At 32.4% G+C, this 144,179-nt stretch overlaps 2 protein-coding genes across 2 annotated transcripts; one reads left to right on the top strand and one right to left on the bottom strand.

The window, feature by feature from the left end:
* The first annotated feature begins 2,654 nt into the window (after window positions 1-2,654).
* On the top strand, window positions 2,655-67,531 carry LOC143051638 (scavenger receptor cysteine-rich type 1 protein M130-like). Its single transcript, XM_076224538.1, has 30 exons — window positions 2,655-2,710; window positions 7,208-7,244; window positions 9,192-9,342; window positions 9,789-9,949; window positions 11,139-11,310; window positions 11,849-12,000; window positions 13,164-13,314; window positions 14,030-14,190; window positions 15,724-15,874; window positions 21,481-21,650; window positions 22,483-22,633; window positions 25,997-26,145; window positions 26,508-26,655; window positions 28,545-28,708; window positions 32,437-32,581; window positions 36,304-36,482; window positions 37,635-37,788; window positions 42,633-42,796; window positions 43,146-43,290; window positions 46,565-46,758; window positions 53,386-53,533; window positions 54,394-54,557; window positions 56,182-56,326; window positions 57,222-57,388; window positions 58,289-58,467; window positions 60,675-60,813; window positions 62,667-62,869; window positions 64,314-64,747; window positions 66,220-66,506; window positions 67,420-67,531. Exons 1-30 carry the CDS (start codon window positions 2,693-2,695, stop codon window positions 67,482-67,484), a joined length of 4,848 nt encoding a protein of 1,615 aa, XP_076080653.1. The 5' UTR covers window positions 2,655-2,692; the 3' UTR covers window positions 67,485-67,531.
* Window positions 67,532-75,957: 8,426 nt separating this feature from the next.
* Window positions 75,958-123,914, bottom strand: LOC143051639 (glutamyl aminopeptidase-like). The gene is made up of 21 exons (XM_076224539.1): window positions 122,634-123,914; window positions 98,905-99,014; window positions 97,923-98,092; window positions 97,183-97,303; window positions 96,483-96,637; window positions 95,012-95,125; window positions 94,463-94,600; window positions 93,791-93,856; window positions 90,929-90,994; window positions 87,889-88,052; window positions 85,730-85,818; window positions 85,024-85,148; window positions 83,339-83,394; window positions 82,859-83,006; window positions 82,241-82,314; window positions 81,568-81,672; window positions 80,258-80,425; window positions 79,754-79,894; window positions 77,959-78,040; window positions 76,866-76,939; window positions 75,958-76,222 (listed from the first exon to the last, which is right to left on the bottom strand). The coding sequence occupies exons 1-21, from the start codon at window positions 123,476-123,478 to the stop codon at window positions 76,144-76,146; spliced, it is 3,090 nt and encodes a 1,029-aa protein (XP_076080654.1). The 5' UTR covers window positions 123,479-123,914; the 3' UTR covers window positions 75,958-76,143.
* Window positions 123,915-144,179: the final 20,265 nt, after the last annotated feature.

A 144,179-nucleotide genomic window follows, 5' to 3' on the forward strand; every position in this document is an offset into this window, starting at 1 on the left:
TGAATTAACGGTAGCAATTAGCTGTTTATGGAAAGTTGTCTCATTGGCACTCATACAGAATCACTTAGCTTATATCTATAGTTGCAGTATATGGTATTAATACTATATATAATATTATAATTATGTTGAACCAAAAAGAAAGATTTGAAGGATGATTTCAAATGTTAATTTCATCATAGACATATACTAGTAACACATTATATGTTTCTGTTTCATGGAACATATATTAGAAACGTTAACAAAACTTACTATAGTTTTTGCCAGTGTAATCACACTTCCATAGTTGAGGTATATTATTTTTAGATAATTGTTGCTGTCTGGAATCTGCGGATATCAGATAAAATAAATAAAATAAAATAACAACATGCTTTTAATAAAGACCACACCAACATGCACACCGTGTTTACTGTACAAGATGCGCATTACGACACTGAATTGCTCTTTACTGCTGACTTAGTGGAACATATTTGAAAATCTGAAACCTGATGTTAGCGTTGAAACTCGAGCTAATAAATTAAGCACGCAGTAAAACTAGGTCAAATAAGAAATCAGGAATATGCAAGATGTTATGTTTTATTTTACAAATTGTCAGATTCAGCTAGGTCATTCCGGCCCGGTTTCCGTATGAATTCTAGTTTTGCTGGTCCACAAAGTACCATATAGGTTAAATCCTATTAATGTTCATTTGCATGTCAAAAGTCGGTAAATTCCATCATAAATGTATGTCTTTAGTTATGTCTTTGTATCATTATTTCTTTAAAAATAAATGGGGTTGTTACAGATTTTGTTCAATCATTGACCTTTGCCAAGTCATTTCTTCGCTCAACAAAGGATCATTTCATATTCAGAAAAGTTTACGTACACTGGTTTTATACTATTTTTATATAAAAAAAATCGAATACTAGTATATGAGACATATAATTTGTTAATTCACATACTTTACTTTCCTTAAAAGTATTCCAAATCATATGCGTTGTAGTTTGTAGTACGCGTATTCGCCGTTTATATTAAGTGGATGTTGTTTATGTGGTATTTTTCTTGTGTATTTTTTTATTGAGCAAACATTTTGTACAGTGAAAATTTATTCTGCCTATTTCGTAATCAAGAAAATATTGATTAAAAAAACGATATATACGGAAAAGGGGAATCTATATATTTCAGAAATAAACCCGATTGGCTGATTCATTATCAGTGATAACATCCTAATTCATCTTTATCGTGTTTGTCAACACTTTAGTATTTGAAGACAATTTACAAACCGAGGTACGTACTGATGTGTTAAGATTATCAATAAAAATAATTGTAAAAAATACAAACTATAACATATTTCAGTCCGTACTTTTGCAATAACTCTTAATTTTAAAACAGATGGCTTAATTTCAATTATTTTGAATGTTTTTATTTGTTTGTTGTTTTCATTATTTATCTTTCTCCCAAATGAATGATTGATTGTTCAGTATATGTAATGTGGAATCCTGAAATGTCATTTACTGTATCCGCTATGAATTTCTAATGTAGAATGATTTATAAACAGATGACAAATTTATGATTTTTTTTAATAAAATAAGAAATAATATAAAATGTGTAAACTCATGACATAGGTATGAAATACGGACGATATAAAACACACATTTTAGGGGATGGAATTTCTTGCACATTTTTTTTATTGAGACACAGAAGCAAATACAATAGAACACATGTAATACATGTAAACTATATTACAATCGGGTTGAACTAAAAAAGTGTTTATCACAGTGTGCGGATATTATTGATACAGTTTAGTTTTTTACCACAAATTTTCACCACATTTTGAACAAAACAAATCCCTGTTCAACATTACCGCTATGTTAGGTTACATTAAAAGTCCTTTTATCGTTAATCTTTATACCACTCTTGTATTCAAACAATTGGTTAGGTAAAAAATTCTGATTGTTCTAGTTACTGACTCATTTAACGAATAGTAATATTGTTAAGCTTGTTATCAAATTTGTATTTACATAAACGGCATGTACGAACGTATGAAATAGTTGAATACTTCTTTTTGTTTTTATAAAGGTGTCTAAGCGTTGACCAAAGCATAATTTGCATGAAGCGCAGAAAAGATTCATAATAAAGATGTGTGCACGATCAACGCTTTCAACAAACAATAAAAATGATAAAAAAGATGTATTCAATTCTAATTGTTACATTGTTATGCTAAACCCGTTAAATAACGGGCTACATCACATTTTCCAAGTTATGTGCTTGTTTTCATATGTATTGTTGGATGCACGTGCAGTCAGGAAAGTTAAATTTTATCAATCTAATATTGGGATACCTATCGATTGTTGTTAGCCAATCAAAAGTACAGATTCTACTGAACCATTTACTTAAAATCTAAAGGAAAATAGATTTTTAAAAATTCACCAAATATATATGCAAGTCATAATTAGTCAGTTGAACATGTGTCTGTATTTAGAATATGATTGTTACACCAAACAATGTGATATGAATGATTTTAATTGATATGTTGCCATATATTGTTTAACAGAAGCTGCAATTTTGTACCGAGGCAAACGTAACAGTCGCTTCAATATCAAAGGATGCTGTACATGACCACATATACAAAAAAAAATAGCCTATCAATAAATAGTTAGAATCCTTAAATTTGTTTCAGATCTACCTCCATGATTAAGACAAATGGTTGATTCTGATGATGATTTATACACTGGTAAGTTGTTGCATATTCATTATTAAGTTATTATTACATATGTTTAAGCTCACCTGGTTCAAAGGGTCTTGAAAGTGAACTGTTCACATCACTATTAATCTGTCGTCGTCCGTTGTCGTTTACTTTTACAAAAGTCTTCTCTGAATGTACTGGGTCAAATTTAACTTATCTTGGTCAAAATCATTATAAAAATATCAAGTTAAAAAATAAAATGTCTATACAAATAGAAGATAGGGGGTAAAATGCAAGTTGTGTCTATCATCTTGAAAACCGCTATTTAGAATAAAATCTGACAGTTGTAAAAATGTTCAAAATGTTAAGATCTACATATTGTCTGTTGAATTAAAAATACAAGTTTTATAGTACTTCTTATATGATCTTCCCTTGTAAATGACGATTTTACCATTTTGTTTTCAATTTTGCCTTTTATTATGAAAATTGATATGTATATGCATGTAGAAAGAAACTTCAACTGGCAAAACAGATCAACAACAAGACAAAATTCACAAGACTTCTTTTTGAGTAAATGATTGGTTTTATCGATATTTTGCGTGTTAGCCTATTTTCGGGATAATTATACTTTAACAATGCTTAAATAAGAAAATTACTAGCGAGGCAAAATCTTCGGAAAAATAGCAACCCTAGTCAATTAAAACTTGAGTGACGTGCACCAGCCACATTCGGGATTCAAAATCACAACCTCATTTTGACAGGACAGTGATACAGTGGGGCGACTACACAGAGGGGTGTCTTCCTCGAATGCAAACATTTTGTATGTTGCCTATTCGTTGTACGCTTGCATAAATATTTCAATAGATGCTTTTATAATATCAATTGGTGTTTTTATAAGTATTTAACTGTTAAAATAGTTAGTGAATTACCACTATCCCAGGTTAGGGGAGGGTTGGGATCCCGCTAACATGTTTAACCCCGCCATATTATTTATGTATGTGCCTGTCCCAAGTCAGGAGCCTGTAATTCAGTGGTTGTCGTTTGTGTATGTGTTACATATTTGTTTTTCGTTCATTTTTTTTTATATAAATAAGCCCGTTAGTTTTCTCGTTTGAATTGTTTTAAATTGTCTTATCGGGACTTTTATAGCTGACTATGCGGTATGGGCTTTGCTCATTGTTGAAGGCCGTACGGTGACCTATAGTTGTTAATGTCTGTGTCATTTTGGTCTCTTTTGAACAGTTGTCTCATTGGCAATCATACCACATCTTCTTTTTTATATTGATAATATTGCAACATTTTATCACCTTTTTGATAAGAAAAAATAGCAGATTTTGGAGTTAAATTATTATGAATTTTAAATAATTAAAGAAAATTAAAACATTTTATTACTTTTAATAAAAAAAAAAGGATATTTCGGGAATAAAAATGTTAATTTACATCAGACATGAATTAATTGAAATATCATTTTTTGTTGAATACAATTATTTCAAACTAAAAAAGATATTAGAGATTTATTTAATTCCATATCATTTTGAATACTTTATTAGTCAATATGAACTATATAAACGAATTGTTTAAACTGGCTGCATTTGTTTGTACATGTTCTCAGTCAGGAACCTGATGTTCAGTGGTTGTGTGTTGACGTGGTTTATACGTTGTTCTCGTTTCATATAGATTAGACCTTTGGTTTTCCCTTTTGAATGGTTTAACACTAGACATTTTTGAGGCCCTTTATAGCTTGCTGTTCGGTGTAAGCCAAGGCTCTATGTTGAAGACCGTACTTTGACCTATAATGGTTTACTTTTACAGACATTGATGGAGAAGTCTTATTGGCATTGATACCACATCCACCATCTGTATATGAAATTTCCATTGAACAATTGATTCACCTTAAAAAATCATAAGAAATAATTAAGTAACAATGATAACTTCCAAACACAAGAAACAAAGTTTCAAGAAATTTCATCTAGTAATATTGAAGGATTTTACAGCACACACAACTATAGAAATATTAAAAACCACCAAATTCCAAAGAGTCTATCGAAGAATTTATGCAAATTTGAATTTCTGACAATATTCACATGTTGACTTTGTGATGCAACACTTTTCAAAAGTTTCATTTTGCGAAAATCCATATTTGATTAAGCAGAAACTGAAAAAAAAAATGATTTTCAACAGCTAGATTTAGCTATCTCTTATGATAAGTATGATTTTTTGAGAAGCAGGCACTTTGTTGAGACAACTGTTAACACCGATGCCTTGAACGCCAACATAATTTTACAGGTATATTGTCGGTAGACCAAAAGATGTTGGCATTCAAGGAATAAACCCATAGAGGACCCTATGTGTAATTGACATCATGCAAATTGTTATCCAATAGTATAATTTCCCCTTCAATGGTTCATATTTCATAGAACTGAACAGAGTATCGTACATGTGTATTTACATTTAAGAGCGAATGAATTAGTGACACCATTTTAAGCTCACCTGTCCCGAAGGGACAAGTGAGCTTATGCCATCACTTGGCGTCCGTCGTCGTCCGTCGTCTGTCGTCCGTCGTCCGTCGTCTGTCGTCCGTCGTCCGTCGTCTGTCGTCGTCTGTCGTCGTAAACTATTTCAAGAATCTTCTCCTCTGAAACTACTGGGCCAAATACTTTCAAACTTTAACTGAATGTTCCTTAGGGTATCTAATTTATAAATTGTATCCGAAGTTTTGATCTATCAACAAACATGGTCGCCATTGCTAAAAATAGAACATAGGGGTCAAATGCAGTTTTTGGCTTATAACTCAAAAACCAAAGCATTTAGAGCAAATCTGACAGGGGTAATATTGTTAATCAGGTCAAGATCTATCTGCCCTGAAATTTTCAGATGAATCAGACAACCCGTTGTTGGGTTGCTGCCCCTGAATTGGTAATGTTAAGGAAATTTTGCTGTTTTTGGTTATTTTCTTGAATATTATTATAGATAGAGATAAGCTGTAAACAGGAATAATGTTCAGCAAAGTAAGATTTACAAATAAGTCAACATGACAGAAATGGGCAGTTGACCCCTTTAGGAGTTATTGCCCTTTATAGTCAATTTTTAACCATTTTTCGTAAATCTTAGTAATCTTTTACAAAAATCTTCTCCTCTGAAACTACTGGGCCAAATACTTCCAAACTTTAATTGAATGTTCCTTAGGGTATCTAGTTTGTAAATTGTATCCGAAGTTATGATCTATCAACAAACATGGTCGTCATTGCTAAAAATAGAACATAGGGGTCAAATGCAGTTTTTGGCTTATAACTCAAAAACCAAAGCATTTAGAGCAAATCTGACGAGGTAATATTGTTTATCAGGTCAAGATCTATCTGCCCTGAAATTTTCAGATGAATCAGACAACCTGTTGTTGGGTTGCTGCCCCTGAATTGGTAATTTTAAGGAAATTTTGCTGTTTTTGGTTATTATCTTGAATATTATTATAGATAGAGATAAACTGTAAACAGGAATAATGTTCAGCAAAGTAAGATTTACAAATAAGTCAACATGACGGAAATGGTCAGTTGACCCCTTTAGGAGTTATTGCCCTTTATAGTCAATTTTTAACCATTTTTCGTAAATCTTAGTAATCTTTTACAAAAATCTTCTCCTTTGAAACTACTGGGCCAAATACTTCCAAACTTTAAGTGAATGTTCCTTAGGGTATCTAGTTTGTAAATTGTGTCCGAAGTTATGATCTATCAACAAACATGGTTGCCATTGCTAAAAAAAGAACATAGGGGTCAAATGCAGTTTTTGGCTTATAACTCAAAAACCAAAGCATTTAGAGCAAATCTGACATGGGGTAATATTGTTTATCAGGTCAAGATCTATCTGCCCTGAAATTTTCAGATGAATCAGACAACCTGTTGTTGGGTTGCTGCCCCTGAATTGATAATTTTAAGGAAATTTTGCTGTTTTTGTTTATTAATAGATAGAAATAAACTGTAAACAGCAATAATATTCAGCAAAGTAAGATCTTCAATTAAGTCAATTTGACCAAAATTGTCAATTGACCCCTTAAGGAGTTATTGCCCTTTAAAGACTTTTTTCACAATTTGTTTATCATGTTGACTTACTTTAAAAAATCTTCTCCTTTGAAACTGCTGTATCAATTTCAGCCAAACTTAGGCTAAATGAGTTTCAGAGTATCTAGTATAAATTTTATATTTTATTTCCTTGTATGTCAAGAAACATAGCTCCTATGGCTAAAATAGAACATAGGAGAAAATGATTATTTTTTTTGGCTTTTGAAGAAAATAGGACGATCCAAAAAACATTTAAATAAATTGAAAAGCCAAAATAATCATTGATGAGAGATTTAACCAAAAGAATTAAGGTGAGCGATTCAGGCTCTTGAGAGCCTCTTGTTTAGTACCGATATAGCAAACAAAAAAAGTAATGGGAAAATTGCTATTGAAATGCACTATACATGTACTATACTTTTTCGAAATTCAGGAAAGAAACTCTTCATATGATGAACCTTTGTATATATCTTTAGTTTCTGTTATTCATTTTCAGATATTGTTTGTATTGTTTCTTAACGAAGACACACAAGGTAAGATTTGAATATGCAAATGGATGCCATTGCTTCATAATTTGTAATATGTGGGAGTTAACGTCTCGCGTTCTATCATATTGCTTGAATTGATTGACCCTTTACATTTATCTGTATACTCGTGTGATTTTTTTCGAGCCTGCGACCTTTGTCGCTAAAGCGAGACATAGCGATCTAATTTAACATTACTTCGTCGGTGTCGTCACTCTGGGGTTAAAGTTCTCTCTTAAACTATCCTGAATTTTCTATATAACTTCGACAGAAACTTGTTTATGATCATAAGATGGTATCCAAAAGTAAATCGTGTAAAATAAAAAGCATGTGCAAATGATTGATGAATTCTTTATAGTCATTTCCTGTGCTCGTGGTTGGTGAATAGTTATTTTATTAACATATTGTTACAAAACATGTAAGAGGTGTTCTCAAATCTTAGTTGATCATTTAAGTGGTTAAAATTTCAGTTCTGTTAACTCCCTAATACTAGATAAAGGCTGTGATAATCAGAAGGAGTTTTTGTCCCAACAGTTTAGGAATTTGGGTCCAAAAGGGTTCAAAATTAAACTTTGTCTGATTTCATCAAAAAATGAATTAATTGGGTTCTTTGATATGCCAAATCTAACCGTGTATTTAGATTCTTAATTTTTGGTCCTGTTTTCAAATTGGTCTACGTTAAAGTCCAAAGGGTCCAAAATTAAACTTAGTTTGATTTTAACAAAAAATGAATTCTCGGGGTTCTTTGATATGCTGAATCTAAACATGTACTTAGATTTTTGATTATGGGCCCAGTTTTCAAGTTGGTCCAAATCGGGGTCCAAAATTATTATATTAAGTATTGTGCAATAGCAAGAAATTTTCAATTTCTTGCTATAGCACAGTAATGCGCAATGGCAAGAAATCTTCAATTGCACAGTATTGTGCAATAGCAAGAAATCTTCAATTGCACAGTATTGCGCAATAGCAAGAAATATCTAATTTCACAGTTTTGTGCAATAGCAAGAAATATTCAATTACACATTATTGTCCCGTTTTCAAATTGGTCTACATTAAGGTCCAAAGGGTGAAAAATTAAACTTTGTTTGATTTCATCAAAAATTGAATTCTTGGGGTTCTATGATATGCTGAATCTAACCATGTATTTAGATTTTGGATATTAGACCATAAAAGGTAAATGTCCAATTTAAAATTTTTAAGTTTTTAAGTTTAAGTTCTTAGACCACATTCATTCTGTGTCAGAAACCATCGTGTGTCCACTAATTAATCACAATCCAAATTCAGAGCTGTATCAAGCTAAACTGTTGTGTCCATAGTTGCCCCAACGGTTCAGGGTTCGACCTCTGCGGTCGTATAAAGCTGCACCCTGGGGAGCATCTGGTTATAGTTAGTTTTTATGTTGTACTGTTATATCACTGTCCCAGGTTAGGGGAGGGTTGGGATCCCTCTAACCTGTTTATCCCCGCCACATTATGTATGTATGTGCCTGTCTTAAGTCAGGAGCCTGTAATTCAGTGATTGTTGTTTGTTTATGTGTTACATGTTTGTTTTTTGTGCATTTTTTGTACATAAATGAGGTCTTTATTTTTTCTCGTTTGAATTGTTTTACATTGTCATTTCGGGGCCTTTTATTGCTGACTATGCGGTATGGACTTTGCTCATTCTTGAAGGCCGTACGGTGACAAACGTTGTTAATTGCTGTGTCATTTTGGTTGGTCTGTTGTTGAGAGTTGTCTCATTGGCAATCAAACCACATCTTCTTTTTTTTTTATTTATATCTGATGCAATTTGGTCAAAATACTAAATTCCGTTGACTTAAGGCAAGAATTCTAAATTGAATAATTTTTTTCAAGACCTGAAAAATATGACAGAAGACATGAGCAAAACATATGATTTAGTTTCAAAGAAAGTTTCAATTACCATTAACTTTTATATATTCGTAAACTTTATTTCCAGCCACTAATGTGCGATTAGTTGGCGGCAATAGCACAGAAGGCAGATTAGAGGTATATTGGAATGGCACATGGAGTAATGCGTGTTATTTGAGTTATTTCAATAGTGATGAGCGAGGACCATCGGTTGCGTGTAGAATGCTTGGCATTTCATGGTGAGTTTCATTTACATCGCAACTGAAATTTGTGTATGCATATTTTGTTATACTATCACTCAAGTAAACTATTTATCGTTGGTAAAATATTGTATCGAAAAATAAAGGCAACAGTAGTATAACGCTGTTCAAAACTCGTAAATCTATGGACAAAAATAAAAATCGGAGTACCAAACTAAAACTGAGGGAAACGCATTAAATATAAGAGGAGAACAACGACACAACATTAAAATGTAACACACACAGAAAGAACGACATAAAAAGAACAAATAAGTCGGCAAAGTTATGATTATGTAATGATCGGGGTTAAGTATAGAACCTTGAGGACCATTTACATTTATAGCTATTTGGTCTCACGTCATAAAATAGAATTTTCTATCCCTGAACATAAGCTGTTTAAACTTGTTTATCATAAAGAAAACTGAACGCTTATGAACCTATTGCAGGAGCGGTTATTTTAACAGAAAGTACGGAAATGGTAACAAAACTGTTAGTTTACAAAATATAAGATGTCAAACTGGTTTAGAGACAGATATAGATCAGTGTTCACCTTATGATAGATGTAATGGAAATTGTTGTCCTCATAACTATGACATTGGGGTTTCGTGTAAGTTATTGTACATATTTTTCTCAATTCATGCAGCTTATACAACCTCGTGTACGCACCAAAATCTATGGAGAAAGACGTTTCGACAAAGCTAATGTGAGTCTCTGGAACAATCTTCCTAGCCATCTAAGACATGAACACTCAATCGAACTTTTTAAGAAAAATTTGAAAACCCATTATTTTAGACTCGCTTTCAGTGATTACATGTAACTTTTTATATTCAGAATGGCTTTTTAACTTTGTTCTTTTCGTTGTAGTATAATATGTCTTTTAATTATGATTATTTATTTTTTAACTTTTCTGTTCCTTTTGGGTTTTTTTTTTTATTATATGTGTTTCAAAATTTTATTTTATTCTTATTGCATTGATTGTTTTAATGTTAAACGCCTTTTATTTTTTAACTGCATTGATTGTTTTATGTTAAGCGCTTAGAGTAATTTTAATTAGATAATGCGCTATATAAATACTGTAAATAATAATAATAATAATAATAATTCACCAAAATTACAATGCTGTACCAACTTAATAGGGCATGAAAACATGTGTATGAAGTAAGATTATAGGCCTCTATAAAATCATCTCTCCTACAAATCTTCGTTGAAATTGTTTTATGCAATAAAAAATAGCTAAAATTGCCTTGTCGAAAAACATCATAGTTTATCTCTATTTTCGGAATAATTCTTCTGTCAAAATATTTCCATTCTTGTATTTCAAAATTATTGGTTGTAAGAGTAATTAATGTTTGGCTTAAATGAAACAATGGAAATGGGACATGTATCAAAAAGACCAGAGAGCAGAAAACAGCAGAAGGCCACTAATTGGTCTTCAACACAGCGAGAAAATTCCGTATTAGGAGGTGGGCTTTAGCTTACCTCTAAACAAAAACGTGTACTAGTTCAGTGAAAACGCACACACAAGAACCTGATTATGATTTTGTACTAAATTGAATTTAACATTGAATTTTTCGAAAAACTAAGGATTTTTTTTATTCCAGGAACAGATTACCTTAGCCGTATTGCGCACAACTTTTTGGATTTTTTTTATCCTCAATGCTCTTCAACTTTGTACTTGTTTGGCTTTATAACTATTTTGATCTGAGCGTCACTGATGAGTCTTATGTAGACGAAACGCCCGTCTGGCGTATTAAATTATAAACCTGGTACCTTTGATAACTTTTGTACTAACACAGGTTACGACGACGAAACACCGCTTAGACTTAATGGCAAAAACAGTGATTCAGAAGGCATAGTTGAAGTGTATTTATCAACCGACATGCACTGGGAATGGGTTCCACTTTGCGCAGATGGGTTTGGTGATCAAGAAGCGAAAGTTATATGCCAAAGTTTGAACTTTTCAACAAGGTATATTTATTCGAGTTGTCACCCTTTGTATTCGTCAGTTCTATAAAAACTTACAGATATTGTGATACCATATACAAAGCAACACCAAAGTGTTTGAAGGATTTCAATATAGTTATCCACCAATAGAATACTTTTACAGAAAAAGTTTCATTAGACATAGGAAAATACAATCTAAATGCACGTCGGTCCTTTATGTTTTGTGTGTATGCACAGCAGATATAGTATTTTATGGACCAAAGAAAAAGTCTTGATAACATACAATAATAAATGAAACTAAATTTAAAAAAAAAGTACAACTCAAGTTGAACCATTGAAACTCATCTCAACCATGAATATATCATTTGAAATTTCCAACAAATTTTGAATTATTCCATGTTCAGGAAGAAACTTTGTAAACATTACAAATCTTAATTCTTAATAAGTGCTAAGAAAATATGAGGAAACTACAAAACCGTTTGGTTTTCATTTTGAAACGCACTCACGATAAATCGGTAACATTCAATTTGTCATTTCATAATCACCGATTTCTCTTTTTAAGCGGATTAAGTGCTTCGTCATCACAAATCTTGTCTTCCGATAAGACTCTAAATGAGTACTTCAACTGCCAAGGATCTGAAAAGAAACTTCTACAGTGTACAAAAGAAGCAAGAACAACTTGTCCCTCAAAACAAGTTGCAGTTGTTTCATGTGGTAAATTGGTTGTACTTTGAAACCTGCCTAATTAGTAGTTTATAGTAGTAGTAGTGTATAAATTGATCCATATAAATTATATGACCAGGAAACCTACATAAACTGAAAGCTGATATTTCGTCATTAGTTTTACATTGTAAAAATAATCATCCTATGTTGAACTCATTTTGAATTCCTTCATTGTTTTAGACAGGCTTCACTGTAAAACATGTAAAAAAGCAATATATAATGTAAGAAAGTTACACGCCACAAAATATTGTTTCATGCATGATATGCTCTATTTAAACCAATCCTTTCCGATATATATTTTGATTGCTATACTGGTACTGGATACGTATTTATGAGCAATACACAATTAAATTTTTCTGCGAATCAAAAAGTTTAAACCATGAATCTTACAATAGCAAAGGATCTCGACTAAATAAAGTTTTATTTATTTTCCGTAACTTTGAAATCAAAATGGGAACAATACATTGTATATTCAACATGTACACATGCCTGTGATACACATATATTCGACTTACAAATATGTAGGAAACAGAAAGGCAGAAGATACAGAGGGAACATTCACACGATAAGTTCGAAAACAAAATGCATATTGTGCTGACAAACCTCAAAGTTGTTATCTTTGACCGTAATGATCTCCGTTAATATTTATATTACTTAAAAGATCTTACAATTTTACCTTTGCAAATACTGATGAATTATCTTTCAGTCTGTAATACTACATTTTGTGATATTCTGACTTTAAGCCAAAAGGAACAAAAAGTACACATTCTCCCTTACATGATTTACCATTGGTTTTTAAATCGTCCGTTTATAAATTTTGAAATTGTAAAGAAACTAAAGTTTCCACTCCCTCAGGCAAAGTTGGCTTTAGAAGAATTTGGCTATTTATTTTAGGTATTTTTGACATATAGCTCTTCAACGGTTTCGGTACTTATACATCCTCGGATTTCAAATGTTTGGCTCTGAGCGTTCTTGATGAAGGTAAATCCAGATAAGCGCTTCGAACGCATGAAATTATTAAACGTGTTGGTTTCAATTTGTTACAATTTTTTATTCTACGAACACTGTTCGAATGTTAAATTTAAGTGATAGTAGAATTATATATATAAACTTTACACTGAAACATGCAATTGACTATTACAAATTCACTTCAGATCATACTGAAGTAAGATTGACTAACGGAAATTCTTCTAACGAGGGTCGATTAGAAGTTAAGCATAATGGCCATTGGGGAAATGTGTGTGCGACAGGATTTGATGAAAACGATGCCAAAGTTGTATGTAGAATGCTGGGATTTGAGACAAGGTATATTTATTCGTGTTGTATGTAAGTAGCATGTGTAACAATCTGTACAGATGTGAAGGGTGAATTCATTTTCCGATAATTCTTTTACAAACTGGTATATAAGAGATAAAAAACACATTTTCTTACTAATCATATGAATATGAAAACCTGTACTCTAACAAATACATACATGTAATGATATGACAGGATACCTTATTATATTCTGTGGGAGAAAAGGTATTTCTGAATTTTTCTTTTGATTTTCAAATGCATTATATGTATTGTACAATAATGATAACGTTTTCGTTTACATACAAAATTGTGTTAAGGGCTAACTGAGGCCCGCTATCTTGTGCGTGATTTTTTCGATGTAATGATGGCCATGGGTTTTTTCTGCTGTTTGGTCAAGTTCTTGTCTTGTTGACACATTCCCCGTATACGTTCTCAATTTTTAAGTGAAGCTTTCAAAAAGTCAAATAAATATGATTTTAAGTGCATCTTTAAATACGATTGTATTATTTGTCATATGCCTTTAGACAACAATCTCTCAAAAGTATTGTACAGAAATAAATTAAATGTCATGTTTTAAATACCTAATGACAAGACTGTTCTGATTTATGGTATTTCAGGAAGCACGTGATTTGCGCGAACAATATAATGTTCCATTAATGGAGGTTTTAGGTAATATCTATTAGTTGTTCTATAATAGTTTCACAATTAGAGTTTTATATTCTAGGCAAGTAGAACTTATGAATTACCAGCAATCTGGCCATGGACAAGGACAGGTACATCTTTCAAACGTAGCTTGTGATGGAAATGAAAAGGATATAAAAGCATGTGCTAACATTCAATGGAATACACATTGTAATCACAATGACTTTGTTGAAATAGAGTGCTGTAAGTATTTTTCTATTACTATAATGTTTTAGGAAATGATTTAATTGATCGGTTTAGCCGCTTAGATGGAATTTTTGCTGCATAAAAATGCAGCATTCCATGTAAAAGATATAAAACAAAATCGTACACTATGCATTTTAAGTGGTTTATACTGTTTGGAAATATATGTGAATAAATGAATATGGTCTTTGGGTACTTAGCCACAAAATAAAAAAAAAGTGTTAACGTCCTCTCTTAGTGAAAAGCATACATGTGTCAGACCACCAATAAACACCCCCTACATAATCAACAAAATGATTTAATATTCACACCTTTCTAACTGTTTTAATCTTAAGGTTATCTTCATGTTTAAAGTATTGTACTGAAACCCTTCCGTTCAAAATAAACTACTACTAAAACAGCTTTTTTGGCTAGAAATTGTTAATGAGTATACTATGAAACAAATCATTTTTAATGCTAAATCATGAACAAATAAATTTTGGATCAAAATGGAGTTTATGTATTTTTCATTCAAAAAAATTCTTTTTGTTAGTTTAAGTAAGTAATGATATCAAAAGAACTTTTTTTTTGTCGGATAAGTGCCACTTTTATATTCTTATTATGAGTGGGTGAATTAGTGATCTTACTCATAGGCTTCATTTAAGTGTAAACTAAAACGGTGTTGTATTATTGGAAATGAGACAATTATCATCCGGAGATAAAAGGACGTAATTGTTAGCAGCACCTTAGTCAAATTACGATCTTCATCAATGAGCAATACCCGTATGAAGAATATCAAACATAATCAAGGCCCTGTCATGCCACCCTAAAAACCTAAAACAACCCATACAACATGTACAAGAAAACAAACGATCTAAATTATGTTCAAAACTATAATAGAAAATCAATATTATAAACTATAACCAACGACACCAACTCAATTACAGGGTCCAGACTTTGGACAGCCAGATAAATAATGAGGCGGAATTAAACAATTTTGTAATTTCCCAAATATCCACTAAACTCTGACGTAAAGAAACAACACATCATAAGAACTCCTCAAATCCACTACCTCATACAATTTCCTGAATAATAAAGAATGCTAAAATTATAAGAACATATACATAGTGTTGTCAACTAGGGATCTTGCTGCAATTTGAAGTCAACCAAATCTAACTAAATGATAAAAAGATATTTGTTCCAACTAAACTACTTTGGGGGCTAGGGAATATGGGGAACAAATAAGAGAATTCTGCTGTTTGTACAAATTAAATGTAAAATCTGGTCCCACGTGATTTAATAAAAAAAAATGTGCTACCCCACTAATAAAGATATAAAGTTGGATGGTCACACATTTATATACGGGTTTATTTTAAGAACATGGTCAGTGATTCTCCTGTTTCGTAATTTGGAGAACTTGAAATGTAATGCAGATATTTTTGTGTTAAATTGTTTGACACATGTACTTGTTGCATTCAAGTTAGAGCTTAACAGGTAACCATATCACCTGCAATCTATAGATTCAAAATTTTGTATTGATTATGGAATTTTCAGATGCAACAGAAATCCGTTTGGTAAATGGTAAATCTCCATTCGAGGGTCGAGTTGAAGTGAAATATAATGGTACATGGGGAACTGTATGCGATAACGGATTTTCCATAAATAACACAAAAGTAGTCTGTCGAATGCTTGGTATTGAGTCTAAGTATGTATAACATTCTGTTTCATCATACATAGTTATCTTGAGAAAAATATTTTCTTTCAAGTCTTTTTAAAAATAATTAAATCATACAATTATCTAAAATTAGTAAGAACAAAATGTAGAAAGCGCCGTATTTATTAATATTGAACATGTTATGTATGCATATTTTATGTTTATTGTAGTATTTTCTATCTTTTATTCATAGATTCCACCCTTCTAGTATTGTTTATATTATTATCATTTTTGTTGTGTTCCTGATATAAACACCGCACCAAAAGTTAAGCAACAGCTTGATATTTTCCCTCTATTTTTTTTGTTTAAAATAAAATTTGATACTGCTTTGTTTTCATATATTTCATTAATCAATTGTAAATCGAGAGATAAGAATTCAGGTATAGATTGTATTCCAAGGTATCTGAAAACATATATTCTAAAGCATGTAAAGCTACGTACAACATTTTCCTTGCAATTAAATGTAATGTGTTTTGACGTGCTGTCTTGTCAGTATATACGATAAATATTCTGTTTTGGAAGATGACCAGACGTAAGTTAACAATTGCACAAAAATGGCAAGGCATTGGTATTCTCACTTCTGGGTTGATTCTGCGCAGAATAGCTGTTTAATTTGGCATTGTATACAGTGTCACTTTTAGGTTATTAAAGCGCCATAGAGATAGTGGACCAGTTGATGAGAGCCAACGTTCTGGTAGGTCACGAAACATCTGCAAAATATGACCGGGTTCTTTCACAGTCAGTTCGTGGACATCAATCCAGTACTGATCGCCGCTTATGCGACAACTGGGGAATACATTGTCGCGTGAGTCTTCTAACTGTTCACCGCAGACTAAATTGTGCCCATTTACGTGGCCGTATGCCAATCAAAAGCACATTGCTGACTTGTAGGCATCATCAAGCACGACGTCAGTGGTCTATGTTGTCACCGCCGTTGGACCTTGAAATAGCGGCGTCGAGTCCAGTAGACCCCCTACATTATATTGATGGGTGCATCCGTGTTTGGCATCCTCGGGCTACAGCATATAGGGGACATCACATCTTTTTTTTTAACTACAGCGTCTGAATCCGGGGGTTTGACAGTTTTGGTATGCTTTTCATTCTAATGTTAAATAGAGGTTTATGTTCTGGATGGGTATGACGGGTAAAGAGTATCGAGATAACATCACCGGGATAGCATTGTGTCACATTTTGACAATCATAATCTTGCAACTAGACCAATAATCATTGTCGATTATGCTAGGCCACACAGAGCACACATTATTCCAGGGTTCCAGCTTTTCAGAATTTAAATTAATTACTTACAGCCTTGATTTCAGAATAGCAAATAGTTCCTGTTAGAACATTACAACGCTTAGTTCAAAGCATGAGACGACGTGTTGATTTTCTAGAAGAGTGTAGGGTTCGCTTTCTATTGACCTATATTGAACTTGAGTATATTCACAAATTGTTACTTTCGATGGTTGAAAAAAGTCTCTGTATAACATTTATGGTGCACAGAAAACATGTCAAAACATCAGTTTAAATTAAATCTTTATCTTTTCGGGCTATTTTACAACCATTTGCCAAAAATGTGATAGTCAAAAATTTAATCAGGAAAACAGTCAAAAATTTCTCTTTAACATTATGTATTTTATCTAATAAAAACACAAATTCAGTACATTTAATAGAAATTTCGGTTAGTAATAAATTCAGTAAAGAAAAATTCTAAAAAAACAAATTCAGGCGTTGGTTAACTTTTGGCAAGGTGTATATGTTGACACATTACTGCAAATTGAGTTTGAATCCAATTACTGATAATGTATAGAAGTAGATTTTTTTAATCAATCTTTTACAAGTAACCCCAGTTATAATAAATAAAAGAATCGATGTAGCTTCAATTAAATGTTTAACATGTTTAGTTACTCACACCACTTTTTAGCCCACCTGGCCCGAAGGGCCAAGTGAGCTTTTCCCATCACTTTGCGTCCGTAGTCGTTAACTTTTACAAAAATCTTCTCCTCTGAAACTACTAGACCAAATTAAACCAAACTTGGCCACAATCATCATTGGGGTATCTAATTTGAAAAATGTGTCCGGTGACCCGGCCAACCAACCAAGATGGCTGCAATGGCTAAAACATGAACATAGGGGTAAAATGAAGTTTTTGGCTTATAACTCAAAAACCAAAACAATAAGAGCACATCTGACATGGGGTAAAATGATTTATCAGGTGAAGATCTATCTGCCCTGAAATTTTCAGATGAATCAGACAACCCATTGATGGGTTGATGCCCCTCAATTGGTAATTTTATGGAAATTTTGCTGTTTTTGGTTATTATCTTGAATATTGTTATAGATAGAGATAAACTGTAGATAGCAATAATGTTCAGCAAAGTAAGATTTACAAATAAGTCAACGTGACCGAAATGGTCAGTTGACCTCTTTATGAGATATTGCCCTTTATAGTAAATTTTTAACCATTTTTCGTAAGTCTTAATTTTTTACAAAAATCTTCTCCTCTGAAATTACTGGGCCAAATTATTCCAAACTTGGCCACAATCATTTTTGGGGTATCTAGTTTAAGAAATGTGTCTGGTGACCCGGCCATAAAAACAAGATGGCCGCCACGGCTAAAAATAGAACATAGCGGTAAAATGCAGTTTTTGGCTTATAACTAAAAAACCAAAGCATTTAGAGCATATCTGACAAGGGGTAAATTTGTTTATCAGATCAAGATCTAACTGCCCTGAAATTTTCAGATGAATCGGTAATTTTAAGGAAATTTGCTGTTTTTGGTTATTATCTTGGATATTATTATAGATAAAGATAAACTGTAAACAGCAATAATGTTCAGCAAAGAAAGATTTACAAATAAGTCAACATGACCGAAATGATCAATTGATCCCCTAAGGAGTTATTATCCTTTTTAGTCAATTTTTAATAATTTTCATAAAATTTTTAAATTTCATTAACATTTTCCACTGAAACTACTGGGTCAAGTTCATTATAGATAGAGATTATTGTAAGCAGCAAGACTGTTTAGTAAAGTAAGATGTACGAACACATCACCATCACCAAAACACAATTTTGTCATGAATCCATCTGCTTCCTTTGTTTAATATTCACATAGACCAAGGTGAGCGACACAGGCTCTTTAGAGCCTCTAGTTACAATTTGATGGCAGTTCTGCTGAAGATGTGAGGTATTATTTTTTAGCTCACCTGGCCCGAAGGGCCAAGTGAGCTTTTCTCATCACTTGGCGTCCGGCGTCCGTCGTCCGTCGTCGTCCGTCGTCCGTCGTCCGTCGTCCGTCGTCCGTCGTCGTCCGTCGTCGTTAACTTTTACAAAAATCTTCTCCTCTGAAACTACTGGGCCAAATCAAACCAAACTTGGCCACAATCATCATTGGGGTATCTAGTTTAAAAAAATGTGTGGCGTGACCCGGTCAACCGACCAAGATGGCCGCCACGGCTAAAAATAGAACATAGGGGTAAAATGCAGTTTTTAGCTTATAACTCAAAAACCAAAGCATTTAGAGCAAATCTGACATGGGGTAAAAATGTTTATCAGGTCAAGATCTATCTCCCCTGAAATTTTCAGATGAATCGGTCAATCGGTTGTTGGGTTGCTGCCCCTGAATTGGTAATTTTGAGGAAATTTTGCTGTTTTTGGTTATTATCTTAAATATTATTATAGATAGAGATAAACTGTAAACAGCAATAATGTTCAGCAAAGTAAGATCTACAAATAAGTCAACATGACCAAAATGGTCAGTTGACCCGTTTAGGAGTTATTGCCCTTTATAGTCAATTTTTAACCATTTTTCGTTAATTAAAGTAATCTTTTACAAAAATCTTCTCCTCTGAAACTACTGGGCCTAATTAATCCAAACTTGGCCACAATCATCTTTGGGGTATCTAGTTTAAAAAATGTGTGGCGTGACCTGGTCAACCAACCAAGATGGCCGCCACGGTTAAAAATAGAACAAAGGGGTAAAATGCAGTTTTTGGCTTATAACTCAAAAACCAAAGCATTTTGAGGAAATCTGACGTGGGATAAAAATGTTTATCAGGTCAAGATCTATCTGCCCTGAAATTTTCAGATGAATCGGTCAATCGGTTGTTGGGTTGCTGCCCCTGAATTGGTAATTTTGAGGAAATTTTGCTGTTTTTGGTTATTATCTTGAATATTATTATAGATAGAGATAAACTGTAAACAGCAATAATGTTCAGCAAAGTAAGATCTACAAATAAGTCAACATGACCAAAATGGTCAGTTGACCCGTTTAGGAGTTATTGCCCTTTATAGTCAATTTTTAACCATTTTTCGTAAATTAAAGTAATCTTTTACAAAAATCTTCTCCTCTGAAACTACTAGGCCAAATTAATCCAAACTTGGCCACAATCATCTTTGGGGTATCTAGTTTAAAAAATGTGTGGCGTGACCTGGTCAACCAACCAAGATGGCCGCCACCGCTAAAAATAGAACATAGGGGTAAAATGCAGTTTTTGGCTTATAACTCAAAAACCAAAGCATTTTGAGGAAATCTGACATGGGGATAAAAATGTTTATCAGGTCAAGATCTATCTGCCCTGAAATTTTCAGATGAATCGGTCAATCGGTTGTTGGGTTGCTGCCCCTGAATTGGTAATTTTGAGGAAATTTTGCTGTTTTTGGTTATTATCTTGAATATTATTATAGATAGAGATGAATTGTAAACAGCAATAATGTTCAGCAAAGGAAGATCTACAAATAAGTCAACATGACCAAATGGTCAGTTGACCCCTTTAGGAGTTATTGCCCTTTATAGTCAATCTTTAACCATTTTTCATAAATCTAAGTAATCTTTTACAAAATCTCCACTGAAACTACTAGGCCACAATCATCTTTGGGGTATCTAGTTTGAAAAATGTGTCCGATGACCTGGCCATTCAACCAAGATGGCCGCCACGGCTAAAAATAGAACATAGGGGTAAAATGCAGTTTTTGGCTTATAACTATGAAACTAAAGCATCTAGAGCAAATCTGACAAGAAGTTTAATTGTTAATCAAGTCAATATCTATCTGCCCTGAATTTTTCTGATGAATTGGACAACTGGTTGTTGGGTTGCTGCCCTCCAATTGGTAATTTTTAAAGAAATTTTGCCGTTTTTGGTTATCTTGAATACTATTATAGATAGCGATAAACTGTAAACAGCAATAATGTTCAGCAAAGTAAGATCTACAAATAAGTCAACATGACCTAAATGGTCAATTGACCCCTTAAGGAGTTATTGCCCTTTATAGTCAATTTTTAACAATTTTCATTAATTTGGTAAATTTATGTAAATTTTTACCAAATATAGTTCTCTGTTACTAATGGGCAAAGTTCATTATAGATATAATTGTAAGAAGCAAAATCGTTCAGTAAAGTAAGAACTTCAAACACATCACCATCACCAAAATACAATTTTGTCATGAATCCATTTGTGTCCTTTGTTTAATATGCACATAGACCAAGGTGAGCGACACAGGCTCTTTAGAGCCTCTAGTTTTAAAATGAAAACAAAATATTAAATCGTCGTCATAATCAAATGCATAAAGTATGAAATTGTCAGGGAACTTTTTTTTAATAGAAATCCGATAAAATGGAACTCCGCTCATTTTGGTCAAGGAAAAGGTAGAATATTAATGGACAATGTTGTTTGCCTTGGAAATGAAACGGACATAGCGACGTGCGAATTTAAAGGTTGGGGACATACTGACTGCAGTCATGGTGAAGATGTATCAGTGCAGTGCATTGCAGGTTTGAGCATTATTAAAAAGTAAAATCGATAAGAAATGATAATTCAAATTAATGGTAAAGTGTTTTTAATCACAATCATGATTAACCTCGTTTATGTGTTGTATGTTGTTTATGTGTACGTCTGTTTTCTAATAACGGTGTGAGATATTAATATAGTATCTTGTGTTGTGCAGTATTTGATTTTATAATTCCTGATATTTAATTTGTGATGTTATTCATTATTAAAACATTTAATGACAGTTAATTTGAGATATTCCAAATGACAGAAAATGATTTAACTGAAACTAAGGCATTGCGTAATGCCGGAATCTAACTTTTTTTTTGTGTTTCTCAGAATATAAATCAGCATTTTGTTTTTGTAGTTTCATTTTATTAACTCTTATGTGAAAACATAGTTAAAGTATATCTTTATTATAACCAATTATACCCATAAACCTGACAGTTTCACAAAGTAATAAAACTTAACTTTTAACTTAACATACACATATATTAAGTCTTTTATTGTTTGATAACGGACGTAAGTATCATAGTCGAAACATACTCTGAGTCTGTGGCGGATGTAAGTCCGATTGCAAATCATACTACACATATGAAAATAAGGCAATGAGGTATGACTGCTAATGAGACAACTAGCCACTAAAGTTTAAATTAAGCATATATAATCAAGTATAGGCAACCGTACGGCGTTTTTTAATTCTTAATATTTTCATATTCTTAAGTTTTTGATAGATTCATTGATAGTATTAAAAATTATAATTTAACCTCTATACCATGTATACCCTATCAATCTAATGTTTTTATAGCGTCAATTTTTCTATTATTTTTAAAATAGATGTTAAAATAAGCTTAATCAGCGGTACACACAATGCATGGGAAGGTAGATTAGAGGTAATTATCGATGGAAAGCATGGAACCGTTGATGGTAGACACTTTACACAAAACATGGCAGACCGCTTTTGCAAATATTTAGGCTATAATGAAAGGTAAGAATTGACTTGTATCGTATCAATGTTATATAATATTTTATTCAGGTCTCAGTCAAATTATACAGTTTGACATGCCTGGGATATGGTTCCATATTCCGTGAGCTAGGGAAATATCAAATACACTATCTGAAACTTGAAATAGGTAGACAACGGTCAGCCCTGTCTCAATGCATTTCAAATATCAGGTTATTGCTGAACATTTAACATGTAGTATAGGTAATTATTCAGCGCAAATTTCTGTATATTTTGTACACTCATCTTAATCTTGTTCATCCTAAAAAGATATATTTTGTTTACGTTAGAATAAATTTTCAGCAAAGTTTTTTACCTTTAATATGCACGGTTTACGATGTAATGTACTTTGACCACCAGAAATATTTAGAAATCTAACCATGTTTATCGCATTCTTGAAACATTCTGTAATTTGTAGGGACAATAGTTTTCGCATGTGCAATACTTTATGATACCATGTCGGCCATAATTTTGTATCTAATTAAAAACTTACCATAATAGGATAATAATAATTGTTTTTAACCTTTAACATGCTTTACTGTTATTTGTATAAAGACAGCGTCAAAATAGTAAAGTTCGTTTTTATTCATGTTATTGATGTTAAAAACGGACTTTAACAATTGTTCTATATACATCTGCTGTTTCGTATATATTTTTACAGTTACTATATTTAGCTATCAAATTCCAAAATTCGGCATTTTCATGATCCGTTATATACATTACCAAAAATGATGCATACTTTAATATTGTAACTGTTATGTGTTATAATATTCAAATAGAGATTATTCTAACATGTTTGCTCCTTTACTTGTCCCTTTCTGCCAATTTATCTATCAAACTCATATAACTTTTCTTATAAAACATTAAAATATTATTTCCTGTGACACCCTTGTGCCTTATGTTTGTCATATTCTGTTTATTTTTATGCCCCACCTACGATAGTAAAGGGGCATTATGTTTTCTGGTCTGTGCGTCCGTTCGTCCGTCCGTATTTTCGTCCGTCCGTCCGTCCGTCTGTCTGTCTGTTCGTCCGTCTGTCCCGCTTCAGGTTAAAGTTTTTGGTCAAGGTAGTTTTTGATGAAGTTGAAGTCCAATTGACTTCAAACTTGGTACACATGTTCCTTATGATATGATCTTTTTAATTTTAATTTTAATGCCAAATTAGAGATTTTACCCGAATTTCACGGTCCACTGAACATAGAAAATGATAGTGCGAGTGGGGCATTCGTGTACTGAGGACACATTCTTGTTTCTGTATATTTCAATAGCACTGTCGGTAAAGTTGTGATAGTATTTGTTAGATAGTATTTGGTCATGGTGTTCTAAAGAAGCAGTGGTATTTAAAATTGAAGAAAAATGTGAACTACTCTTTTATACATTTTTTATTAGGAACTTTTCGTTTTAATTTTCCTTGGAGTTCAGTATTTTTGTGATGTCACTTTTTCTTTATTGTGCTAATACCAAAGCGTAAGAAGAAATAACAAAGAAGAAGGAAAATAACATTAGAGCTGAGCACTTTTTTTGGATGTATAACTCCAATGCATGTTTGAACGAGAACAAACTAACAATAATAAAATAAACAACCGAAAGCCACCACTTGAACACAACACAACTTGTACATCCCGCACTGCATAACAGACGCATCATTCATGGCTATAACATTGATTCGGAAGAACACTCAAATGAACGAATTACTATTTTCTAGTCCCATTGAAAGGTAGTCTTATTAAGTCAGAAGTAGTCATACGTTCTTGTTTAATTCGACGATACAAAGGTTTGGCTGAAAAAGCTGTTTACTATAATAAATACTCATTTACATGATTCATTGATAATTCAAACCTCCAAGGATAAGTCTTTCTATTGAAGTATTTACATGGTTGTTTGTTTTTCTGTTGGATGTGTGTCGATGTCTTTGAAACCTTGTCTAAATTAATCTTCATAAGAAACTACCAAACACAGGCATTGTAATTCCAAGATGTAAAAGTATTTTGAAACGTACGTTCCCAAAACATTTTGTTATCAAGAATCCCTAAATTAAACCAAAATGACCGGTCTCCGAAACCAAACGCAAAGGAAGATTTAGGATCATAGTAAATTAAACAACTCATTGAAAATACCAAGCTTTTCACTTGGGACGAAAGACGCGAATCGCTAGTTATGATTCATCAATGACGGTTTAACCAAAACAATTACAGGTAATGTAATCTAAACCTGCGGTAGACCGAAATGGAAAATTTCATCATTTTGTAAACAATAAATTTACATTTTCATGTACGTCTAAGCCCCACGATATCGAAAAAATTGTCAGTTTGTGTTTATGTATTCTTATACTTATAATTTATAAAAATGGTTATGTACAATATAAAATAACTGACTTGTAACTAAAACGGTTAAGGAATGTGAGACAAAACATTAATTATCATTATACAAAACTTTAAATCCTATCGGCAGACATTATATCAAGTAATAGTGCTGTTTTGAAAGGTTTTATATCTACTTTCCTGCAAATGGTGAAACATCAATCAATGGTTTGTTAGCTCCTTTATATGATATCATGATAAACACACGTTTGAGGTGATGCTTATGTCTTGAATGGTAATTTTGATTTAAGACTCTATGGGATAACTTGGGGAAACTGACAAAAGCAGAAATTGATTAATACTCCATATATAGTGAAATGGTTCAAATGAAATAAATGATTTTTGATTTTGTCCTAATGGCTTCTTATTAATCAGGATCTGCTTACCCTTCCGGAGCACCTGAGATCACCCCTAGCTTTTGGTGGGGTTTGTGTTGTTTATTCTTTAGTTTTCTATGTTTTATCATGTGTACTATTGTTTGTCTGTTTGTCTTTTTCATTTTTAGCCATGGCGTTGTCAGTTTATTTTATATTTAAGAGTTTGACTGTCCCTTTGGTATCTTTCGTCCCTCTTTTATTAACATAATTTTCAGTTTCGTTTTCGAAGATAAATGATAAGGCATATACAGCTCTTTTTAATATTGAATTATTATTTTATATCTTGTTTATTATTCAATATGAATAGACATTTGTTTTGAATTTCGGCTAGTTCTCATAGTTTCAAAGTTGAAATGGAGGAAAACGAAAAAACACTGAGTTTTTATAATGCAATATGTTAGATTGCATGTTATCATAACTAGGTACCTATGTATGGCAATAAAAAGGCAAACTAATGCACTGTGAATATGAATACAACTACCGTACAAAGTCATCGATAGTATAAAGACCTTCTGTTTGTAGAGTGATATATATGTCAGACCAATTACTTATTCTATCGATGATTCGTTCAAAAAAAAATCATTATCAATATGAAATATTTCGTTTTTCAGCAACGGATTTTCCTATAGTTCAAAATTTGGCAGGGGTAGCAGTTCTTTACCTGTGTGGAACTTGCAATCCTTTTTTATGTACTCAGTTAATCCCTTCAACGAACATCCTGTCATTAATAATCACTACAGGGATGTTGCTATTGAATGTGGTAAGTATTTTAAACGGTATAATAACCAAAAGCTGCCAATCAAGATATTGAATTTTGAAAAAATTGTTGGATTTAAAGTCAAATATTCATTTGAAATCTAATCGTCATGTTGAGCGTATCCAAAAGTCTTAAATATTTGTTATTCATAACCAACATTGATAATCCATGATAGCATTTGTAGATTTAATAGGATAACACATAAAGCAGTTTTTGTCTTATTTAAATGAAAGCATTATTTGTTGATGAAAAACAGCTCTATACTACTGTTTCCTTTATACATTACGGTTAAAAAATGGTTTTATCGATTGTTAAGATGATGTTGGTCTTGTTGATTTAAGTATCGTAAGTATTTATTTTTACAGTGCATACATTTTTACGATTAGTTGGAGGAAGTTCCTACAATGAAGGAAGAATTGAATTACAACACCAAGGTTCATGGGGAGCTATTTGCTGTGACGGTTTCACTAGAAACAGTGGCGATGTAATTTGTAAACAGTTAGGATTTATTGGGTATAATGAAAAGAGTTTAATATTGTTTTTGCAATTTTTGTGGAGAAGAACATTTAGGCAAAAACCCCTAAAAAGTTAACAAAAATGATGTATCTGATTTTATGTGGGGTTATTTAATAATATTTTATACATTTCAAGCTCAAGCGCATTTACCATATGACAAATGTATGATCTAGCTTCGTGATTTAATATTTCAAGTTACAAAACCAAAGTTTACAACTTCCAATATAAGTCGATAAAAAGGACAAACTAGTTTTATTTCAATTTAAAATTAGACTTTAACGAAACACATTACCCTCAGTAAAGGAATCTTGTAATACTTGTGCTTAATAACTATTTTGTTAAATATAAAAAAGAAGATGTGGTATGATTGCCAATGAGACAACTGTCCACAAGGGACCAACATGACACATACATTAACAACTATAGGTCACCGTACGGCCTTCAACAATGAGCAAAGCCCATACCGCATAGTCAGCTATTAAAGGCCCCGATATGACAATGTAAAACAATTCAAACGAGAAAACTAACGGCCTTATTTATATAAAATTAAAAAAAATGAACGAAAAACAAATATGTAACACATAGACAATCGACAACCACCGAATAACAGGCTCGTGACTTGGGACAGGCACATACATAAATAAAGTGGCGGGGTAAGCGGGATCCCAACCCTCCCATAACCTGGGACAGTGGTATAACTGTACAACATAAGAACAAACTATAAAAATCAGTTGAAAAAAAGTTTATCACATTATTGTTAATTGCATAGATCATCACGTAAAAATATATTTGATATTCTATGAAGTAGTTTTAAAATGTCAACGTTTTCTCATTGTCAAAATAATAAAATCTTCAGTAGAATAATAATTTTAATGAAGATGACTAGACTTACATTAAAGGTTTTTTTTCAGTATAAAATGCGATTTTTTACGGATTCGTGTTCATTTAGCATTTAGTATTCATGACTTTACTTTCGCCGTTTTACACCTAAATATATTTTCTTGTCTTACTGAATAAAATTCGATGTGATTGTCAAGTCCATTTTACGTACGACTTGTTTTTACACTTATTCGGCATTTTTCACTGCGATATCGCACCAAAGATCACACACGGTCATCTGAGGACAGAATTGCAAACACTAGAATGTAATTGACAGTAATAAAAAGTGTATTGACCATTTCTTTCACGATACACAAAAGGAGGGGAAGACAAGTGTAATTAAAAATATAGAAACCGGCAATATAATCAGTTATTTGAAACACGAGAAGTCACTGAGAAAATTAAGAAGTAGCCGCACTGATTCAATGCCACTTTTACTTTTACACAGCTCAGTTATAAAAGACCAAAAAAAAAAAAAAATCACCATTGTCCTGGTGAATCGTTCATGATGGCCCTATTTGAATTTAAAAATCATGACTTGTCATGTGTTTAGTGTTGATATTGCTAGTGATGCAAATTCTAACACACGTGTATTATATTGTACCTCTTTTTAAATTAAAAAAGCAGGCTTGTTACATCTTATTGATGTATAACTTAGTCATTTCACTCGCTGCGACGGCAAAGTTCTTGAAAAAGGCCCGATGCAAAATAATTGAGAAAGATAGACAAGCAATTCGATATTAACCTTGCATTTTTAACACTTCTGTTATTTCAGTAAACGCTTAAGCGTTTTTATTGTATAAAACATATTTGAGTTAATTAGCCTTTAATTTATGATAAGTTATAATTCTTTATATCTTTAAAATTTCTACAACGTATTTACAAAAATTTTTGTTTCCAAGATATGAAGGTAAGATTTTCTTCTCGATTTTGAAAAATTTTCAATAAGAACCTTCCAGTCCATTTTCTACTAGTTTTTAATTATTGAATTGGTATTATTTTGACAGGTTATCATCATGGTCAAGAACACCGTATGGTAGAACTGCGGGACAGCCAATGTGGGTTAAAAATTTAGCGTGCAATGGTAATGAAAAAGATATTGCTGCCTGTAATTCTGATGACTGGGATATAAAAAGTTGTAGTGAAAGTTGCAATGTCGGTGTTATTTGTGGTAAGTGTAATCTATATCAATGATAATGGGTATGATGTTGTGTATAAAAACCTATAACTAATAGATCAGATTATTTAGTCTGTTTTTCAATAACAGCAATTCGTCACCCCGCTATGTCTTTTATCTACACGAATGTCCCAATCAGGATTCTGTATATTTGCAGTTATGGTTGGTTGTTATATGTCATATGTGTTTCCTTGATTTGGTTATAAATGATGTCTATTATTTCCTTTTTTATACGTCCGTCAAAATTTTGACGGGACGTATTATGGTATACAAATGTTCGGTGTCCGTCCGTCTGTCTGTCCGTATGTCTGTCCGTATGTCTGTCCGTCTGTCTGTCCGGCGTAAACATGTCGCACCGTAACTTGAGAACGACTTATCCAAATTTCATGAAACTTAATATAGTTGTTTCTTATGATGGTCAATTGATCTGTATACTTTTTGGTGAAAATAAGATTTAAACTTTTTAAGTTACGGCACTTTGTAACTAAAACAGTTGTTTTTTTTCACATGTCGCACCGTATCTCAAAAACGATTCTTGATTATAGCTTAAAACTTTATACATTTTTTAGTTATATTAACCTTAATATCTGTATACTTGTTGGTGATGTTTCAAAATTTCATTTTTGAGTTATTGAGTATTTTGTAAAAAAAAAGAGGGATGGATTTTTCATGTCGCACCATATCTCAAAAAATATTTATGATTATTGCCTAAAACTTTACACATGTCTCTGGTATATTATTCTTAAGATCTGTATACTTTTTGGTGATGATTCAAAATTTTATTTTTGAGTTATTGAGTATTTTGTAAAAAAAGGGGGAGGTTTTTTACATGTTGTGCCGTATCTCAAAAACAATTTATGATTATTGCTTAAAACTTTACACAATTCTTTGTTATATTAATCTCAAGATCTGTATACTTTTTGGTGATGACTCAAACTTTTATTTTTGAGTTTTTGAGTATTTTGTTATACAGTAGAGGGTTTTTTTACATGTCGCGCCGTATCTCAAAAATAATTTATGATTATTGCTTAAAACTTTACACACTTCTTTGTTATATTAATCGAAAGATCTGTATACTTTTTGGGTTTGATTCAAAATTTTAGTTTAGTGATATTTAGTTTTTTGTAAAAAAAGAAACAGGGTGGGGGGTTTCACATGTCCCGCCATGTTTCAAAAACAATATATGGTTATTGCTTTAAACTTTCTCAGAAACTATTTATGATTATTGCATAAAACTACCACACAAGACGTCGGGCGTATCATGCGCTCATGGCGCAGCTGTTTATTGAACTTCTCAGATGTTTTGTCATGTAAATATTACACTATGTCATATGAGTGTTAATGAGAAAACTCTCCAATAGTCACAATTTGTAAAAAAGTTAACCATTGAAAATCAAAGTACAACTTTTAACACGTTACCTAGGCTCACAATTGCTTACCGCAAGCTATTAAGGGCCCAAAAACTGACAAGTATCAACAAGTGTCAAACCATTCATACAGCAAAACCAAACGTATAATCTTTAAACAAACGAAAACGAGAAACGCATGTGAACCACATCAACAAACGGTACCCTTATAACTCACCAAGCTTTAAAGCAGTATTCAAACGTCATTGAGTTAAATTAAAGGTGTTTCCTAAGATAAAGGTAAACCATGACAAAGTAACAGATGTGTGTAGAAAGTATTGTGTTAAACATATGTCTTGTATTTTTTTACCGGATGTAATCTGTAATCCTTTTTTTGTGAACATGATCAAATATACGGTGGGTTCCAGATCTATGGCAGATTTCTAATCTATGGTAAATATGGTAAATATGATGTCATGCCATTCCAAATCTATGGCAACTCTTTAGTTTCCTAATCTATGGCATTATTTTAGTTTTCTAATTTATGGCAGATTTCTAGATTTCAAATGTATGACAGATTTTATGCAAAGGTTGGACCAGTCAGTACATATATTCGAGTTTGCAAAAAAGCTGCTTTTAATTAAAAATCAGTATAAGAAAAGCAAATTAGGACTATAACAAGGAAGCATATCCATAACCGTTTTTTAATGAACACATACTTTAGGGTTCAAATCATGTGTCCCGGAAGAATTTCCTACTCTGTGCATAGTACCTGTTGACCCTCATTTAACCAAACCCTAAACAAGACAAAACGTAGTTTAAATTTTAAACAAATATCCATTTGAGCATTAAATAACATAATAGAGTTTTACTGGCATAATGACGATTTAAGTCCTTTAAAGAACAATACATGGGACTTATTAACGGCCTTAACTGGCTATACAGCCCTCGCACGGTCGGACATGAACAATGATTCGCCCCAATACGTTATTTTCTAAATGAAATCCTTATTTCTCCAGCAGTACAGATAATGATTAACTTTCAATAAAAAAATAATGATTTTGACAAAGGTTAGGTAATTAAACGTGGATGCGTACTTTTAAAACATCCAAAATAAAAAGAACCCTATTTAATCTGTTGTAATCCAATAGTTTTAGAATTGACAAAGTTAAATGAAAAGCACCAACAGAGACTGTCTGGTAATATGTAATATAACTAGGGATGTCAACGAGAACTCGAGTACTCGAGTATTGCTCGGTAGTACCGAGTATCAAATACCAAAAATGATACTCGACTAATCGGTTTCATGATATAATGGTGTAGCTTTCTATCATTTATTAAGCTTAAACACGAAATATGTGTGTTGAGAGCGCCTCCTGGGAAATTGAATATCAATAAAAATTAAAATACATTTGAATGTTTGCGTTTAATCGCCATTCGAAATTCCTCTGAACAAAAGATACATGTAGCCCTAGAAAAAGAACACCTCTCCAGGATTACAACCTACAATTTGAGTTCATCTGAGTCATCCCTGACTCTGTACCGTTAGAACAAACATTTTCATCAGCAGGGGACTGTTATTCAATAGCAAAGTTGAGAAATTGCCTCATACCAGAAAAGGTTAAAAAGATTATATTTCTAAAGAAGGAAAACATTTGTTGTTCCCTGTGTAGACCCTCAAAAGTTTATTAAAGGCATTATTAAGTTCTATTCATCACCACTTTTTGGATCATTGAATGTGTTTGTTTACGATTGTTATCGAGTACCGCTTGGTACATCAAACAATTGCAATGACTAGTCGATTGAGATCTGCATTTGTGTTGCCTTTGGAATCGAAAACTTCGACTGCGAAGAAGGTCTGGCTTGTATTGATAGTCGCTACGATGGCTGTTTATTTGTTTGGATTTACCACATTTATACTGAAGAAAATACTGAGTGGTAAAGGGTAATATTTAAAACCTAACTGTCTAGAGTGGATAAATATCGTATTGCACGATATTTGGTGGACGGATCTGTTTCACTTAAGATTTTTAGACGATCTTAATCTATTTGAATGACCTGCACAATTATGCTTTCTTCTAAGATGACGTCTCTTGTCATGGTCGCCTTTTATCATGAAATTGCTATAGGAATGTCAGGGGAAATTTGTACATGTGACGTCATTATCAAATTTTGACTAATGAGGAACTGAAATCAAACCAACCACACGTTCATTAAATAAAAATAATCAGCAGTTACACAAGGATAGATTGAGTAAGAATTATGTCATGTTCATATATACGAGATACACCGACATTCGTATCTTGTGCATTTATCCTGTACCGTTTAGAGTATTCAAGAACTCTATTTAAAGATTATGATGTGTGTATGTTTTAGAGCATCATAAAGTTCGACTGGTAAATGGATCAGCCCCCTTTCAAGGCAGAGTAGAGTTTTATCATAATTCTGAATGGGGATCTCTGGGTTATGCGAATGACAAGTTGGCACAAGCAGTATGTCGAATGTTAGGATACAACGCAAGGTAAAATATGGATTGTGCTAGTATTCAAAACCAAGGACCAGAACGTGAAAGAAAATGTAGGCGGATAACTTTTTCATACTAGTATATTCCTTCATCACATTTGTTGCAATGAATAACATTGATTTCCCAGTGAAATTAAAAAAAAACACGATAATTTCTCCTCTAAACTAATACAACAATAGTGCTTGTCATTCCGTTGGATCAAAACAAATTGTTAATGCTTATAAAAAGAGTTAGTTCCTTACATTTCCTTCTTTAATTTCAGAAAAAAAGCCATTTGCCAATGTAATGAAAAGAATAACCAACCAAAGAATTGAAATATCGAAAAATATACCGAACAACACTGATAACGTGAATTATTGTGTAGTTAGGTCACTCGTTAAATATTTTTCTCTATTTGAATTCTTAGATTAGTTAATCTATAATTTTTACGTTTATACGTATACAATTATATATTTACATGAAGTTATTTTCTTTTCATAATAACCGGTTTTCTTTTGAAATAAAAACAAATACATTAAGGTCAATACAAAAGCAAATCTTGTTCACGTTAAATGAATAGTTCTTCGTGACATGTCCCTATAAAATAAAGTAGACTTAGCTAAAGTATTGGTATGCCTAAGATTTGGAAATTCTAGATTTTTGTACAACCTTATTTTGAAAATTCAAGTGAATTTCCGTAAAAAGTACATTCTAAAAAAATATAGAAACCCGATGAAAATTCTAAACGGAAAGTCCAAGAGTTAATGGCAAAATCATAAGCTTATACACATCAATGAATGGATAACAACTGTCATTTCTGACTAGGTACAGACATGTTCTTGTGGAGAAAAGGGTGAATTAAATTGGTTTAATAGCTAGTAAAACCTCTTATCTCTATCACAGTCGCATAAAATTCCATTATATTGGCAACTATGTGTGAGCAAAGTAAACATACATAATATTTAGGAATGTCAAAAATATGCTTAGAATTGAGTTATGATACTTAGTTGCATTATCTGAATTCATGTTAAAGTCTCGTTAATGAAGTTTACATGTGTACAACACATTCCTGGGATTTGTTTGAATGCATACAATCATGGACTGTATAGTTATTAATCCTGATTGAAATACAAACTGTTGTGGAAACATTTGTCAAAACATTCATTTCATTGATATAAGTATGTGTTGCTTGTGTATTTTTTGTTATTCAAGTTGATTTCTTTAATTGTCTCGGAAGTATTTAGATTGAAACACTCATTCCCTCCGTTAATAATACTTTCATGTAACTCTTAAACAGTGAATTTAAGATAAAATAATCTGAAATTTGTCCATTTATCGTAGACTGCTACTCTTTTTATAACTCTAAATAAGATAGATTGTTTAATAATCATGTAGGATTATTAAAAGATGACAGCTCACAATCTTGTAATCAAAAACAAACTATGACATACAATTTTGTGCTCGCTTTGAGTCAGTCTGTTTATGTTTCTTACATATTTACTAATTTAACTTATTGAATAACATATATTCTTATGTTCTATATGTGAATAGCCATTTAATAACAGGTGTGGTTCTTTGTTATCTTTTATATATATATTAGTTAACGTATTAGTAAGTACGCAATATTTTGTTGCTGCTTTTTCTTTTCTGAATTCTGAATTTTTATATTTCTTTTGTATTGCAAAGATAAAGTTGAAAACAATTATTATAAATTATAATACAATTATTGTAAAATAATAAAAAAAAAATTGTGTAAAAAATAGGAAATTAAAGTAAAGAAAAAATAACACTCATTTTCATGAAGTTATATCAGGCATATTGTATGCAAAAAGTACCACATTTCCAAAGAGCTATACCAATGTAATTGTATATATCTACTTTTTTTTTAACTTTAACCATTTTTATTATGAGTCAGAAAAATCATTGTATTTCCTTTGAATGAATAAAAAAAACACTGTCCGTATACCCTAGGTGTATTTATCGATATAGTCTCTTTTCATGTAAGTGTAGTCATACCCCCGCTTTACAAAAATGGCGGTTTACTGTTTTACCCCTGTCTGTCTGTCCGTTCGTCTGTCCATGAGTCCTTTGGTGCATCAGTCCACCAGTCCATCAGTCCGTCAGTCCGACAGTCTATCCATCCGTACCATGAATATTTTTCGTCTCATTTTTCTCAGGGTGTACATTACAAGGGTTTTTGAAATTAGGTTTCAGGGTTTATATAAGTCACTTATTTCGTGTGATGCGTTTTCAGATTTGTCACTCAACAACTCCAGTGTACCGAACACTTGTATCATTTTACACATGATAACCAAGGTGAAAATTTTCGTCAAACTTTTCTCAGGAACTACAATACGAGGATTTCTGAAATTTGGTTTCAGGGTTTATATAAGTCACCTATACCGCGTTTTCAGATTCATCACTTAATTACAACCTCTTTACCAAAATATTTGGGCGGGGTATCCTCAGTGAGAAGTAGCTCACAGTTTCACTGGTTTATTTTCTTCTAATTCTTTTTTACCTGGTCAATATCTTATTTAGGTATTGACACCCATTATCTTTTGACAGTTGAATTGGTTACAAACTATATTTTTACACTTCCGTGTCTTGAATATAAAGTTTTACTCTTTGACTTTTTAAACGCATGGTTAATTAACGCTTATCAAATTACAAATGTTCCTTTTTTTATCCTTTGTTGTCAATTGATTTATAACGTTTGAATTTGTCAGTTTAAATAGACTTCCTCTTTTTTAATTTGGCGTAGAGGGATTTTTTGTGATCTTGTATTAGGTTTTTTGTTGTTGATAGTAATTGAATATATATCTGTTTTACAGACAACGACCGTTATGTTCCAATTCTGTCAACTTTTCATAGGAATCTGACATTCTAACCAACAACCGATTGAGTCTTATAACCAAATGTGTTTTTACATGAGCAAAGCCGTGTGGTGTTATGCTAAGTTTGCAGATTAACATCGGTATTTTGTTGTTTGTTTTGCACTTTGTGGTCTTTAAAAGATATTTACGTTGTTTTTAGTCTTTGCCATGATTTTGTCAGTTTCTCTTAGAATTATGAATTTGAGTATCCCGCTTATCTTTTATCCTTGTGGTATATCTGTATGCAGCTGAATTTTTTGTTGAACTTATGATAGAATTTGAATGAGTGATGATGCATTACTATAGTTTATATCCCATACATCGATTACTTATTATACAGAATGAAGTGGCAACAACAAACTATGGGAATCACTTGAACTGGAAAAAGACATTAAAGGGAAAGCGTCTCCTGTTATGCATGAATCACCCGCCATGCAATTCCACATCCAGTCAAATGTCACAATCGGTGAAAGAACACAATCGGCAAAATTACAGATAGATTACTATTCTGGTATCAAGAGATCAAATACTACGAAATGATATCGGTAGTGAGTTAAAACACAGACATACCATATAGGTGATGTTCATATCTATTGTTTGAGCTTTTGATTTTGCCATTTGTTTAGGGACTTTCCGTTTATAATTTTTCCTCAGAATTCTTTTTTTTAGTATTTTTAATTTTGAATGATAAAAACTTTTTTCACCATTAAGTGCTGTCCTAAGTACTTTAATATATATTATTTGTGATATTTTATACCTTGGTTGTTTATGACTTTTTCAGCTGGAAAAAACAGACAAATATTCAAAAGATAATATTGACGTAATTAAAAATAATAGATCACAAACAAATCTTTCTATTGACAGTGACGTCACGAAAGTTACCTTTTTATCTGGCGACAAGACATTTGGCGATAGCACCTTGGAATTATTATATAAATCATACTGCAGTGAACAACTTTTTGATATTGAAAGATGCCTGAGTAGTACCGGAGTCAACTGGACACATTCTACAGGAACACACCTTTCCACATCTGTCAGATGCAGTATGTGTCTTAAAAATTTAAAATGTCTTTAATTATAAAAAAGAAAATGTGGTATGAGTGCCAATGAGACAACTATCCATTCAAGTCAAAGTGTGGAAAAAGTCAACAATTAAAGATCAAAGTATGGTGTTCTACACAGAGCCTTGGCTCATATCGAACAGCAATTTATAAGTGGTCCCACAATCAATAATTTTAATCAACTCAAAACCAGGAGATACTAACGGTCTAATATATATATATATATATAAAACGAGTTACTAACAACACAAATGAACCACACCAGCAAACGAAAACCACTGAAATAAAATTGAGAAAGGAAATGGGGAATGTGTCAAAGCGACAACGACCCGACCATAGAGCAGCCAACAGCCGCAGGCCACCAATTGGTCTTCACTGTAGCGAGAATTCCCGCACCTGTATATGTCCTTCAGCTGGCCCCATAAAATTATGTATACTAGTACAGTGATAATGGACGTCATACTAAACTCCGAATTATACACCAGAAACAAAATGAAAACATTAATTGCATACATTCATGACATTAATGGAATGTAACGTTCATCATGTTCATCCAATAAAAAGGAAAATCAACATGTCAAATGAACGCTCTGTACCGTAAAATGCGATGATTACGCATTATTGGCTCATACATAGATATAAAATATTTATCAATCTTTATTCTGATAGCGTGTTAAACTAAAAAAGTAAAGACTATTTCATGTAGACTTGTATACATGTTAAATGTTTGTTTATGCTAACAATAAAAAGTACCTCCACAACTTTTATCAAAAATAGTGCATTTGATGTATCCACTAACAAATGTCAAAACTATAAAAAAGTGGCATCGACCCAGTGTTTGTAAATAAACTTATCATAGACACCAGGACTAAATGTTGTATATACGCCAGACGCGCGTTCATTAATTATTGAAATATTCCGTTTCACCGGTTAAGTGAGTTAAAGAGTGACAAGAATTATACCACTATCGATTGGAAGATACAGCTTACACGATTTAGTTATTTAAAAATATGTGTTCAGATGTGAATGTTAACGATTGTTTCTATATGTAACTCAGTATTTAATTTGGTTTTATAATAACTTTTCTTGTTCTTGTATTTATAACATTATAATTAAGCTTTCATAAATTTACAGAAATGAACATGAGACTCGCAAATGGACCAAGTCCATCTGCTGGCCGTGTTGAAATAATGAGAAATAACGTCTGGGGAACACTTTGTAGCAGCGGAATGACTGAAAATTTAGCAACTGAAGTGTGTAAAATGATTGCTGCGTTTCCATTTACATGGTAAATATGTCCTCGATATTTTCCAATTTCATCTTAACTAAAATTAAAGTTGTTTTTTTGTAAATTTGATAACAAAAATTAAAGTTGTTTTTCCGTGAATATGATGACATTTGTTTTCACTGTTTGATAATTAAGTAACATTCTGCAGTTGTTTATAATTCTGTCGATCACAATTAATATCCAATGAAAGCACCATATTTATCATATAATATTGTACAAGTTTGCAGCAAGCCAAAAACGGCACTAAGTGATACTTATTCATTATCAAATAGATTGGGAGAAAACATATTTTCTGTTGATAATATTTTCAGGCATCATTTTAATCTCATATTGTTAAGATAATTTTAAATTATAAATGTAACTGCATCAAAAATGGTCTGACTGTTTACTGACACCAAATGTGTTTTCAGACATATTTCATTTTTAAAAATACTTTAACAAAATATAGTTTTATGTATTAAACCTGTCTTTCGACATCGCAATGAAAATGTTTTTTCATGACACACATGTGTTACCTTGAATAATGTTTTTGTTGTTGTTGTTGTTGTTGATCTCATATATTTTTTTATACATTGTATATTAAATATAATAATATAATCACATATTTTGTTCACTTACTTAAATCATTCAATACGTTCTGACCTTTAAGTGCATGTAAACAATTTGTGAAAATCACAATATAATCCGATTTTTGTTTTATTATCTATTTACAAAATAATTTAATGTATATGATTTATCGTTACATCAATTTCTGATGATTTGGTGCATTTATTATACCAAGCTGTACGAAAAAAGCAAAGTCTTTGGTTTAAGACCATAAATTGAAGTGGACATCACCAAATAATTACTATTTGAACCAAGTTAAAAGACTAAATACATAAGTTAGGAAGATTGAAATGTGCACATTTTAATTTTGTTATTGAAGAATAAATACAATAAGAAAAGGAAAATAGCTGCTTGTTAGTTTCTAAATGATATCTTGAGGTACCTAAAAAAAAGATATAAATGAATATAAGTTTACAGAGCACAGCTCAAGTCTGCTTTTTTTACACACAAAACTAAAGCATCAATCCTTTCTTGTATCAAAATAATTGGTGCTACTCCTTTTAATTAGATATATGCAGATCATTAGTGTCGTTGGTATGTTTAATAAAAGGTACGTTGATAAATTATACTATGGCATCAAATTTTAATGTAGATTCATGGTATACCGCTATCTTGATGTGCAATTTTATTGATTATACTGTTTATTTATCAGACGAAAACTTGCTGATTTATTGCATTATACAAAATATTTAAACAAATACCAAACATTCGTGTTTTAGAAATATTTTTTCAACTAAGCCATTTAAGGGGAGATACCTCTTTTAGTAATAAATATATACTGGACTGATAGGGATTTTTTTTTATTTTTACTTGTTGCAAGAAAACGAGTTCGGTGATTCTTTACAAAGTAGGATGTATCCCTCCCGAAGACAATATACTTATATCTAGGTTCGCAATTCTTTTTAATTAAACAACGTAAAACCAACTCTTTCAATTTCAAATTGTCTTTTAGTTTGAAATAGGGAATACTTGTGTTTAGGTATAATACCACCAAATCATGGTACGTCACATCCGGTTGTATATGAAAATAGGTTGAAAAAAAATCCCTTGAATTTGACAGTTGAAGGTTATTAATCCTCCATTGCAGTAAAACATTTCTGTTTCATAAACATATGTCTTGTATTTCAAATTACTATTATTTTTATTTTTTTGGATTTTTTTATAGAATATTTTGTAAACTTGAGTTATATGGTTCCTAAACCTTGTACACAGGTTAGATAAGGTGAGAAATTTGATTGGTTAACTTCCAGTGATTCTATTTTTTTGTTTGCAATGAAATCTTATGTATTTTTTTCTATAGTACTGGACAGGATAAAACTTTACTCGTGCCAAGTATTTCCTTATTTGAAACAAAGTAGTTATCAAAGGTACCAGTATTATAATTTAGTACGCCAGAAGCGCGTTTCGTCTACATAAGACTCATCAGTGACGCTCATATCAAAATATTTATAAAGCCAAACAAGTACGAAGTTGAAGAGCAAACAGTTGTGCCAAATACAGCCAAGGTAACCTATTCCTGGGATAAGAAAATCCTTAGTTTTTCGAAAAATTCAAATTTTAAAGATAACTTCTGCACATTTTTTTGAAAAAGTGCAAATTTAAAAAGTCTAATAGGGGAAAATAAATGGTGGTATTACACCTAAAGTGTAGAAATGTCAAACTATAGAAGATGAGAGAGTCTCAGATTGTCTGAACTCTAAAAGATCTTTAGAATTTTTTTGTATCCACACCTGATTCACTCCACCTCTAGAATAGCAGTCTAACAATTACTTTGGAGCCCGGCTTTGATTGCTGATAAAATAGATATTCATGATTTAGAAAGAGGTTTCGTGGAGCAATTGAAAGACCCAAATATATACCTTTGTTTGTAAGGAAACTTGTGTAGTTTACTTACTTACTTAATCCTCTTCATGTTCTTGAACACATATGGCATCAACAAGGGACCTCAAACTCGTTCTATCTTTCGCGGTTTTGTCTATTTGGTTCCAGGGGTAACCATGTCTTTTTATCACTGCTGCTTTATCTCTTTTCCATGTACCTTTCGGTCTTCCAGGCTTTCGTGTCCCTTGTGGTGTCCATGTCAATAAATTTTTCACATGCCGGTTGTTATCCATTCGCAGTATATGTCCAATATATTTCCACCGCCTTCTTATTATCTCATTCACTATATTATCACACCTGTTCTTTCTGATAGTTCACTGTTTGAAATTATACTTGGTCATCTGATGTTTATGATTCGTCTCAAACAGCATCCTTCGAATCCCTTATTCGACTTAATTTCTACTTTTTTGGTTGTTCCCCATGTTTCTGAACCGTACAACAGAACTGATCTAACATTGCTCACATACAATCTGATCCTTGTCTTTCTGGATATTTTGTTGTTTTTCCATATGTTATTCAGGTTTTTGAATGCAGAGGCTGCTTTGTCAATGGAAATGTTTACTTCTTCAATATTTCCTTTTGCATTAACTCTACTACCAAGATAGGTGAATGCGTTTACGTGTTCAAGTTCTTTTCCGTTAACTGTTATTGCTTTTTTTTTATATCTTTGGACCTATCTTCATGACCTCAGTTTTCTTTGCATTAATCTTTAGTCTTACTTTCGCTGCCTCTGATGTAACTTTATCTGTCTTTTTCTGCATGTGTTCATGTGTATGAGAAAAGAGTCTGATATCATCAGCAAAGTCTTTGTCCTCTAAAAATGTTGTTAGTCCCCACTGTATACCATGATTTTCAGTTGTCGTCTTCTTTATCCAGTCAACCACCAACATAAAGAGAAAAGGAGATATTATTCATTCCTGTCTTACTCCAGTTGATATTAAAAACCAATCTGATAGTTTTCAATCATGTCTGACTGCACATCTAAAATCATCATACATTTCTATAATGATGTTAATTATTTTCTGTGGAATTCCATACATACTCATGATGTTCCAATGTGACTCTCTATGGACGCTTTCAAATGCTTTTTCGAAATCCACATAATTTATATATATATGGGTGACCTCCATACTAGTACCTGTTCTATAATATTTCTCAGTATGAGGATGTTATCTATACATGCACGGTTTGTTATAAATCCACTTTGTTTTTCCCGTAGAATGGAATCGATTTTGTCTTAGCAACACGAACCCCACCAAAAACAGGGGGTCATCTCATGTGCTCCCGAAGGGTAAGAAGATCCTGCTCCACATATGGCACCGTCGTGTTGCTTGTTAAAGGGAAGGGTATTGTAGTAAGGACATAAGGAACGTATCCGATATCATCTGTGAAACGGTTATTCCATAACGGTGAACCAACTCGTGTTGGCGTCCGTAAAATTTACGAAAGAATTACTCCAACTTCACCATTTGGAACTCTTGGTGTAATAACTTTCTTATGTGTAGCAATCCTCTATCAAGGCAATCATAATAGACAATACAAGCCCGGGAATAGTGTATCAATTTGGGAAATTTATACTCCGTATGCAGGCGCAGTGCTGGTTTGTTGCTACATAGAAATGGAAAGTTCACAAATTGGAAGATGAAATTATCTCTTTTGTCGTAAAGTTTTGTTTTCAACCGACCCGCATTGTATGTCTAGATGTAAGTCAAGATATGAGGTATCACGTTTTGTCTTTTTTTTTTAAATAAACAATCTTTTAAATAAGTTGGCATTCTGTCTCAGAATTCGAAGAATTGAGCAAACAATCGAGTGTACATGTTGTATACTGCGAATCAAAATCCTAAAAAAGTTTCTCTACATTAAAGGTTACATTTCTGTAAATATAGACAATGCATTTTCCCATAGGAACTCCCTTTCCGGCTAACTATGATACTTTTACTATAAAGTTTCGTAAAAAAAATATATCCTAGAATAGAAAGTTGATATGCATTATTAAGACAAAACATAGAGCTGTGCAGCATATTTTCAACATTTATATGCTCTGAACTTGCAACAGTTTAAACTTATACTTAAATTAGGTACAACCCCTACCTTCACTTTTTGCCTACTTCAGAATTTATTTCTCACCACAATAATATGTTTTTATACTGGTAGCAGTTCCAAGTTAGGTCTCTATGAGATGAAACTTAGATATCATATCTCGGAACCAGTATGTCAACAAATCAAATTATCTATGACTATTATCTATCTCCCAAAAAGAGGCATGGTTTTAAAAACCGCTGTATTTACAAAGTGACCCTTAAGCAAAGACATGTTTCACCAAGCATTTTATCTATTTATCAATATACAAATAGGTACACGACAGGAAAACTGATGAAGAATGGTTTTTATGGAAAAGGTACAGGACCAGTTTGGAAAATTCGAGATGGATGTCATCAAGATATTGCGAAATGTTTACTGCCTGCGGTCGATCATATTGATTGTAATCATAGTGAAGATGTTGGTGTTTATTGTTTAAGTAAGTTGTTTCTTTTTTTTTATTGTCTTAATTTTTTAACAAGGTCTTTTTTTTTTTTTTATTTTAAAATGAGGTGCATTCGGTTTCTTATCTTATTTATTGTTTTTAGGTAAAATAGAAAAGTATACGACGTATTTTTTTCTAAATATTGCATCGCGACATACACATTTATCCATTAAGAAAGGTCAACTGTGCTGTTGGTAGTATATACAATATTGTTTAAAAAAAAGTTCCTGATACCTGTATATACATTGCAACTGCATTACACAAACAAATACAATTGTGTCATTTGATTCATATGTGTTATAATAACGGCGACTTATATATTCATAAATATATATTGGTTTAGCAAATATCAATACGAGGTTATCCGGTGGATCACATGAAAATGAAGGCAGAGTGGAATTACAATACAATAACGAATGGATTGGTGTGTGTGATACTTATTGGAACTCTAATGATGCATCTGCAATCTGTCATTCGTTGGGTTACTGGTAAGGTTTCTTTTATATTTATGCTTCTTGCATGTTCAACAAAAATTACATAATTTACATGATTTTTTGCACCATATTGTTATGCCCCAACTACGAAATAAGCAGGTGCATTATGTTTGTTAATCTGTGCGTCTGTGCGTCTGTGTGTCTGTTATTGTTATGCCCCACCTACGAAATTAGCAGGTGCATTATGTTTGTTCATCTGTGCGTCTGTGCGTCTGTTCGTTCGTTCATCCTGTCCGTTCGTCTGTTCCGCTTCAGGTTAACGTTTTTGGTCAAGGTAGTTTTTGATGAAGTTTAATATGTTTAAGTCTAATCAACTAAGTACACATGTTCCCTATGATAAGATCTTTCTTATTTTACAGGAAAATTAGAGTTTTTACCCCAATGTCACGGTTCACTGAACATAGAAAATAAAAGTGCGATTGTGACATCTGTTTACTATGGACACATTTTGTTTTTGTTTTGCGGATTGATATTTTAACATACACTAGATATTAACTGTGCAACCCTACTGATCGACTTGTTATTTTTCTCACATGATCGAAGCAGAAGTCATACATTATCTTGTGAAAGACTAAAAAAGCGTCTAGCAAATTTCTTAAATTTTTACTTTCAAATATATCGATGATATTTAAATCTTTGGTATGAGTATTAAATATAAAAGTAGTCAACGATTTCTCTAACCATATATTAAGGCTAATATCCTGATAATTTGAGCTACTTCATAAAGAAGACTTACAAAGATAGTTTATCATAATCTTATGTTCGATTATTCAGAGTTGAGATGATTCAATAAATAGGAATACTAATCAATCAGAATTCAAACGTTTTAATTACTAGAAAATTGTTCAGAACGCCAATGATGAATGCGTCGTTAGTTTCAGTCATTTTTACATCTAACATCTAAATGCCAGACAGTTCCTTCTACGCATAGACTGATCTTATTGATGAAAAACTTATGGAAAAGTATAACGCATACATATAGTTCATTGAATTAAATGACTCTTCTTTAACCTCATAAAATAATGTTGAATCTAGATTTTCAGACTATATCATACAGTGCGTAAATTTTTTTTAAAGGAACACTAGTTTGTAGAATGGTATTGAGCTGTGTAAAATTTAAACATGATGTTATTAGGTGTTATCACTTTATTTTGGTTTTTGGTTGTTGACTTATCAAAAGTAAAAGAGAGGCAAATATTAACAGATGGAGATTCAAACTTAAATTTCAAAAACAAATTGACAGTGAAATGGCTAAAAAAGAAAAGAAAAAAAAAGATCAACAGAAAAACAGTAGCCCAAAATGAAAAATAGAAAAATTCTTATCAACATGAACCTCATCGAATACTGAGGATAACGTTCTAGACATTGACCTCTGTTACAAATTTCTATTTATGCGTAATAAAGCTTTGTGGACTTTTGAATCAGGTCTGTAATAAATTTCCTGTTGACAAAACTTAAAATTAATCGAAAAACTAAGGATTTTCTTATCCCAGGAATAGATTACCTTAGCCGTATTTAGCACAACTTTTTAGAATGTTGTGTCCTCAATGCTCTTCAACCTTAAACTTGTTTGGCTTTATAACTATTTTGATCTGAGCGTCACTGATGATGAGTCTTGTGTTGACAAAATGTGCGTCTGGCGTATTAAATTATAATCCTGGTACCTTTGATAACTATTATAGACATATACCGTCAAAATTGTCAACCTAAAGTTACCTTTCGCAAACATTCAGTAGCCTTTTCCTGCTTTGATCATATTCAAATGTACATTGAGCCATCATTTTTAGCATCAGAATGATCAGTGTGAATTGAACTTATAGATGGTATCAATATTGATTTTTTTTTTAACCGCGACATGAAGACTCTATATGAGAGCTGTTTGATACATTATAAAGCCATAGGGTGTTTTTGAAAATGTTGGATGATATGTGACCTGATTATTGATAAAAAAGAAGTGACTTTGAGTTAACTGGAAGCAGTAATTTCTGCATTTTATTTCATGGAAAAGTACTCAAAATCTTATTTAATCTTGAAAGATCTACACAAATCCATCATTTCTCATGACAGGAAGTGACAATTTTTATACCATAACATGCAGAAGTAGCTAACGTTCTCCTTTACTTTCGGCAAAATGAATAAAATCCATATATTTTTGAAAAGTTTGTAGATAAAGATACCCTATGAGTTCGGAAGTGATATTTTCAAAACCTGAAGTTGCAATTTGTATCCCTTATTTAAGGCAAAAGTAAAACGAAACCACATATATTTAAATCACCATGAAGACACCTATGACTGGACGCCATTTGTAACTTACAGTTTACCAGATAGCTTCCTATCAATTATCTAGAAATTTAATGCGGGAAAACCTTCAATTGTTCTCTGAACAGTTCGCTTTTCGTCATATTTGTTTTTCTATTGCGTATGAACGATATACAAATTTTAGCTAGATCACGACTCATGTGAGGTTTTCTTGTTTCACCCTGTCAAGGTCGTTTTGAACACAGTTATAGTTACTAGAGAGTTGAGTGCTTTAAACATATATACACTGCTAAATTCTAGTTGTGTCCTTCTAAATTAGGGCAACAGTAGTATACCGCTGGTATCTTCCGGGTTACAAACTAAAACTGAGGGAAACACATCAAATATAAGAGGAGGACTACGACATAACTGAAACAAACCATTAAAATGTTACACACAGAAATGAAATATAATAGAACAATGGCCATTTTCCTGACTTGGTACAGGCCATTAAAAAAACAATGGTGGGTTGAACCTGGTTTTGTTGCATGCCAAATCTTGTCAGAGATATCAAGTGATTGTCGTCGGTTGCAGTCTGCCAGATTTGTTTTTGGTTTATAATATTTCACTTATTGTTTGCATTTCACCTCATTTGAATTCATCATCTAAATGCTATTTATTCAACATCTTCTTTTTTATACAGAGTTGTGATACATATAGCTGTTATTTTTTCCCAGTATGTAACTCTTTTTCTCAACTTATACATATATAATTAATATCTAGAAATATACATTAACCTTATATATACAACATGGGATTACATCTAAGTGAATCTGGTAGACAGGTAGACCTGATCAATTGAAATTGTTAAATCTACTTGGTCCACTCCTTCTGGAGAATTATAATTGCTATGGATAGATTTATTTGAGATGGATTTAATTGATTGAATAAAGTGTATAATGGATGCAACTTTTGATCAGCGGTATGGTATATTGCTAATGCCTTTGATTATATTTTTCTCAAATAAAAGGAGCACATCTGCAACTGCCCGAAAAGATTCGTGGTTTGGACAATCTACTAATCAACTGTGGTATACGTATCCCTACTGCATTTCAAATGATGTTAATGTTGGTCTCTGTCAAGCCCACCCTGCTTTCTATTATGGTTATACTCATTGCACTCATACCCATGAGGCAGGTGTATCATGTGTGTCAACAAACACAGGTAAGGGATTTGAATATTATGGAACATTGTTGAAGGAATAGATCATAAACTTTCATAAACATTAATACTGAATTAGATTTGTCTTGTGGTCTGATTTTAAAATGAATCTTTCCTTTAGTGATTGCTTGTTAATTCAATTTATTAAAAGGTTTCTTAGATTTTTATTATCAGCAAACGTTTGCCTATAAAATATATGTGTCATGATATATCTTTGTTGACATTTAAGAATTTGCATAACAACAATAAAATTTAAAATGGAAATCGGGAATATGACAGGAGATAACAACCCGACCAAAGAGCAGAGAACAGCCGAAATTTAAGCCACCAATGGGTCTTCAATTTTAAAACGTTCTTACCATAAATGCAGTAAGGAAAACAAACTAACGTAATATATGTTTAGATAAAAGGACCCTTACCTTATATATCATTTAACCTGTAATTGTTTTTTTTTATCGTACATTAACAGCCCAACATATATCACTAGCTCGTATTTGTATACTATGCAGATATTGAACTAAAGCTTCGTCAACTGTCGGATAATGTTTGTGTATTGCAACGAGTGTTGTATGAACATTTTTGATGCCATAATGTGTATTGCAGGTGCATTCTAATGACTTATTGCATGACCTTATGTGAACTATTTTTCAATTTACGTTCTGACTGTTTTTATTTCTTTAGAGCAATATGAAATAAAAATAGATAAATTGTATCATTTATGGGCATTCTGTTTTCTGGTCTGTACATCCGTTCGTCCGTCCACCCGTTCGTTCGTCTATTCGTTTGTTTGTTCGTCCGTTCGTCCGTTTGTTAGTTAGTCCGTCCGTCTGTCGCGCTTTAGATTAAAGTTTTTGGTAGAGTTAGTTTTTGATGAAGTTGAAGTCTAATCAACACGAAACTTAATACACATGTACCCTATGACATGATATTTCTACTTTTAATGACAAATTAGAGATTTTACCCCATTTTCACGGTCCATTGAACATGATAGTACGGATGAGGCATCCGTGTACTTTGGACACATTCTTGTTTAATTCTTTGTTGGGTAAATCATAAAAAAACACACCTTTGTCCTCAATCGAACTTTTTTCTTTTTACTGTTGAAAATTTTTATTACATAATAATAGATAATCATTAACTTTGAACAATGTATTATTGTTGACCATGCGAGATTCTTTTCGACTTAACAGTCAGTTTAGTGTTTATTTCTTTTTGATGTTACTATGTTGGTTTCAAAGGCAGAATAAACACATTTTTTTTTAACTTCTTATTATTTTCAAGAATTTCAACAAATACAACACATCAATCAAACAAACAGTAATATATGCAATAAACTTGACTATCTATCTATTCATAACAATAAACATAGTTGTAAATTCATTTTGTATGTATATATGAAAAGAAGATTTAATTACAAATGAACATTTGAGTTAAATGTGTATGTAGTAATATGTACCACTTGAGAAGGGTAAATTATATGAATAAAAGCTGGAAGAAGAGGTTAAAAATATCCTATAAGATTTCAGTACATAATGAATTGTGCTATAAGATTAAATAATGTATTATGTTATTTTTGACAATAAGTATTTTTCAAAATCAAATGATATATTAAAATAATTTTTGAATGCATCCCACATGGTATCAAAGTGATCTTATATTTTATTTTTGACTGCCGATATTTTTTTTTACATATATTTTAGCTTTTCTTTAATGGCACTGAGGGATAGATCTTTTAAAAACATCTATTGTTGTATACTAGTATATATTGTTTCATGTATAGAAAAATCAAATTATATGGGTCACATTTATATGGGTCACCTATTCGAACTTTTGATATGTCTCCAAAAATAAAATTTAACCTATGCAATGGCAAGCTTACCCCACCAGATAAAAACCAATAATCAACATCTTGTAAAAATTTTGGACAATCTCACAGAATATGTTCAACAGTTTCGTCTTCTAATTTACAAAATATACATAAAGGGTTATCAACAAGTTTGATTTTACATAAATATTTGTTTGTGGGAATAATTCTGTTCTTGATTCTGTAATGAAGCCACTGTAGTTTGGTATTGTCAGTGACTGTAAAAGGTAGTTTTTCCAGAAATGACGACGTTTATTTCCTTTTTGAAGACAAGTAATAATTCGTTGCTTTTGTGTTACTGACAATTCTTCCTGTTCTGATCCATAATTTAGAGATTCAACCATAAAAAACTGGAGATCTCTCTCAAGAAAATAAATAAAAAAATCAGTTGAAAAGCCATCAGAGCCAGGATTTTTATTATTTATTTATATTTTTAATGGCTGTGCAGCCTTTTTGACTGTTATTCTACCCTCCAAGCTCTCCTTCTCATCACTTGAAAGTATTGGAACATTTACATTTTTAAGATCTTCTTTCAGATCAGCTACTGAACTTCAGTTATCTCTCTTCTTATATAAGTTTTCATAGAAAAGTTTAACTTCTTTTAAAATTTTTCTGCTCTGTAAGTATTATACCATCATTATCTCGTTCAATTTTTGATATAATTTTACCCATACATGTTTTTGACTCCAACCCACAAAAATAACCTGTTGATTTTTCTCCCTCCTCCATCCATTGAACACGTGATCTGACTATTTCACGCCTTATAGATATAGGAAGATGTGGTGTGGGTGCCAATGAGACAACTCTCCATCCAAATAACAATTTAAAAAAGTAACTATTATAGGTCAATGTACGGCCTTCAACACGGAGCCTTGGCTCACACCGAACAACAAGCTATAAAGGACCCCACAATTAATAGTGTAAAACCATTCAAACGGGAAAACCAACGGTCTAATCTATATAAAAAAAAACGAAAAACGAGAAACACGTATAAATTACATAAACAAATGACAACTACTGTACATCAGATTACAGATGCAAACATTTGCAGCGGGCTTAAGGTGGTACTCAACACTGTTACTAAAATTAATTTGGCTCGTTTGATTTTCTCCCAATTATGACAAAGTATTTACTTTGACCCTTTGACAAAAATATAAAAATTTTAAAAAATTTGAACAAACCGTTTTATCAGAAAAATTACACTGGTTATATAGCAGTTTGACAAACACTTATTTTGATCATTGAGAAGCTTAATATTCCCTTAACAACACAACGTAATTAAAACGTTTAACTGCTTTTAAAGAGTTGTCTCCCTGTAGTGTTAGGTACCACCTTAAACGTTTTATGGATCCAAACCTTCTCCCTTTTTCTGAAACAATAGCATAACACCACAACATAGAAAAACACTCGGTAAAATATCAATTGACAGGCTTAACTCAATCAAAAAACGTAAATTAATAACCTTTTTAACGTAATTTTTCAAGTTCAGTTTTTGCTCTCAAGTGTAGTTATTGAAAGTTTGTCAACAGTATCCTCTAACTGTATAACTTCATTTCGTAAAGTTGTTTCCCTTTTTTCAAATGCTCTCTTTTTGTAACTGGATTAAGAAATACTTTTCCCCCTGATTTCCATCAATAAAGTTTCAAGAAAAAGTTGGTGATTAATTCTCTATTGAATATCTTAGTTATTAATCTCATCAATATTATCCAAATTATAAACAAGTGGACAATATTTGCGCTTTGATCTTTCTAATCTTTTGTTTAACTGTATTTCTATATCATAAAGCAAGGACTTGTTGAACTTCCATAAAATTCTAGTTCAGGTAATACCATACAATGATTTGAACGATAGCTTGGATGTACGTCACAGTGTTTGAGACTATTTTACATATTATCTGTAAATAAAGAGCTGCTGAACCTACGCCTCTTATGTTTTGTGCTGGTTAGAAAAAAGAAGTCTTATCTACCCTGTTTAAATGGAGTTCTGTTTCTCTGAGTAAACCTTTGTACATAAGGATAAAGCTCCCTAAATGGATGTACTGAACTTCTGTTTGCAATGATTTCTGCATTAACGTCTCTAGTCTTACGGTTATTAATATGTTTATAATTACAATAATCTATATAAATATTCTGTACAAGATTGAAATCACCAAAAATTATGTAAGTTTAACTTTAAAAATCATCAACAATGCCCATAATATTATAAAAAAATTCAGGACTATCCATATTTGGTCCATATAAGCACACTTAATAATTTTTTGATTGTCCACAAAAATTTCTAAAGTCAAATAGTTACCATTTATATCTTTTTTTTTTATTGAATTGAACTCAAAATTATTGTTAAATAAAATAGCAACTCCTCTAGAATTAGAACTTACAGAAGGAAAATAGTGTTCTTATCTCCACAAAGATCTAACACTATTTTCTAAATCATTTATAAAATTTGTATCCTGAATACAGTAAATATTACATGCTTCTAACTTCAGCATATTAAAGACATCTTTTGTTTTTACATTATCTCTCAGCCCTTGACAATTAACAGACATACTTTTTAAAGAACCCATATTTGTAACTTTTTATCAACATAAAACATTTTTCATAAATAACACAACATTGCAGACAGTAACAGTACATATTAATATCAAACAGGATAATTCTCAGAAATTAAAGACAGCATTTGAACAAATTGTAATGAAAAGGGTAAAACACAAATTTAAACGATTCAATATGGCAACACTAAAGTACCATTCTATAGTTTTATGCCAAAATTTCCAGTATTGCAGGAAAAATATTTTTAAACATAATTTTGCCAGCCTAATGTTTTTACACAATAATTTTAATGTAAAAATATCGGAAATTGATGAGACTGTCGTGAGAGGGTTAGCGCTATAGAACCAGGTTTAATCCACCATTTTCTACATTTGAAAATGCCTGTACCAAGTCAGGAATATGACAGTTTTTGTCCATTCGTTTTTGATGCGTTTTGTTATTTGATTTTGCCATGTGATTATGGACTTTCCCAATTGATCTTCCTCTAAGTTCAGTATTTTTGTGATTTTACTTTTTATTGGTATTCATAATGATTAAATATACATATAAATATAATTCTATAATTATATTCATGATATTTTTTGTTTTCAATTTTTTTTTTATGTTTACACATATATAGACAAAACCTATCAACTTATAAAATCAAGAGTTTACTTTCTCTCCAGCAGTCTTCTTCAAACATCATCAAAAAGTCTATACTTTAGTTGAAGTTCATCTTTAAACACCCCACAATTATAATACCACACTGATTCAAAACATTCCATGTCCCTGAAGTTGGTAATCAGTTGGATATTTCTCCTTTTGCCATCATCAGAGAATCGTAACCTGTCCTTCAAGTCTTTTCTCACTATCATAATGCTCCTTTTGACATCACTTTTAAAACATCTAACAATGACAAGGTTCGGTCCAGGTTGGTCCGATGACAGGCGATATATAGCTACTACATCTCTTTCTTCCAACTGCACGTTCAAATCTCTCCTTACTTTCTCAATTTAATCTGATCGCAAGTCTTGTTTTGAACGTCTTGTAAAATTCATTCATAACCTTAATAGTATTTTAACTTGAATATTTTTTATTGTAATTTGCACTTATAATGGCTTCTTGTGTTGATTTAATAGTGTCTTTTGAAATGTTACTTTCATTGATGACTGTTTCTCTAACTTGATTTATTTGTTTTCAAAGGTCTTCATTTTAATATACAAAGCGTCTATTTATTCTTGCATTTCTTTTTCTACCTGGGCTACTCTACAGTCGATCTTTTTGTCCATTGTAGACTCAAATCTTTGGAAATGTTTATTTATAATAGAAGTAACAACTATCTCCAAATCATGTGTTTTAACTAAATCTTTTGTAAACATCAAAATCATCTTTCTTTTTTACACCCTTAAGGTTCAATTTAATCTCATCAAGGTCATTTTTGTAAATTAGTTAAAGAACTTAACTCCATACTGTTATCTGACTCACTTGAAAGTTATAAATAAGTTATTTTTGGGAGTTTATGTTTCTTTTGTGAATCCAATTTTTTCTAGCTGACAACAATGTTTGAACTGTATTTGTAGATTTTTAACTTTGGGATTTAACTCTAGTTTTTTCACCTTGTGAAAAACTCCCTAAAGGCATTTTGTAGTCAATGGTCAAAACTGCTCACTAACCAAGATCAATATTTCCACATTAAATTTCAGGTATAAAATTCTTTGAAAGTCACTTTTTGGATATTCCTTTAAATATCATCCACACAAATATATCTCTCTAGAATCCTCATTCAATTCTACAACTATTGAACATAATCTTCTCTTATGGCAAATACATTAAGTAACAATAATCTGCAAAAACTGAGGAGCTGATTTTCAAGGTGTTGACAGCTCAGCGGCCATATTTAGTCCATATTAATTAAACAAAATTTTATATATCTACAATCGAAAATTATACAATAAATGTGGATTTTTCTGTCTTTTCAAGCAAATGTCATAATAAAGATAATAACTTTTCAGTGTCTTTAAATGACAGCTGTATTTGTAGTCCGCTCGAAATAGAATAAATCGCTTGCGTAAGCCAACATTAAACCTATATAACTTTTGCTGAACAGCCTTATAATTACAACGACACAACCATTGTAAAGATGTCTATTAGAGCTTGCATAAAAGGCTGGTGACTCAGTTAATAACACCATGATTTAAATTGGATAAAAGTATATCTGTTTTTCATATTTTTAAACAGATCGTAACAGCATAAAATTGCAGAATGGTCCAGGCGCATGGAAAGGGGAGTTGATAATAAATTTGTCCGGTAATCTTAATGGAGGTATTTGTTGGCAATTTTGGAACACAAATACAAACGATGTTGTTTGCAGAACTCTTGGGTACAGGTTTGTGAACATTTGATATGCTTTATCAAGTAATGTAACATTTGGAATGTCTTCATAGATACTATTAGTTATGTAACTATGTAATATTATGATAAATGCAGGTTTGTACCTGGTTAAAGACATACCCTATAATATTAGGTATTTATACCTACACAATACAAGACATATCTATAGCTCATAATTACGCATCAATAGAAGGATGAATTGCTGGTAAGTTTGTATTTTCCAATATGACCAGAGCCTTCTTCACAGCAATCCTTTCTGATATCTCGTGTTTTATTTCTTTTTGTGTCGGGGTTTGGGGTGGGTAGGGGGTTGGTTTGTTTTACCCGCAGTTGTCAGATTCAAAGTTTGATTCACTTTTAAAAAAAATGATTTGGTTTCTTGTGGAGAGTCGCCTCCTTTAAAACACACCAAATCGTCATATATATGTATAAGCGATTTCAGAATTCGGAAGATCGTTCATTCAGTCATAGCATAAACACTTTGCACCCACTTTGTACACAATAAACATAGTTAAAATTTTAGCATTACGAATCTTTATTTTACTGTTGTTTCAAGAAGTTGAAGATTTCTGGTGAAAAAATGTAGACAAAAATAACAAGAAAAAATGATAAATATATAACGTATACATGTATGGAACAAACGATCCGTCCCATCATAGACTGAACATATCAGAGTTGTGAAGATTTTTGTTCTTATAATTAAACAGCCTAACAAATAAAATTGCACATCGGTCAACAAATTTGCAGGTTTTGGCAAATACCTAGACTAATTGTGTACTGCTATAGTACAATCCAAGATGGCGGTTTTTATTCCATGAATCGACATTAATAAAGTCAGTATTTTCCTTTTTACAGATTACAGGGACAACGATTTACCTCATATAGAGCAGAAAAAACTATCTATCCCCTGTATTTCTCAGAGTTTAACTGTACTGGTCATGAAGTAAACATTGGAATGTGTAAAGGATATTACAATGTTTACAATTGTACCTCGGATGCAGTTGGTATAGATTGTTCTGGTAAGCATAAAACAAATACGAATACAAAGAGCTTCACTAAAACCACTTAAAAAGAGATTTAAAATTTTCCAGAGGTTCTGTGGAATCTATAAGAATCCATATATGATTAATACCACTACTTCAGTAAAACAGTTTAGTCGTTCAAAGTATATTTTTCCTGTGTGACGTTAACATTCTGACGTAAAATACGCGTGAATATATGAATGCAGTCACAGAACTTCAATTCTTTATGGGTTGATTTAAAATACATATATTATAAGTAAGCATTGAATGTGGTTGTTAAATTTAATAGATGCTTTTTGTGTTTCTTTGTTAAATATTTCTTTTTTTTTTGGTTCTAATTTTCATTGGGACACAGTGATGACTGCTGTCCCCCTATTTTGATAATTTTAACTTTTATGCCTGTTTTTTTTCACGTATCAAGTGATAGGTTTAGCACTATAAAACCAAGTTCAAGCCACATTTGAAAATGCCTGTACCAGAAAAAGGAATATGACAGTTGTCCATTCGTTTGATGAGTTGCTCATTTGATTTTGCCCTTTGTTAAGGTACTTTCCGTTTTGAATTTTTCTCGGATTTCAGTATTTTTGTGATTCTACCTTTTTTCAATCAGTTTATTTGAGGTCAGGAGCAGGCATCTCAGTATCTGCTAGTAGTCCTTTATTAATTCATATGTCATGTGACATTATGCTTAGTTTCTTGTTACCTATTCTGACATTCTTTACAACACAAGTTAAAGGATTTGGGGAAGGGTTGAGACCTAACAAATCATGTCTCAAGTTAGGGACCTTTGTCTTTTGATAGTCTTGTGTGATTTATAAATTTTAATAATTTAGTTGTTTTTGGAGTTTTATATGATGTCTATTTTCACTGAAAAAAGTACACAAAACAGGCTATTATTTGAACTTGGAATTATTTTCAATTATGGAATTTGCATAATTTCTTTTGTTTAAATTTTTTGATAAATTCCATGTTTATTTGGTATCATAATTTTTTGAGCGGTTAATAACACTTTCCATACAATGTATTTTGGTTAGATAGTGTTGTGCGCGGTATAGTGCATTCTATTGAAAATATACTATTTTCTTTAGTGTTGTGCGCAGCACAGAACATTTCAATACAGAATAAACATGGAATTTATTAAAAATTTCAATAACAAGAAATCAAGCAAATTTCATAATTAAAAATAATTCCAAGTTCAAATAATAGCCTGTTACATGCTTGTTATGGGTCTATTGACACTCGCTTTTGAGTGCTGGATTTTCTCGTTGTGTAGAAGACCAACAACTGGCACTTTACTGTTTTCTACTCTATGGTCTGGTTATTGTCTCTTTGAAAGATTTTCCATTTCCACTCTCAATTTTAGTATATCTATTTGTCAGATTGTACACTGCTTCATCATTTAACATTCATAAAGCGTCGATACAGTTACTGAAACGAGACGAAAAGAAATGAAGATTTTACCTTTACAAAAAATCATATTGTACTCACAATAACGTTCTTATATGAAGAATATTAGATTAATAATATGCATGCATTGCATGCAGGCGCCAACATACACTGTTTGGAGAGTTACCAGTTTAGTTTGTCTTTATTTACGATGTACTGAAATTTTAAATTTCAGGGGGAATACAAGTCCGACTACAAAACGGAACCAACCCATTTGAAGGGCGAGTTGAAATCTTGCTTGGCGGAGTATGGAACACGTTATGTGATTCAAGTTGGAATAACTACGATGCAAAAGCAGTATGTTCAACTCTTGGTATTGGGTATGTAGCAACAAACAAACTTGTAATAAACATATATTTCTCTGCAAAAGTCATCGTTTATTTAATATCATTTATCAGAGAAAGATATATTATATAAAATGATGAATTTTAACGAAGCTGGAAAACAAGCACTTATGCCATGTATTGCAGATAATGCAAATTACATATACAATTGTATAATATATGTTTTACTTTTCGAATACCAGACCAAAATATAATGGCATTTGAACATATGGCGAAAGATTTTAAAAAAAAATAAAATTGAAACGATCTATATGTAGATGAAGTATGCCATTTTTAAAATTCCAAAACAAAACCAAATTAGAAATTTTGAGAAGAAACTCATTATTGTTGTTATCCTTTTAAACAAAGATTTATATATTGTTATAATTGTTATGTCCTCATATGTTTCATTTTGGCCTTTTTATATTAGCTTTTGACATGCAATCGATTGTTTACATAAGAAAATGTCCGTACCAAGTCAGAAATATGACTATAAAGGAAGATTTTTTTTGTTAACCTTTTCAGACGTATATGCGTGCTCTGTCGACAGAGGATATCATAACGATGTACGACAAGTGCGTCCATGTTCTAAGGTGTGCATCTTTAGCGGTCAATTCGACAATGAAACGCGTGAATCCCTTCAAAAAAATTGGAGTGGTCTAATAATCTTATTTTGAATAATTCGGAATTGATCGACAAAACATTTTTTTTTCAGAAATATACGTTAAAATTCCTTTAAAGCAAACTTTATTTTAGAAATATTTGACTGATGCAAGGTACTTTTTAGTCACATAGTTCTCTCAGTATTTTTTCAAGTTACATTTATTGTCAAAATGTTCATATTTTACTTGATACTATATATAGTGATATTATTGTGAACTTATATTTATAGAACATCTACGCCTGTGTTACTATCTAATGCACATTATGGACAAGGAAATACCTCAAGAGTAATAGGAGATTTAGGTTGTGCCGGATGGGAGGATCATATTGGTCAATGTAATATTATAGAAAGAGGATCGTGTTTGCACACTGAAGACGCTGGTGTTCGTTGTGTTGGTACGTTTCACAACTTACATGAAAAAAAAACTGAGTGCAAATGTATTATTTGTTAACTTAAATGATTCAAATAATCATGCTGGTTAGATCCAAACTCTCTCCTAACCTATTACATAAAAACAGAGTGCACGTGAACATGTAATTGTACTGCACAACAATAAAAAAGACACTAAGTACAGGTCTTAGAGTACTCGCAGTTACTAGCAGTTAGTTCACAGCCAATAGCAACTTATAAAATAAATCATGCATCTTAGACTAAATTATCAATCAGTACAGATGCAATATCCAATGAATATAATGTAAAGACGTCATAAACAGTCAGATAAAAACATAACCGTGTGCAATGCCAAGATACAGGATTCGACAAACTGTAGATCCATAAAAGTACATAAGTATATAACAATAACATTTAGTTTGCTTTAAATTAACTGATAACAAAATCAATATTACTACCAGTTAACAATATTAAAAGATCTAATGACAGTGTTGAATTGATAACCTTTTAGAATTAGTTTATTCACAAGATCGATAAGTACACCAGGATCGTTTCTAAATTTCTGGGCACACTAAACAACACCCCCGTTAACATGAGGATTTGCTATCTCGTTTGAATTAAGTTTTTTTCCAGTTACAACCGAACATACAAACCAAAACTTTATATATATGGAAGAAATCTATCCTATTATATGTATAGATAGTTAGTATAATAAAGTATACACTTATCTTTATGAAATGAAATGAAAATAGATCGTAATATTCTAATTGATGCTTTTTGTATACCTTTTAAACAATCTACAAGACTTCATTATTAACGTTATTTAATACAATACGTGTTATTCGTACACTGTTGTGTACGCAAATGACATCTTGTGTGAATCTAGTGTCCATTTATATTTATAGATTGCTATGAAGAGGTTACAACACAATCAGGTCAAATTACTTCCAACAACTATCCTAGTTACTTTTCGGATAAGAAAGATTGTATTTTTGTGATAAAACCTGCAAAAATAATCTCTCCAAATGCTCAGTACGTCTTATCTATAGAAGATCTGAGAAGTCAAAGTAATAGAGATATTGAGGTATGATTTTACATGTATTATGTTCTTAAAAGTTAACCATAGTTGGCAAGTGGCATAATTACGCATTGGAAATTTCTAAATATTAAACATGTCTACACTGATCAGACATGTTCATTGCAACATGAAGCTAACCAATCCCCTAGAGAAGTTATTGCGTGGTCCATACACGTGATTATTGTGTGGACCACTATATCATGAAAATTGTTAATCACATTAGTCAACCTATCAAATATGTCATATTAACTTTTAGAGGTTGTTGCATTTGTCCAACGCTTCAAACTTTTGAACTGAACATGACCTTCACTTAACATGGTGAAATTGACGGGGTTGCATGGTTGTTTTTGCGTGTTACACATATACACATTAAATTCTTTCCCTCGTTGTCAATTGAGTCCTTCTTGCTGTTCATATTTGTCTGTGAGCAGACACTGTGTTTAATTTATATTGCTCTAAAGAAAAACCTGAAAACAAACATAACGTAAATAATGTATCGGATTAAGCATAAGGTCAAGCAATCAGTCATTAGAATGCGACTGCAATACACATTTTGAGGTTATACTGGTTCATAGAACACTCGTCATCAGCAATGCATAAACATAGTACAGCAGTGGATGTAAAGTATAAAAATACAGCTTAGTGGTATCTGTTTGGCTATATCTCGCATGATAAGACCCAAAATTGCAGAATAAATATTCATATTCCACCTACATACCTTATATACTATGTACGCATACTGTGTTACAAATCTAGATTCTACCAACAAGGGAAGTTGGTACTAGACCAACGAAAGCTGAATTATTAGTACAATCTAGTTGGCCGTATGCCGTTGAGGGAAGAATTCAAATTTTACATTGTTGTGATGAAATTTAGAGTAACTATACCCAACGCAACGAAATTGCGGAGGGTGTAATATTTTTTACCCGTCACTCTGTCTGTTCGTGCGTCTGATCGTCAGTCCGTCAATCCTGTTTTTGTCATCGCAACTCCTCTGAAACCACACAACATAATTTTATGAAACCTTTTTAGATAATAAGTACATACCTTGTAGCTGTGCATATCGACAGGAGATTATAATTCTTTTTTTTCTAGGAGTTACGCCCCTTGGAACTTATTTGCTTCTATATACTACAGCAACAGTTTGTCATTGCAACTCCTTTGAATCCACACAACATAGTTTCATGAAATTTTGTCAATAATAAGGACATACTATGTAGGTGTGCATATCAACACGAATTGAAATTATGATTCTATTTTTCTATGAGTAACGCTCCTTTGAACTTATTTGCATCAATATACTACAGCAACAGTTCGTCATAGAAAATCCTCTGAAACCTCAAAACAGAATTTTATGAAACCTTTTACATAATGAAGACATACTATGTAGATGTGCATATCGACAAGAAATTATGATTTTAAATTTTTTTCTTAGATTTATTTTATTTGTCTAGTGGCAATGTGTGAGTGTGCTAACTAAGGTTTTTTAGCTCACCTGGCCCGAAGGGCCAAGTGAGCTTTTCTCATCACTTGGCGTTCGTCGTCCGTCGTAGTCCGTCGTTGTCCGTCGTTGTCCGTCGTCGTTAACTTTTTACATTTTGAACTTCTTCTAGAACCAATGAATGGAATGAAACCAAACATAGCATGAATGTGATATGCATTTACTTTTATCACAAATTTTGAAAACTGCATTTGAAATACAAATAAATGTCTTTTGTAAAAACCCAGTGCAAATCTTTAAAATATCACAATGTTACAATTTTAGCACATGAAATATCAATCAAGCACTACTTGTATTTACTAGTTAGTTTTAGTACTGAAAATTATTAAATACGACTTTAGAAAAGACTAACTTCCGGTTTTTAAAGTCATTTCCTGTCCGTGATCTGATTCAGTTTTTGCGTCAAACGAAAACATATGACGCCGTTTTTTTGACATACAAAAATCGCAAAATAATGGGAAACAGCAAATACTCGTTGTGAGCCTTGACAACAACATCTAGATACATAAAAACATTCAACAGAACGTGCTTTTAATATTTGAGTCCACACGTGAATAAAGAATCGACAGTGAAAACCGTAGACAGTGAACACTGTTATTAGTATGAAAACACATCACACGAGGATATATATACATATTAGTCGTAAGGTACTAAAATGTCAGAATAATAACACAGATGAAAATTGTTACTGGGGCTTGTATAAATATTTCAGATCAAAGAAGGCATCTATGGAAGTGTTCTCAAACATGTAACGTTTTATCAACCTACAGACACAGTAGTGGGAAAAGAGTTCTTCATTCGCTATACAAAAACAAATACCCAAACCGACAGATATAAAATTACATGGAAACGTAAGTACATGGTGTGCACAAATGTATTTTTTACTGTTGTACACATACCATCACGAACTATGCATGCATTTATAATAAATAAATATGAATGAACACAAAGTGGTACATAATCTAATTGTAACACTAAAAACGACACAAGTGTGAACCTAAATGATATCACTCAAAAGTACATATTCATCGTTTCGTATAAATTACAATTGATTAATGAAAACCAATTGTTATGTTTGTACACAATGGCTCTACTGCGACGAATTGATATACAAACACATTTTAGAAGATTTGAGAAAGATACCAAAGAGACATCCAAACACAAAGGTCAACGTGTATCGACACATCATGAATAAAAATTACAAATACAAATAAACAGACAAAAGTTGTACACAAAACACAACATAGATAACAGTAGCATGATCAACACAAATCCCACCAACAATTGAGATGAATTATTGTTGATTACAAATCAAGGTCCATATTTCTTAGTCTGCATTTTTTGACTTTGATGTCTGTTTATAATACAAATGAATAACGCTAAGAATTTGTTAGACTTATTGAATAAATAAGTTGTTTACTATACCGTGGTTAAATTATCATACTGATAAAGTTATCGGTGAGACATTGTGTGATATTGCTGCTTAAGTGCCGATTGTCTACCATGTATAGCTGCAATCACATGTCTTTAATGTTAATATTTGAACTAATTATTTCGAAAGGTTTCTTGGCAGCTGGAATGTAATATTATGTCTTACAAAATGTCAAAAAGTAAGCTGACTTAGATTAACTTGAAACTTATTGCAATTTAAAAAGATATAGCTTTTAATATTCTGATCTGTCAATGAAATGAAAGACATTTTATCTTATAGCCAATGATATATAAATACTGAAACAAATTCTATGTGCCAATACTTAAACAATATCAAGAGGCGACGATGATCTCTAATTACAAATGTACTAATTCAAAATATTTTTTTTCCAAAAACACTTAAACTACATAAAATTATGTTAATACATTGTGTGTATAAAACCAAACGTTGACTGATAGACTTAAGTTCTACGTATTGATAGACAATGGTTTAATGTTTCCAAGGGTACACAATGGTACCCATTCATGAGCTAAATTCATGAACAAAGTTAAAAACCTAAAGAATATGTATCATATGAAGAAAGTATATAATACTAAACCCTTAACGGGAGGGATAGTGCTTGATTTTCTTATAACAAAGACATAATCTGTTGATCAGTTTATTTGAAGTCTTGCGCTGCTATATCAGTAACTGCTAGTAGTCTATGGTAATTTATGTATCGATATCATTTCACTTTGTTTCTTTTGTTACCTATTCTGACATCGGACTTGGAACTTTTTGCATTGGTTATTTACTGTGTATATCACTGTGGTTTTGTTTATTCTACATTGAACAGATGTATACGGGATAGTTGACATCTTACAAAACATGTGCTGGCCTTTGTTAGTCTTGTATGTTTTTTTTATTTAAAATTTTAGTTAATTTATATGGTTTTAAGATAAGTGTGACGTATATTTTCACTGAACTAGAACACATATTTTAGGGACCAGCTGAACAGATTTTCTCGCTGTGTTGAAGACCCATTGGTGGTCTTCGACTGTTTTCAGCTGTTTGGTCTAGTTGTTGTCTCTTAGTCACGTTTCCATTTTCCATTCTCAATTTTTCATCTTATATACGTTTGTTATACATTACTAATATACCTTAATAACTAATTATATATATATTTTTTCATCTTAATTGCAACTGTATTTTTTTAACTTGAAAAATTTACATTTGATTCATTCATTAATTTGTTTTTATTAAATTAAATTTGAATCATCTTGTTATGTATAGTTTTAGAACGACGAGACGCCATCAAGATAGGATGTGGACCTGCTTCATGGGATATAGCTGTTAACATGACAATAATGAAAAAACTTTACCCAGATACCATTCCAGAATTAATATATTTCCCTGATGCTGGCTGTAAAGGTGTCTGGAGAGACGACACGATATTTTTTTCACAGAAATACACCGAATGTAGAACACAGCGTGAGGTAGTACGGTTTATACAATTTGATTTACTTGAAACCAACTTATATTCGCGGATACTCTATTTCTCGTTTAGCCTGTTCGATTCCTATTCACGGCGATTAAATTTCAGATTTTAAAATTTTCTTGATATAATAAGGCCAAAAAAGAAAAGACTAGGATTTACATTTTCGATTTTCCTGACGATTGATATGTACAAGTGTTTTTTTCTTCTCGCGAAAGTCGCGAAAAAATAATTGCTTGCGAAAATAAGTATACACATTGCATTACCTGAAGCATTTGAATGTAAACTATGTTATGTTCAATGTGTCTGTAAATTAGATACTCATTTACAGATGAATCAACACAAAATACATTTCTTTTTTTCAAATTCAGTCTTTCTTCAGCCTACAATTACTTTTTGGTCAGATGTTCATCTTGATTTCCTACAAATATATTCTGTCATTATAACGGTGACAGCAATGTCAAATTCTTTCAATAATAAGCAATCTACATGTATATCATGCAATTTACATTTAAAGAATGACGTGTATTTCATTTTTTTGGGAATGATGATTTTAAAAGAATGTCGACTACGAACCAATTATTTAATCAACGTAGTAAATTTTACTAAAGAACTTAACTATTTGATCGACACCATGCATGTATGCATGTATTTTAATGCCCCATATATAGGCATTATGCTTTCTGGTCTGTGCGTCTATTCGTTCATTCTTCCGTTCGTCCGTTCGTCCCACTTTAGGTTAAAGTTTTTGGTAGAGGTAGTTTTTGATGAAGTTGAAGTCCAATCAACTTGAAACTTAGTACACATGTTCCCTATGATATGATTTTTGTTTGCCAAATTAGAGATCCCCTCCCCCCCCCCCATTTCAAGGTCAATTAAACATAGAAAATGATTGTACGGATGGGGCATATATGTACTGGGGACACATTCTTGTTATTATTTTATTCAAATGCTATTAATTTGATAGATATCTCCTATGAACGTAAAAATAATTTTCAAATAAACTGCTGAAAAAATGTCTACTTAATGAGACTCGAGCATACCCCAAGAATGCTCGATGCTTCCTCAAAAGAATAAATCTATGATTCCTATATGATCTGATAAATGCATGACATCAGGAAATGTAAAACACAAGCATGGTTATAATGCAGGATCACTGAGTATCATTGTACATCAGTAGACTTGTGCAGTGATTTTGAGAGTTTTAATTACAATGGTGCTGTCTGTTTTTGAACAATTAATAGCATCTGTATCTAGTGTTTAGGGTTCATTTAAAAAATATCACTTCAAATGTTGAAATTGAAGAAAAGCAATTAAAACAACACATTGTACTCAAACGTCATCAAAAGAAGAAGAACTCGTATATAACTTAAACTAACTTGATATTATTCAAAATAATCACCATATCAATACAGTACTATGTACAAATTTGGTTTATCTTTTAGGATAGAGTGAACAGTGTTTTATACAAGAATCGTCTTATGTATCCAGAAGCAAATACACCAAACCCAGTTGTGATACGTAACTTCCGTTGGACAATAGATGTCGATTGTGAACTATCGAAGATAAACAGTGCAACAGTTAATTTTCATCCGAACGAACTACTTTCAACTACTGTTTCTTCCCATGGTGGGCATGAAAATGTAGATCATATATCAGGGTCAGGAAAAGAAGGTGTTATAATTTCTTTCTATAAAGATCAACATTTCATACAACAGATCAATGGAAATCCGCTACAAATTCATATTGGTGAAAGTATATATGTCAAGGTCAAAACACAAACAACAGACAACAACTATAAAATGAGACTTCATTCATGTGTAGCGAAACCACAATCTTATTCATCAGCCACTTATGCTTATCCTCTCATACAAGATGGGTAAGGCGCTTTACAATTCATGTGATTTATATTTAAAGTCCCTGATACAGAAATCATATTACATTTTCAAATCAACTATGTGACTCTTTGAAGATAAAGTTCAAAGATTTATCGCCATCAAGTCATTGCCGTGCCAACCACCACGAAAGTTGTGAAATTAATAATTGATATTGATATCTCACAACAGCAAGGTCATATATAAAAATTATTTTATTATAATTCAGAACGTATTGATAGTTGTAAATATGAAGCTTACTCATTAGCTAAATCATTTTTAACGATAAGGAATATTTGAACGGGAACCCAGTTATTTGCCCAATTGAAACGCATTGAAAGTCATACTAAATAAATGGGGTGCTGTTCATTAAAAATTATGATAGCCACCTTGTGACTTCTGTTTCATGTTAGACATTAGGTTCCAAGTTTCTGATTACAATCTTAGTGCCTCATGGTCGGCATTCTGTTGCAAAATTTTGTTTTGATTGACAACAGGGTCCCTCAGTCTACTTCCGTTGAAGAATGAAGGCTACAATTTAGACAACTTACTCTATGCACTGACGCCAGATTTTATTTAAATCAATCAAAAGTTTTACAGAAATTCAAACTAGAAAGCCTACACTTTCATATAATTCTACATTCAGTTACAGAACTTGTATAAAAATAACACTACACTTTAGATAAATGTTTTGAGATTTTTTTTAAACTACATTCGTGGGTACCGGACTAGTTGACGTAACCTTGATCCTATTCCAGTTCGCATGCCAATTATACAGTAATGTGTATACTATAAATATTCAAAAAAGATAGAAAAATTCATACAAAAATAATAAACCATTCTCACTCTGAACAGTGTAAGCTATTAAATGAAATGTTTATTCTTTGCAATTCTACAAGATCTGCCTCGTTTGACAAATACTGTATTTTTATCAGATGTTAACAACACAACAGAATGATACTATTTAAATCCTGTATTAAGGGAGTTCGCTTGTCAAGTTTTGGATTTTGTGTCAGATTTTCGGAATCCTCTGGTTTTATCCATTTGAATGCATTGAAAAAATTTGCCCGGTGACCCCCATTTTTCTTTTTGTTAATCTTTTGCATGTATAATGATAAGCCATCTGAATAAGTCTTATACAATTTTAATTACTTTTTAACAGTTTTTGAGAACTTCAACCTGTCAATGATAAAGCTATGGAAAGTCAAGAGAGAATATTTTCCCTCCAAAATTTCAATGACCAATATCTCGAAAACAAGCACGGCGACCTATCTATATTTTTTGCTCTTTGGATTCCTTTTTTAATCCCCTATCAATATAAACTAGTGTTTTGAAAAGTAGTATACTTTGAAGATGAGAAGCGAACTCCCTTAGTGACTTAAATATTACCGAGGAAAATATATAGACTTCAATAGACATCCGAAATCTTATTTTTTAAAAGTGATTTAAGGAAAACGCTATTTGTTTTTCATTTCAGCTGTCCTACAGACAGCACGACTAAGATCATCAGTCAAACAACACATGAGACAACATTTGTATTTAGCTCTTTTGAATTCCAAACAAATAAAGATAACGTGTTTGTTGAATGCAATGCCACATTTTGTCTTACTGGAGACAACTCAGTTGCATGTCAACAAGCCTGTCATACCAAGAGAAGTGTTGCAAGAATTCCAGATACATCTTTTATAGAAATAGGATACAGTCGTCCATTTCGTGTATTATATGTAGAAGATTCAAGCAACCATTCACATGATATTAAACACAGTAAGCTATGTAGTGTAGATATTAAACATATTCATAATATATGCTTATGAAAATTCTAATTTTAACAAAGACCATAAGTAATTGGTTTTATTTATTGTTGAAGTCCGTATGTTGATGTGTAGTTGTCAACGTTTGTATCATTTTGTCTATATTGGCAAATTGTCTTATTAGAAATCAAAAAAATTCTTCTTATGTTTATACATATGCAAGATTAACTTCAAAATAAACAAACACAAATACAATAATCTCAGGGTGGCACGTTGAACGAATAAACTTGATGTACGAGCATACTATATTTTGCCTGTCAAAAGAATACTCAAGGAGCATTTCTAGGAGAAACATAAGTGTGTAAACCAATCTGATTGCAAATTAGGGTTTAAATCAAATATCTTATATCGAAATCTTCACTTTCAAATGCTATCTCCTGACCTTTCAATGACTAGTTGTAGTGGTCAATAAAAATATTGCAAAAATTTGCAAGAAATAGTAAATTCTGAAATTCATTTTAAGTTTTAGAGAGCGCTCATTTCACTTTGTTAATTATCATTCATACTCTTAAATCTCAAATGTTTATTGTTCCGGATAACAGTTATATTGTACATGTTGCAGTTAAAATTTTCTCATAATCCCGACTGTCTCATAAAAAGCTGAAGTCAATGAATCAACACTTTGACACTGTGTTACATTACTCTACTTTGTAATGGATCGAACGTTGTACCACAAAGAAACATTCAACAGCGGTGCAGTACAGACAACAATACTTTATTGCATCAACACTCAAACTTAAAACAAAACATATGTGCTGTAATTATTTCCGTTTTTTCTTTTATATGATGAGTGGTTATCCGAAAAAGTTTTAATGATTTCGTACATTTCAATTTCGATCATTCAATTTGGCTTTTTTTAATTTCAGATGTGGACCAACAAAAAGGATCAAAACAGAATATTCTGGATGAAGAGGAATCTTTAATATCTTAAATAAAAAAACAATACTTTAATGATAAATTTTGACGGATGAATGTGATTTTAGTTTTCAGATATGAAATTCTTTCTTTTTTGTATTTAATCGAAAAATAAAAATATCTATTTGTTCAACGTTTAAGGTAGTTGCACATTTGTTTGGCATTCAACTTTTTTAGTTATCTTTTAGAACTAATACATCGGACAATGATTTTGAGGACAACAAAACCGGAATCAATCGAACAAAAATTGAATATTCGTTAATTTGAATTCAATCAAACAAAAAAAAAAAGATATAATAATTAAACTGTCAATTGTTCTTGAACAATTGAGAGGTCTTTCCTTTTGTAATGTAAAATACATGTTCCAACAGACGTAGAATGTATTGAAGAGGTCAAGGTCAACCTTAAAAAGCTCGAAAACACATTAAAAATCCTTTATATAAGGTTAAAAACACTAAATTCGCTATTTTGGATATGACCTTGACCTTTGACCTTTTGACCTTTGTCAAGGTCATTAGTCCCCAATGCCATTACTGAAGACCCCAAGGGTCTAGGACCTTTGGTTATATAGTAAAAGCTGATTTTGTCTTTTCAGAAACCTAAAACAGGGGTTATGCCCCTTATAAAAAGGTCAAATCTCTTTGGTCAAAATGTAGCAAAGTTGCGCCATAATGACCCAAACATTTTCCACTATTTAAAACTTCTGTAATTATAATGGTTTCTGAGATTATCCCATAACAAGGTGTTAGGTCAAAGGTCAAGGTCAACATACAAATTTGACCTTGAGGTATTTTTTAAAGATACATGAATTGATGATGATTGGTGAAGATCCTAGGTGTCTAAGACTTACGGTTTCTGAGTTTTGGTGGCCAACCGACACCGGTTAATTTTGATAGGGGCATAACCCTACCAATGAGTCGTTGAATCTTTTCGATCCAAATGTAACGAAGAACCGGGGTCTGGTCCTGAACAAATTTCACCCTTCGTTTTTTTTCTACCTATTACGGTTACGGTGTTGGAACGATAACAAGGTTTTTTTGGTTTCGGAGGGATTACTCCGAACCGACAAAATATTTCGACTCACAGGGTGAGTTCCGGATAGGTATTCATGACACCGATACAAAGTCTGAACATGAAAGCGACACGTCTTACGGTTACGGAGGCTAACTTCGTCAAAGTTTGGCGGAACAAAAAGAATAATAATAATAATAATTAAAAACCAATTGTTCAGAGAACAATTGAAGGTCTTTCCATCAAAACAATGTATTTTTATATGAAAAGTTGTGAAACTTAGTTTAAAATGTCATTTCAATCGTCAAATGATAGCTCCTAGTAAGCTGATTCCAAAAATATATTGTTTCCATACATTTTTTTTAAATAAGGGAGATAATTTGTTACTTCCGGTTTGAAAAATGTTACTTCCGATTATATTTGAATATTTACTTGACACTAATTCCAAAAATATCTGGTTCTATATACTTTTATATTAATAAAGTACAAAAAATAGCTACTTCCGGTTTACAAAAGGTCACTTCCGGTTGTTTTTTTCAAGGTTAAATGGTTTGATACCTTTTTCTAAAAGTTGTATATCTTTATCATGTACACATATTGAATAAAAGCAAAGGTCAAAATCTAGAACGTCAAATTAAGTTATGACCTTGAGATCAATTTCAAGGTCATAAACCAAGGACCTCAAATCAAAAGACCATAGGTCTTAATTATATTTAGTTAATGAGTTATATCACCAAACGCGTATTTTTAAATACAAGAGGGGAGAAAACTCCCTTTTACATTCAGCGTACGCTTGCAATCAAAATTTACATCTTACGACATGTCGCAACTAACAATTTAGTAAAAATAATTTGTTGATATCTTATACAGTCTTTGGATATAAGTGAAAATAAGCCAAATTCAAATATTAGAATATGACCTTGACCTTTGACCTTGACCTAATTTTCATTTTTAGGGACCAAGGACCTCAAATCAAAAGATGCTAGGTCTCTATCACTTATGATTTATAAGATAGAAATTCATATCACTTATATCAGATGCATAAGGGGAAATAACTCTCATATGGAGCGGTCATATCGCTTCGGTCAAAATAGGACAAATCATGCCAAGGATATAACGAGCAATTTTGTAAAATAAATTTGTCATAATCTTTAACGGTTGCGAAGGAGATGCGATAACAAGGAAAACAGTGTTTGGGGAGATAACTCCTACAAAGAAAAGTATTTGTTTACGCAGGGTAAATTTCAAAAGCGCATAAACTGTTCGATATCATATACAAAATATCTAACCGACATATTGCGAAACAAATGTTTATCGCAAGAACAAAATTAGGCGGAAGAAAAAAAAAAAAATAATCAGAAGAAAAACAATAGGTCTTTCCACAGAAAAGTGGAAAGACCTAATAATTAAACTGTCAATTGTTCTTGAACAATTGAGAGGTCTTTCCTTTTTTAATGTAAAATACATGTTCCAACAGACGTAGAATGTATTGAAAAGGTCAAGGTCAACCTTAAAAAGCTCGAAAACACACTAAAAATCCTTTAAATAAGGTTAAAAACACTAAATTCGCTATCTGGGACATGACCTTGACCTTTGACCTTTTGACCTTTGTCAAGGTCATTGGTCCCCAATGCCATTACTGAAGACCTTAAGGGTCTAGGACCTTTGGTTATATAGTAAAAGCTGATTTTGTCTTTTCAAAAACCTAAAACAGGGGTTATGCCCCTTATAGAAAGGTCAAATCTCTTTGGTCAAAATGTAACAAAGTTGCGCCATAATGACCCAAACATTTTCCACCATTTAAAACTTCTGTAAGTATAATGGTTTCTGAGATTATCCCATAACAAGGTGTTAGGTCAAAGGTCAAGGTCAACATACAAATTTGACCTTGAGGCCAACCGACACCGGTTAATTTTCAAAGGGGCATAACCCTACCAATGAGTCGTTGAATCTTTTCGATCCAAATGTAACGAAGAACCGGGGTCTGGTCCTGAACAAATTTCACCCTTCATTTTTTTTCTACCTATTACGGTTACGGTGTTGGAACGATAACAAGGTTTTTGGGTTTCGGAGGGATTACTCCGAACCGACAAAATATTTCGACTCACAGGGTGAGTTCCGGATAGGTATTCATGACACCGATACAAAGTGTGAACATGAAAGCGACACGTCTTACGGTTACAGAGGGAAATTTTGTCAAAGTTTGGCGGAACAAGAAGAATAATAATAATAATTAAACTGTCAATTGTTCTTGAACAATTGAGAGGTCTTTCCTTTTGTAACGTAAAATACATGTTCCAATAGACTTATAATGTATTAAAAAGCTTTATTACACACTAAAAACCCTTTAAATAGGTCAAAAACACATAATCCGCTATTTGGGACATGACCTTGACCTTTGACCTTTTGACCTTTATCAAAGTCAAAAGTCCCCAATGTCCTGAACATTTTGCACTATTTACTATTTCTGTAAGTATAATAGTTTTTGAGATATCCAATAAAAAGTGAAAGGTCAAAGGTCAAGGTCAACCTTAAAAAGCTTGAAAACACACTTAAAATCCTTTAAATAAGGTTAAAAACACTAAATTCGCTATCTGGGACATGACCTTGACATTTGACCTTATGACCTTTGTCAAGGTCATTAGTCCCCAATGTCATTGCTGAAGACCCCATGGGTCTAGGACCTTTGGTTATATAGAAAAAGCTGATTTTGGATATTCAAAAACCTAAAACAGGCTTTATGCCCCTTAAAAAAAGGTCAAATCTCTTCGGTCAAAATGTTACAAAGTTGCGCTGTAATGACCCAAACATTTTCCACTATTTAAAACTTCTGTAAGTATAATGGTTGCTGAGATTATTCCATAACAAGTTTTAGGTCAAAGGTCAAGGTCAACTTACACATTTGACCTTGAAGTATTTTTCAAAGTCACATGAATTGATGATGAATGGTGAAGATCCTAGGTGTCTACGACTTACGGTTTCTGAGTTTTGGTGGCCAACCGACACCGGTTAATTTTAATAGGGGCATAACCCTACCAATGAGTCGTTGAATCTTTTCGATCCAAATGTAACAAAGAACCAGGGTCTGGTCCTGAACAAATTTCACCCTTCGTTTTTTTTCTACCTATTACGGTTACGGTGTTGGAACGATAACAAGGTTTTTTGGTTTCGGAGGGATTACTCCGAACCGACAAAATATTTCGACTAACAGGGTGAGTTCCAGATAGGTATTTATGACACCGATACAAAGTGTGAACATGAAAGCGACACGTCTTACGGTTTAGGCTGCTAACTTCGTCAAAGTTTGGCGGAAGAATAATAATAATAATAATAAACAGAAGAAATACAGTAAGGTCTTTCCCTTTTGTAAAAGGAAAGACCTTAATAATAATAATCAGAAGAAATACAGTAAGGTCTTTCCCTTTAGTAAAAGGAAAGACCTTAATAAAAAGAAAAATACAGTCTATATGGGATCTAAATATGTAGTGAGATGTTTATACGGGCATACGCAAATTTTCATAAAGCTACAAAAAAGTGTAAATCATATTTTTAAAATAACGAAATTATTTAAGGATATACATTATATTGAAATTTCTCGTTATAATGGTTTCAAATTTACGCAAAGTATAGGTTGTTCTGATTGTTATACTTTCATACATAATTGGTAATCAATCAAAAAGCAAATTGACATGAACAAATTGAACTGTGATACTGTGGATTCCTTATTAGTCGTTGAATACTAATTTTCGTGTGTACAGTTGAACAACGAATTCTAAATAGACTTTGTATACAGAGATTGGAAATATCACGAAATCAAATATTCACGATTACTCCATATTGAGAAAGTTTTAGTAGGCTTTTTCTATATGAATGAGATTTTGAATAGATAAACATATTCACCTGCAAACAAGTATATTCACCGCACAAAACGTCGATTGCTTTGATGTGTATAATAGGTAAAAAACGTTCGATGTACAATTGGTTTTTGGAATTAGTTGCCATTACATACATTTCTCTCCGAATATGGAATTTAACAATTACTGTCTTAGATTAGGTAAATACGTGGTTTAATGACTTTTGAAAAACTGATATTCACTGTGGCCATCGGCCTCAGTAAATATCAGTTTTTCAAAATTCAATAAAACTACATATTTACCTCAACAAAAGTCAGTAATTGTATAATTTGCAAATTTTCAACAATCCACGAAACTTGACACCCACGAAAATAAATGAATTCACAGTAGATAAAAATGAAAATACTTGTATCATTTGATATAAATTCACAGATCGACAAGTTACTAGTTCATCCACTGTCAAATAACATGCAAACTATCCCTATCCCTTTCACCAATGTTCTAAAAGAATCCCTGTTTGCCTCCATGTATGTGGTGTAAAAGAATTTCATTAAACTCTCGCTGTTATTATTTGAAATTAGGAAGGTTCTTTTATTTTTCTTGTAGCTGTACCAAATCTCAACCATTTTTATCTTTTAATTGACGACGGCAAATGTGTAATGGTTAGTGGAGTTGTTCTTTCAAAACAGTCGGTATACCTATAAGAACAATGTGTGCTCCTTTTCTTGTTCAAGTTTTGCTTCTTTCCTGATATCGTTTATGAGATATTATTACATAATCAAATGTGAGGTAACAATGAGCCGAAGGTTGGTACCTTTTCAAACGTTTAATCCCGCTGCCTTTGTAAGCACCCGTCCCAATTTATGAATCTGAAGTTCAGTTGTTTTTTATGTGGTTTATAAGTGTTTGTGCTCGATTTTAGATTACCTGGCCCAAAAGGCCAAGTGAGCTTTTCTCATCACTTGGCGTCCGTCGTCGTCGTCGTCGTCCGTCGTCGTGAACTTTTACAAAAATCTTCTCCTCTGAAACGACTGGACCAAATTAAACAAAACTTGGCCACAATCATCATTAGATATCTAGTTTTAAAAATGTGTCCGGTGACCCGCCCAACTGACCAAGATGACCGCCATTGCTAAAAATAGAACATAGGGGTAAAATGGCGTATACCTCTGAAACAAAACCATTTAGAGCAAATCTGACGGGAAAAATTGTTTATCAAATGAATCGGACACCGTGTGTTGGGTAGCTGCCCCTGAATTGTTAATTTTAAGAAAATTTTGCCGTGTTTGGTAGTTATCTTGAATATTATTATAGATAGAGATAAACTGTTAACAACAATTATGTTCAGGAAAATAAGATCTACAAATAAGTCAACAAGACCAAAATGGTCAGTTGACCCCTTAAGGAGTAATTGCCCTTTATAGTCGTTTTTACCAATTTTTTGTAATCTTTTACAAAAATCTTCTCCTCTGACCCTACTGGGTCAAATTTAAACAAACTTATCCACAATTATTATTAGGGTATTTAGTTTAAAAAATGTGTGCGGTGACCCAGCCAACCAACCAAGATGGCCACCATGGCTAAAAATAGAACACAGGGGTAAAATGTAGATTTTGGCTTAGAACTCTGAAACCAAAGCATTTATAGCAAATCTGACAGGGTTAATTTGTGTATCAAGTCAATATATATCTGCCCTGAAATTTTCAGATGAATTGGACAACTGGTTGTTGGGTTACTGCCCCCCAATTGGTAATTTTTAAAGAAATTTTCAGTTTTTGGTTATTATCTTGAATACTATTATAGCTAGAGACAAACTGTAAAGAGCAATAATGTTCAGCAAAGTAAGATCTAATAATAATTCAAATGACCACATTGGTAAGTTGACCCCGTAAGGAGTTATTGTCCTTTATAGTAAATTTTTAACAATTTTCAATAATTTGGTAATTTTTTTTAAATTTTTACAAAATATTTTCCTCTGTATCTTAAGGGCCAAGTCTATATCGATAGAGAAAATTGTAAGTAGCAATAATGTTCAGTAAAAGTAAGATCTTCAAACACATCACCATCACCAAAACACAATTTTGTCATGAATCCATCTGTGTCCTTTGTTTAATATGCACATAGACCAAGGTGAGCGACATAGGCTCTTTAGCGCCTCTAGTTATATACATTACTTAAATCGTTTGTTTTCCCGTTTAAATGGGTTTACACTAGTGATTTTATGGTCCTTTGTAGCTTGAGGGTTAATGTGCGCCAAGCTCCGTGTTAAAAACCGCAATTTGACCTATAATGGTGTACTTATACAAATTACGACATGGATGGAGAGTTGTCTCAATGGCACTCATACCACATCTTCCTATATCTCTGAGCATAATAAAAGGCATAACTAGAAGTACAGGAACTGCTCTCCGTGCACAGCTGAGTTGATTGTTAGTTTTAAACAGGGCTCGCTTAGCTTTTGCTTTATTTGTATTTTTGTCTTTTTATTTCCCAATGCTTGTGTTGTTACTTTCGCATTTTCGGTAGCAGGTCTCGTAAAAATCTTTTATCATGTCATTTTTGTTTTTGTATACCGTACCATACTTATACATGTTATGAACCGGTAACGATAAAGCATGTCCCGACCGTGTCCCTTAACAAATAGCAATATCAAAGGTTCAAACACATTACACACAAATGGAAAACAACTGTCATATATTTAAATTGGTACATGTCTGACTTTATATAGTAATGGTTTATTAATTATGGTTTTATAGCTAGCTATACCTCTAACTTATATGAAACTACGATTATGGTCATCTGGTAACTCTGTAGACAGAAAACTTATTAGCAAGTGAATCAGACCAGAAGATTGGCTGAAGTCCAATATCTCAATTGTCAATATCAGGAACTTCATTTTAAGTAGATTGTGGAGGGGTCAAAGTTGACTGGTAATGTTTAAGGTGGTACTTAACACTTTAACTAAATTTAATTTGGCTCGTTTAATTTTCTTAATATTTTGACAAATTATTTACTTTGACCCTTTGACAAAAATATAAAAATTTCAAAAAATTTGAACCAACCGTTTAATCAGAAAAATTACACTGGTTATATAGCAGTTTGACAAACACTTATTTTGATCATTGAGATGCTTGGTTTTCCCTTATGAACACAACGTCATTAAAACGTTTAGCTGATTTTACAGAGTTATCTCCCTGTAGTGTTAGGTACCACCTTAAGTCATCCTTTTCAAAACATTAACAGAGAGTATAACGATATAGTTGACCTTTGGAAGTATCTGTTTCATATATGACGTGTGTAGGATTCATTTTGCTCAATGTCAGGTTGGTGTTTTTTATACTGTTTATTGTTTTGTCGTTTTTTCACTTTTTGCCTTGGCGTCGTATGCTTTTATGATTTAAAATACTGCTATAAAATCTTTATTGAAGTTAATAAATACAATTTAAACTACGGAGTGTGAACAAATGGACTGAATGCGGCATGTATTGGTAAATCACGTCGACCACATCATGCACAGTATTGAAAACATCCCTAGCATAAGGATACAAGACAATAAAATGTATATGAACAACACTTAAAAAAGGGTCACTAAATTTTCAGGTTTATTTCCTCTCCATTACGGCATAACACTTAGTAATTTTATTAGATAAAAGAAATATTACAAACAAATTTTAACATTAATTCACAATATATACATATAAAGTAACAACTGATCATCTTTTTTGTAGTTGTCAATACTTTACTTGCAAGTCACTGGCCATTTTTTCTATCAGAAACTATGTCATATGATCAAATGAATAACCCATAATTTTAAAGCATTCCAACCACGTGATCCCGTAACCAGTTTGTGATTGTAGCATAATTCAATTCCATCCACTTTATGTTTGCTCTATAAATAAAATTAATAAATGTTCAAGTGTTATTCAAAAATATATATCATACTTGCAGGAGAGCCGAATATATGACTTGTTATTTGAGTGATTATAAGTGTATTTCAAATATCATTTCAGAATTAATTTTTCAAATTATTTATTATTTAGAAAACTACAGTATGATATTTTATTTTTATATCTCTTCTAAATTCTAGATATGTTTGAATATTCCTTAGGTTTCTCTGCCTCTCTGTCATATAGTCAGAATATCAATGACTTAATTGCACAAATGACTTTGACAAAACACACTGTTTAACCAATATGCTGCATTTGAGGAAGCTTTGTGAAAAAAGCAATGAATATTTCCTAACCATTACATTCATGAAACAAGCATGCATATCCGAAATAATTTTTATACAGAGTAAATGAACACCATACTTTGTTCAATTTCATTCCTTGTATTTCTTAATAAATGATAACTTTTGTTTAAATGATAAAACGTTAATCATCATAGGCAGTCCTTTTGTAACTATATGTTTCTCATTTGACTTTCAACTTTATGTACGAAAAGCTATGCACTAATTCATTATTTTACGTTTTCGTTTTCTTCTCGATTAAAATAATATTTCGTCTCTCATTTTTAAATAGTTCGTAAGTTACCTCATAAGAGCTAATGCATTCTCTGCCTCCTTCTTTGCGACCTTTGGTGGTTTATCTCGGAAGAGTCTCTCAAGCTATAAAATAAATTAATTTCTAGAATAGCATGGTGGTCTTTATACATCACGACACTTATACAGTTTAAATAACTTCAAGCATGCAAATTAATATAGATAGTAGCTGATACTTCTGACAGTTGATTTAAGTCCATATGGTTACTAGGACAGGTAGACCAGTACTGAATATAACACATACATACTGTTATCAAATACGGTTATGAAACATGTATTGTCGAAATGCGCATCTGGTGCAAGGAAATTGGTACAGTAACTGTTAATGTTATTATGAAAGGTTTCAATTGGAACAAATCATATGTAGAGATATTTAGTTTAAATGCCAATGAGTTTCTCTCCACAAGACACAAAATGACATAGAAGTTAACATCTATCGGTCACCGTACAACCTTCGACAATGAGTAAAAACATAAAATACATAAACTAAGGAATCTTCTCTAAAGGTTAGTGTTTACAGCGTCTGGATTGTAAAACAAATAAAAAATCTATATATTTCTTACCACATCATTGAATTAAAGATCATTCCATAATTTCGGCAAAAAAAAAAGGATTATGAAGTGCCAGTCATCGTAAGAATCACCCAATTTAGAAGAATTATAAAACAAGGCTGTAAAACTCGCAGACCTAACCGTCCTATTTTGAAATATCCCTCATTTTCAGTCAGAAATGATACGTCTTCTGTTTCTTCCGGTCTAAATAATTGTTTTAGCTCCTCCTGTTTATTTCTAGTGTATTTCAATTATAATTTTTTCTCGAAATACCAGAACAGAAAAAATCATCACCATCATACATTCTAAACTTTAATTAACAAATGCTTTGGTGGTTTTGTGTTTGTTATGTTTTCATCACTGCATGATCCTCCATAAGAATGGCACTTCATCATTGAATATTTTAGTCTAGGGTTTGAGATTCTGCCATTCCTCAAATATCAGTGGCTGATCCAGGGGGAGTGTTTCGGGGGTTGAAACACCCCCTTACAAAAACGAACCCCCTTTGAAAATGGCAGAATATGGATAGCATACCTGTTTATATTCAAATTCCGTATTCACATACTGAGTTACCTCACCAATTGTTTCTCGCAGAAGAAAATTATCTCCACCAAACCTAAGCAAAAGAAATATCTATGAAGTTGTATTAAATTCACAAAATACAACGTCCTTAAAGACCTAGTTATCGGCGTTCCATGAGATATATTTATGACATTGATAAATGTTTATATTCACCATCACCTCTTTTACAAACTGTAACATATTTACTCTTGTTGTTGATAGCATCTTCTTCATTAAGTATAATTTCTTAATGAATAAAAAAAAGTCATAGACTATCAACAAAATGTCTTACGGATACTTTATTTTATCCTGATTTAGAGTAATTTCTCGCAATTTGATTGGCTAATATTGTCCTAATAAATTTCAGTACAATTTTTTATCACGTCAATTGGAATTATCTCCCTTATTTATTACGTCAATTGGAATTATCTCCCTTATACCATTGACCTAATAAAAAAAAACAATTGAGTAGTCATAATATTTTTTATTTTTCACATTTTTTTATTTAATATCTAAAATATATTTATTGATATTGTCCTAACATTGAATTTGAATATAATAATATGTAATATAACAAAGTTACACAGTGTTCAATTGTCCTAATACGGAATTTATCGGGTCAATAAAATTCATATGAATTTTATTGACCCGATAAATTCTCGTATTAGGACAATTGCACACTGTGTAACTAATAATACATTTAGAACATTTTTGCCCAATTAACTGTTATATAATTTTGCGATATGCAAATAAGCTTGATTTTATTAGTCTAGGGAATATTCAAGTTTTTAAATTTTGCGACGATTTATATTCCTGTTATTTTTCTTCGCGTGAAAATCGCGAAAAGTATATAGCTCACGTGATAACTTGTTTTACAGTATACTATGTATTATAATAATAATAATAATAATAATAATAATAATAATAATAATAATAATAATAATAATAATAATAATAATAATAATAATAATAATAATAATGTATTCAGGGTCAGGTAATTTTTCTAAGTAATCTAGATTGATTTGTTACAGTGGTAATTATAACCCCTTAAATATCAGTTAAAAGCTATTTATTAACAATAAACTATGAATCTTCATTTAGAAACAACTATGTGCAAAAATAAAACAATACTTTTTGTTTTTGTCATGATAAGGTTTTTAACCCAATAGCTATTTGCACAAAGGTATAATTATGATACTGACAGGTTACGGAAACAATAATAATTGTTTTTCCTGACTGTGTACTCAACTGGAAAATCATGTCATCAGCAAAAATATATTTACTTCATAAAAGGCATTTGATTAAATACTATACAACATCGTGATCTATTTATACTTTAGAATCAAGCAACGTTATCATTTAAGCATAAATGAAAATAGTTAGAATGAAAATTAATTTGTACAAAAAGAAATTGCTGTTCTATTAAAGAACAATATCTATTTTCAACTAGATTACTTAAAATGCTAAAAAATCTTCTCATAATAAATAGTTAAATTTAATAAAGATAAAATTAAAAATAGAAAGTAGATTGCCCCTTTTGTGTCAATGAAATGTAATTGTATGCGACTGTCATACAAGTGAGATGTTTAGTTAGCTATAATACCATGTTAAATCCACTGATTTTTACGTAAAGCATCCTTATACCGATCCGTGAATGACATTTGATTTCTAATCGTATGATGCGTTTGAGATTTTGATTTTACAATTTTTTAAGGACGTTTTGTATTCAATTTTCCCTTGAGTTTGGTATTTTTGTTGTTTTACTTACTGTTCATTCAGTCTTTCCCATTTCGTCATCAGCAAATGCAAAGCTATCATTCTACCAAGTGGATTCTTGGCAAAGTAGCTGACAACAAGCCGAACATCCTGCATTTTAATCTTTGAACTGTCAAAAATCCAGTTAGCATACCTGTCATAAAAGGTAAAAGATAAGGATGAATGGATGTCCGCTAGCGTTACCTCTCCATTGTAGTACTAGTACTAGTACTGTAGCTTCTATCTAATCAAATGGATGCAAATACTGGTATGCAATGTAATGTAATAAAATCACAACAAAATGCTGAAAAATGACTGAACTATTCTTGATTGACTGAATAAAATGATATTTTTAAAGATGCTGTATTTTTCACATGAACGTATTTGACGTTGAGGTTGAAATGTTCACCAGAGTAAAGGTTCAGACGTTTAGGACCTCCTTTCCCTTTATTTCAGAAAAACGTTACTTTAAAAGCGTCACATTTTACTATTCATATACTCTTTTATCATACATTACCTCCAAAGTAACCATGGTTTCTGAGATTGAGCCAAAGCATCCATCAACATTTCCCTTTCACCATCAACATTGGAGGACTTCGACTTGTTCCAAACATAGTCCCATTCCTCAACACTACCTTCTCTGACCCCAACAGTGTAGATAACCAATGAATACTGAGATGGTAACCTTGCAATGGAATACACAAGTGGTATAATTAATAGTAAAGACAATTACTGACAGCAGACTCCAACAGTGTAGATAACCAATGAATACTGAGATGGTCACCTTGCAATTGAGTACACGAGTGGTATAATTCGCCGTTTCAGAATCTAATGCATCCTTGGTAATATTTTCAAAAGCGTACACCAAAACGTTGAGATTGGTTTAAAACGTTCTCAACAAGGGAAATTCAACCTATGACATAACGATATTTTCATTTTGGTGTAGTGAGATTACCCATATTACCCATGGTCCTTAAGATTCTGAAAAGGCCAATTCATAGTGAGGACAATAACTTACATCATATCTATTTGAAACCGTGCAAAGATTGATCGATTGATTTGTGTTTGACCTTACTTTCATTCATTACTATTGTGCACACTATTTCGTGTTGGTCAGTTTCTATTGGTGGTGTACGCTAGAGTTTCTGGAGAGAACCACTGATTTTGGAAAAATGTGCGATTAACTATGAAGTGAAGTTTGCTTGTTATTGAGTGGACCATGAAAACAATATTTTCTTTGTTTCATACTTTTTAAAACGTAACAATAACAATTATTAGCATATTTGTCTGTTTTTGTCTTTGTTCTTCGGGAATATGGAAAGTTGAAACATTTGGACACTCCACAGTGTGTGTTTATATTATGTTACATAAACATTTGGAATCTAAATATATCAAAGAGTGATGATTGCCATGGTGTGGTCCATTTCTTTCTTACTGGCTCTTTCGCTTTTGTATATTTTTTCAACTTTCACTAATGTTGATAAAATTGAGAATGGAAATGGGGAATGTGCCAAAGAGACAACATTCCGACCATAGAGCAGACAACAGCAGAAGGTCACCAACAGGTCTTCACTGCAACGAGAAATTCTCGCACCCGGAGGCGTCCTTCAGCTGGCCCCTAAACAAATATATACTGGTTCAGTGATAATGAACACCATACTAAACTCCAAATTGTACACAAGAAACTAAAAGTTAATGGTCTAGAACATCATCGAGACATTAAGTATCAAAATGCATTGCAAAACATGGTACTGTTTATAATATTGCTACTAGAGTAATAAGATAACAAAGAATTAAAAGTTTTTGAGTTGATCAATGTATACTTACTTGATGCCTTCCGTCTTCCACTTTCTGAACATTTCCTTGGCATAATTAATAGCTTTAACCACACCAACATCACATGCTGTTTGTAGCATAACGTCTCTCATGTGCCTGTACATAGACGATTTGTTTTTAATTTTGAAACTATGTATAAGTACCTTGTTATTTTACCAAAAATTTTTAAATCTCACGTCATTTGACTGAACTTCGAACATAAACATTTTCTTTTCTATTGATATTCCTAAAGGACAATGCAATTGACTCATATCAATAATAATATATTTGTGATAAAAAAATATGTAAAAGCTAAATGTAGATTCAGTAGCAGGCTTTTGTCATAGAATTTTTTATGAGATATACGTCTTCACTTGAAGAAGTTAAGGTTTCTAGACACCGCAACGATGTTATATAAAGTGATACTAATTGATTATTAATCAAAAATTTAAAAGACAATAAGACAAAACAAGCTAGTAATTTTAATAACTCATGTATATAGCTGAGATGGGGATAGAAATCAAACAATATCTCTTATTTTTGTATATAACAGCTTGCGTCTTGTAATATTTTTCTTGTGTATTTTCATAAACAGTTTGGCGTTTTTTTTGTTTTTTTTCAGTGTTTAACAATAACTGTTTTCATGAGCAAATATAAAATAAAGTTTTGATGAGCAATAACTTACTGTTCTGGCAAAGTTCCAGACGTCGATGTTCCTACAGTGTCAAACACAGGTGCCACTAGGTCATGTAGATATTTCTGAAATATATAATCAATTATCTAGATATCAATTTAATATTAATTTTGAAGCACTAGGAACAGTTATTTACTGTCCTCGTGTCCCAGGTTCATTATTTGAAGAAGAAAAAAACAGACATATATGTACATTGTTATTAGCTTTGTGATTTCTTTCCAACTTTACCAATTATCTTGTTCTGAGAAGTTCTGCATGGTTTGACTTTTAAAAAGCGTGATAGAAAATGTATGCATATCAGTTACTGCTCACTGTCGATGCTCTTAGTCTTACTCTATTTTATTTTTATTTGATATTGATAGATTATCGTTGGTCATCTCAACGAGATTGATTTTCTCACTTGAGCCGGGACGGCAAATGAGATGACCATTTGATAATTTGTTTATCGCTATTTTGCCTTATATCTTGACAATTTCGTTAGCAACGCCACGTGCCTTCTTAGCATCTAGCGATAGTTTTCCATCTCAAGCGAGTACCATGATATGAAAAATTATCACAAAAAAAACTCAAAGGAAAAATTTGATTTACCTCACAAACTGTAAAACTTACCCTTAATAGAACATATGAACCCTGCTTCGAAATCATTCCTTTAATGAATTCTATTGAATCTACAAAGGCTCTCCATGGTACATATTTCTCTTCATTCTTTAGGTACGTTGTCATGTTTAATGCAACCTCGTAGTCAATAGTTTGGGCCCTAAGGGAAAAAGATAACATTAGTTTTCAAACAAAAAAGAGAATAAATCATGATAAAAATGTACAGCTTTTTCCAAGAAGTAACGTCCCCCTGGTTTATTTTATCAAGCTTATAATCTGACATCGTTACATGTGTAATATACTTGGATTCAAATGCGGGGGAACCAAATCATGAGCACAGCAACAGTCGCGAAATGTTAGTTTTAATACCATTTTGTAGACAGCTATACAGTAATTCATAACCAGAATTTCAACAATTACAAAACATCAACTTAATCATATAAGCATCAAAGCACTGGGAACAGAGTGCACAATAAAACATGTTGTTATTACCTAGCTAGGTTTAAAGCATCTCCAATCAGACCAGCTCTATTAGATTCCGGAAATACCTACAACATATAATGAATTATGTTCAGTATAATACAACCCTAAATATGTTTTTACAACCTTTAGGTAAATGACTCCTCTGGAAGACGTTTGATTACTGAGGTTATCGCACGTCCAGCAGTCACTTTTGAGTTGACATGAAATGTCATTGACGTTTCGACTTTTTGTACATTAACTTTTATAAAATATTGAATCATTCTTAACACTTTAGGTTTCCTAATTACAGAAATATATTGCGACAGTCAGTATTGGCACAACTTTTATCAGTGCCATTCGATTTCTCATTTCATTCTGGCCATCCAACTGCTATTTCGGATCTCGCACACTGATAATTATAATATATACAAAATACGAGTCTGGTTTGCCAAAAGAGATAAAATTGTTCATAATAGTTATATCTGAATATTTTGGAAAACTGGCAATTTTTAAGAAATAGCAATTTTTATTATCTGTATCACCCAACCATAGTCAATATGGTTAAGAATGTGAATGGGGAAAGTTTTAAAGAGACAACAACCCGATCATTGAGTAGACAACAGCCGATTGCCACCAATGTATGTTTGGTAGAACAATTAACAACTACGAAACTCATAGAATTTGCCAAAAAGTATAGTGTCGAAGTACTAAAAAGACAAACATCGAACAATTAGGAGACACAAGTTTGGTGCCAAATTCTTCGATAAATCAAGTAGTGAACACTTTGAGTTCGAAACTTCAATAATTGCAGAATGTTTTAACGTAACCGTAGAGACAATATTTATTATCAGTACTCATATTTACAAATTCACAAACGATGATCTTATGAACATGCAATCATTTAGAATACAAATGTAATTAGGGTGGCAATATTATATATGACACTTGTTATCCACTCGTTTGATATGTTGGATGTTCTGATTTTGTCATTTGATTAGGAACTTTCCGTTTTTAATTTTCCTCGGAGTTTATTCTTTTCGTCATTTAACTTTTTACCGATGTATAAATTCCCTCAATAGAACATAATATATAAATTCATATAACAAAAGGCACTTATAAAATTATGCATCATCAAGAGCTGAAGTGTTCCCTGCTTTTCATTCATTTGGTGTGACATTCGCGAATAAGACACAATTGGTAAAATTTCGAAACAGACGACTACTGTGGATTTTTTGTTTTTAGAGGGTATAATTTATTGTGGGTTGCTAAAAACTTGCATATTGGTGTATTCAGTGAAACTTCACAAAACCAGCCGCCCATCGGACCACGGGATTCGGCCAGTTTAAGGGGTGGCCGGTTTGTTGAATTTGATGTATACTTGATTTCGTGGTTTTGCCAATCTATGCTTGCATATCCTATCAGTAATATGTTATTCGTTAAACATTTGAATTCGTGGTTCATCTGTTCCCACGAAACCTATAACAAATAATAACGAATCCACGGTATACAAGTATCAAAGCCAAAGTGGAAATAGATTCAATAGACTCAGCATTGAAGTTCGAATCAAAACATTTACATGGAAAAATTAAAAAAAGGAACTGAACATTGAGGGTCGAAACATTAAAGTGTCTAATTGGTAATCATACTACATCACCTTATTGTATAATAAATACAGTACATTTTGGTACAGTTTCAAATGTATTACTTAAACTAACAGTGTGGTCTCTATTAAGTTGTGCTGCTAAAGACTGCCACATGGAGAGTTCATAATTAATTCTGTAGAATCCGGTGTAGTAAACATTTCCTAAGATCCAACTGTTCTCTTGTTTTGGAATAGTTGCTGCAAAAAAAAAACCCAATACGACTATCATAAGTTATACTCTTATTATCATGTCTATTTCAGCGAAAAAATATTTGTATGGCATATCTTCTTGAGTGCAAAAGGATGTGTACCTCATATCGCAAGATTTGTTCAATCAGTTCTTATAGCAATTCAGTGAGACCGTTTTTCGTTTTCTTTTGTATAAACTATTTATTCAAAAATAAATTTATATGCACCAACGGTTTGAAGCTTTCTTTCTTGCAAAATTACAGATATTGTAATACAACATATGCCTTTAAGGATGAACTGCTGTTCCCTAAGAGTAGCATTAGCTCACTGTTTGGTTCTTTTTAAATTCTCCAATTAAAAAAGTAATAGACAATTCAAAAAGTGAGGTTACCACTAATCAGGTAAAGTTTACCTCTGATGAACTTGGTTAGTCTTCAAAAGTATGTTTTGTTTTCAAAACTTATAGGGAGTTTATGTCTTCCGTTTTAATGTTTTGTTTATGGGCATTACTTATAAAGTAAATCAATAAAAGTGCACAGTGCGCTCAAAGTTTTGTAACGGGTTAGTATCATTTATAGAAATATAAATACCTGACCCCATATCTAGCCAAACTATAGAAGCGTTGTTCGGGTCCGAGTGTTCCTCTGTCATGTACGTAAAAGGAATTACCCATTTGTAACTGAAATACAAATTGTAGAGCGCATTAGGAAACCGGGCCCGTATGCATATAAAGCTACATTAGCTATAATTTGTTCCGAATGAACGGGTTTTTCTACATGTCCAACGATAAATCTGTACTAAGATTGGATTTCCGAACTTAAGTGGTTTTATTCTTAAATAGTCTTATACTAGTAGATGAAAAAAATACCGAGTGGAATTATTGGCATATGTTGCAATAAACAATGATAAAATTGGTATCGTCAATGTTGGAACCGTCAATTTTACTTGCTAAAGATTGTACTGCCAGAATTTAATCGTTATAGATCTTAATATATAAATAAGAAGATAAAGTATGAACGGCAATGAGCCCAAATGAAGTAGATATTAAAGGTAAAATCACAAAAGTACTGAACTCCAAGGCAAATTAAAAAAAAAAGTCCCTAATCAAATGGCAAAATAAAAAACCCAAACACATCAAACGAATAACAACCTTCATATTCCTGACTTGGCACAGGCATTTTCATATGAAGAGAACAGAGAATTAAGTCTAGTTTTATAGCTAGCTAAACCTCTCACTGGTATGAACGTCGAATGAAATTCAACTATTTTGACAACGATACGGGTTTATATTCGCAATTGTTTCTCCTTAGGCGGTAATGGTAAGGTTTTCTTCTGTAGCTCAGTCCATATCGTTAACTTTGATATGTCTGATGGCTCGTTTCGAAGCTTAGACATTTTCTCATAAAGGGGGTTACGTTTTCGGGTACGAAGTTAGATTACTTTTTTCTGTAAATTAGCATACCCAAAAAATACTTTCATAATGCGGCTCCTCGTGGTGAAAAATTGTTTTTTAACACAATAATTTCTTTGAAAATTTAAAACTTTGAACACATTTGATAGCTCCATAATTTTAACACAATTATTCTATGTCCCTTTACTATTCATATGAACACAAATGGTTAAGATCAGTCAGTTTTCAAAAACTAAAACCTGTCCAATATCATTCCACAAAGGTGTTTTGTTTACACAACTTTTGATTCTCAATTTTGAGGCGTATTAGGGATATTGACCCTTAAATGAACAAAACAAACATACATTATAGTTTCTTTTATGTATTGTGTGCATTCATTTGTACCGTATTCCCATCGTCATGTTGTCATTTTCGCGGTATTCTCCAAAACGGGAGAATGTTTGACAAGTCACAAAACCAGGTTTAACCCACCATTTTATCTTAAAATGTCCTGTGCAAAGTCAGGAAAATGGAAATGTTATCAAACAGTTCGTGTCTATGTATGTTGCATTGCTGGTTCTTTTTGTTACAATTCAGTGTTTTGTTGTTTCGTTGTTTTTCTCCTATAGTTGATGTGTTTCCCTTTGTTTTAGTTTGTAACCTGGACTTGTTTTCTCTCAATCGATGTATGACTTTTGAGCAGCGGTATAATACTGTTGCGTTATAATGCTATAAAAAGAAGATGTGGTATGATTGCCAATGAGACAACTATCCACAAAAGACCAAAATGACACAGACATTAACAACTATAGGTCACCGTACGGCCATCAACAATGAGCAAAGCCCATACCGCATAGTCAGCTATAAAAGGCCCCGATAAGACAATGTAAAACAATTCAAACGAGAAAACTAACGGCCTTATTTATGTAATAAAAATGAAGGAAAAACAAATATGTAACACATAAACAAACGACAACCACTGAATATACAGGCTCCTGACTTGGGACAGGCACATACATAAATAATGTGGCGGGGTTAAACATGTTTGCGGGATCCCAACCCTCCGCCTAACCTGGGACAGTGGTATAACAGTACAACATAAGAACGAACTATTTAAATCAGTTGAAAAAGGATTTACTCATCAGATGGACAAAAATAGTAGGTATAAAGTCAAAAATTGGGGTACATCAGTCAACATTGTGTTATTATCTTAATCATAATAAAAACAAAACAAAAATACCAACAAACATTTACCAGGGCACGTTAAGACAATGTTTTTATAGGCAACTGTACGGCCTTTTATAATTAAAACAACACATATCGTTAAGTATCCCACAAAAGGCTCAATTTTCAACTCACTCATATATACTTGGAGCGCCAAAACTTGAATTACCGTCCAATAAAAACCGTGACTGTTGTAAAACGTAATCATCACCCTCACACGTGATAGTTATTACGGGATATCCCATCTGCCGTGTCCATGTGTTCATTATATATTTTATGTCATATCTATGATTCACAGCCTGAAAATATAAGTTTATGTATAGTGAAATCTGTTTAATCCGAACCTCTTCGGGACTTTAGATTTTGTTCGGTTGGGGCCGATGTTCGGTATTATCAGGTTCACAACACATACAATTTGATATACCGGTGCTTAAGAACATGTTTGGTTGATATTATACAGGTTTATGCAGGATTTGGTTTAGTCAGGTTTCACTGCCGTACTTATCGTTTTTTTTTCCATTCGTACTACGGTTGATTAATCGAGTAATAAATTTTATTAGGTATCTTCAATCTTTTTGCATCAATCTTGAATCAACATTCAGACAGATATTGAAACTAACATTCCTAAATGATTTATTTTGTTCAATTTCAGTGTCAGGTCTTCTTTAAAAAGGTAGGTCTTCAATTTTTGGTGACATTAAACTAATCTTAATTATTAGACTTCGTTTTTTTTTGTATAATATAAAAAAAGAAGATGTGACATGATTGTCAATGAGACAACTGCCCACAAGAAACCAAAATGACACAGACAGTAACAACTATAGGTCACCGCACGGTCTTTAACAATGTATAAGTCTACTAAATATAAATGTTTTCAAACAAATATTGTTTTGAAATTGCTATCATCAAGATTCGTATTTTTTTTATTGGCAATGTAATGTGTTAAGTAGGTCTGCAGTGTTTATCAACACACAGTCGTCATTTACATAGGATCCAACTGTGCACCACAGCTTGACTACTTTTCGTTTATGTTATACAACTTCATATATTGCCTTGAACTTATAACTTGAAAAATTCACAATGCAAGTCATAACGATAAAAAAGATGATGCCAGTTTCCCAATTGTGAAATGTCCATTTCTATGTAGCAACATTCCAGTAACGACTGAATACGGAGTACATAACTCCCATTTCTACGATATTCTAGAAGTGGTTTTTCCTCAGATAATGTCATTGATAGTGCATTATTACTTACAAGGAAGCTATTTAACAAATGATATCAAGTTTTCATGCTAAGGTTATCTCTTTGAAATGTTTAAAGACGCCATCACGGGGTGGTTGACAGTAAGCAAATATATGTCATAGATTACAAAGGATTTATTCCAATTATTGTAACTATAATACCATCCTTTTTTGTATCGACATAACCACATTAAACTAATCACCGAACAATCTGCTTACAATACCAAAGCACCCAAAACCACCCTAATTTTGTTTTTAAGTTAATTTTTTTTTTGAATTCTATATTTACTGCATAAAAAAATTTCTGTATCAATTCAGGAATATGACAGTTGTAATCCATTCGCCTGACGTATTTAAGGGAGTTGGATTCTCAGTTTCAAAGTAATTAACTCTTCATAACACTAGCATATATTGATAGGGGATTAATAAAGGAACCAAAAGAGCAAAAAAAATATATAGGTCACCGTGCTTGTTTTCGAGATATAAGCCATTGACATTTTGGCGGGAAAATGTTTTCTCTTGACTTTTCATAGCTTTATCAATGACAAGTTCAAGTCCTCAAAAACTATTAAAAAACAATTAAAATTTTATAAGACTTTAACAGACAATTTATCATATTACATGTAAAAGAATTATAAAAAGAAAACTGGGGGTCACCGGGCAAATTTGTTAAGGCATTCAAATGGATAAAACCAGAGGATTTCGAAAATCTGATCAAAATTCCAAAACATGACAAACGAGCTTCCTTAAGCATTTGATTTTTCCGTTTAGAATTTTCTTCGGAGTTTGGTATTTTTGTTATTTTACACTTATATTGCTTTAGTTAAGAATGTTTGAGTTTTAATTTTTTGAAACATGTCTTTGTGTTTCTAAACTGCGACAGTCTTGTCTAGTCTAAAAACAAACTAACTTGTTTCCATTTAAGGAATAACAGTACTGTAGTTGAAGAGTTACCACCGTCAATTGTAGATTTGACGGTCGCAAATGCAGTTTTACTGGCAACGCGTAGCGGAGACAGTAAAACGGAGATTTGCGACCTTCAAATCAAAATTGACGGTGGCAACTCTTCAAATACAGTACTGTTATTCCGATTCTAATGCATTTCAAATAGAAATGATACGATAAAAATTGGAAAAATGTCTAAATCTGACCAAAATAACACAAAATCCGCGAAACTTCATGAATGATTTTGGCGCCAAGACGTCATGGCTAATTGTGACGTCATACAAATGAAAACTTACAAAATGGAGGTTATTACGTTATCTGTACGCTTCAAATTCGGATAAAATAACATTAAAACGGCGAATTCGAGGTAGGTGTTGTTTTATTTTCGATTATATAGTTGTAATCGAACATTTGTTGATTCAATTATTTCAAAATGGTTGTCCTTCCTTAGTTACGCCTGGTCAACTGTGGATTTGACGGCAACTTTTAGCCAATGAAAATAAATGTTACATACAAATTGCATTAGAATTTAATATTTATATTCGATCATTCGAAAATTGTATTTAATGAAAATAATATGACGGGGGTCAGAATCTTTTTTTTTGTGGTGTTCGTGCTGTTCAGACTTATGTTAACTGCATAGCGTTTGCGGACTTGTTATTTCTTTTCATTTTTGCGTTGTCATTTTGTGAAAATTAAGTTTTTAATTAATTATTGATATTCGACTTCAATTCAAATAATCGCTTGTGATGAGACACAAGTTAATCAAATGTAAATAACTAGTTTAATCAGACATGCAAGACTTTGCTTTGATTTTGAAGACGGCATAATATTTCCAATTTAGTTAATTGAAATACAGTTTCTCTCTCGACAGTTAGCTTGAACGAGCAGTTGGACACGTGAACCCAATTCGAAATGCGCATCTGGTGCAAGAAAATTGGTACCGTTAATTTTATTTGAATTGAATTCTTACATTTCACAAATCTTACCTCTGAAAACTGATCCCATAATTCATCCATTTCAGCATTCTTAAACTGGTATTTGGTGACATAAAGCTGAAAAGAAAACCTCGAGAGATATAGGGTTTCTTCTAACATATTAGTTATTGCAAACAATTGGGACAAAACACTACATTTGCTACCGTGTATCCCGTTTGGTCAGGAGTTACAGTTAAACATGTCTGGTCCAAAATAAAGGCAACAGTAGTATACCGCTGTTCAAAAATCATAACTCCATGGACAAAAAACAAAAGCAGGGTAACAAACTAAAACTGAAGGAAACGCATTAAACATAAGAGGAAAACAACGACACAACATTAAAATATAACACACACACACACACACACACACACACACACACACACACACACAGAGAAACGGACTAAGCATTAGACAAAATCCTATGAGAATAACAAATATAACATCAAAGCCAAATACATGAATTTGGGATAGATAAGTACCGTGACACGTCCTATAGTAATGTGAATTCACACTCATCGAACCTCTTCTGGACACAAGATTGTGTTCGCTTTTGGCATATGTTTGGTTTATCAGGTCCTAACAGATGAAATTTGATATGATGGACTTAAGTTCAATGTAATACGAAATTGCATATTGACTTTTTTCTTAATAAGTACTTTTATTTATCATGTTGTTCGTCATTTCTTCAACAGAAACATGTCTAACTATATATAACTTGATGACTTCGTTTGTCTGTCAATACGACGTTTACACATCATTGCATTATCAGGTTATTTTCAAAAGGAATGCGTGCATTGGAAAAGAATACACTTGATGGGATTTGAATGTCAATTTTAATCAATGCTTTCTACTCAAATAGTGTATACACATGAATATTTGCATTAATATTATGTTTTTCAATTACCTCATTTGGTGAAGAATATAAATATTTCTGAAGTCGATATCAATGTTCCGAGTGTACTCCTGTTTTTTACATCTGTTTGAATGCATGATCATCCGACTGCTTGTATTACTTGATTTATTTCACTTGACTGGGCGGAGTTTAACCGATTCGCTCACAATAAACCAGTCCATCTATAGATAGGTGTTTTAGGATAAACTCATCAATGAAGTGTCCAGTCATTGTTTTTTAAATTCCTTTGATGGCACTGATAGGTGATTAGAAATCAGTATTAATTATAACGGCTATCATCCTTATCACACACATCCTCAAATAGACTGTCCTTATGCAAATTAAAACGTAAGCTCCGCCCGATCAGTTGAAATGACATTGGTAATCATATGCAATATCGAGTTGTCATTGACATGCTTTCTTTGGCACTTCAATGCTCTTCAACTTCGTACTTTATTTGACCGTTAAACTACATGTGTTTTGATTTGGGCGTCATCTGATGAGTCATTGTAGACGGAACGCGCATCCGGCATACAAAATCTCATCCTAATATATATGATGAGTTTATTTATCATCAGTCTAGTAGTCGGCACTTCTGTGCTGACATAAGTTATCATTGATATCATGTTCATTCTTATAATTATTTAATTATTTACAATCTTTAAATTTTCAAAAAACTAAAGATGGTCTACACTTATGAATAGACTACCATATCTGTTTTTGGCAAAACTAATGGAATTTGAGTCCTGAATGCTTTTTAACTTCATACTTTATTTGACATTTGTTATTATTATTATTTTAATTCGAGGGTCAGTGATGGATATTTTGTACTGTGGATTCATCATTTTTTGTTGGATACCAATTTTCGTGGGTTTCGTGGGTACAGGTGAACCACAAATTCAAATGTTCAACTGATGAATCTAATGTATTTGAAACGCGCGTCTGGCGTACTAAATTATAATCCTAGTACTTTTGATAACTTTATTCAACAATTAACATATTTTCAATAGACTTTGTTAACAGAGATTGGCAAAACCACGAAATGAAATATTTACAAATATGCAAGTTTTCAGCAATCCACAAAAATTGATACCCACGAAAATAAATGAATGCACAGTACACGAATCGCGTACAGAATTTTAATCCTGGCATCTGTGATAAGTTTATCTGACAATTGGCCGTTTCAGAATCTAAAGCATCATGGGTAATTTCATTGTTCGTACCCCAAAGTGAAAATAATGTTACGTCATCGGTTGAATTTCCATTGTTTTGGACGTTTTCAACCAATCACGACGTTTTGATGTACATTTTTGAAAATATTACCCAGAATGCATTAGATTCTGAAACGGCGAAGGATGTATGATCCCTACTCATTGTCTGTTGTAGTTGTTCGTGGATAAAACAAATGTTTATTAAAAAGAAAAATAAATTAGGGAAAAGGAATATTAAAAAAAACATTCATCTTTCTTTTAAGCAGCTTTTGATAAATTGTTTTTGTGAGGCAAACTACAGGATAAAAAATATCAAGTATTATTCAAGATAAAACTATCAACACAAAAATGTGTTCCTTGATTTCTGAGATCCTTCTATTGGTAAACTGTCAAATGCATTTATAAATGGCATAGTTTATAATTGTTACACGATACTTTAAGGTGGTACCTAACACTACAGGGAGATAACTCTGTAAAATCAGCTAAACGTTTTAATTACGTTCTGTTCTTATGGGAATGTTAAGCATCCTAGGCTAATGATCAAAATAAGTGTTTGTCAAACTGCTATGTACATGATGTAACCAGTGTATTTTTTCTGATAAAACGGTTGGTTCAAATTTTGTGAAATTTTTATATTTTTGTCAAAAATTTATGAAAATTAAAAGAGCCAAATTAATTTTAGTGAATGTGTTGGGTACCACCGTAACCCCGTAATTAAACGTGTTGCAAATTTTTATAGTGAAATTACAACATACTAGTCAAACTTACCCTTAATCCTTGTTTGAAGTCTTCCCATCCTACAAAGCCAAGTAACATGCGCAGCACTGCCATTCCCTAAATTAAACAAAAAGGTAAAACAACTGAAAACTTTACCTTATTCGGTGTGACTTTGAAACGGTTGAATACATTTTTGATAGACGTTTGATTTCAACAAACTTGTATTGCAAAATTTTATTAAGGACAAGTGAAACAAAATTGATTGTAAAATGTATTTGAATTTAGTGGAAAGTAAAAAAAATATGAGACAGGTTATAAATATTTTGTTTACCACATTATGTTTGCGAATATAGCATTTAGTTATTTCTATCTGCGATTTACTGTCCCGATCGTCATCTTTTCTTGATGTACAGTGAAACCTGTTTAAACGGAACCTTTTCGGGATTTTGTTCGGTTTTGGCAGATGTTCGGTTTTATCGGGTTCACAACGTATAAAATTTCATATGACGGGGCTTCAGAACATGTTTGGTTTACACAGGTTTTCGGTTTATGCAGGGTTCGGTGTAACCAGGTTTCACTGTATAAGCTAAGATTCGAATTTTACATGTCCACGTGCTAGCAAGATGTTCTTACTTCTGAAAAACGCGAAAATAAATTGTTCGTAAAAAACTACTTGATAAACAATATATATATATAGATAAATTTGCGAAAACGGAACCTTACCTTGCTATATGATATAGTATCAAAAGTTTGGGCAATATCATCTGGTGTACTGATTGGTGTTGAAACCGGATGTGACGTAGGTAAAGCGTCTTTTAGCATAACTGTAAATACTTCTTTAACAACAACATATAGATTAAACTGTAAAAAAAATATATACAAATTATGTAAAACATTTACTTAACAGAACAATGCTTTTATATTTATAAACATTTAACATGCTGAACTTTCTGAAACAGAAGAAAATATTCAATGATAAAAGTTTAAATAACATGAATTATTTTATATATTTTACTATTTTTTCTTTTATTTTATTTTCAAAAAAGGCGAGGGACATTCATAATGAATAAGTTTTTTTATATTGTCTTATACATGTTATAACTATAAAAATTATTATAAAAATGTAAACATAATTAAACGCTAAAATTTTAGATGTTTATCATCTGGAAATAGGATTATTATTTTGAAAATTAAAATATCATAAGACATAACAGCAAGACAAAGCTAACTTCATGTTGTTCATATATGCATGAAAATTCCAAAAAAACTTACAATATCCCAATCAGGATAAAGATGATCCATGGCGAAGTACATCAATAAACTTGCAACTCCTTCATTCAGCCAAAGATCGTCCCACCATTTCATAGTCACCATATTACCAAACCACTGCATGATACAAATATTTGGTGTATTTACTGTCTTTTGATTGGTTGAAAGTATTACTTTTATTTTCAGTGTTGTCAATTTTTATGACGACACGCCCACTCTGACGTTGTGTATTCATACGCGAACATGTGTGTTCGTTGTTATAGTTAATATGAATAATATACAAAGTTCTCTGAGCCTTTTTTTTGATAAAAAAAATATTGAAAATGAATGGCTTCCAGGATTATTCATTGTGAAGAGTCAAAAATTAATTTAATGGTTCAAAAAATTCAAAATAAATAATAGCCATTCATTAAATACAAACAAAATATTAATTGCATCACATTGGGCATTGTTCAACGGACATTTTATGAATTACTTTTTGGGGTGTAATTGTTACCATATTACCAAACCCCTGGTAAAAAATACATATTTAACACTAAATGATAATAAGGTAAAACTTCAAATTCAACTAAAATATGCACGAGCTACTTTTTATTGGACTTGACCAACGGATATTTTTATAAATCATTATTTTTGAAGTGTAATTGTTTTATTAATTTAAATAAAGCTGCATATCCTGTTGGCGATTTAATACTAGCTGTCTGTTTGTTTTTATGACAGCGTTTTTGAGATTTTGTTTTGGAATAATTAGTCCAATATTACAGGTCTACCATTTTGTACATTAGACACACTTGTTTCTATATAGGACTCATATACGGCGCTCAAAGAATCTAAACAGTTTCAGGACCAAATCAAATACGAAATTAAAATGTGTTCATAATACGGCAACGGCATTATATGATTATAGTTAGACATACCTTACTGAGGCAAATACTCCAACATTTTTCAAACAGTCAATTCACCCAGAAATTATATATCAATGATCGTTCATGTAAATTCAAAAGTGCTTATGTCTGTGCTGCCTTATCATTTTCAAATGTTACAATTATCGCATTTAATCACAATGAATGAATGAATGTGTGAATAAATGAAGGAAAGAATGAATGAATAGTGAGATTGAATGATCAAAGAATATAAGAAGGAATGGAGGATAGAAGGAACGATGATGAATGACGGAAGGTATTAACGAATTACGGAAAGAAGAAACAAACGAACGTACAGATGGACGGACGAATCTTTGAATCAATGTATGAATAAATGAAAGGATGAACAAACAAATGAATGAATGAATAAAAGAAAGAATAAATGAAAGAAAGAAAGAAAGAAAGAAAGAAAGAAAGAAAGAACGAAAGAAAGAAAAATGATTGAATGAATGAGAGAACGAACGAATTAATATAAATAAATGAATACTGAAATAAACGAATGAATGAGCGAAAGAAAGAAAGAAAAATATAATGAATAAATGTGAACTTACCGTATGAGCTATTTCATGTGCAACAATTAATGTAACCATCAACTTGTTTTCAGTTGATGATAATTCAGGGTCATACAATAATGCTGTCTCGCGATATATCACGAGACCCCAGTTCTCCATTGCTCCACCACTGAAATCTGGAACAGCTACATGATCTGTTAATAACAAACAACCAACGGTTACAATTATGTTTATCTAATTGCACGTTTACAGCAAAATACAGTAGTGTGTAGGAAAAAGTAACATCTTTGACTAGCTTGTTTCTTAGCTGAACCGTGATATAATTTATAGGCTAGGTATACTAACCTCTTTTCGAAGTAGTCTAGTGCTACACACAGATACATTGGGTGTCTGTCGGACTAGTCTACTCTTAGAGGAGGGAAAACAATCTAGTCAAAGCTAGTCAAATATATTACCTTTACATACATTGAACACACTCAATGCATTTTGCTGTAGAAATATTTTTTTAAATCTTAATTTTCAACTTTTTTATTGAGATTCTTTATATGTGAAATGTAAACAAAACAGCATATTATTCCTGACAGTGGTAGTCTAAGCTTTTCCCTCAATTTTGAACTTACAGATATCAATGTTTAAACGGTATAGTTCTACGTATATTGTGACACGTCAAGTTGAATATTAGGAATTATGCATCATATTTTATGGTTATGACATTTAACTTAATTTTTGTATAACGCACCTGATTTAGGAACAATGTCGTTAATACCGAAATAATCGGTAAAGTATTCATATATTTCTTCTCCTATCTGTAAGGCGTATTCTGTTTGATTGATCTTCTTAGGTTGTGCCCAAACTCTCAACTGAAACAAAAATGGATATTGTATATCAAGATTTATTTGTACTTTGGTAACAGGTGAGTGCTCAAAGATATTTATGAGGATGAACAACTGAAATTGATACTAGTCTACATCAGTTGTATGGTCACCATCACGAATATGTAGACTTGTACATGTATATATACGATGGTTTCAACTCACTTGGGAGATGTTTTCGTGGTCTAAAATCTGTATATATCAAAAAGCTATATGGTCCGTCAGGGCATACGATATTGTTACAGTGGAGGAAAAACATTACATTTGACTTGATATTTTATAAAGAATATTTGTACCTTTTTTATAAAAAAATCACCTAGTACATTTTATTTAGAAATTAGATAAATATGCGGCAAGAAATGCCGTCTTTTTCTTTTTACAAAAGTTATGAATCTGTATATACGTGAAATATTAGCCACTGGACGTTATTCAACATCCATCAATCAATCTCAACTTAAGATATCTTAAAAATGCTCTCACGCCACATGTTTTGCTTGAGAATAGCATACGTCTACTATGCAAAGGTATAATAATGCATTCCGATTGTTTTAGCACAATTGTTTGCTTGTTTAATAATTATTTTTTTTTTGTCTTTTCTTTTTCAAACCTGATAGCCATCATCAAAAATCTTTTCTTTGTATTGAAATTCAGCAACAATAACTGCTAACAGATAGGTTGACATTCTTGGAGATTTCTTATATTTGACCTTGACATATCCAGGGTCAGAGGTCAAATACTGTACAGTTTCTTCTGGCATGTTACTTAAAGCTGTATATTCTGCAAATAAAAAGTGATTTCAATATTACTTCCTTGTTTACTCTTTCATTTAGATGTTTCAGTAGTTATTAAGAAGTATCTTAAATAACAAGAATGTGTCCATAGAACACGGATGCTCCATCCGCACTATCATTTTCTTTGTTCAGTGGACCGTGAAAATGGGATAAAAACTCTAGTTTGACATTAAAATTAAAAAGATCATATCATAAGGAGCATGTGTACTAAGTTTAAAGTTGATTGAACTTCAACTTCATTAAAAACTACATTTACCAAAATCTTTAACCTGAGGCCGGAGAGACGGACAAACAAACAAACAGACGTACAGAGCAGAAAACAATGACCCTAAATGGTGCATAAAAAATAATTTGCTTTCAAATGGGAAATTCATGTAGTCGCACTGTTTTTGTTTTTTAAAAGTTTCCTACAAATGTTTAGAAGACGTTTTGTGTTTTCCTTGGTTGTGTGTAGTTGTTCAAAACACTACAGGATAGTTGTACATAGATCAATTTCACACGCTTGCATTTCAGTAGAACTTCACATCACACGAGCTTATGAAACTCGCGTGAACTGATTTGATTAAAGTTACACGTAAAATTCACATGAATTTGCAAAATTCAGTCATTTCAATAACATCTTAATTTTCAAATTTCACAAAAATCTTGAAAGAAACGTGAACATATTCATTAGAGTTTCAAGCCTAGGCTCGTTTCGATTGAATTTCACTTAAAGTTTTAATGTGAATATCACGTGAGATTCGTGTGAAATTCACGTGACCAAAATTTGCCTGTGTAAGCCAATCAAATCGAACTTACGTTCTTGGTGTATAATTGTCATACTAAAGGTGGCTTTCATGTCAGGTTCATCTAAACACGGAAACATTTTACGTGCATCTGTAGACTGGAGTTGGGTAGCTGCTAAATATCTAAATAAAAAAAGAGTTTGATAAGTTTCAAAAATAGACTAGTATATATTTGTTTGGGGGCCAGGTGAAGGACGCCTCCGGGTGCGGGAATTTCTCGCTACATTGAAGACCTGTTGGTGACCCTCTGCTGTTGTTTTTTATTTGGTCGGGTTGTTGTCTCTTTGACACATTCCCCATTTCCATTCTCAATTTTATTTTTAAGTAGATTTAATAATTATACATTACGTTTGATAATGCCATTGACATGAGAATGTTAATGTTTCTGGTAAAAATCATGTTTTGTTCCCCTCACCCATTTCTCTCAAAATTTCAACTTAAAAGACTGACTTGCATTTTTGGTTAGTAATACAATTTTTCATTATCCAAAAACTATTTATTGGAAATACACAATTCTTTCACAGTGTTAAGTTTGATTATGATAATTATCAAATTCACTTCTATTTTTCACTTGTATCACATATTTTGGAAATAATACCAGAACGAGATTTCAATGAGACTGCATGAAACCGAAACGTCAGAAGAATACATCCTTAAGGTACAGAAATTACAAGGTAAGATATCGTATCAGCCTATAGTCTTTGTTTGATTAATAGAACTTAGTATGATGGATTAAGATCTTTATAATCTATACTTTGTTATTTAAAACACTGACAGTATATGTAAATTACCTTGAGAGAAACGATGATAATCCGTCGGAAGGGGACGATAAATGGCTGACCCTTGTTAAGAGAGACCAATCATATATCTTGCACGTGAAAGACACCCTGGTACATTCCGAAAAAGAGCAGGCTAATGACACTACAAGGCAGCACTTGCACCCGCAAAATGGAAAGAGATGAATATAAGTTGCTTTAATTTGTGTCCAATCCACTATAAATACATTTATTCAACTAAATTACCCAGCTGTTTTAGTTCCTGTTTTATCTGTTTAAGGATTATAATCGTTATCATGATAGTTTGTTTATAATTTATTCCCCGAGTGGCATTATTTGGTTTCATTTGCTAGTTGTGAAAAATTAAATATTGCAATGGACCATGGAAGAATTATATTGACATTGTACTTCTATATTTGAATTAACAAGCATCTGAATGTCTAGACTAGGGGTGAACCGAAATATTTTAAAACAAAGAAAATTGGAAGATGAAAAGGTACACCTTTCCACTATCTACAGATGAGCCCGCCCCCTTAGCAACACATGGCAACCCAGCATCTTAGGTCAAGCTAATCAACAAAATGGCGGTTATATTATGAACATACCGAAACAACTAACAGATGTTTTCCGAAAAAATTGTCGTATGTTTTCCTAAACAATTAACATATTATGTTTTTTCAAAACAATTCGTGGATGTTTTCCGAAATGATTAACATAAATTATTGTTTTTTTTAGTTGCTGCCTAGTTGACGTGTACTCTAAATTCCCATTACCAAAAAATAAGATAAAAAATGTCACAAAAACATACGAATATGTGGTCTACACGTATCATAGAAAAACCAATTTCGATATGCTCGATTCAAAAGATTCTCAAATTTCAAGTTCGGACATTTTGCTTATAATTTAAATCTCACAATTTGATGACATTTTGAAGACCTAGATTCGGGAATTATTGAAGGATGAATGAAAAGAATCTCGAATAGTTTCGGTTTTTATCGAATTTCTTATACGCTTAATCTCACAATTTCATAGCATGAGACCGACGTTCGAAAAATATTATCAAAGAACATTGGCCTTTTTTTACTGTACCATTTGATGTCCGCAAACAAACTCGGCTAGTAATTGTTCCTTGAAGGACAAAAATTGTGCTGGATTCACTTCCGTAATTACGGAGAATTTATGATAGCTGATCCGTTTTTATGTCTCCTATTATTTAATTCTTGCTGCAATTCTATATTCATTGTACTACGTTAGTTTGTATAGCCTTAGTAGATGCGTATTTATATCAGATGATTATTTTCTTGAACTCTTATATCCACTTAAGATAGGCTATGTTATTACACGAACTTATTAAGTCTGCAAATCGAAAAACGAAGCTAACTATTAATTTCCGTCAATTTAAGTTCAACGAGGTCAGGTTTCTAGTATTAATCAAAGCAAGTGGTTAAATGATCAGTTGCAAAATAAAATCATTATATTATTCTTCCTCAGAATCATTACGTTATCCATATTACTTGTTCCAACATAAAATCATCATCTTATCCATCACCAAAAATCATTCTTTTATCTATCCTCGTCAATCCATCAATCAAAACGGAGTATTGTAAAATAGAACCATAAACCTAACTATAAAAGCAGGATCATAACTACAGTGTGAGATATAATTTGTTTTCAAAAATAATTGGAAAATATTGACGTCTAAATAAATTTGGTTGACTTCGTGATTTATTGATTACGGGATTAATTGATCATGATCGAAGAATATAGCAAGATCAGTAGCCTCCGCTGTCACATTTTAGCAAAATCAAATTTTTAAATATTATGTATAAATTTCACTCGAAGTCAATCGTTAAATACGCGCTTTTAGACGATTTATATTTTGTTTCGTTTTGACTGAAATTGTATTGGATCTCCCCCACGCCCCCCCCCCACCCGTTTTTTAAAAGGTTTACTGAATTTAACATTTGTTAAAGTCGCAATAGGTCATGGCATTGTATAGCAAATTCCCTATATATTGCATGTTTTTTACAAGCCTCCAATAACATCATACATCATGCCCCGCCTACCTATTGATTGTAAATGTCAATCTTAATTACAATGCTCGAGGAAACATTTATCCAAGCAAGCAACCAAACCTAACCCTTAACCTACATTCATTTGGAAAATAACTCTAAATATTTCACATGCAAACAATTGAAGTTAGGTTTTTGCTTTAAGTAAAAACTAAATGCCATAGATAAATACGAACTAATCAGTTCCTTAATGGAATATTGAAGAGACCAACATGTGTTTAAAGCTAAATACTGTTAAATCTTAATCATCATTTTTACTTAGATCTTCAGTATGACACAGGACTTGTCCTTCAAATATACTGTAATTAGTTTTTTGCTTTATCTACATGATCTGTAAGGATGTTCGCCCCTCTATTAGGGCCGACATCATAAGATCGATATAGGATATATCTGACCAAATGTCGAAAAGAAGAGTAGCGAATATCTTTAAAACGTAACTTTAAGTTGATATTATAAGTTGTTGAATTGTTTATTATATGTTTTCGTTAAATATAAAATTAAAGATAACTTGATTAAGTATTTATATACTGAAAAATTGCACTAAAATGAATGGCAGTATTACTACTACTGGTCTTCACTCTTTGTCATAGAAATCGTACAACTACCCGAGTTTGCTTTAGGCATTTTGAATTTACGAGAATTTTCCAAAACATGGTTTCTCAATGAAATAAACATAATAGTTCTTGAAAAAATGGTCATTATCGTGATACATGGACTGCCCGTAGGACAGTGGTATTGACTGCGACAGCGATAATGACCTCGCCTTTGGCTCAGTCATTATCACTATCTTAGTCAATACCACTGTCCTGTGGGCAGTCCATATATCACGATAATGACCAGTTTTTCAAGAACTATTATATAATTATATTACGCCCATCTCCGATTGCTCCGATAGAACTCGCAAACTTATTTTACTTAGTTACACTGACTCTTTCAGTGTTGTGCATTCTTATTGTCCACATAACAACATTTTTTCGTTGTTAACTAGAGCATGGATTTGTATAGTAATATATACTATACAAATCCTTGACTAGAGTAAAAGAATAGCAATTATAGTGCATTTAAAAAAACAAGAAGTGATCTGCTGTCGCAAATTTATTTTAACATAGGACGCGGAGATGCTCGTCCAGTACAGCACGGCCGACACTCGGCTAACCGAGAGATTGGTCGGTTAATCTATATTGAGTATGCGGCTATATGGGCGATTGGTCTGTTAATAGGGTTGGTTATACGTCTGTTAAGAGTAAAACGCTTAATTTAATGTTAAACTCTATTAAATATACAGATTTTTGACATGTTATAAGAACAAAATCAAAAAAAGAAAAGTGTCTGACAAAATGATATCTATCATAGAACATTTTGCACTTGTAAAAACATTTCTTAGTCTGCGCAGTTTTCAGTAAAACTAAAAGGCGTCGCGCATGTATGTAGTATCTATCTTATACGCATAGCAATTTTTTTAATAACAGGCGAAACAAACACATTTAGATATCATTTAAAGAACAAAAAATAGTACTGTGATCTTAAAAAATAAATTGACAGTAGTAAATATTTCATAATTGTAAAAAAACGTGAATAATACCACGTTTTAGTGAAAATTATGGGAATAAAGTCTGTTAATGGGTTGGACAATTGAAATTGTGTCAGTTAAGAGTTATTTAGCCACGACAATAATTTTGCTACCTTTATATTTTCCCCTTAAAAAATTTAAGAACGAGATGTTCCTGAGTAAACAAAAATGACATGACGGTGCCACAGTACCCTAGAAAGAGCATTTTTATTTTGACTTTCTTTGCATTTTATTGAAGGGTGTGTCACTTCAATATAAAGTGATATGGATTGGCCTCTGGAATATGCATGAATTTTTTATTGACGTTTTCAATCAGCCTTACTTTTTGTGTCTGTTCGAAGTAGCACGTTGTCAATTCCGACTGAAAGTGTCTTTCTAATACAAGACAGGGTACATATAACGTGTTCTCGTTCACATTTGAACATGATATTCGTCACTGGACGTTAAACCCTAATTCGTCAGCATCATCCAATTGGTTCTTTTCTTCTATTACTTAATCATATGTTGTTTACAAATCACTCTAAAGAAGTAAACGGAAAGGAGCGAATGCAGCTACATTTGGTTATTTTAAGTTTCAATTCATTTTATTCCGTTTAGTTCCTTTCTACATAAGTGCGGAGGAGAACTACAGTTGTCTATGGTGGCCGGTGAAGTCCATTTCGCGTTTTCGCGATTTCGCCTTTCATATTCTATAGGGCGAAAACGCAAAATCGCGAAAAGTGAAATCGCGAAGTCGAAAACGCGTAAACGCGAAGTCGAAAACGAGAAATTCGTTTCGCGTTTTTGACTTCGCAATTTCGCGTTTTTGCCATATAGAATATGTAAGGCGAAAACGCTAAAGTGCTAAAACGCAAAATGGCACTAACCTGCCACCATAGGTGTCCGCATGTAAACTTCTAGAATTTGTCACCAATATAAGTACATCGCAATCCGTTACTGTTTCAAAAGCCATCGGTGTTTCATGTGTGTATTCTTAAACAAGTATTATTTTTCTCTAGTTTTTAGCAATGAATCACTCTCTACTGTCCTTATATATTATTCTATATTCTTCGTTTCCATCCAGATTCTCGTGTATACCATGAGGGTCCGGATTGGGGGTATTGTTTATTTCTATATTCTTTAAATTGTTATGTAATTTTTTTCTACATTTTATTTATCTTACTCATTATTCTTTCTTTATTTTTCATATTTTGTCATCCCAATATATTTTACTTACTGATGTTTAGTTACATTACGACGTTTATCTCTGATTTATATACTGGTTACCAATGTAGATGACAAATTAGTGTCATTCAATGAAAATTAAACAGATTCAACATGATATATGCGATCATTCTTGTATAAAATTAATATTACTTCAATATTACACTTTTTGAAACCATTTTTATCAATTTTCAATTTCATGTGTTGTTTCCGTATATGTAATGTTTCATTGCTCATGTGTTGTTTTCGTATATTTTAGCCGCTCGTCTTGAGCCTACTCATTTGATGCGATAACACCCCATATAGCAATAAAATTATACTTTTATTGCCATTCATAACTCTTAACAGACCAATTAACAGACCGGGTTTTATACATCCGACCCATTAACAGACCAGGTTTTAAATAAAGATTGATTTATGTCACCAAAATACAGATTTTCGTGTAGATTTTTTACACAATGATATCAATATGGTTAACAAACATAATGCATTTCTTTTTTCGATGTTCAAAATACTGAATGCAAGTAAATTTAATCAATGTGTCATTTTGTGTACATTTTATGTGTGTAAAATGTGTATAAATTTATAGATGAGTAACCCGCCTTTTCATTTTATAGATCGTACATCGAAGCTAGAAAAATAATAATTACACCATTGAATTCAGTACGTTGAATTGTTTTGTTAGACATAAATACTTTTTATGATGAAAATATATTTAGAAAGTTATACAATGAAACATGCTGAACTTTCAATGATTTTCTCGATAACACCTGATTAACAGACTTTAGCCAACCCGATTAACAGACCAACCGCCAATATAGCCGCATACTCAATATAGATTAACCGACCAATCTCTCGGTTAGCCGAGTGTCGGCCGTGTACAGTACTAATATTATACTACAATATCATGACCGACTTTTGATACCGGAGTTTATATTTTTTCGACAGGTTACCTAATGTTTGGTAGGACATCCCGGGTATCAGTCTACTACAGAGTAGGTTGCCTATAGAAAATTAATATCATCTTGGGGCATAAGTTTATAATGTATAGTTGTGAAATATATATATATATATATACATGTATATGTATTTTTAAAATCATGTGAACGTCTCAAGGTGATGATCCGGTGGTTGGATTACCCCTTGAAAATAATAGAAATCGCGCCTGCAGCGGTAGAAGATATTTCGATCAAAAATAAAACAAATTGTTTCAAGTAGCAGACTGAATTCACACCATATATCATTGTAAAAATTGCAAGTAGTTCTATGTTTACACCGCCCAACTTAAAATCAATTTGCTGTTTGAAATTCTGATGTTGTAACTGCGGTAATGTTAATCATCATTCTATTATCTTTTAATTGTAATCGTTCTGTATTTTTCGCGAAGAAAATTTCATGGTAACATTCTTATACAAAAGAAAAAAAAACATGAACAATTAGCAAGTTTGTTTAAGCTGACATCGCCTGTTATTGTTTAATTACTCAATAACTAGAAGTTAATGGGGGTGTAAACAAGCGTGTTTCTTTGCATAACATGTGTATGCAATTGAACTGAAGTAGACCCTTAAAGACTAATTACCCTCTTTATTCTTTATCGACATAACTGAGGCTCTAGAGGGGGATCTGTATTTCTTAATTCTTCAATCATTTTAGTCATAACTTTATTCTTTATAGATTTTGACCCTTATAATACACTATTCGAAAATTTTACCATTAATTATTTATTATTTATTCTTCATCTTTTAGCACCCCATTATTTTCTATTCTATTTTGACTTTTGTTGTTGTTTCTCTTGTGTATTTTTTCTAACCCAATTTATGTTGAATTGACCTATTATTATGTTAAACCCTCATTACTGCTTTTTGAAATATTGTTTTCATTATTTGTTCTTTTACATAGTAGATGTCGAATTTATATCTTTAAGTTCGAGACAAAGGTCTCTCGGATTTTGTTTAAAATAGTTCGAGACAGAACAAACCATGGCAGGCAAATAGTTTGCAGGTTGCTTACCTGTAGTTTGTCACTAGTATTTGAGAGCCAAAATGGCTGCCAAGATTTTGACAGTGGTTTGACCTCTTGAACTAGACATCTTTTGTTCTTATTTACGTTGTAAGTGTCAGTTTCAGTTGTCTACCCAATTAGTTACTGATTTGATTTTGGGGCGTTTGAACGCCACTTTTTAGCACCGCATTTAGGCTATTTCGTGGCGGCCAGTTTTTATTGGTGGAGGAAGCCGGAATGCCCGGAGAAAACCACCGACCTTCGAAAGGAAAACAGACAATCCTAGTCAATTATGATTGAAGTCGAGTGCACCCGCATCCGTGGGGTTCGAACTCACAACCCCAAGCAGTGTTGACTGGCCAGTGGTTACAGTAGTGAGTACTTAGACCACTCGGCCACCGAGGCCCCTCCACTAGCAACTAAGCATATGCCCCAGGCTGATTTTTTTTATTCCTACCAGCAGGTATTTTCAAATTAAAAGACAAGTAAGAAAAAATATTGGCCTAAGGACGAGTGGTTTTATGTGTTTCTATGTGTCTTTATTCTTCGATGTTTTATGTCTCGTGTCTCTATACATGTACTTCGTAAGATGTGTCCCTTATGATCTATTATTTATGTTTTAGAATATAATCATTCTCAGTGGCGGATCCAGCCATTTCAAAAAGGTGGGGTTCCAACTATATGCTCCCATTCAAATGCATTGATCGTCCCAAAAAAAGGGGGGGGGTCCAACCCCCGGATCCCTCTCTGGATCCGCCACTGATTCTCTAGTATTCCTATTTGTTTTGGGTCTTAACATAAGCATGACAGCGGTGCATTATATAAATCATTTGCATTAGTAAATGTATTTAAAATCAGTTATTTTTTAGTCATTAGATATAGGAAGATGAAGTGTGAGTGCCAATGAGACAACTCTCCATCCGAATAACATTTTATAAAAGTAAACCATAATAGGTTATATTTATTATGAAAATTAATAAAATTAGAATCATTTATATCTATACATAAATTTTATTTATATCAATTTATTTTTACCTGAGTTTACCTGTAAAATAGATGCGCGCAAATGTAATTAAAAGCTGCGCGTAGACGTAAACAATATTAATCCCAAATGCCATGTGCCCCAGGGCAGACACCTGTTTTATGTTCCCTCTGAATGAATGTTATAGATTATCATCACCGTACAACATACAAAGTATTTCCCCCCAAACAATCGCCTTTTTGTAGGATGTAAAAAACGCCGAAATGAAATAACGTTACGTCATTGGTTGAATTTTCATTGTTTATGACGTTTTTAACTAATCACCACGTTGTGATATACGTACGCTTTTTAAAATATTACCCATAATGCATAAGATTCTGTAACATGGAATTATATGAAACAGTATGACTACATATGAATGTAATCAGTTGGAATAAACCCCCTTAAGGATGTTCACCTCTGAGGAGCCAAAAATTTCTAGAATTAAACTTTTTTTCTAAACCTGATTTTTTGGTTTATATGACTGTAAAATAATAGTTGGTGTAGAAAAAAAAAACATATGGCGGTGCACTTCTTTTTTTGCTGAAAGTACCCAATTTTGATGATTTTTCCATTTTTCATAACTTTTTACCCATTTTTGGGCTATTATCGTTAAAAAAAATCACAGCTCCACAATTAAACTTTTTTCATACTCTCTATAAAGATGAAGTGGACCAATCTGAATAAATTCAACTAAAAAAAAACTATAGGTAGGTGTTAATATAAGAAAGTTTTATCATATTTTGAATCTTTTTCGTGTCAAATTTACCATGTTGTCAATTTTGTAAATTTGTGATTTTTCTCTGTTTAAAGAACAAAATGCATATTATTTCAACTTCCTTGTTATAAATGATTGAAAAAAATACATATCTAAGAAATTTGAAAAGAAAAAGTTATATGGGAGGTTTATATTTCTGGTAAAATCATTTTTTGTACTCCTCACCCATTTTTCCCAAAATTTTACTAAAAAAGACTGACTTGATTCTTTCACAGAGTTATAATAGGTTTGATTATGATAATTATCAAATTAATTGCTATTTTCCACTTGTATCACATGTTTTGGATATATTTTCAGAACGAGATTTCAATGAGACTGAATGAGACTGAAATGTCAGAAGAATACAAAAATGTACATCCTTAAATCTCTTTAGTGACATTAGGTACACCGGAGGGTAAGCATATCCTTCCTACTACGGTATTAGGGGAAGGGGGAGATCATACAAAATATGTTTAACCCCGCCGAATTTATACGCCTGTCCCAAGTCAGGAGCCTCTTATCTTTGTTATCCTTGTATATTTTTTTTTATTTTAGTTCATTTAAATGTTTTGGAGTTAAGTGTTAAGTCCACAATTCTATTTAGGGGCCACCCCGGGTCCGGGATTGTCTCGGTCATAGAAGACCCATTGGTGGGCTTCGGCTGTTGTCTACTTTTGTAGGGTTGTTGTCTCTTTTACATATATTCCCCGTTTTCATTCTCAACTATGCTATCTTCATAGAAAGTGTCACTAGAATAGAATAGAATAGAATAGAATAGAATAGAATAGAATAGAATAATAGAATAGAATAGAATAGAATAGAATAGAATAGAATAGAATAGACTAGACACTAGACTAGACTAGAATAGAATAGAATAGAATAGAATAGAATAGAATAGAATAGACTAGACACTAGACTAGACTAGACTAGACTAGACTAGACTAGACTAGACTAGACTAGACTAGACTAGACTAGACTAGACTAGACTAGACTAGACTAGACTAGACTAGACTAGACTAGACTAGACTAGACTAGACTAGACTAGACTAGACTAGACTAGACTAGACTAGACTAGACTAGACTAGACTAGACTAGACTAGACTAGACTAGACTAGACTAGACTAGACTAGACTAGAATAGAATAGAATACTAGAATAGACTAGACTAGAATACAATACAATACAATACAATACAATACAATACAATACAATACAATACAATACAATACAATACAATACAACACAACAGAATAGAATAGAATAGAATAGAATAGAATAGAATAGAATAGAATAGAATACAATACAATACAATACAATACAATACAATACAATACAATACAATACAATACAATACAATACAATACAATACAATACAATACAATACAATACAATACAATACAATACAATACAATACAATACAATACAATACAATTAGAATAGAATTAGAATAGAATAGAATAGAATAGAATATTTTTATTTCCCAAATTATAGAATAGAATAGAATAGAATATTTTTATTTCCCAAATTACAGGGCCAATAAAGGGCATAAAATCAGATACAATTGATTTACATAATTGGTAACAACAACAATAATACAGGCATATACATTATATATTTGGAATATAAGCTTTGGTCAGAATCAAGCTTAAACCACAAATATATTTTGAATAAACGAATACTAAAATTACATTATATAGAATAGAATAGAATAGAATAGAATAGAATAGAATAGAATAGAATAGAATAGAATAATAGAATAGAATAGAATAGAATAGAATAGAATAGAATAGAATAGACAATAGAATAGACTAGACTAGACTAGACTAGACTAGACTAGACTAGACTAGTCTAGAATAGACTAGACTAGACTAGACTAGACTAGAATAGAATAGAATAGAATACAATACAATAGAATACAATACAATAGAATACAATAGAATACAATACAATACAATACAATACAATACAATACAATACAATAGAATAGAATAGAATAGAATAGAATAGAATAGAATATAATAGAATACAATACAATACAATACAATACAATACAATACAATACAATACAATACAATGCAATACAATACAATACAATACAATACAATACAATACAATTAGAATAGAATTAGAATAGAATAGAATAGAATAGAATATTTTTATTTCCCAAATTATAGAATAGAATAGAATAGAATATTTTTATTTCCCAAATTACAGGGCCAATAAAGGGCATAAAATCAGATACAATTGATTTACATAATTGGTAACAACAACAATAATACAGGCATATACATTATATATTTGGAATATAAGCTTTGGTCAGAATCAAGCTTAAACCACAAATATATTTTGAATAAACGAATAATAGAATAGAATAGAATAGAATAGAATAGAATAGAATAGAATAGAATAGAATAGAATAGAATAGAATAAATAGAATAGAATAGAATAGAATAGAATAGAATAGAATAGAATAGAATAGAATATTTTTATTTCCCAAATTATAGAATAGAATAGAATAGAATAGAATAGAATAGAATAGAATATTTTTATTTCCCAAATTACAGGGCCAATAAAGGGCATAAAATCAGATACAATTGATTTACATAATTGGTAACAACAACAACAATACAGGCATATACATTATATATTTGGAATATAAGCTTTGGTCAGAATCAAGCTTAAACCACAAATATATTTTGAATAAACGAATAATAAAATTACATTATATATGTATTTATTCTCAAATGTTAACTTGTCTTAGTGTCAGTGTTCATACCTGATCTCCTTAATTTAACATGTTCAAAACAGTCACAAATATAACAGCCCAGTTTTTCCATAAGAGGAACATTCTCGTGGGTCAAGAGCCATACGAATTTAAAAGATAGTTATTGAAATTTATAAAATTATAACAATTGTTAGAAATAACTGGAAAAAAATCGTCCCTTTGAATATCATAAAGAGGGCATTCTAATAAAAAATGAATATATTAAATACATTGCATATAATACTTTGCATAGGCGGATCCGGGGGGGGGGGGTAGGGGCTGGGGGCCAGGGCCCCCCTTTGGTGGAAAAAAATTGGTTGATTATATAGGGCATCACTGAAGCATGACTCGAGCGGGCGAAAACCCGCACCCCCCCCCCCTTTTAGAAAAAGTTCTGATTGATTGATTGTTTGATTGATTGATGGTTGCTTAACGTCCAGTGGCAAATATTTCATGCATATTCAGGACGAGAACAAGTTCACAATAATCACAATAGGTAGGTTGATACAATAGAGGCCATCTGGGATGATGGTCGGGGAAATTTGGACTGCCACTGGAAAATGAGGGTATATTGGATAGGGATAGAAATTTTGCCTTGCAATAGGCCACCTACGGACCCCTCAAAGAGTTGTTGCAAGTGTTCTTAACGTGCGTGGCACTCTCTTTACACGAGGCATCGGATTTAACGTCCCCCTTCTGACCGGACGTGACTGCGAATTTGATACATCCCGCACAGCCAAATGGACGCCCCACTTCCGCAAGCGTTTTACTGCCGGTCCGGAGAAGACCAAGTGACCATATTTCTATACCCCAGTCACCCTTGGGGTTGAGGAAAAAGTTCTGGATCCGCTACTGCTTTGTAAATGATTGAGGATTAATTTTGTTTGCGTATAATTTTGAAACACATAATTACCGCAGATTAGATAAGACATTTTAAATGTTGCATAGCAGGTTGCAACATTACGTGCTTGACAGATAAACAAAATACATCTGTCTATTGTCATAACTGTAACTTGTAACGCGCGTTAATTACTTCAAATGATCATGTGTATGACGTCATAGATATCGTCTGCTTGATTTAAGGCACAGTAAACTGTCAGATATTTATGCCCTACAATACTATCTCTAGATTTAAATGTTTGCAGTGTTATTAACAACACATTTGCATGCCTGAGGTGTATGCTAACTATGAGGAATGTCGTAAAGTACTTTAACGACTCACTTTCTTCTTTCTGCAAATTTTTGATGAAAGTTGGACATAATGTCTTCAAAAATCTGGATGTATTCTGGTTAAAAGTTCCAAAGCGAAGAACGTTAACAAACGGACAATCAAAACTCATTAACTGCAGTGCATACAAAAAGATCATTAGAAACTCGAAAAATAACGAAAACGTACGTTCTATAAATTACTACGTAGAAATGAAAACTAAGCAACAGAGAACCCAACCAAAAACCCGATTCCAAGTGCACGGGGGGGGGGGGGGGGGGGTAACTTCCTATTATTGGGTATACGGGGATGTGCCAAAAATATGGGTCATAATTTTACGAGATTTTATATAAAAATTGGCCTCCTTTTTAATGACATCCTATATTAAAATGCATTTACGTTTGATAACTGTATATTGATTTGGGATATGATCTACATATCATATGAGCCAGTCCATGCGAAAAGGTACAAAAAGTCCTTTTGGTAAACTTTACAGGACACGTTATCAAAGTTTGTTATAGTATTTTTGAAAAACGATTTTATCCGAAAAAAAATGACATTAATGTAAACATTCATAAGATTGTCAATTCTATCCCGAATTTGTCAACTAAAACCGAAAAAGACGTAGAAATATCTGAATTTTTGGTATTTGAGCAAGTGTAAAATCATTTGTTCCCCGGACTAATGCTATACCGACCAGAAACTACAAAAAAATATGACACTACAGAGACAAAAGTCAATAATTTCCGTCAGTTCTACAGGTTTAAAGAAAGGAAGACAACATTAAAAGATGAGGGAAAATGCAAAAACTATGATATCTTGTGTTTTAGAAATTGAAATTTAAGTTAAGTTAAGTTAAGTTATTTAATATTATATAAATCAACCTTAGTTGCACGGTTAAGTTAAGTTATTTAATATTATATAAATCAACCTTAGTTGCACGGTTAAGTTAAGTTAAGTTATTTAATATTATATAAATCAACCTTAGTTGCACGGGATTCGAACCGTTGCCCGGTTAGATTGCATTGATATCCGCATCGTAAGCGAGAGCCTTATCCCCACTGCTACCAGGTTTAACGTTATCAATTGGCAAATCAAGCCATTTAAACTGTACTTTGAAAATGATTGAAAAATATGAAATAATTCACTAAAAATCTTGATAAAACTAGGGGGGGGGGGGTATCAACACTCGCAGGGGCGTGTAGCTCAGAGCTTGATGATATGAGGGAAAGTAAATGTGTTTTATAAATCACAAGTCTACTACCAATAATTATGCACACTTTTTAGAATTTCGTAAATTTTTCGTTTTTGTACCTTTTCGCATGGACTGGCTCATATATAAATATATGCTATTGAGAATCTTACACTATTAATTAATGGTCAATTATTATATTGAATTAAATCAATTCATTTGGAAGTTCACCTTTCAAATAAGTTCCCAAATGTGCACCAAACGATGTCAATTCATATATAAAAACTTAAGGGTAGCTGGTATATTTATGAATTATGAGTGATGATGAGTTAGTGCTTATATAAGCATGGGTCATATTTTAAATATTGTATATAAGTATAGGTCATTCTTTCTTAAATATTTTATAACTAAAGGTACTGAATTTCAGTGAATGTTATATTAAAATGGGTACGTATTTTGAGGAAAAAATGGCACACCCCTACCAAAAAAATATCGAAGTTACCCCCCCCCCCCCCGTGTCCAAGTGCCCCGGGAGGGTAAGCAGATCCTGCAGTTCGAAGTCATTTTGATCATGATTATGTACAAATTCGACGATATGGTTGTCAATCGGTGATGTCAAAACCTATACAATAGAATAGAGAATGGAAACAGAATTGTGAAAGAAACAAAAAAAAAAAAAAAACACAACAAAAACGATCGGATGAACAAACAGCCCAAAGCCAATTAATAGGTGTAACACCGCAAATTCGGGCCCGGCCAGAAAGCACATTCCAGAAAGTAGTACATATTTAACACAAAATAATTCCTACGCATTAGTGTAACTTTCAAAATATGTAGAATTTTGAGGTATTTTTTAGAACGCTTTTTGACTTATGATTTTGAATATTAAATTACTGCACCAAATTTTAAAAAGAGGGTACATTTTGTCTGTTTGTCAGATCTGAAGTACCTGTTTTGGTACATCAGAAGTTCCGGGGACCAGTTCTTTCTTATATGCAATTAAAGGTATGCTGATTTTTTTCAGTACAAGACACCATAAAGTGTTGCTTTGACATACACCGATTGCTACTTTATTTGAACTTAAAACAAAGGAGGTGTTGCCTGCTTGAAATGAAGGAATTTAACATAGTGAGCAATGGGGCCATGAATTAATGATGTACTTCCAATGGGTCTTCATCGCAGCGGGACATCCGGAGCTGGTTTTAAGCTAGCCCCTTATAATTCCTACGATGTATACTATGTATATAAATGATATAAACAGGTTGCAAATTTATCAACGCAACACCACATTTTAGAAATGATATCCATACTTGATTTAGTCATTAAAACAGATACAATCTTAATATCAAAACAAGTACCAATTTGTTATAAATTTCCTGCCAGAATTGGTGCAAAACGTAAATTAGTTTAATAACTATTACTAGTGATTAGATGATGTATACAATTGCTGATAAAATGATTTGATATGAAGCATACTATGAATTTAGCTTGTGAGAAAATTCTAATCAAAATGATTTAACTGGGAACGACAGAGCACAAGTTTCATTTAACAGTTTTGAACTAAACATCCATATCTTCAGATGCCAATTAATGCACCAATAACTTGCACTGATAAATACAGGCGAAAGATATCAAAGAAATATTCAAATTCAAACCCGTGAATATGATTAGAAAATAAGTTAGTAAATACACTGTGTTCATTCAAAGATCTGCAAAGAAACTTGTTCTTTTTTGTTTTTAAAAGTTGCTTGGCTAATAAAAAACAGGATTTAAGTATTGTATACAAATAAGAAGATGTGGTATGATTTCTAAAGAAACATGCACCCCCCCCCCCCCCTTCCCCGCCCTAAGATCAAATGTTTGACTTAGAAGTTAGCTACTAAAGACTTCACAATTATTTCAGCCTATGCGTCTTCATTCGAAAAGGACAAATGGAGTTTTAGAATTAAACGTAACTAAGCTAGTTTTGACGTAACAATATTTTAACTATGGGTCGGTCCACATCATCCTAGCTGTTACCTTCCGTAAAATCATCCTCTACCAGGAGTAGGTTTTTTTTTTCTTTCTATGTTAAACTTTTATAGCACAATATTTAACCAGTTCTTCCGCCTTAATGCCACTATTAGTTTGGCTAATTAGTTAAACTAAAAATTAGTTTATAGCAAGGAGGTTATATTAGACTAATACAACCTCCTTGTTTATAGTAAGTTTTTTGTAGTAAGAAAATTAAAAAAAACGGGTTCAACCAGAAAGGTTTTGGAAGCAGAAAAAAAACTAAATCTTACAATCGGAATGGTTTTATCATTCTATTATTTCGATATGTTTCTAAAACATTCATTTGATTGAATTATTGCCGTTCGTGACATTTCTCGACAGATCATTGGTTTTACTAAGCAAGTAAATTAAGCAATTGCATGCCACTTGATTGCTCCATACTTCTTGGTTTACAAAACAATTACAAGGTAATTAGGATCAATTATTGTGTCGTGGTGTAATTTCATCTGAATCTATGTGGAAGGTTTTGTTAGTAAATTGGTTGCGTCATTTTGAGCCATTTGTCAAATCAGAATCGTGCTGACCAAGATTTCTTGCCGTTCGTGTTTACATTATACGGTGCCGCGCTAAATAAAGTTCAATTCCCTAGCATATTATTAAGCGTTTAACTTTCGGATTGTAGAGACCAACGACTCGAGGGTATAGATATAGGATCATATAGCCAAAGAACACAGCAATTTCGTAGTGCATTTCTTCGACACAATAAATTCAAATTAAAGAATCGCAATGGGAATTTTACAGTGATGTGTACTATTTTTGGGAAAAACCACATCAAACTAAATATATGGACAATTATATAGTGAAACCTGTTTAAACCGAACATCTTCGGGACATAATATTTTGTACGGTTTTGGCCGATGTTCGGTTTTATCAGGTTCACACCGCATGCAATTTGATATGACGGTGTTTTAGAACATGTTTGGTTTATACAGGTTTTCGGTTTAGCCAGGTTTCACTGTATGCTGAAGGTGTTTGGCAGCTTCAACATACTTTTTTTTATTTTTAAAATTTCTAAACAAGACCAAATCATTACTTTACCATAACTTACCAGTTTGTATATTGTCGGAGAAAGCCGAAGAGCCAGGAGAGAACCACTGACATTTGGCAGCAAAAATTTTCGATTTCTGATTTTGACTGTCCCCCTGGTATCTTTCGTCCCTCTTTTACTTTACCTTTTCTAAACAAGACCATATTATTACTTTACCTTAACTATACCAGTTTATTGTTAGTGGCGAAGAAAGACGAAGAGCAAGGAGAGAACCATCGACATTTGGCAGCAAAAATTACAATAATAGTAAATTAAGATTGTATTCGACCGAACTTGTCACGTGCGGAATTCTCACGTCCGGAATTCGAACTTACAACTTACAACCCCCTTGTTGAAAGCCTAATTATCCAGTACTTGGCCTAGACTATTCAGAACCCCAGCTCCCTCTCCCCAATAACAATGACAAGTTTATACAATGAATACTCTAACCTCACACTTAAATGTTCAATAATTCTTTTTTCATATGACACCCAGTGATAGGTCATGGGTCTTCTATACTTTCAATTTAACATCTAACTAAGGCATCGCGTGCATTTCACTTGCACCCATTGCTTAACATATTTATTTCTTAAAAAATTCCACCACGTTTTCTTATACAGTATTGCTTCTTTTACAACAATAAATTGAAAACGTTATTATGAAAATAACAAATTGTAAAAGTTATTCCGACTAGAACATCCAAAGAAATATAAAGATGTTTATATTTCATGAGGTATAAGCGGCGCGAAACGATAACAATGTCATAATTGACATCCCGCGCTTTTCAATATACTTTGAATCTAACGAGCCATGTACATTTCAATTGAACAACACGCGACCATTATTTATAGTAAAAATTCTAGAACTGATAAGAGTAAGCTTAGAATAGCGTGTTCTAATTGATATGAAAAACATATGAAGTCATCTACGATAATTGTTTCTTTTCTGTACACTTGACCTGTAAAACATCAAACCGACCTGATATCAACATCTCAATCTGTTATTTGTGTCAAAACCCTCAAACAAAGGATTAAATTCATACATCATAATGACCGTGTGCAAAATACAGATAAAGGCTTCAAACAGCTTATTAAGAATGTACGTGCTATTTGGTTTTAAAAGGCATTTCTGCTAATAAAAAGCCATTATACTATTTTTTTCAATACTCTTATTGTTTCCTTCTGTCAAAACTTCTTGTTGACCTTGCTTTACTTATATATAGCAAGTAGAAGATTCCGAAACAAATTTTTGAGAAAAATAAAAATACTAAGAAAAGACTAAACACAACCATGACCAATGAACAAAACTCATAGGGTATTTTTAAGCAATTAAAGTTAAGTAAAGTAATCCCCGCATCTTATATGATAATATGATAAGATGACAAACAAAAACCCCCTTAAGGGGGTAGACCTTGAATGAGGGAGATAACTCTTTCAATCAGTTATGCGTTTGTAAAAGTCAAGTTTCGTCAATGAATTTTAAGCATTTACCTGAAACAGATTGGAAATAATCTATGTATCCAAGAAGCTTAGAACATATTTATGATAATGGCTGACACAAACGTACTGATGACTTTAAGAGTTATTTCCCTTAACCTAGGTCTACCTCCTTAAGTATTCTATAGTTTTAGGGTAAAAATACAAAAGGGGCACGCATATAACATTAGTTAACTTTTCCTGTTGTGGTTTTTCATGAAAATCAGGAGTTGCTGTAATTCCCTATCATTTTCTACAACAGAGGACTTTTCCTCAAATGCATATATAAAAAAAATATTCTACTATAGTGACAAAACAACACTGATCAATAATGTATACACTAAGCGCATTCTTTCAATAATGTGTTACTCGGTCCCCCTGTCAATTAATATTTTCTATATTTGAATTATTGGTTTAGCCATTCTATAATACCCTGCTGTTCCCAAAATAACAACACAAAAAAAAAACATATTTTGTATCAGTTTTTCGACGCTATCTACATTTTTTTTAGGCTCAAAATATAAAAAAAAAAATATGCACGAATATAGTATTCGGTAGCTTTCCCTGTTGTGGCATTACATGAAAAGTAGGAGTTTGTTGTATTACATGAAAAGTAGGAGTTGGTATGCACAAATATAAACCAAACTCCATCTATCAGTTATAGGGGAAATCTGGATTCAGAATATTTCTTTGCCATCTGCTTGACATCAATATATTTTTTCATTAAATTGGCCGGTATGGGGATCAGAATATTTTTTAGGACTCCGGCCCCTTTTTAAGCCAAACGGTCGTTTTCTCTATTACACAACGAGAATTAGAGTTTGTCGTCAATAACATAAGTCAAATAAACATAGTATTACATATTCTGCAAATAATAGAGGTCGATGTGTATGCAGATAAGAAAGTCATTAAGCACAAAGAACATAGCTTTCGTATAAAACAAATTGTTTAATTAACCCGTCATGTTCGGATCTGAAGAGAATAGTCAACTGATCTGAATTGCGGACACACTACGCATTTGTATTTGATTTGATGGGAATGCCTGCTATAGCTTTCTAAACAAAATTTTTGTTTCTCTTTGTGAGAAAATTCTCATTGAAAATTCCTCAAGAAAATATAAGACGTAATTTACGGCGCTGATGAATACGTCCATTATTCATTTTTCAAAATCTAATATCTAAATGTGAATGATGAAGTTGCATGTTTATTATAATATATTGTTTATTTGTTCTCGTCGTTAGCTTAAGGGCATATGATACTTTTTTGATCCCGTATTTACAGTTTGATGAAAAATTGCATATAGGCTATTTTTTGCCTAATTAAAACAAATATGTAATAAAAAATATACCTTTATGTGTTACCTTTTGAGTTAAATAAGGTCGAAATTTTGTATATTTGCTAAAAATTCGGATTTGAGGCCGTATTTTCTCTTTTGAAAGAAAGCCACAACTTTTTTGTTTTAAAAGATAAACACAAATTGTTTTTTGTTAAATAATTTGTAATTTCTGTATTTTATAAGTATTCTAAAAATTTATGCATTTTTTATTCAGAAATAACTCATTTTTATCAAATGATCATGAATTGAGCAAAAAACGTAATTTTTTGCTGCATATTTATCAACATTAAAAAAAATGCACTATTTACAGTTTTATAAAATTTGATTCACATAATATCCCTACAAAATGAAACAAAATGTCGTTTTAAAAAATAGGGGTCTATTCACTCGTTTTCAAATTAAATCAGTTTGAATGATAAAAATCAGTCGATTTTTTTCCGATATGTCACAGTTTGACGTCGCGAAAATAACATTTTACGGAAGCATGCATGCAACGTCATTACCTCCCCTGTAACTGTATCGTATGCCCTTAAGGTGGTACCTAACACCTGAACTAAATTTAATTTGGATCGTTTAATTTTCTTAAATTTTTGACAAAGTATTTACTTTGACCCTTTGACAAAAATATAAAAAAATCAAAAAAATTGAACCAACCGTTTAATCAGAAAAAATATACTGGTTATATAGCAGTTTGACAAACACTCATTTTGATCATTGAGAAGCTTAATATTCCCTTAAGAACACAACGTCATTAAAACGTTCTGCTGATATTACAGAGTTAGCTCCCTGTAGTATTAGGTACCACCTCAAACTTGACATAAACAACAGCTAGCAAACAGCGGAAAATAGAGCAAAGTTGAAGAATTTCATATCTTCTACAAATGAAAAATATAGAAAAAAGAAAAGTGTATATAATACATAAAATTGAGAATGGAAATGGGGAATATGCCAAAGAGACAACAACCCGATATAATACATATATAGATTAGGAAACTTAAAATTAGGATTATCTTTAAGAATTGTTGCAATGGTTCTTAACCTGTAGAGCATGATACATTCACTACGCTAGTCATCGTATTAAACGTCCTCATTCTGACCGGACGTGCTTGTGTACTTATACATCCCGCACAGCCAATTGAAATATACCCCTCGAGTGCTTCAATGCTGATTCGGAGAGGATCTTAGTGACCATATAACAATTCCCTAGTTATCCAGGTGAGGGGGAAAGGGGGGGATAAAAAGACGGGGAAAAATATATTTATCTGTAATTCAAATGTAAATACTATAGGTAAATACATGTATTAAAAAAATATATCGTCTTAAAATTTTCACCACAGTGAAGCAATGCAAAGGAGGTAAATGAAAAAAAAAATGTATTTTAAAATCTATTCTTCGGTTGTCCAAAAGACACTAGTTTGTCAGATATCAGTGTTTACTGTGTATTTTTCTATTGTGTCCGACAACAGATTTACGCGGTGGCTGTTACTCGTAAAATACTGAAAACAATTCCCCTGCTACACAAATGTATGTCAAGTTGGAAATTTAAATGTGTTAATGGCGTCATGGTTAAACACAAATCATTTATCTGAACTGAGGTGTCGAGACTTATTAACGTATCACCCTATGAATTTACTAGTCAAGTTAACTTATAAGACTTAGATAACATTTGTAGTTCTAGGAGCTCAGGGACTCCAGTACAAAAAGCATTAAAGCAACATTATATATATTGTTTTGTTATTTTTCCTGACCTTTTTCTCTCTTATTATGTTTTTGTGAGCCTTGTTTTGTTCGGAAAGGCGCTGAATGTAATACTGTTTAGAAAACTTAATTGTGGTTTCGGAATGAAAACGTATTTAATTTAAGTTATAATATTCTTGTCATATATACTAAAACATACGTTGATTTATTTCTTACAATAAGAAGGAGAACGGATGATGCAGCAGGGCTAATGCCTTTAAGGTGAAAAAAAAATGCGATGAGATTGAATCTGATTCTAATTTTGTCAAAAATTGTTTAACATGACTTTTAATAGGAACCGAAAACGCTGCAACTTTACAAGCTACGCATAGGCGGTAAACACTATAATTGTATTAATTATAGTGGAACCTTAATTTTTATCGAGATTTAAAAGTTTTATCATATGAATAATCCGTAGCTCTATATGGTCCTCAAATTAAAAAAAAATATATATACCCCAAGGACTATAAGAGTTATGGTTCTGAAGCTACATATTTGCATGAGTGATACAATAAAAAAGACAGAAACTTGTCCAATGTTATGTTTGGAATTAAATAAATATGTAGTACAGTCCTATCAGACATACTTGTACCAAATAATTTAAAACATAAAGGTGACAGTACTTTTGCGATGTTCACATCTCGTAAATTGATTCCGATGAGACTTAACATACATGTAGAAACGAACAAAAACCAAAAGAATCGCTCGAATCAAAAACGGAGCACGACCAGGGATTCCATTTATGAATACATGTATAGTAATCAGACACAGAAATCAACTAATACATATACTAGTAATGCATTTGGTGTATAGAACACAAATCTTGCCGAGTACTGAACAGTGGAGGGAGACGTCAGAGGGGCCCTGTTCCCGAAATCCCGAGCTTAAAAACATGAAATCCTGAGGACCAGAATTTAAACAAATTTAAATCCCGACATCCCGAAATTCAAAAAAAGTATCCCCGAAAGGATCAATCCCGAAATCCCGAGCTTATAAACACCCGATCCCGCCTCAGTACTGAATAAATTAAGTTTAATTGCCGAAAGCCCGGTGCTTCGACATGGTAAACGTCTCATGTGAAAACTTTTTTCATCTGCATTTTCAAACGCACTGTATATTGCGATTAATGCGAGAGATTAGAGGTTCTGGGTGGGGTTAAGCGAATAATGGACAAAAAGGTGCAGAATAATATGTAAATCAGCGGATAAAGAATAGGGAAAAATGGTCTAGATCAAACAATTAAAGAATAAAGAAATGAAGCTCTCCTCATCAAGAACCTCATTATACAGTGACACCTGGTTAAACCTAATCCCGCATAAACCGAAAATCTGTTTAAACCAAATATATTCTAAAACACCGTCATATCAAATTGCATGCGTTGTGAACCTGATACACCGAACATAGGCAAAAACCGATCAAAATATTGAGTCCCGTTTCGGTTTAAACAGGCTTCACTGTAAAAAATTGAGAACGGAAATAGGAAACGTACGTGTCAAAGAGACAACAACCCGATCAAAGAACAGACAATATATGAACGCATTTACACTTACTTGACTTCTCCATCTTCTTCGTACATACTAAGGTAAAGTCCTTTGAGATCCCTGATAATTTTTGCAAAGAACGATCTTACTTCGACCATGTAAGAATGTCCAACGTCAACCATATCTACGAGTTCTATAATCCAAAGCTGGTTCCGTTTGTATGATTTTTGTTGATCAATTGTTAAGTATTTATTCGTGTTTATGTTCCGTACTTTTACATCTTGTGGGAAAATTTGCATCATATTTATATGGAAAGCGATATATTTTGATGGTTTCTTAGCTATAAGGATGATATTTACACTTCCGGTAAAAGTTTTATTTTCCAGATCTATCATAAGTTGGATATCATAATGTTCCGGAATGAAATCTCGCGATAACCGGATATTGTTTCTCGGGTGTTCTCTATCCTTGTTGATAGTCGAATCATTCAGTATACCATAAGTTTTATTTTCGTTCTTCTCCTCCTTGTCGTCTGTGACATTTTCAGGATAGGTCAAATTCTCGGCGTAAATATCTTGAGACCCGTTTTTAATTCCATCACTAAATGACACTGTTATATTTTCCATTGTTTTGCCGCTATTGTCAGCTTTGATGATTTTATCACACCCGGAAATAGCTGAATGGGAGGTAACTCGCACAGTTTCATCATGCCGAACAAAGGTCAACAATAACACAACAAGTAACATACATAGTAAAAAAGCTGAGGTAAAAAGTATAAGTTTAAATCTACTTATATATATTCCTCCTTTAGGGTCCTTTAACGTCACAACGACCTCCTTTTTACTGTCAAGGTCATTCGTTTGACCTTGAGTTGCACCGTTTTCTAACAGTGTCAATGTTTTGGGAGGCTCCATTTCTAATATCCCTTTTGAGAAATATCTTAAACTATGAAATGTCACTGAAACAAAATCAAACCATCTTTCTCAATTGTTTTTACTTCTAAAATGTCTCCTTTGTTATTAAAGATTGTTGAGGTTATTTATTGTTTGAACAACGCAAAAAATAATAATCAAACATTTCCACAAAAAGCACACCAAACTACGACACTCTAACACTTTTATGTAAGAAACTTAAATCGAAATAAACAATTTCAACTCCGATACCAACTACATTTCTCCAAATGAAAATTCCACAAAATTACGTTACTAGATCAATTACATATCTAATTTTTTTCCATTAAACCTACAATAAGTGAATTGCTTGCTTCATTAGCGAAAGTAACCACATTACACATTCGGAATAAAAAATACAACTGCGGTTTTCTATGAGACGTGAGATGTTTCGAAGTAGACAGCATTGTTGTAATGTATAAGATAATTGATTTCTGATCTTCTGCAACGTGAATTATACATCAAATTATTGCCGAAGCACGTGTTAATTTGACCACAAGTTACAGAGATTGACATTATCAGTGACTGGAAACAATAATATCATGAAGATTGTATAATTAAAGATTTGAGAAATGAAACATTTAAAACTCGTTAAAGATAGTTATTACTTCTGATATTCCTGACGCTTTATTTTATTTATTTTCCAAAACATCATTATTAGACGTGGTATGATTACAAATAAAACAAGTATTCACCAGAGTCTAAACGATGTTAATTAAAAAACATAAAAGATCCCTCATGGCCTTTAAATATGATAAAAAAAACCAAACCGCAAAGTCAGCTATAAAAGATTGAATGGAAAATGTGAAACTATTAAAATGTGAAACTATTTAAATGTGAAACTATTTGCATGTGAATGTACTTAAATGTGAAAGAAAACCAACATCAAGACAATATACGAAACAACATTATGACAGACAGCAATCAACGGAAACTTCTAAATTACAAGTTTCTGCCTCGGGACAAGCACATATATAATGATGGGGGTGGGAATATATTAGCCTTTTTTTTTTTAAGTTTTTTTTTTTGCCTTTCTGTTGTTTGTTTGTTTGCTTTGGTTTTTTTTCTAGAGATTTATTAAATCTAAATGTTTGGATTTGTTTTTTATCATTATATTCTACAGAAGGCATTCGTCACAACTCGGCCGATTCCGTACCTTAGCGGATGATTCTACCGAGAATTGACAATCGATTACAAGGCAAACTCTACCATGACAATGACCTTGACCTTGACCTCCACTGTTGCAACTCGAGTTCATTTCCTCGTCTGAAGTGGGAAAAGGGGCGAGAAATATAAAGTGTACTTTCAAAAATCATATTTCGATGAAAATCTGATAAAAACATATAAAAAAAAACTATTGGCACAATAATACTGGAAAAAGGAAAATCATAAAAATACTGAAATCCGAGGAAAATTCAAAACGAAATTTCCTTAATCAGTTGGCAAAATCAAAAGATAAAGACATCAAACGAATGGATAACAACTGTAATATTTCTGACAATTTATTGCGCGTTTTGCATTTCTGCTAATTTTTCCAAGTTCCAATACTACATTTCTGGAAACATAAAGTATACGTTTCTAGAAAATGTATTTATTACTTTTCCGAAAATTTTACTTGGTAGTAAATTATTAATATGTTAAATGAATTATTTATTTCATATTTTTTAAACAAAAAGTTTCTGATCTTATATCTAAAATATACTAGATATTAAAAAAAAATGAAAGTTTCACCTTAGTGAAAGATGATGATGTCGGAATCGTTATATTTTTATGTTTCACCAATTTAAAATGTTTATTATCGTCAATGCAATGATATAACTGATATGTTTATAAATGGCACAGTTAGTTAGTTATTCGATACATAGATTTAAAATGGTAACATTACTCTTGCGTTTGCGTTACTTACACTTTTTATCAAAATGTGGGATCTGCTCGAGGAGGATTTATTTATATTGACTTTGAATATGCAATGCATACTGCTGCTACAAAAAAAAATCATGCTGTTACAACCAGTTGTTGCAGGTTTCATTTAAACAAAATTGAAAGAACTCCTTAATAATTTTCTCGAAAAAGTAATAATTTATTTTTTTCCGAAATCGTGACTATTTTCTCAGGAAAAGTACGTATTTATTTATGGAAACGCAGACTTTTTTGCAGAAACGTGATCTTTTTACCAGGAAAAGTAATGCCAATTTGCGGAAACGTAAAACCCCGATCTTATTTGACCATTCCGCTAGGATGTGGTATCATCCGAGGCATTAACTATTGTACTATCATACAATTGCAGCTGTACATAACCTTCGAAAACGATAAAGTTGAAAAATATAGCACAGTGACCTTTTCCTAAAGTTTCTTGGCAAAAAAGAAAGTTACAACGCAATTCTATTGTAAAAATACTGATAAAATAGTTAATTATGTCAACATCTTGTACTGCAGAAGTGGAATACACTTTGAAGTATTGATAAGTTGGATTTTAAATTGCATTAAATAAACAGATTGCGATTTGTTGATAAGAAAAATGCATATAATTGCACCTGCTTCGAAGTTCTGTATTTTGTTAAAAAGTTATACATTTTAGTATAATGCAGGATTAAGATGAGGGTCATAATGGGGTTTATACAAAAAATGCAGCATAAAGCATGATAGTAATGCCCTTTGTCGTCCGGCGTCAAACGGTCATTTTGGGCTACCGTTAGCGTCAAATTGGTTAAAACGTTCACGTGATTCGTCGAGACATCCTGGTCGTGATTCGTCATAAATAATTAACGTTACCGTTATTTTTGGAAAAAAGTTAATGTGATTCGTCAAAATCAGTAGATTTTTTTATCGCCTGAAAGAATGTTCATTTTCATTTCATCTTCATTTTACAAGATTTTTATTCGTCATGAAGGTATCCCAGTACGACCCTCATAAAAAAAAAACAAAATAATATAAAGAATGGAGAATAACAGGAAAATTTATAAAGAAAAAAGAAAAATGGCTATGAATTTGAGCGGGATACAGAATTAGCGGACCCCGCCCAGACCCTCTTAAACAGAATCACGTTTCTTTAAATGACGTAAAACCATGCTCTTTTCGTTTTTTAACTTGTAGAATAATAATGTTTGATGTTCATCTGAATCAATTAATTATCGAAAATAGATCGCTTACAAGCTGGATGTAATTTCTAACATAAAATGTTAAAATGTAGTAACATCACATCCGTAACATGTAAAACCTTGACATTTTAATTTTGGTTTCAGCATCAAATATCAATTATGACGTCATATTGACTTTGTTTATAAAAACATGATAACAGAAAAGTCTTGAGACGAATGATTTCGATTTGAATGATTTGATGTTATTCTGGAAATCTATTTTTTTCTGGATGATATATCAAAGTTGTACACCTCAACGCATTGAAAGGTTAACAACGTCCGAAACAATGGTTTAGCAAATGACGTGACAACCACTAGGTCGATGTCACTACAGGTGGAGATTTATTTCCTCGAGGGTATCACCAGCCCAGTAGTCAGCACTTATGTGTTGACTTTAGTTATCATTGATATGTTCAAAATTATAAATTAACTCAACAAAACTTCGAATTTTTGAAATACTAAGGCTTTTCTACCTAAGGATTACATTACCTTAGCTGTAGTTGGCAAAACTTTTCGGTCCTCAATGCTCTTCAACTTTTTACACCTCAATGCATTGAATGGCTATAAGTAACGTCCGAAACAATGGAAATTTAGCAAATGACGTGACGTCGTTGTAAGGTTCAAACAATAAAATGGCTAATCAAAATAGCGAATAACTTCATCAAATAATCCTGAAACTAAATGTTGTAAAAACCAAAATGTACATGTTAACCTATAGAAAGTTCTATGGGAAACTTAACCAATTTCATTATTAAAGTTGTAATTTTACTAGTTTAACTTGATGCTGAGGATTATGTTTATCGCTTATAATAGTGTGTGATTGCCATATTACAGGATGATATTGCACGTGCTGATACCATGAATACAGATATATTTAGGGAAAACGGTACTATTTATTCTGCCATAGGCCACAATACTAACATTTTCTAATTTTACCACTTTTTATAACAAAAACCTGGATAAAACAGTTATGTGTTGTGTTAGTACTTTATTACTCTATTTTAAAAATTGAAGCCAAATAGTATCATGACCAATTTCCAACGGAGCTTGTTTATGTTATCCATGCCCACCGTCATTTTGCAGCAAATTTATAAAATTTTGAAAGCCTTTTCGAATAATTCTCTAGAAAATATTTCAATAGGTTTTAAAATTTATATTGTAAACATGAACACTGCAGTTGTTCATAGATAAATAAAAAAATATATTGTACCCTTACATCCAATCACGGCGCTCCTAAGTTGACTTCCTTCACCTGTCAAGGGCCAACCTAATGCTAGGAAAATGTAATACTACCGTTTTCCCTTTAGTGAATTAATCTTCAAAAGGAGACAGGTATATTTTTTTTCCTAACTGATCCCCGTTTTGCTCGAAGAATGATGTGGTCATTAGACAAGCAGATGTCAAAAAAACAAATATTCTGAATCCAGATTTTCTCAATACCCTATTGTGTTAAATTATATGAAAAAAATAATTTGGTAACGTCGAAAAAGTAGATTATACTCAGACAAGTCGTAGCCCCCCTTTTTTTAAACAGTTAAATGGTTGCTTCCTTGTTGGTATCACTCGTGGGACATCGTTTAACTGATGTTGCCTCTGGTTTGTATGAGACTAGGATGGTTATCCTTCTTGGCAAACTCCGTACAGTGATCGTTTCCGTTCCGGAACTATTTTCCTTTACTCCATCGCGTAACAAAAAAGCCGAAGGCAGTGATTAGTGTAGAGTAGTATGCGAACCCGTGTGCGAATCGGAGCTGGAACTGCCGGGGAGATTGCCTCCTTGGTGCATACGTCAGAGCCAAACAGATAAAGGACAGGGAATCCAGTTAGAGACAAACATGCAAAGTATGCTTGTTATGTATTGGTATAAACAAAATCACCCTCTCGAAATTATTTTATCTCTTTTCTGAAATACACTTGTTCAATAATTGTCGATTGCTTGATTACGGGTCGTTTATTGCTCAACATCCAGTGGCAAATACTTGATTCATGTTCAAGACAACAGATTAACAAAAAATACCTAGATCATGTAATAAAGGCCGTCTGGAATGAAAATCGGAAAGTCGAAAACAATTTTTAATGTGATGTACCAACGTGACATTATTGTATGTTAACAATAATATAGCAACTATTTCTTTGTGAAATATGTAATATTTTGGCCGAATTTAAAAACATCAGAAATTTAAGGACAATTTTTAATTAATACTTCGTGAACCCTTCTGTGGACGTCGTAATTAAAAATTGACCATTAAAACACTATAACGGCATGGACAGTCTACAGGGTGCTCATTATGAATTGCTCATTGTGACGTCATCCGCAGAATATAGATAGATGCTACATTCATTACAAAATTGTTAAGGCAACAATCTATAACACATTCTTGTTCGGTCCCGCTATTGCCTAAAGTTATGGGAAGTTTAAACACTCACATGTTTACACTCGCTACATTCTGTATATACATGTCTTCAGGAGTTGTGTTGAATATTATTTGCCAAAATATTAATTTTTCGTTCCTTACTTTAGCATATATCTGATCGTTAGTTTTCTCATTTGAGTTGTTTGGAATTATGTCATGTAAAAGGACCTTTTTTACTTTTTTAAAGGTATAGTTTTGCTCATTGTTGAAGGTTCTATAGTGCACTATATACACTCTCGTTCTTTGCTCTCCGATGGATATATAGTTGTTTTATTAGCGATCATACCAGCTCTTTTTAATTTTTACAATATTTGCCCGCTGTATGGATTATCGAAAATTCATCGCACTACAGACGCTGGAATGGGGTCAAACTTTTAACTTTTCCCGTTTTGATTATTTTTGAAACTCGTATTGAATTGTACAGATAACAAGACATCGATTTATAAGTTAGCGGGAACAATGCAATGTCACTTTGAGTGTCGATTTCAGCAGACGTGACCTGTCATATCATTTCACGAGATAATTGTTGCTACACTAATTGCTTTCTAGGGAATGTGTTCAATAAGATATTTTAATTAAATTTGAAAATAAATACATCATAATGTCTGCTGTTGTTGATGATTTTCTTTGTGATCCATTAATTAGACCATGGTTTTTATTCCGTTTTAGACGTCTTTACAACTTTAACGACATTTATCACATTTTACGACATTACTACGTACGAGAAATTGTTTTACGTTAATGCAAAGAAGTTAGAAATTATTAAAAGTTCATCTCTATTCAGTTAAGAATTATAGATGCAGACACAACTGCATGCTAATTTGATTTAAAAGTCAATCAACTTTATAAAGAAATGCACGTTTTTAAGAAAGTCTCGTGCATGCTGCAAATTAAAAAAGAAAACATGCAGAAGTACATTGCTACGTATAGGAACCAGAATGCATTTATGGACCCGTGTCCTTTTTAGCTCACCTGGCCAAAGTGCCAAGTGAGCTTTTCTCATCACTTGGCGTCCGTCATCCGTCAGCCGTCGTCGTTAACTTTTACAAAAATCTTCTGTGAAACAACTGGGCCAAATTTAATCATACTTGGTCACAATCATCATTGGGGTTTGTAGTTTTTAAAAAATGTGTCTGATGATCCGGCCAACCAACCAAAATGACCGCCATGGCTAAAAAGAAAGAACACCGGGGTATAATGTAGATATTGGCTTATATCTCTGAAAGCAAAGCATTTAGAACAAATCCGAAATAAGGTAAAAATGTTTATCTGCCCTGAAATTTTCAGATGAATCGGGTAACACGTTGTTATGTTGCTGCCCCTATATTGGTAATATTAAGAAAGATTTGCCGTTTTTGGTTATTATCTTGAATATTATTATAGATAGAGATAAACTGTAAAAAGCAATTATGCCCTGACAGCAAAGTAAGATCTACAAATAAGTCAAATGATCAAAGTGGTCATGTGACCCCTTAAGGAGTTATTGCCCTTTATAGTCAATGTTTAACAATTTTTCGTAAATTATTGTTATCTTTTACAAAAATCTTCTCCTCTGAAGCTGCTAAGACAAAATTAACCAAACTTGTCCACAATCATCATTAGGGTACGTAGTTTTAAAATTGTGTCCGATGGCCCACCGGCAAACCAAGATGGCAGACATGGCTAAAAATAGAATATAGGGGTCAAATGCAGTTTTTGGCTCATATCTTTGAAACCAAAGCATTTAGAGCAAATCTGATGAGGATAAAATTGTTCATTAGGTCAAGATGTATCTGCTCTGAAATTTTTAGACCATTCAGGCAACCTGTTGTTGGGTTCCTTCCCCTGAATTGGTAACTTTTGGTTATCATCTTGAATATTATTATAGATAGAGAAAAACTGTAAACAGCAATAATGTACATCAAAGTAAGACCTAAAAATAAGTCAACATGACCAAAATGATCAATTGACCCTTAAGGAGTTATTGCCCTTTATAATCAACTTTTAACAATTTTCAAAAATTTTGTAAATTTTTACAAAATATTTTCCACTGTAACCACAAGTTAATCGTAGACAGAGCAGCAAGATCTTACTAAAGAGTTTTTTATGTTGTGTCTTGTGTACAATTACGTGTAATTTTGTCTTTTTAGTTTGAAGCCATGGTTTTGCAAATTTATTTTCAATCTATGAGTTTGACTTTCCATCTTGTATCTTCGACCCTCCTTGGGAAAAATAATTGAAACAGAGAACCAAAATATTTAAAGAAATATTACGGTTATTTTAAAAATTGATCTAAATATACCTATGTTTTCGATGTGACATGCTGATTCTAATCTATAAAGATATTCATTTTATTTTTCAAAACCAATTTAAAACTAATTATAAACATTAGATGACGCAAATACAACTGATTCTTTGATTATTCTATTGTTATGTACAGTAACTTATCTCCTGCAAATACGGAACAATTGATGTTCAATTTGAATCTAAAATAAACATTTATAGGTCGAAACCAATCTTATTCGAAACAACTTACTATTTTTGAAGTGATGGATTAACATATCAATCTCGTTAAATAATATAAAAATAGTTCAAAATAGATATCGTTTAATTTCAGTTGTAGATGTATGTACTTTATGTATATTTGTCTTTTTATAAAGATTTTTTTCTAAATGTATCTTTCTAAAATTTAAAAGATATATTCGGTTTACTTCATTCATTTATAAATATCTTCCAATAATTATATCATCGGACCATTCTACATTCACCAATCAGGGGCGGATCCAGCTAATTTGTAAAGGGGTTTATAACCTAGGATACAAAAAAAAGGTGGGGGTTGGGGGGGGGGGGGGGGGGGGGGGGTTGACCATATTTTCCCATTCCTACCCAGACCTGACCCTTCTTAGATCCGACGATACCATGAACAAAACAATTACTGAAATTTCATTTTCTGAAAAGAATATCCGAGTGTCAGGATTTACTTCTTGATCACATGTACCTTTACAAAAAGTGAACTGCGTCTATTGCCCTTAGTTGAATTATAGAAAGTACATGCTATCACAACCTATTCCATACGGCTACAATATCTCAAATCCTACTAAAGTGACCATAAGAGTTGCCAAGGACACAGACACTTGTCACAGAACAAAAACTATTCCTAAAAAATATACTTTCATATAACACAATAAAGATAATAATTCCTATTCAGAGAAAAGCTGACAGATTTTTTTTAATGATTCTTAAACAAATGTTAAAATAAATCAATCACTGCGGACTTTTTCCAATTGTGTTTCCAATTTGGTGTCGGCATACAAACACAAATCACGCTGGTCTGCTTCTTAGGCCTGCTTCAAATGATCCCGACAACAATGATAGTCGTGTCATACACCATTGTGTAGATATATCAATTTAGATTGACGGCATTATAAGTTTAAATAGGTTTGACAACTTAGAAATCGAAATATAACGCGCAAGTTCGCGACTTGGTGACATTTTTCAAGAAGTTTAGTTAAGTACCTTGTGTTTTTTAAGGTATATCGGACTCTGTTTTTTTAGACAAGTGCATGTGGCCAAATATTAGGGAATGTGGTCATCTATAGTTCTTCCTTCTGAATATGGAACACATGCGTAAACGAGGCTTCCGTTTTATAGTACGGGATAACTTTTAGTACACTAGCCGTGTCCGTTCACAACATGGATGCTAAAATAGTACTATTGTATTGTCATAGTTTTCAATCATTCGTCACATCTCGGCCGATTCCGTACCTCATTTAACGAGAGTAGCGGAGTCTACCGAGGATTGCCGATTGAGTTTTCAATAATAAATAAAGCTTATTTTTAGTATATAATTATATAAAAGAGTCACAAAGTACGACATTATGTCTGTGTGCTTCAAAGTGTAAGAATTTTTCTTGGGTCTAATTACGACTAAGATCTTTATAAATGTCCATATTCATATAAGATCAGATTTGGAGAATTTTGAATATTATAGACCAAGAAAATAAGGACACTGCAACTAAATATTCTCTGGTATGTTGACTGTTGTTATTTAAGATTCGTTTTGTCATACAGCTTTTCGAATGTAAATCCAGGAAAGCAATTCGGACGCATGGAATTTATAAATCAAAGATGTTTTTTTTTTTCGTCATGCGTGCTGTCGTTGTTTTGTCGGATGTTGATTGATTGATTGATTGATTGATTGTTGATGTTTTAAGCACCACATTTGGGCTATTTCGTGGCGGCCAGTTTTTATAGTAGGAGGTAGCCGGAGTGTCCGGAGAAATACCACCAACCCTCGATAGGAAAACTGACAATCGTAGTCCATCAAGATTGGAGTCGAGTACACCCGCACAAGCGGGGTTCAAATTCACATTCTTAGTGTCGACTGGCTAGTGATTACAGAAGTACAAGTACGTAAACCACATGGACATCGAGGCACCTGTCGGATGTGAGCACGTATATATAAATCTCGAAAAAAGGACGCCCATGTAAGTAAGGGCTTTAAACAGTGCTGGACAGCAGAAATCATTGGTGGTTATATTTCCATAGCATAGTCAAACATCAGAGTAAAGTTATAAAGGACCCATAAAAGGTACTAGTGTAAAACCATTCAAACGGGAAAACCAACGGTCTAAGGCAGCAACCATTTGATTTTCTCGGGGGGGGGGGGGGGGGGGGGGGGGGGGCTATGGTTTTTTTTGGAAAAAAAAGTTTGTTTCCAGTTTTTGGAGAAAAAAATAATTTGTTTTTGATTCTGAGAAAAAAAATTGTTTGTTTCACCCTCAGCTGCCACTATATGTAATGCTAAAATTGAAAGAATAAAATTGTTTTCGACTTGTCGCGAAAAAAATAGATTGTTTTTCGCCACAGGCGAAAACAAAAAATTTGTCCAGAAAAAAAACCCATAGCCCCCCCCCCCCCCAGAAAATCAAATGGTTGCTGCCTAATCTATATAAAAAATGAGAAACACTTATGCATCACATCAACAAACGACAACTACTGAACATCGGATTCATATTGTTTATTTATATTTGTTAACGTAGCAATATCAAGGTTACCTTGACATTATGTAGGTTTATATCCCCGTCATAATATGTTAGCATATAAAACAGGGACTGCATGGGGGGTCCTTTATTTCAGTGTTCTTAAATTTTGTTCTCTGTTCTTTAAATTTGTATGCCGTTTTTCTCTATTATTTTCCTTCTTCTCTTTTCTGTATTTTTTTTGTCCATTATTATCTATTCTGTAAACCCCCAACGACACCCTCATAACATAGCTTGTAAATTCCGATCATAACGTGTTAACATATAAAATAACTTGTTACCTGATTGAGTAATTAATTTCGACAGATATTTACATTCCAGAAATTAGTTCTTCCTACATTTTGCATAATTTACATATGCTTCTGTTACTTATGATTGCTAATTTGTATCAAAGATTACATCCCAGCTCCTTTGTTCTAACAGTGGTGATCTGAGGCGGATCACATCTACCAGATCACACCAGTTTGAGTTTCTTTGTTATGCATGCTTTCCTTTGTTCTGTAACATTTTGGCGGGAATGTCAAATCCACTATAAAATTTATAATTAAATATTATACAATTATACGGAAAAGACTATCTATCAAAATTCACGTAGAAAAAAATCCAGTGTATATGCTGGGATTCGAACTCAAGACCTTTAGCATATCAAGCCACGACACAACCACTACACCAGGACGACTGGATACGAACTATCAGTTATTTAACATACTTTAAGGAAGCAAGATATTTGTAGTGGGGCGAGTTGGCAGACATTTATTCAGTAGGGTTTAAACCCTTTTCGTTAATAAGTGAGTTGTCAGTGATTGTTCAGTTCGATTTTACACTTTTTCAAAAGTTGGGCTACAAGTCGGTAACAAGAGTGGGGCGATTTTTTTCATAAAGTGGCGATATAGGTTGGGCCGATTAGCCAGTGGGGCGAGTTGACATTGTTTGATATCTTCTCATCGTGTTCGGGGGTCAATTGGATATAAATCATATAGTAATGTATAAAGTATATTATAATGGTTGTGTGGTGTTCAAAACTAGTTGTTCGACTTTGCCCCCCGCAGAGCTATAGAAAAACAGTACATTAACGGGTGTTACACGGACTCTTTTTAGACGATACACGGACTCTTTTTAGTTACACGGACACTTTTTATGAATAGAATCACTCGTGCATGATCATGCAGTGAGTTCATGGGCACTTTAACTTTCAATTAGATTTGAACTTTTTGGTTCACCGACTTATTTCCTGTCTTTTTATTGAACAAAATATTAACGTTGGCATCAATATCTATTTTCAAACATTTCCATTAAAATACTATTCATATCAGTACACTAAGGGATTAGACATTTAACTTCAAAAGGGGAGAGGGGGTATGGTTTTTTCCTAAAAAAAAGGTATTTTGATCACAAATTTTATCAGAAAAAAATTATTATTGTCAAGCAGATGACAAATTAATGTTTTGCATGATTCCCTGATTTCCGAATACCGTAAATAGTGATAATTTAAACAAAAACATTTGGGTGATGGTGTTGAAAGTAAATAGTTAATTAATGTACAAAAAAAAGAACATACCGCCCCCTTTATGAAGCATAATATTCGGTCAATATACGTTTTCTTCAATATATGGATATGAATAGTATTTTAGACAATGCTGAAAGTAAAGAAATGATGATACTGACGTGTATATTTCAATAAAATTAAGACAGGAAATAAATAAATAAAAATCAAATCTTATCAAAAGATAAAATCCCTATCAACTCACCAATGCACGATTGATCCTATAAACAAAAAGTGTTCATGTAATACACGTACAAATAAGCAGTAAATCTAGAAGAAAATCATTCAACTTATGTCATCAATTTTGGGCGGTAAGCTGCGATTGAATCATATAGTAACACGTGTTTATTCCCGATCAACACTTGCAGATCTAGAGACGAGCATGCATTTAAAAAAATAAATAAAGTATATGCCTGAATATATTTAATATAAAGACAAAATTCATTTTTTCATAAACATTTCATTTACTAATGAAATAGGAAATTCATTCTTTTGATACATTTATATTGTTATCGAATTTATATCAGTGGCGGATCCAGGTCCAAATCCAGGACAAAACAGGGGGGGGGTCCAACTTTATGTCCCCATTTAAATGCATTGATCATCCAAAACAAGGTTGTTCCAACCCCCGGGACCCCCCCCCCCCCCCCCCACTGAATATTAAATTCATGAATCTGGCAAAAAATGTATTTTTTTAAGGGGGGATGGGGGATGGAATGGCATATCCTGCATTTTTCATCAGAAATAAAGATTACAGCCTGTTTATCTTAAAATAAATTAGCCCCCCCCTTTCTTCCCCGCTTTCCGTTTCATCCATAAAGATCAAACGTAATCCTACTTACCATTAAAATGTTTCTTTAATATATTACTTTTTTTACGAAGTTGCCTTTTAAAAGTCTTAAATGTGTACAACAATCTTTTCCTTTAAATGGCTCTTTTTTTTATCAAATAATTAGATTCCTGATTTTTTTTTTCTTTAAAAAAAATCTCGGTTGAAGGGAAATGAAAAATGTTTATACTATAACTTACATTTACTGCTTTATGGTTATCTAAGTATCTAAAATGTTTAGTCTTGCAAAATGTATTATAACTTTCTTGAAACGTCGTACAAGTCAGATAAAAAACAAAAGTAACAAAGGAAACAGGCCGGTAACAACCAGCCGAATAGTTTTTCTGCACTTGTAGTCAGGTCAAGGTCCTCGGCTATCGCCTCGGACCTCGACCTGACTACTCGTGCAGAAAAACTATCCGGCAACGGTTGTTACCGGCCTGTTTCTTTGTTACCTTTGTATTTTATCTAATACATTTTTTGAATTGTAAATGGTTTTTTGTCTAATCTAAAACAGCTGGGATGTAAAATAGTTATCCCACTCGGACTTGGTGTGTCAGTGTTAGATCACCCTCTGGCCTCCGGCCATCGGGGTGATCTTACCCTCCGGCCATCGGGGTGATCTTACACTGACACACCGCGTCATCGTGGGATAACTATATATTACAGTGCACTGGGTTTACAATTATCGTTAATTAAATTCAATCTGCTCGCAGTGCGGTTTTATTTTACATCCTTGATGTAAGTGCTGAGTGCCAGTCCAAAATCGATGTCCTGCTTCCCGGTCGACAATATCTAATTCTGAATATACATGAAATATTTGCCGCTGGACAAATATCAAACAACAAGTAACCGAATTTACAATCCTACTATGAGAACAAAAAAACAAACTTAAAAATAATTGGCTTTCAACGACCTTATTTTAAATATAAGGGTCTGGATGGGGTCATCTTCGCTAGCCAAGCGATGTTTTCTCCCCGGTCGACATTATCTAATTCTGAATATACATGAAATATTTGCCGCTGGACAATTATTAAACAACAAGTAACCGAATTTACAATCCTACTATGAGAACAAAAAACCAAACTTACAAATAATTGGCTTTCAACGACTTTATTTTAAATATAAGGGTCTGGATGGGGTCAACAGAATGGAAAATAATAGGCAAATTAAAAAAAAAAATTGTAAAAAATTATGTCATTAATCAGACCGATAGTTTTCTCAGTTAAACTACATTGTTGTACTTCATAGTTTTTCGTGTCATTTTATAGCTCACTATATATTACAGATTTTTTTCCCATTGTTTAACTGTACGATCGCCTATGATTCCTTAATTACGTGCACTTCATTTGAACTGATGTGGACAGTTGCCTCATTTGCAATCCTACCACATCTCCTTATTTTATTTACCGAATTTTCTGACACAATTAGATAATCACCTTCATTCTGTCAGTGTTGCTGTAACAACCTCAGTATTTGAAGTCACGAACTGCCAGATTTGCTTCAGGTGGAATAACTGCAAAAAATTCATAGAAAATAAACCTCGACTAGTGAATCACGTTAACGTCAGTTTTGTTTTCTTTTTAGGCATACGACATGTATGCGAAATTTGATTAAATATTGCCATTTAAGGGGCAATAACTCCAAAATTAGCCTTTCCAATTTAAAATTGATTGCCTTTTGGTCATTTATTCATCAACCATAAATTAGTACATATACACAATCCTTTAGATAACCAAGAAAAGCGGACTGATCATATGGAAAGGCGAGAAGTTATTACTACTTAAATAAAAGAAACTTTTTAACATGACAAGCACATTTTGCCATAATAACGAAACTGAAAGAGTTTAAGAAGGGGTTGTATTTAAAAAAAAAGGTTTTTCTTTCTTCCTCTATGACTTATTCGAATCTTCTAACGGGCGAAGAAAAAACCCAGCTAGCCCTATATCTGTCTATTTAACGGATTTGAAGTTGTGATTGTATAATGTATACTGTGTCTTTCTTTAGGAGTTATTGGCCCGGAAGTGTCAATAGTTCAGCAAACTGCGCAGTTCGTGTCTGATTTATAAACAACTAAAGTAGTACATGTAACAGCAACGCTGACAGAGTGAAAATGGTTAAAATTGAGAATGGAAATGGGGATTGTATCAAAAAGACAATAACCCGACCAAAGAGCCGAAAATGGCCAAAGGCAACACACGGGTCTTCAAAATCACGAGAAAATCCCGCACCCGAGGCGGGATTTAGCTGTAGTTCAAATACTTAACAGTAACATCAACTAATTGTCAATAGTATTTTCAAAGTCAGCATATTCCAATCTTTAAAGCCTGATTAATATTAACGACTAACTGAAAATTCGTGTCACGTGCACATTTGCGTGCATTCAATTATAAACGGTAATTGTGCTTGTTATTGAGATAGTCATTTGGGACTGAGTTATTTAGAACCTTGATCAATCTTATCAAAAATCTACGTGTCTCTTGATTTTGTTGTACATAACAATTGATTTATTCAGTTTTTGTAAAAACATATGTCCTAAAAAGTTAGTTGAATGATTGTCGTCAATTTGCGTTCGTCGTCCGCCCAGTCGTCTTCATAAATTTAACCATTTAGTTATAAATGATTGAAAACTTTCGAGACGTTCCGAGAATTTTATTCGGACTTCCGGCCGAGAGATATTGAGTGGCCCAAAGACATATCCAAAACTCGCCAACATATTTCGAAACAATTCCCCTCGAATCATTTGGCAAACTTTTACTCAATTTATTTTGAACCTTCCGCACGGAATCTTTTTTAGAAACAGCATCCTGGATTTGACTTATCAACATGTAACCATCGATTTAGTTATAGCTGCATAATTGTTTTATTAGTTGTTCGTTGGCTATGAACTACCTGCCAGTAACTGCAAATACTCTCTGATGTGTGCTGAATGTCTTTTTGTTGTTTGGATATATAAATACTTGTCCACGTCCATTTTGGAGATTACTGTATTGAATTTTTAGTTCCAATGGCATCAATTGGGGATCTGATGGTCTCAAATCAAGTTTACTGACGACGCGTTAGCGGAGACAGTAAACGGGTATTTGCGACCACCAAATCCCCAATTGATGCCGTCGGAGCTTAAATTACAATATTGTTATCTCCATTCTAATGAAACCTGACTGAAAACGACCTTAAACATGTATTTGAAATTTGTCATATGCCGTCTGCGCTTGCGCGTACGTCACATAGCATCAATTGTTAATTGATGCCATGTAAATAAGTGACGTCATCCAATCAAATTGAACCTTACAAATTTGTTGCAATAGAATTTGTTAGATGTATTTCTATTTGTATCTATCTGATGATTTCAGCCTTTTCAACTGATTTTTATAGTTCCTTCTTATGTTGTATTACTGGTTAGGGGAGGGTTAGGATTTTGCTAACATGTTAAACCCCACCAAATTCTGTTCGTATGTGCCTGCATGTGATAATTCAGGAACCTGCAATGTTAGTAGTTTGATGTTGTGTTACATAATTGTTTTCCCTCATTATTTGAAAATTAATTAGGCCGTTAGTTTCTTGGTTTAATTGTTTTCCAATTATATTTCGTGGTCTTTTAAAGCTGACTATGCGGTATGTGCTCTGCTCATTGTTGAAGGCCGTACGGTGACTTATAGTTGTTATTTTCTGTATCATATTTGGTCTCTTATCTCAGGTTAGGAGGAGGGTTTAGATCCTGCTTACATGTTTAAACCCGTCCAGGGGCGGATCCAGCCATTTTAAAAAAGGGGGGGGGTTCCTAACCCTGGACAAAGGGGGGTTCCAATTACATGTTCCCATTCAAATGCATTGATCGTCCAAAAAAAGGGGGGGGGGTTTCCAACCATCGGAACCCCCCTCTGGATCCGCGCCTGCCGTCACATTCTGTATGTATTTTTTAAGGTCCGTTAGTATATAATTTGTTAAGTTTAGCACGAAAAAATATTATTTTGATGGCAAAGCAATATATATTTCAGGAACAGTGGCATGTTTGTCAATAGGACAACCTTCACCAAAGATCATGCAAATGAAGTGAACGTGTTAGGAATTATAGACAAATACGGCCTACAGTAACAGTCCCCGACATGAAAAATATAAAACAATTCAATTGAAAAATTAACGGCCTAAGTTTAACAAAACAATTTTCGAAAAACAAAACCATCAACAACTACTAAACAACAGTCTTCTGATTTGCACCTTTTTTTCAACAGTTCAAAGCAAATATTAGTTCAACACTTTATGAAATTAAAACGAGCTAAATCTATGTAAAGCGGTGCACCCCCTCCTTTAGTGAGTGTTTGATATGCAAAATTATGTTACATTACAAACATTATAATGATTGATCTTATTTTTATTAAAATGTATATGGCAAATCTTATATTTCAGTATCTAGTTATATATTTCAGTAACATCACTTTAAAAGCTGATCTCCATTAAATGCCAAATAGTCTGTAAGTAATGTAATTAGTTCTCTAGTTGATGTTTAATTTACTGGTAAAACTTTTCCAACGTTGTAAACAGATTTCTAGAATTGATTTGACATTTGCAAACTTGTATATGAAAATTTATATTGTAAATATCAAATTAAGAAAGTTCCTTAGAGTGATTGAATAGATAAAGATAATTCTGCGTCAAATTTAATGTTTAGATTTTCTGTAAGCATTGCATCGATGAGTTTTAGGTCATTGAAACCATCACTTGCGGTATTTACGATTAGACAGTTTGTAATTAATATTGTATTATTGTAGTGTCTTGCCTTAAGAAAACTCTTTGCTTCCGTTATATTTTTTCTTTATTACACCCAAACGTAAACAACGTTAACACATTTAAACGAGGGTCTTTTTCTCTATTCTTTATTATTTTGCCATTTTATCTACATTTATATATAGCACCCAAATTGTTAATGTAGCTCACCTGGCCCGAAGGACCATTTGAGCTTTTCTCATCACTTTGCGTTCGTCTTTTCTTAACTTTTAAAAAAATCATCTCGTCTGAAACTACTAATCCAAATTTAACCAAACTTGGCCATAATCACAGGGGCATCTAGTTTTAAAAATGTATCCGATGACCTGGCAAAACCAACAAAAATAGAACATAAAGGTAAAATGTAGATGTTGGCATATATCTCTGAAACCAAAGCATTCAGAGCAATTTTGACATTGGATAAAATTGTTTATCTATTTGCCATGAAATTTTAAGACAAACCGGACAACCTGTTGTTGGGTTGCTGCATCTGAATTGGTAATTTTTAAAGAAATTTATCAGTTTTTATACGACCTCAAAAATTTTAATGTTTCGTCCTATATTGCTATCACGTTGGCGTCGTCGTCGTCGTCCGAATACTTTTAGTTTTCGCACTCTAACTTTAGTAAAAGTGAATAGAAATCTATGAAATTTAAACACAAGGTTTATGACCACAAAAAGAAGGTTGGGATTGATTTTGGGAGTTGAGGTCTGAATAGTTTAGGAATTAGAGGCCAACAGGGGCCCAAGTAAGCATTATTCTTGGTTTTCGCACAATAACTTAAGTTTAAGTAAATAGAAATCTATGAAATTTAGACACAAGGTTTATGACCACAAAGGGAAGATTGATATTTATTTTGGGAGTTTTCGTTCTAACAGTTTAGGAATTAGGGGCCAAAAAATGACCCAAATAAGCATTATTCTTGGTTTTCGCACAATAACTTTAGTTTAAGTGAATAGAAATCAATGAAATTTAAACACAAGGTTTATGACCACAAAAGGAAGTTTGGGATTGATTTTGGGAGTTGAGGTCTGAACAGTTTAGGAATTAGGGGCCAAAAAGGGGCCCAAGTAAGCATTATTTTTGGTTTTCGCACCATAACTTTAGTTTAAGTAAATAGAAATCTATGAAATTTAAACACAAGGTTTATGACCACTAAAGGGAGGTTGCCCAATATAATGGGTTTGATTTTGGGAAATTGAACTTAGTTTGATTTCATCCAAAATTGAATAATTTGGGTTCTTTGATATGCCGAATCTAACTGTGTATGTAGATTCTTAATTTTTGGTCCCGTTTTCAAATTGGTCTACATCAAGGTCCAAAGGGTCCAAAATTGAACTTAGTTTGATTTTAACAAAAAATGAATTCTTGGGGTTCTTTGATATGCTGAATCTAAAAATGTAGTTAGATTTTTGATTATTGGCCCAGTTTTCAAGTTGGTCCAAATCGGGTCCAAATTAAACTTTGTTTGATTTCATCAAAAATTGAATAATTGGGGTTCTTTGATATGCCAAATCTTATTGTGTATGTAGATTCTTAATTTTTAGTCCCGTTTTCAAATTGGTCTACATTAAAGTCCAAAGGGTCCAAAATTAAACTAAGTTTGATTTTAACAAAAATTAAATTCTTGAGCTTTTTTGATATGCTGAATCTAAACATGTACTTAGATTTTTGCTTATGGGCCCAGTTTTCAAGTTGGTTCAAATCAGGATTCAAAATTATTATATAAAGTATTGTGCAATAGCAAGAAATTTTCAATTGCACAGTATTCAGCAATAGCAAGAAATCTTCAATTGCACATTATTGTGCAATAGCAAGAAATTTTCAATTGCACAGTATTGCGCAATAGCAAGAAATCTTCAATTGCACAGCATTGTGCAATAGCAAATATTTTCAATTGCACAGTATTGCGCAATAGCAAGAAATATGTAATTGCACAATATTTTACCCTGCCTGCCAACCAACATGGCCGACATGGCTAAAAATAGAACATTCGTGTAAAATGCAGTCTTTGGCTTATATCTCTAAAACTAAAGCATTTAAAGCAAACTTGATAATGAGTTAATGTGTATCAGGTTGAGATCTATCTGTCCTGAAATTTTTAGACGAATTAGCGATTTAAAAGAAATTTTGCAGTTTTTGGTTAATATCTTCAATATTATTATAGATAGAGATAAAGTGTAAACAACAATAATGTTTAGCAAAGTAAGATCTACAAATAAGTCAACATGACAAAATGGTCAACTGACCCCTAAAGGAATTATTGTCCTAAATAGTAAATTTTTTTATTTTTTTTGTATAAAAATCTTCTCCTCTGAAACTACTGAGACAAATTTAACCAAACTTTGTCACAATCATTTTTTTTTGTTTAAAAAATATGTCCCTGTTTGTCAATCAACAAGGCAGACCTAACTAAAAATACAACATAGGAGGACAATGCAGTTTTTGACTTATATCTCAGAAACTAAAGCAAAAGTGAAACGGTTGCATTATTTCATGCATCAATTGTAAATAAAAATATCAGGTGAGCGACACAGGCTCCTTTGAGCCTCTAGTTCATTTTTTTAAAAATTTTCTCTCATGTTTTCTTTGTTGACCTTTATTCTGCATTTTCCCCATTATTCTATTCTCTATAAACCCCATCCATACCCTCAAATATAAAAAAAAGAAGATGTGGTATGATTGCCGATCAGACAACTCTCCACAAGAGACAAAAACGACACAGAAGTTAACATCTATAGGTCAACGTAAGGCCTTCAACAATCAAAGTATCACAAAGATTGTATCATTCGTCATCATATATAACTTTTGGATAATTTCCGTTGTTTTATATTACTGCACCGCAGTTTCTGTTATCTTTACTTTTATGACCATTTTCTCTTTTTTAAATTTTTTCAGACATTTAACAAATTAATTTTTTTGTGGAAATTTTTCTCTCTTCTTTATTTCCTGGTTT

This window comes from Mytilus galloprovincialis, chromosome 11 (assembly GCF_965363235.1).
Source record: "Mytilus galloprovincialis chromosome 11, xbMytGall1.hap1.1, whole genome shotgun sequence".
Taxonomy (NCBI): domain Eukaryota; kingdom Metazoa; phylum Mollusca; class Bivalvia; order Mytilida; family Mytilidae; genus Mytilus; species Mytilus galloprovincialis.

Coding starts and splice junctions, on each gene's coding strand:
- LOC143051638 (XM_076224538.1), top strand. Junction 11,311..11,848: donor AGTTTGAACTTTTCAACAAG/GTATATTTATTC, acceptor TCTCTTTTTAAG/CGGATTAAGTGCTTCGTCAT. Junction 60,814..62,666: donor ATATAAAATTACATGGAAAC/GTAAGTACATGG, acceptor TGTTATGTATAG/TTTTAGAACGACGAGACGCC.
- LOC143051639 (XM_076224539.1), bottom strand. CDS start 123,478: ATGGAGCCTCCCAAAACATTGACACTGTTAGAAAACGGTGCAACTCAA. Junction 93,857..94,462: donor ATACTATATCATATAGCAAG/GTAAGGTTCCGT, acceptor TGTTTAATTTAG/GGAATGGCAGTGCTGCGCAT. Junction 76,940..77,958: donor CGGAATTTGAATATAAACAG/GTATGCTATCCA, acceptor TTTATTTTATAG/CTTGAGAGACTCTTCCGAGA.